At 38.0% G+C, this 141,252-nt stretch overlaps 16 protein-coding genes and 1 non-coding gene across 22 annotated transcripts; 11 read left to right on the plus strand and 6 right to left on the minus strand.

The window, feature by feature from the left end:
• Positions 1-13,246: 13,246 nt before the first annotated feature.
• On the minus strand, positions 13,247-14,629 carry LOC126784204 (uncharacterized). The gene has a single exon (XM_050509686.1). It carries the CDS (start codon positions 14,627-14,629, stop codon positions 13,247-13,249), a length of 1,383 nt encoding a protein of 460 aa, XP_050365643.1.
• Positions 14,630-20,609: 5,980 nt separating this feature from the next.
• Positions 20,610-25,905, plus strand: LOC126784205 (disease resistance protein RPV1-like). The gene is made up of 5 exons (XM_050509687.1): positions 20,610-21,103; positions 22,265-23,351; positions 24,385-24,681; positions 24,791-25,798; positions 25,900-25,905. Exons 1-5 carry the CDS (start codon positions 20,610-20,612, stop codon positions 25,903-25,905), a joined length of 2,892 nt encoding a protein of 963 aa, XP_050365644.1.
• A 13,831-nt stretch (positions 25,906-39,736) lies between these two features.
• LOC126782309 (disease resistance protein RPV1-like) lies at positions 39,737-59,089 on the plus strand. 2 transcript variants are annotated; one of them, XM_050507528.1, is made up of 6 exons: positions 52,902-53,150; positions 53,298-53,350; positions 53,459-53,785; positions 53,887-54,991; positions 57,402-57,701; positions 57,802-59,089. In XM_050507528.1, exons 3-6 carry the CDS (start codon positions 53,709-53,711, stop codon positions 59,053-59,055), a joined length of 2,736 nt encoding a protein of 911 aa, XP_050363485.1. In that variant the 5' UTR covers positions 52,902-53,150; positions 53,298-53,350; positions 53,459-53,708; the 3' UTR covers positions 59,056-59,089. The 2 variants fall into 2 exon arrangements, with proteins under 2 accessions (XP_050363484.1, XP_050363485.1); XM_050507527.1 differs by lacking the exons at positions 52,902-53,150; positions 53,298-53,350 and adding an exon at positions 39,737-39,776 and having other exon boundaries at positions 53,377-53,785.
• Positions 45,560-46,171, plus strand: LOC126782332 (disease resistance protein RPV1-like). The gene is made up of 2 exons (XM_050507551.1): positions 45,560-45,880; positions 45,980-46,171. Exons 1-2 carry the CDS (start codon positions 45,570-45,572, stop codon positions 46,140-46,142), a joined length of 474 nt encoding a protein of 157 aa, XP_050363508.1. The 5' UTR covers positions 45,560-45,569; the 3' UTR covers positions 46,143-46,171.
• On the plus strand, positions 46,154-49,096 carry LOC126784206 (disease resistance protein RPP2A-like). Its single transcript, XM_050509688.1, is given in 7 exon segments — positions 46,154-46,280; positions 46,351-47,084; positions 47,308-47,506; positions 47,509-47,627; positions 47,717-47,739; positions 47,741-48,017; positions 48,914-49,096. Coding segments are annotated over 7 exon segments (1,662 nt in total).
• Positions 48,213-50,785, plus strand: LOC126782330 (uncharacterized). The gene is made up of 4 exons (XM_050507550.1): positions 48,213-48,472; positions 48,822-49,549; positions 49,630-50,116; positions 50,504-50,785. Exons 3-4 carry the CDS (start codon positions 49,796-49,798, stop codon positions 50,660-50,662), a joined length of 480 nt encoding a protein of 159 aa, XP_050363507.1. The 5' UTR covers positions 48,213-48,472; positions 48,822-49,549; positions 49,630-49,795; the 3' UTR covers positions 50,663-50,785.
• Positions 59,090-61,106: 2,017 nt separating the features above from the next.
• On the minus strand, positions 61,107-63,449 carry LOC126783637 (uncharacterized). The gene is made up of 5 exons (XM_050509142.1): positions 63,387-63,449; positions 62,916-63,084; positions 62,772-62,823; positions 61,750-61,816; positions 61,107-61,348 (listed from the first exon to the last, which is right to left on the minus strand). Exons 2-5 carry the CDS (start codon positions 63,069-63,071, stop codon positions 61,258-61,260), a joined length of 366 nt encoding a protein of 121 aa, XP_050365099.1. The 5' UTR covers positions 63,072-63,084; positions 63,387-63,449; the 3' UTR covers positions 61,107-61,257.
• A 138-nt stretch (positions 63,450-63,587) lies between these two features.
• LOC126784207 (uncharacterized) lies at positions 63,588-68,236 on the plus strand. Its single transcript, XM_050509689.1, has 7 exons — positions 63,588-65,187; positions 65,592-65,647; positions 66,090-66,359; positions 66,458-66,694; positions 67,107-67,226; positions 67,345-67,473; positions 67,770-68,236. The coding sequence occupies exons 1-7, from the start codon at positions 63,588-63,590 to the stop codon at positions 67,788-67,790; spliced, it is 2,433 nt and encodes an 810-aa protein (XP_050365646.1). The 3' UTR covers positions 67,791-68,236.
• Positions 68,237-68,460: 224 nt separating this feature from the next.
• Positions 68,461-68,534, plus strand: TRNAI-AAU (transfer RNA isoleucine (anticodon AAU)). Its single transcript has one exon. It is a non-coding gene; the product is annotated as a tRNA-Ile (tRNA).
• A 105-nt stretch (positions 68,535-68,639) lies between these two features.
• LOC126785437 (protein translocase subunit SECA2, chloroplastic) lies at positions 68,640-77,682 on the plus strand. 2 transcript variants are annotated; one of them, XM_050511131.1, is made up of 33 exons: positions 68,640-68,837; positions 68,923-69,057; positions 69,161-69,230; positions 69,311-69,375; positions 69,520-69,640; positions 69,865-69,956; positions 70,185-70,250; positions 70,409-70,473; positions 70,577-70,664; positions 70,780-70,845; positions 70,972-71,087; positions 71,200-71,290; positions 71,424-71,507; positions 71,601-71,693; positions 71,778-71,873; positions 71,977-72,062; positions 73,180-73,258; positions 73,349-73,462; positions 73,653-73,748; positions 73,817-73,880; positions 73,972-74,261; positions 74,597-74,652; positions 74,950-75,067; positions 75,154-75,234; positions 75,521-75,600; positions 75,952-76,006; positions 76,111-76,180; positions 76,268-76,457; positions 76,576-76,699; positions 76,782-76,856; positions 76,927-77,117; positions 77,234-77,343; positions 77,538-77,633. In XM_050511131.1, the coding sequence occupies exons 1-31, from the start codon at positions 68,670-68,672 to the stop codon at positions 77,089-77,091; spliced, it is 3,159 nt and encodes a 1,052-aa protein (XP_050367088.1). In that variant the 5' UTR covers positions 68,640-68,669; the 3' UTR covers positions 77,092-77,117; positions 77,234-77,343; positions 77,538-77,633. The 2 variants fall into 2 exon arrangements, with proteins under 2 accessions (XP_050367088.1, XP_050367087.1); XM_050511130.1 differs by having other exon boundaries at positions 76,927-77,436; positions 77,538-77,682.
• A 339-nt stretch (positions 77,683-78,021) lies between these two features.
• LOC126785438 (amino-acid permease BAT1 homolog) lies at positions 78,022-80,617 on the minus strand. Its single transcript, XM_050511133.1, has 7 exons — positions 80,364-80,617; positions 80,086-80,265; positions 79,631-79,750; positions 79,319-79,510; positions 78,894-79,199; positions 78,635-78,817; positions 78,022-78,548 (listed from the first exon to the last, which is right to left on the minus strand). Exons 1-7 carry the CDS (start codon positions 80,445-80,447, stop codon positions 78,033-78,035), a joined length of 1,581 nt encoding a protein of 526 aa, XP_050367090.1. The 5' UTR covers positions 80,448-80,617; the 3' UTR covers positions 78,022-78,032.
• Positions 80,618-99,616: 18,999 nt separating this feature from the next.
• On the plus strand, positions 99,617-101,042 carry LOC126782883 (1-aminocyclopropane-1-carboxylate oxidase). Its single transcript, XM_050508224.1, has 3 exons — positions 99,617-99,754; positions 99,845-100,053; positions 100,227-101,042. The coding sequence occupies exons 1-3, from the start codon at positions 99,653-99,655 to the stop codon at positions 100,825-100,827; spliced, it is 912 nt and encodes a 303-aa protein (XP_050364181.1). The 5' UTR covers positions 99,617-99,652; the 3' UTR covers positions 100,828-101,042.
• A 536-nt stretch (positions 101,043-101,578) lies between these two features.
• Positions 101,579-106,439, minus strand: LOC126782121 (NAD kinase 2, chloroplastic). Its single transcript, XM_050507287.1, has 8 exons — positions 106,089-106,439; positions 104,062-105,969; positions 103,324-103,445; positions 103,093-103,234; positions 102,786-103,010; positions 102,533-102,607; positions 102,271-102,372; positions 101,579-101,969 (listed from the first exon to the last, which is right to left on the minus strand). The coding sequence occupies exons 1-8, from the start codon at positions 106,320-106,322 to the stop codon at positions 101,766-101,768; spliced, it is 3,012 nt and encodes a 1,003-aa protein (XP_050363244.1). The 5' UTR covers positions 106,323-106,439; the 3' UTR covers positions 101,579-101,765.
• A 150-nt stretch (positions 106,440-106,589) lies between these two features.
• Positions 106,590-113,770, minus strand: LOC126784208 (uncharacterized). The gene is given in 17 exon segments (XM_050509690.1): positions 106,590-107,089; positions 107,300-107,390; positions 107,830-107,921; positions 107,924-108,022; positions 108,105-108,512; positions 108,615-108,905; positions 109,651-109,818; positions 109,919-110,277; positions 110,471-110,613; positions 110,692-111,187; positions 111,323-111,416; positions 111,859-111,950; positions 112,048-112,192; positions 112,561-112,668; positions 113,024-113,145; positions 113,478-113,520; positions 113,606-113,770. Coding segments are annotated over 17 exon segments (2,997 nt in total). The 3' UTR covers positions 106,590-107,008.
• A 1,450-nt stretch (positions 113,771-115,220) lies between these two features.
• LOC126783263 (ubinuclein-1-like) lies at positions 115,221-122,789 on the minus strand. 4 transcript variants are annotated; one of them, XM_050508705.1, is made up of 14 exons: positions 122,429-122,789; positions 121,959-122,069; positions 121,773-121,862; positions 121,607-121,683; positions 121,299-121,411; positions 120,808-121,106; positions 120,483-120,582; positions 120,223-120,332; positions 120,036-120,122; positions 117,161-117,286; positions 116,541-116,678; positions 116,402-116,449; positions 116,109-116,210; positions 115,221-115,922 (listed from the first exon to the last, which is right to left on the minus strand). In XM_050508705.1, exons 1-14 carry the CDS (start codon positions 122,651-122,653, stop codon positions 115,461-115,463), a joined length of 2,088 nt encoding a protein of 695 aa, XP_050364662.1. In that variant the 5' UTR covers positions 122,654-122,789; the 3' UTR covers positions 115,221-115,460. The 4 variants fall into 4 exon arrangements, with proteins under 4 accessions (XP_050364662.1, XP_050364661.1, XP_050364660.1 ...); XM_050508704.1 differs by having other exon boundaries at positions 120,808-121,130; XM_050508703.1 differs by having other exon boundaries at positions 120,036-120,119; positions 120,808-121,411.
• A 1,095-nt stretch (positions 122,790-123,884) lies between these two features.
• Positions 123,885-126,407, plus strand: LOC126783669 (PLASTID TRANSCRIPTIONALLY ACTIVE protein 6, chloroplastic). Its single transcript, XM_050509176.1, has 6 exons — positions 123,885-124,399; positions 124,498-124,566; positions 124,680-124,784; positions 124,995-125,114; positions 125,883-125,972; positions 126,055-126,407. The coding sequence occupies exons 1-6, from the start codon at positions 123,920-123,922 to the stop codon at positions 126,169-126,171; spliced, it is 981 nt and encodes a 326-aa protein (XP_050365133.1). The 5' UTR covers positions 123,885-123,919; the 3' UTR covers positions 126,172-126,407.
• Positions 126,408-128,753: 2,346 nt separating this feature from the next.
• On the plus strand, positions 128,754-131,244 carry LOC126783623 (agamous-like MADS-box protein MADS9). Its single transcript, XM_050509126.1, has 7 exons — positions 128,754-128,944; positions 129,079-129,145; positions 129,790-129,851; positions 129,949-130,055; positions 130,161-130,186; positions 130,354-130,398; positions 131,116-131,244. Exons 1-7 carry the CDS (start codon positions 128,754-128,756, stop codon positions 131,242-131,244), a joined length of 627 nt encoding a protein of 208 aa, XP_050365083.1.
• The last annotated feature ends 10,008 nt before the right edge of the window (positions 131,245-141,252 follow it).

Below are 141,252 nucleotides of genomic sequence, written 5' to 3' on the forward strand. Positions count from 1 at the left end.
TTACGGTTGAATTCGGCCAACCACCACGACCCCGAAGGTGGGTTAAATCCTCCGTACCTTCAGCTGAGCCAGTGGTTGTCTTACGATTTCCTTTTCTTCCTCTTTGACCCCTTCCTTAATCTTCATTGTTCCCATATCACCAATAGTACCCTCACCAGATTCATCGAACTCTGCCAAGGAAACAGATTCAGTCACCCTAGAACGAGTACCTCGGCCACGTCCACGCCGCCCCCCCCCCCCCCCCCCCCCCCCCCCCTCTACCAAGACCAGTAGATAATCTCAGACTTGGAGATTTAGAAATCTTGGGTTTCTTGCATGGTTGCTCAACCTTCTCCCTCCAAAGACGTTTTTTATCCTTGGGTAATTCGGGAGGCATGATAGCCGGAGTTGCCTCACATGCGGCAATATTACCAGTAGAGCAATCAGATGAAAGTTCCACGAGTTTAACAGAGCATGGTCTAGAGTTCATAAAGGGCTCAACAAAGGAGTCTTTTCTTACTGGGCAGTGAAAATGTGGGTTGGCAGTAAAGTAGTCCTCACTACTTTTGAAAGCCCAAGGGGGAATCACACTTGGGTCAGCCCAATTATCCTCTCTCAACGAAATTCCACCCATAGCCCGCGTTAGGCTACCATTACGGTACAACGTACCATGTGGGTATGGGTCCCAATCATCAGACAATTGAGAAATATATTTAGGGCTTGGAATTCGTACAGCTGATGGGGACTTACCTCCCTTTTCCCCTGCTAGGATTAGAGCTCCATCCTTATCAAATTCAGTCCCCTATGAGACCGTTGTGACAAGTCACACTCCGGCACATCTTCCTCCGCCCTCAATGCATCGTCTCTATCAGCCCAGCGCGGATCTCTAGAATTTAAAATGTAGGGATCTCTCGTCATCTATCCACCTCTGCTTCGTCGGAATATGCCGGTGGTTGGTGCATATGGATACTGTAGAGTCCTTGAGTGAAGATAGGCTTCTCTGGAGTTGTGGCAACAAGTCTGTGATCATAGACAATCCCCAGCTCACTTAGACGAGGATTAATTCGATACATGCATCCAAGACCCATATGGCCCAATCTTCCACACTTATAGCAGAAAACTTTCAAATTCTCATAATTAAGTTTGATTTTTGAAAGATATCAAGACCCTTGATGATACTCTAACAAAAGGATTGAGAACTAATTGCATGGCACGTCCATCTCTAGGGAGATTGACGAAAGTGGCTAGCGGTCGTTTGGTATCGAAAAATCAATGCATAGTCGGAGGAAAGCCCATATTCCCAACTACCTCTAGATCTTCAACCTCAATCACAGACCCCAACATGTTGCCCAGCTTTCTTCCATTCTGTTTGTTGATCTGATCGTGAGGACGCCACGGGCTTGAACCCAGTATACTGCTCTGTGAACATCAAGCTCATCAATAGACATCCAATTTGGCTAGTGATGAACCGTGAAACAAAAACGTTGCACATTCCAGGGACCATCATCTAATAACTGTTTTGCTAGTTTTTCTGATCTAAACGTGACAACACAGGCATTCTTCTTCACTCTAACAATTCTGATCTGACCCATATTTCTCCACAGACCCAGTAAAGCACCTTTGACACCACCTGGACTCGGTTCCTCGTCAGCCACCAGGACCCCCAAGAGGTCAATACCTTGATGACTATCCACATATTATGCAGTTTTTTTTCAAATACCACTGACATAGCCTCGACCATGTCGTCTTCAACCTCCCAATCACCTTCATTATGATGAGAAGACAAAGCCATAATGGGAGGACCAGATTGAGACCTGAGCTCTACCACCAGATGGGTAAATAGCACTCAATCTGAGTAGGAAAAGTTGTTAAAACACATGATAAAGAGAGCCAAAAGACTACCCACCACCAGGCAACAAGGCCAATCCAATAAATGCTCCACCCTCATTACCAGCAGACAAGGAAGTAAACCATTTGGAGGCTCATACCTGTAACCAGGGAACCAAACACAAATTTACTTTGCTCAAAAGGCTTGTCCACACGATAAAAGTGAAAAGCTAATAAGGATAAGAAATAGGAGGAGTCAATCAAACCAATCCTTCAGTAGAATAGAAGGAGAATCAAGATCTAGATGCCAGAATCTAAGAGGCCGAGGTTGATAGGTGGAGTTAGCTTGGAAAACAAGGGAGGGTTTTTAGAGAGAAGGGGGACTCTCATCTCTGGTGTTCTTTTATTTTTTGGATACACCACATGACAGTGTCACGTGGTGTCCATGTGATGTTTTGAGTACACAAAATAATTACTCGGTTATACAAATGACATTGGTAAACTGTTAAAATGACAGATACTTGAAAGTTTGGGCCATTTTGAGGCCTGATTCTCGGATGTCAACGGGTTTAAGGTAGCGGGATTTTGACTACTCTCACATTATAATCATGCCGGATCGGGATGATTTTTAGATTTTGTGAGCCACATGCGGTTAATAATGTCCTAAACTGGTGAGCGACATCCTCCTAATCCAAATACCTTTGTCCCTAAAAATAGAAGAATTAAAGCTCTGATTTATGTGTTTCCATTTAATATAGCCTTCAAGGTACGTAATACTATAGTGCGGTATTCTTTCTTTTGGTTAGTACTATGTAGACACAACATGCAGATACTAATATATCATTTTACACAAGGACAGAGTTAGGATTTCATAATGAATTGGGTTAGAAAATTTTTTTACGATTACTTATGCACTATATATAGAAATTTTAAGGTGTGCTAATATTTAAAATTTAATTTTTTACACTAAAATTTAATTAAAAAATAAGTTTTTTTTATTAATTTGAGGTGGGCTACAGCCCACTGTAGCCCCTATGTAGCTACGTCTACGTCCTTTTTACATTAACCAGAAGCGCAAGAACATAATTGCAGATTATGAATATGTCTTCCTCTTCTGCTGCTACTGCTGCTCATGTTCTCCGTTCAGACAAGCATGATGTCTTTCTAGTTTTCGCGGTTCAGACACGCGCCATACGTTACTGAAGATCTTTATCAGGGTTTAATTTGGAAGAATATTGATACGTACATTGATAATAGACTCGAAAGAGGAGATGAAATTGGATATGCCCTAGTCCCCTAGAGGAAGTAATCGAGCTATCAAATATTTCAATCATTGTTTTCTCAATAAATTACGCCTATTCCGGCTGGTGCTTGAATGAACTTGTGCACATACTGAAATGCAAGCGAAGATATAAACGGATTGTTATACCTGTGTTTTACGACATTGATCCATCAGTTGTACGTGAACAAGAGCAAAATTATGCAGAAGCATTTGTAAAACATGAACAAAGCTTAAAGAACAACATGGACAAACTGCTTATTTGGAAGGATGCTCTGTCAGCTGCTGCCACTCTATATGGGTATCGTATACAAAACTACAGGTAATATATCAATCGACTTTTTAATTTCATTTTCATTAGCTTCTGCTTATAGTAAAATCGATTAGAAGAAGATTTCTTTTTTATTATTATTTTAGAAGACGACTAAAAGAAGATTAGTTATCAATTATCCCATACTAACTACGTACATACGTATTTATGTTCTTTATTTATGCTAGTCCCGAATCTGCATTTGTTTACACGATTGTCAAAGAAGTTTGGGAGAAATTGAATTGTATCTCGTCATCTAAGTAAGAGACCTCTTTCGGATTGAAAGCGGATTGAGGAGTGTGGAACTGTGGATACATGACATTGAAGCGGTTTGTAAATGTTGGGATTCTGTTTGCTCATGTTATGGCGACTTCTTTGATTAATGTTCTGCAAAATGATGGTTGCCTGGTCCGCTGTGCGACTGTGGGTAGTGGAGGGAGCGGAGTAGTTGTTGCTCTATTTCCTTTCTTTTTTGCTTCAGTTTCTCAGTCTGTGACTCTTCTTCTCTGTTTGAGGCTTTGAGCTAAACTGTCAAACTGCTTGCTTCTTTCCTTTGTATTTGGGCTTTGGCCTTCTTAATTGAGGCTCCAACAACAGTTTTGACATTTTTGATCCTCTCAAACAACAATGTCATTCATGTGTGACATTTGACTAGGGGTGGGCACGGGACGGGATGAGACGGAACGGGGCTCATTCCACGTCCCGTCCCACTCTTTTGAATCGGGACGGGATCGGGACGGAACGGGACAAATCCCACCTTCCTATGAAGTTAAATAAAAACCTATATTTTTACTTTTTCATTAACAAAGTAACATTTAATAATGAAATTTTAACAAAAAAATGCATATTATGTTCAAAATATTATAATTTACCATTATTATTTGAGTTGATAGAATTTTAGAGTTATTAAGAACATAAATTAGTTTCATTTTCATACAAATATATAAGAATTTTTAAGTTTTCATTAAAGGTGGGACGGGACGGGACGAAGCGGGATAGAAATTATTCGTTCCACGTCTCATTCCACCATTATGAAACGGGACGGGATGAACGTTTTTAGACCTTCGTTCCGTCCCATCCTTATGAATTTCGGGACGGGATCAGGACGGGATCAGAATTTCCGTTTTTTATGCCCACCCCTACATTTGACAATGTGTAGATGATGTCAAACTTGACATGATGAACAAAAATGTCATTCATTTTTTTTATTTCTTCTCTACTCTTTCCTCTCCTTTCTTCTTTCTCATTTTACTTTGCTTCTTCTTTATTGATTATTAAAATTGACATGCTTGTTAGAGCTCATTTTTTACAATAACCACTTCAATTGTCAAATTCAAATTTGACACACGCATTTTAACTAGATCATTGGAGTTGCTCTATCTCATAAGCTCTGACTCCTCTAAGGTCTTGAGGATGGTGCCATGGTAGAGGGTGATACTGAAATTCCAAAATTACCAGATATGCCAATGTCAATATGGAAGGAGCCATTAGCATAGAACCACTTTATATACTGAGAATGGATAATCTAATGTTTGTTGAAACCGAAAAAATCATAATTAAAATGTCGGGACTCACAAAGTACAATATACTAGATGACCAATTATTTATTTTATTTTATTTAGAAAATAATTGCTTTTACGCGATTTAGATAGTTGGTTGTAACTAAGTACTTCAAATCCTAACCATGAACAAAATTTCAAAGTAGTCATTTGTAGTTTTGTACATGTGTAGAGAAAAAGCGAATAGAATGTCCTTACTTCTTTTGTTTCACATTCAAAGGAAAATGAGAGTGTGAATTGTAAAATAAGGAGTTATTCGTTCTTTACCGCTCATGGCTGCATACTTCGATATACGTCCAAATTTAAAGCATATGACCCTTGTTTCTCGTTTGATTTAAAGGAAATCATGATATGGGAAATGAATTCATTTTAATTTTCATGTTGATGTATTGTTTGGTTGTAATTAGTCAATTAGATATTTGGAAAGTAAATAAAAATGTGAATTAACTAGAAATTGACTTCTTTTAAAGTCTGGAATATATTAAAACAAATTAACGCTCTTTGTGGCGTTCCTAAGAGTAGCCGCTCATATTTCTCTCCCCAGGGTTTCTTCTAGGGTTTCAATATCGGCGCCTTTGCACCCTTCGATCTCCCTCTCACTCACTCATCATGTCTGATGGGGTTGATGTCCATTTTGCCACTGCTTTGGCCATATGTGAAGGTGGTCGGACGTCTTCTTTCTAACAAGAGGTGGAATCCTGAGGCCAAGATGGTGATGGGGACGTTCTCTACTCTCTAGGAATTGAAGAATCATCTAACTATGAGGGTGGTTGGTGACCAATTTGTACTGAGGTTCACTAGGGAGGCTAACCAGAAGCAACTTCTCTCCGATGAGCCTTGGTTTTATGGGAGGTCGTTGTACATCATAGCTCTGTATGATGGGTTGGTATGTACAATTGGTGCCTTGTGATTCTTTTATGGTTTTAGTGGAGATTTTAGGGCTTCCACCAAAGTTATTCATGGTGGAGGCGGTTGAACTAGTTGGCTCAACCAATGGTGGAGGCGGTTGAACTAGTTGGCTCAACCATGGGTGTCATCGATGAGATCGACTGTATGGGTATCAAGAGGGGTTCGTGTAATATTCCACATCGGCCAACGGAGAGGGGGTGATGTGCTTTATATGTACATGCCAATGTCCATCTAACACAAAGACACAAAGCCTTTTGGGGGCTCAATGACTTCAGATGGGATGAAAACTCCGAAGTGAAGCTTGTTTGGGTTAGAGCAATCTCAGGATGAGTAACCTACTAGGAACTTGCTCGTGAGCTTCCAGAAAATAACTGTGAATGCCAGAGATGAGAGTGCCTAAAGCAGACAATATCGTGTTACGGTGGAGCTGGTCCCGAGATGTGACAATTTGGTATCAGAGCCTCTATGTTGTGTGGTGCGAGTGTGCCGACGAGGACGTCAGACTCCTAAGGGGGCGGGGGTGAATTGTAATATCCCACATTAACCAACAGAGAGAGGGTGATGTGCCTTATATGTACATGTCCACGTCCATTTAACACACGAGACATTTTGGGGGCTCAATGACTTCAGAAGAGATGGGAACTCCGAAGTTAAGTTTGTTTGGGGTAGAGCAATCTCAAGATAAGTGACCTACTGAGAAGTTGCTCGTGAGCTCCTAGAAACAAAACAGTGAGGGCCAAAGAGGAGAGTACCAAAAACGGATAATATCGTGTTACGGCGGAGGTGGTCTCGGAATGTGAGTCATGTGACAGTTCGCGGGCGAAGTTATGGATCTAGCATCGTGTTCTAGACCGATTAATATAACACTCTAGAAATTCAGTTCTATTTTTGAAAAAAAAAATTTGAGCTATTTCTATTTCAATTTCTTTATTTTTAAATTCTTTGGAATTTTGGAAAATCATTTAAATTTTTAGTTTGTTGATTTTAACTTTGAAGGAAGTAGAATTAAATTAGACATCATTATGAGTTCGCGAAACGTGGTTCGGACGTCGGAGCTATTTTTAATATTTTTTAGAAATTGGTATTATCTAAAGATTATATAAAAATAGAATTTAAAGTCATTAATCTGAGCCGTTGACTTCTTAAGTCGATTAAGTGGTCAAATCTGGGACGTTGTTTTTCTGGTGTGTGTATATATATATATATATATATATATATATATATATAGTCTCTATTCAGTGTGAAGGTTCATTCTGAAATTACAGAGTGAATTTCCAATTTTGACACACTTTTCAGTCAAATTTTTTCACCATAAGCGATTTAATATTTAGGTATGGTATTCAAGATCATCTCTACAAAGTTTCATCCAATTTGACAATGGTTTGAGCTTTTAAAATTGAGATTTACACGAACGGTTCATGTTGAACAGTTTTAATTTATTTATTGATTTAATCTAATTTCAATACCTTAACGATGTACGAATTAGATGAAATTTTGTAGAGATGATCTTGAATAGCATACCTAAATATTGAATCGCTTATGGTGAAAACATTTGACCGAAAAGTGTGCCAAAATTAAAACTTCACTCTGTAATTTCAGAGCGAATCTTCACTCTGTAATTTCAGAGTGAATCTTCACTCTAGATAGAGAATATATAGGCTCAAGTTGCAGCAGAAGTTCAAAACAGAGAGAGCGAGAGCCTCGGTCTCGAGCTCTCTGCAAGGCAGAGCTCCCCCCATCTCTTTTTCGACTGGTTCTTCGTGGCATTGCACCAGCGTGGTTATCTTCCTCTTGACGGCGCAAAGCAGTTTCCCGTCGCCTCTCTTTCAAACTCCGGACGACGGCGGCGAGAAGAAGCTCATGAGTTTTGTAGCGAGTACCCTGCGGTTTCTGGTATCCTTTGATTTCAACTTAGGAATACAGATGTTCTGGTGATATTGGGGTGCTTGGGTTCCTTATTGATATAAAATCCCTGTGTGAATTGTGGAATGGGATTTTGATTAAGATAGGGAGTTGTGAATTGAAGTTTTGGGCAGAGTTGGCTACTGTTTTTACGGTGGACACCTTATTTGTTATTTGCTTAATTTGCAATTACTATGAGACTTGCAGAGCATAATTTTGAGTTAGGATAATGATTTGGTCGTGGGCTTATCAAATTGAAGAGTAGAAGTCGATGGAGAAGGTTTGTCTGTTGTATCGGAAAGGTTAGAAGAAAGAAATTGTGTTCCCGGAGAAAAAGATGGATTGGGTCTTCTATCAGGTTAAAACTGATCAGTTTTGCTATTTGACTAATTGGGTCCAGTACAGTAGGACAAACAATTGGATGATATGATCAATTACAATGATATGAGACAAAGGTATATATAATTGTGAGTTTTGATCTTTGCTCTTCGTTGGGTGTTAGAATGATTTTGATGTTGTTATTTCAACTTGCTCATATTAGACAATAGAGAGATATGGAATTGTGATGGTGGGCAGTGTGTGTATATATATGTGTGTGTGTGTGTGTTTTGAGAAGTAGAAAATATGGAACCATTTGAGTATGATCTGGAGATATGACATTTGGAAGCATAATTGTGATATAAAGATGGGGATTGAAGTTTGGATTTTCAGTACATGTTTTCTTTTGTTTTTGGTAATTGTTAATTTGGCTGAGAACTGTTGGATTAAGACTTTGAGTGATAAGAAAGATGGATTACGTTCTGGGTTCTGGGGTTTAATTGGTTTACTTAATTCAAAAGTGGGAGAGTCGAGTATGCGGTAGGTCTTTGGACTCTGGAGAACATGGACGTTGATTGATAATTAGGCTGAGGGCTCGGGGAGGACATGCATATATTCATCCAAGTTTGATGTTTAGGTGATTTGGTGATGCCATGAATTTTATGGTTGGTTCTGGGCATATGGAGGAAGCAATTATGGTTGATAGGGTATAAGCCATAAAGGGGATCAGATCAACAAAAGTGTTGGGTGGCCTTAGTAATTAATGGCCTTGCACCCAATACTCAAAAACATGTTGCTACGAGCTTTGGAATGATCATTATCCATTTGAAGTGATATACCCGTTTCTCCTCCAGTAGTGTTCATGACGAGGATTGAAAAGTGTTGCAACTTTTCTTTAATATTGAGGAAGATATGGTCTCCAATGGAGCACACTGAATAGTTTTGGTTATTAAGGATAAACAATGAATTGAGTATGGTTAGGGTGGAGGGGACTATGATCATAATTGACTATGGATTTGAAGTATATGGATACTAGATGTTAAGATAGAAGGTTGGGAAAATACGTGAAGACTACGAATGAAGAATTATTCATGGTGGGTGAAAAGTATTATGGGTGTCCATAGTATTTTTAGAGAATGTGATTGAGCAGATTTCAAGTAGCTCGAAGACTTATATTGAACAAGACTCGATATGTTGATCGAGTGACATCCGACACTTTTAGGAGCAGAAGAATAAAGACGTCAGGATGCATGTAGCTGAGTTACAATATAAAGTGTAGCATCGGTGCTAATTCGGATTCTAGGTAGGGTCTCTCGGGAAACTTCTTGTATCTAAATTGATAATTAGAATTAGATTTGAAATCGGCAATTGTGTGCCATTGGTTGATTTAACTATTGAATGTTATCGCTTTCAATATGATAACATGTGTAATCATGTTTTATATGATTCTTGTTATTGCTTTCCTTAAAAGCATTATTTAATTGACATGCATAGTGTATTGTGAGAAACCTTGTCTATGCATTTGAGAGAGAAGAATGTGAAAAACAGAGATTGAGAGAAAATAATGCATTTTGTGTAGTTGAGTTTTCTCATGGGGCATGCCAAGATATATGGTCAGCCCAACGTGCACAAATGTGGGAAAAGTATGCCCCTTCAATGCAGAAGTCGATACAACGATCTTATCGGATTTCGGGTTCGGAAGATCATGAGATTAACAAAAGACGATTAGCAAAAGAGGCACATATGCGATGAGATCTTACCGGCGGTTAATTTATGTGTCAGAAACATTAGTCACCCAAGGTGGGTAAAGTACACAGTATATGACGTGTAGGCTCTTCTTGTTTTTGATATATAACATCCGGTAATGAAGTAGAAGAAGTCCATTTGCAATCATACATTGCATCATTGTTTTTTATTTGTTATTATTTAACAACTTCTTGTGGTAATATCGATAAGATTAACTTTAAGAGGTTGGACCCTACTGAGTGTAAGCTCACCTCTATAAATTTCTTGTTAAGGTATGTACGAGATACGATAGATTGAGAAGACTAACTACGACAGTTGCGAAATGGTCGAGCTAGATACGAGGAGTTATTTTCTTTGTAATAGATTTTATTATTATAATTGTTTTATTTTTAAAGGATTTATGTAAATGCATTTCAGTCTATTTCATTTTTCATGCTCGCACCTTGGATATGTTGTTAAATATTTGTATTCCACCAACATTGGGTTAGGGGCGTGACAATCAAGAAGGTGTTCCCACCGATGGTCTTCGAATTTGGTCCAGATCTGATTTTGGCGACCCTATCGTTTAAGCATTTGAGGGTTATGGGGTTTTATCGGGTCTGTGGGTTGTTAGAGCATCTAGAGGCCGGTTGTTGTGGTGCCCCGGATTTTTCAGAGCCTCAGGTGCTCAGTGGTGTGCCGGTTCAGAGCCATTGAGTGGTTGGTGCCGGCTTGAAGGGTGGTAAGGGTAAGGACAAGCTTCACTACCCGAACCCTATCTTTTCCTTGGTGTCGAGTTGGTCTACTAGTAGTAATAAGGAACTTGGGATGCGTGCAAACCCTTTTGAGGGGGTTTGACTCTCTTTGTTGGGTGGGAGCAGTGGGGTTACTGCGGCGGTAGCATCCAACGAGCCTAAATTATCTCTCTCTTCCTGAATGATGACGACAGAGCTAGCTGCCTAATTGGCTCGTATCTTTCCTCAGCTGGTGGCGGTGCAGGTCTCGGAGGTGGTGACAATTTTGGCAGAGTCTGTTGAATAGGTGGAGAATGATGCTACATTGGCGTTGTTGGGCTCGAAGCGGGGAGCTTGTGGTGATGTGGATGGCTTTAGCAAACGGTCTTGCCTCCTTGGCAAGGGTATCAAGTTAGTTCCTTTGATGTTTCCGTTGAAGCTAACATGTCTTTTCCAGTTGCAAATGGTAGCCTTGTGGTTTCTCTGGCTAAAAAGAAGGTGATGAAGAGGAAGGTTGATCGCCCTAAGGGTTCTACCAACCAGCCTAAGGTAGGGAAGTCTGGTCCCCAGCGAGCTAAGAAGCGGAAGTTTGTGATTGAGAGGGGCAAGACAACTTTGGTCTTTGTTGATGTCTCTAGCATCGCAGAAGTGAAGGTTGCGGCAGTGGATCCAGGAGCTCTGGTTGTTGTGCCATATGAGGAGGGCCCCTCTATGTAGGGTGGTTCTGGAGGTTTTTTTTTCTAAATAAGTGAGTGTAGTCTTGCATTCGGGGGATTTTGTTACTTGGTTACTTATGTAGATCACACCATGGTTGTCGACATTGGAATTGTTAGAGTTAGTTCGCTACACTTAATTTGTGTCGCATAGTTTTAACTTCGTACCCACAAAGTAGGTGTTCCATGTTCATGTTGACCTCCTACATTTTAATATATTGACGACTAGATCGTTCTATTTTTTTAAAAAAAGTCTTAAATAAATTACTTACTCATGATTGGTATTCAATTTCTATTCCCATTAAAATAAAAGACTTTTTTTTAACTTGTTACTTCTTTTCTTATAAGTTGACGCCTTTTATTAGTAAATGAGATTTAATGAAAGTTTTGATTGAATATTTCGTTCTTATAACTTACCAAAATGATTTCAAATTTTAGATTTCAATATATCTCAAAAGGAAAATGTTTTAGCGCCATAATATGGCGCTAGATCTGGCATCGCAATCTCACGTGTCATGCCAAGTCACATTGTCATATTAGCAATTACAATAATCACAAAATGTCAATTTTGAATGAAAATACAATCTTATCATTGTTAATCCAACGACTCTAAATTATTATAAAAAAATTGTAGTTCTTTTTTATATCATTTATTTTTCAAAATGCTTTCAAAATATAATAAAAAATACGATATATACAAAGTATGCTTAAAATATATATATATATATGTGTGTGTGTGTGTGTGTGCAGTGGCGTAGCTAGGATTCAGAGTTAGGAGGGTCAAAATTTGAACGATAAATAACAAACAATTAAATATTATATAAATGAAAAATAATGTATTACAATACTAAAAATAATATCATTACAATACTTATAAATAACAAATTTCTCTAAAATAATTATGATTGTCCACGACGATTGCTCATATTTTGAAATCTTTTCATGATGGTTTCATTATCAATACCATCAAATATTTTTTTCTCGATATATGTAATCATGTTGTCATTCATCAGCAAGTCCCCCATTCGGTTTCGCAAATCACTTTTTATGATCTTCATAGCAGAGAATGCTCTTTCTACAGTGGCAGTTGCAACTGGAAGAATCAAGGACAATGTTATGAGCAAGTATACTAAAGGATAAACCTGATCTCTTTGTGTCTGAACCATCTTTTCTCCAAGTTCACTAATTCCTTTTAGTTTTGTAAACAAATTACTACTCTGCATATCTGAAATATAAGTGTCCAATTCATTTTCAAGAGCCAAGAGTGATACTGCAGAAAAATCTTGAGAATAAAATTTAGCAAGACAAATTAGTTTTTCTTTGTTGAAAGCTAAGAATGAATTAGCTGGACTGAGACATGACATACAAAGAAGTAGCTCCGTAGTAGTCTCTGTAAAATGATCATTCAGCTCTTGAAGTTGCATATCTATAACTGCAGTGAACAATTCAACCTTATATCTATGCATATTAGTGACCTTTGGAGCTCCACGTCGTGATTTTCCTGGAATAGTAGGAACATCATCCATGTTAAGAATATCAATCTCATACTTTTCGCAAAATGAAACAACCTGACCTAAAAGAGAATCTCATCCATTGTCTCTCATGTTTTGCAATTGGTCCCTCGAAACTTTAACTAAATTCATTGCATTCACAATATCTTGATCTCTTCTTTGCAATGCATGTGATAAATGACTAGTAATTCCCAACAAAACCTTCATCAAATGTAGACTAAATACAAAGTCAAATGATTCCAGTGAGTCTAACAACCTGCTTGCATCTTGCCTTTGATCACTAGACGATCCATCATCTTTTATTTCTTCAAGCAATTCAACCAAAGATGGAAATAAGTTGATAATACTTAACAAAGTACCATAATGAGAGCTCCATCTTGTATCACCAGGTCGTTTTAGGGTGGTTTCTTGATTCAATCCCCTCCCACTTGAAATAACACCACTATTAAGTTCTTCAGTAATCTTAGCCACTTGCTTTTCTCAAAGAGAATCACGGCGTTTGCATGAGCTTCCAGCAACATTCACTAGAGTACCAACAAATATGAAGAGATCAGAGATTAAGATATGATTTTTTGCAACAGCCACTATAGCTAGTTGCAGTTGGTGAGCAAAGCAATGAACATAAAATGATAATTGGTTCTCCTTCAAAATAAGTGCTTTTAGACCATTAAATTCTCCTCTCATATTACTAGCTCCATCGTAACCTTGACCACGAAGGCTAGATATGCTTAAGTTGTTCTCTGAAAAGAATTGATCAATGGCTACCTTAAGTGATGCTGAAGTAGTATCAGTGACATGTTTCACACCAACAAAACGCTGAATTACTTGTCCTTTGCTTACATATCGCAATACAATAGCCATTTGCTCTTTTCCTGATACATTATGAGACTCATCAACGAGAATGGCGAATAATGCATTACCTATGTCTCTAATTATGATATTGAGAGTTTCAACTGCAGCAGCCTTGACAATATCATGTTGAATATCTCGTGATGTTAATTGATGATTTCTTGGAGCATTTTTCAACACAACCTTTTTTATATCATCAATTTTATCAGAATGCCACTTCAAAAGTTCCTTAAAATTCCCTTGGTTGTTTGAATTATCAGATTCATCGTGACCGCAAAATGGCAACCCTTGTCGTAGAAGAAAACGAGCACAGTCAACTGATGCATTCAAACGAGTGCAATAGTTAATCCGATCTTGTTGTGTCTGGTTCACCAATACAGTATCAACATATTGTCGTTGATCTAATAAAACTTGACATACTCTTCTTGCATTGTTGTGAGCACTATTAGTCCCTCCCACATGGTCTTGAAGATTGTCCATTTTCTTCCAATTTTTAAACCCCGTACCAACAAATACATCACCACCTGCTTGATCTTCAATATTTGGTTTGAAAAGATAACAATGCAAACAATATAGAGCATCCTTTTCTTTATTATACTCCAACCAATTTCGATATTTCTCGAACCATTTAGTGTTAAACTTTCGGTTAGTACCGCTAAATTTTGTTTGAGGAAACTTATAATTTTCCGGTTGACAAGGACCTTGCAATAAATAATGTCGCCGCACGCGATCTCGAACATCAGGATGATAATATGAAATTGGAGTTCGAAGTTTTGGGTCTCCAGGAAGGTCTTCTATGTTAAACTCATTGATTGATTTAATTTGCCCAACATCTTCGGATACATTACTTGTCAGAGGAGCTTGAGAAGGTGCTGACTGATTTGTTAAGTTTACTTCTTTGGGAGGATGTTCTGAAGTTTCATCATTGGATGTATTTCTAATCTTAGGAGTTTCAGATGGTGTTAACTGATGTGCTGCTTTTCTCTTTTTGTATTTCTCGAATAAAGCCTCCATGATTGAATTTTTCAAGTAAGTTTGGACGGGTTGGCGGGGTTGCTACTTGCTAGTAGAGAAGAATATGAGAATGAGAATATATATAAAAAAAAATTTAAGCATATATATAGTGGAAAAGACGAACACCATTGAATCATAGTTTAGTTAGAAAATATTTTTAATTGTTTAGGACAAGGAATTCTACCCACTTGAGAACATAAGAGAAATATTAGTTATTAGTATTTAATGTACATATGAAGCAGTTGATGCACATTACTTATCATAGAGAAAGCAAATGTAAGCTTACATACATGCACAGTTTGCCCAAATCCCAATTAACATGAACAACTATTATGTGCACGTTAAACCTATGATCACATAGGTATCCTCTAAAACTAACTCATCAGACAACCACTTCATTTTGGCAAAGCACAAATATTTTACCTAGTCATCTTTTGATCTATAAAAGGAAATGTAGTAATCATCAACATGGAATTCCAAAGGACTTGGCTTGGATTTGAGGGCGAATCCTTCTAAAAATGATGACATCAAATCCACAAAATTACAATAAAACATAAGGACAATAAAAAAATTTAGAGCTTACTTGTTGACTTAAGATTTAAGGTTGCCAATCAAGGAGCACCTACTGAAGCTTTACTTTCACCACATAATCTTCAACTTGAGATAAAGAGAACCCAACCATTCTAATCAAAGCAGTTAGGAAGGGAAAAAAAAATCAGAAAACCCATAAATGGATGAAACGAGAGATCTAATCACATGAAATTGATCTCTTAATACGGGAACTCACCAAAGCGACATCAGTTTGTTGAGCGCAGAGTTTTGCCAGAAGATTTCATTCTGAAGGAAAAAGAGTGTGAGGAGAGAGCAGAGAGAAATATGAGACTCAGTGGAGAGAGCAGAGACAAAGAGGCTAGCATTTGTTTTTCTTTTTCAAGTATTATCGGACGTGGTCCATGGGAACAGCCACAGCTGGCTAGGAAAATGTCAACTCTTAGGAACTTTCGGCGTGGTGAGTATATAGTTAATATAGGAAGAAAATATAAAGTGGTCTGAAAGTATAAAGTGGTATGCTTCATGTCCGAAATGGACAAGTCCCATACTTTAATTAATAAAAAGAAACTTGATGTTTTGATGGCAGAGGGGTCAGTTTTGACATCAAAGTAGACTACATCTAGTTTTGACCCACCAATCACAGCTAAGTAAAAAAATTTAGAGGGGTCAATTGACCCTTCTCGCCCCAACGTAGCTACGCTCGTGTGTGTGTGTGTGTGTGGTGCCTATGTGGTAATTGTATTAATTAATTATAGTCATTAATTAATCATAAATGCAAATTAATTAAATAAAAAAGTCATGAATCTTGACTATTTGTCACTAGAAAGATTACCATCAACATAATTGTATTAAATATGGTATTAGTTAAGATATGTATACTCTAGGAAAAATAACATGTGTTACCTTACATATCCCTTTAAATCAATTATACCCTAACAAAAAAAATATTCACTTTCAGAAGAATCTTACTAAAAGTTTTCATCTAAATATAAATGTTGTAGTTACGTACCTTACATCATCTAAAATTTAAAATATATATATATATATATATATATATTTCGCGCGTGCACACATATATTTCAAACATATTTTTATAAATTTTAATTTATAAATTATATTTTAGAAGTATTATTGTGATGAAAAATAAGAAATGATAAAAATAACAAAAACTATCTTTATAATAATTTATAACCGTTTGATTAATAAGTATATGATTGTCTTTTAATTTAAAATGATATTTTTATATAATTTTAATTAATGATGTGTCAATGTGATTGTGGCGCCGAATTTTGCGTCATATTATGGCGCCATAGCATTCCTCTATTCCAAAACACCCGCATAGAATAAAAACTTATTTCCATTCCAAATCAGTTTTGAAAGAAAAATGATGTACCGGACCGACATTTTTGTGAACGAAATGGGGTCTTGGGTAACTTGAGGACATATAGACATTATGCATGGAGACTTGGAGTCAAGTCAGTCAATACCGGTGTGTCTCCAAGTGGTGATACTGTGATAGCCGCCGACATTAGACAGCAAACGGCAAAAACCCTAATTAATGGAAATAAGCATTGGACAAAGTAACAAAACTCCTTAATCCTTTCTAATGTGTGAAACTGACGATGTAAGCAAATTAAACGGCATAATTGCTCCTTCTCTGGTGCTTTTTGCCGGAAACATATCTATGTTTGCTAAGGTGTACGTTAGACCATATTGAAGGAGATGCAATAACATCAAAGCTTTTGGTATAATGTGTTTCATAATTAAGCTGCATGATTGATCAATTTTGTGATACAGAAGCAGATACATATAAAATGAGTATTAAGTATTGACTGTTTTGTGAGGGAAATGGGCTCTTAAAGTGTGTTAGTACATGAAATGAGACCGTTTATTGTGAGCAATCATACATATTCAGTCCTTAATCAAATTTGTTTGAACTGAGCAAAGGTTCGTGACTTTCCACCATTTGTAATTATTAAAATCTGAATGAGCAATTAAAACAGGATCAATTCACAAATCATAAACACAAAATGTTAATCACTGAATCATGAAAGATTAAATGGGCAATAAGAACATACATTCAACTAGATCAATCAATATGGCCTCAATTAAGCAGCAAGCCAATCTGCAACAGCTCTTGTATTGATATAATCTTCATTATCCTCTAATCTTTGACATGGGGCAGACACTTTTCGTCAAGTATGGTAAGGGGAACATGAACCAGCACATCTATATATGGAGAATCATATAGATGCTTAAAGTAATCTCTCATAAAGATACACAATTGCCAATTAAAGTTGATTATAATCTCACTACCCGTTTGGACTCGATATATTTAGTCCTAAAGCAAACCCGTGTGAATAAGGATTTCATCTCTGACAATATTGATACTTGCTCAATTTGATACTTAGAACCATGATGAAGAGTTAAACTGGTTGGTCGCAGCTAAGCAACTAGAGGGTAGTTGGTGAAACTTAGTGCCATTGGTATATTCCAGTGGCCGTATTGGAGGAAAACTGTTAGACATAGTCAAATATGGCTCCACATAAGCATTATCTTATTGATATATTGTTTTTTTTGTCAAGAAAATGAAGTACTCACTATTACACTATTTTTGCTACAATAGTGTGAAGGCTGCCATTCTAGCCCTTTTGTTTGAGACTATAAACTGAGAAACTTGTGCGCATGCAACTTCGAATCAAATTTCACACTAACATACTCATTTTCATTGATATATTAAAACGCTGTTAAGTGATGGCGTGCGTTTCTCGCTTGCTCCTGAGGGAGAATCCTGATTTTCAGGCTGTATTCCTATTCCTGCTTTAGTATGAGGTCAGTACTCGGTGGTTAGCAGTTGCGCCACTTGCACATTGCAATTGCGAAGCAATGCATGCAAGACCAGAATTACGACAAAAACAACTTGTCCGCTTGAATGAAGTTCATGTCTGGAATCATGACTACCAATTATCCAATTGTTATGCAATGCGCGCGCCTAGATGTTGAACTCTTCAACCATCCAAGAGCCAGCCATTTAAATTGGCGCGCTGGAGAACTTAAAAAAAAAATCAAATCATTCTTTCTTTCAAGGTAAGTACGTAGTACGTACGTACGTATGTGCACTGTGCACACACCGCAGTACACAATCTGCTATTTGTTTAAGATCGATGCTTAATTAGTGTATATACATACCCTACGTATATAATTATATAAATATAGAGATAATTAGGGTTTGGCAGGTTGGAGCTATTGACTATTGACTAGCTTAAGTTTACACGCGGGAGTTAACTAATGCTCCCAGCTTCGTAGTTATTTAGCAGGTTGGAGCTACTTATCTTTCCTCCAAACCAAACAATTGGCAGATAGCTAAATAGCTTTCAATCTAACGTAACGGGAGACCAGCAAGTTGAGAAAATGGCCCCGCAGATTTGATGAGTAGGCGGTTGGTAGCAACTAGATGCATGTCACTATGTATAACAAAGAATGTGTCGGTGTGAGAAACCATGCATGACAACTTGATGATGCACGTTGCAACTAGCAATTAGCTTTATCTTTTCATCACAACTTCGTTTCCCACAACTAATTGATTATGACATGCGTCACATGACCAAGTTTTCACCTACGTACTATAAGACAAATTCAACGGATGGTTTTTGTACGTGCCTGGAAAGAACATGCACATGCTGTACGCGTAGAAATGATCTTGTTTTACGTCAATGGTCCATCAATTTAATTATATGTTTTCCCTTTCATTTCTATTCATGAATGTGTATATATAGCCATATCTACTAGCCCTGAAACTTCCATCTCGTGCTAGTTACTTCTTAAGCAAATCTCCCCTCAGTCCTCACAGTAGCTGGCTCTCACTCTTGACTACGGAATTTTAAGGCAACGTCCACTCCATATATAAGCAGCTTGCTAACTTTCTTCGATATTCAAGAGGTAAATGCTTACTGACTTGCCCTCTGCGTACGATTCCATATATTCATTCATTTTCACAGTATGATCAATTACAAATATCATTATGAAAAATTATGAAAAATTGTTATACATCAGGCGATATTATGAAACATTCCATTCATTTTCATACATGATTAAAGAAAAAAAAATGCATGAGCTTACCTCGATCAAGATTTATTCCTTTCGCATGTTGATTCCCTCACTTGAATTGCCAATTTTAAAAAAAAATCTGTCATCTACGTACATATTCTTTTTGTTTGAATAATTCATTTACACTATCTTATTACTTCACTACAGTTTTTTTTCTAAATCTTTTCCATTGACATTCTTCAAATCGCCCGGTACCGTTGAGTTTAGTGGCATGATTCTTTTTACGTAAGTGAAAAACATGAGTTGAGATACATATAGCAAACTTGTTGAAGTTCTCATTGATTATTTTAGTAAAATAAAAATATTTGTTCAAATTAATCGGGGAACCGTCATTAATGCACACCAAGATCATGGGTCTTTGATCAATGACTTAACGATGTAATAGCCCCACGTGGCTTAACGATGTACACTATCAATGATTCAATGGATGGTTAATTACTCCATGCAATGGTCTAAATATCACTTATTAAGATTATATCGGTGGGCAAAATGATTTATTAAAGATATATCAGATTTATCAATTTGTTATTTTTAATTAAATTTATTAAATTTATGAATTTTACTACAATCAAGTATCAAATAAAAATACACAAATAATTTCAAATAATAAAAAGAAGTGTCTAAATAAAGACTTGTTGGATTTGAGGTAGATATGTAGTGGTTTGGCTTCACATATGAAGACATGGTGATGTTTTCAGCTTCCCTGATTAAGATATCAACTTTCAAAATCACTTTGAATATGAAGTTTTTGTATTCGAAGAAGATACATTTTCCATTGATTTGAGACGCATCATGTCTTAATTTTAGATTTAGTCATTTATTATTTCCTTGTAAAAGTAAAATGATGACATTTTTATTTGAAATAAAATTAAAAAATATCTGATATATCAGGTCAAAATCGGGTTGACCCGATATATCGGATTTTGACCATGAAATTAGTATTGACCGATAACTTGAAATGATATATAGGATATCATATCGTTTTCTTAATATCGAGGATATATCGGAATATTTAGAATAGAGACTCCATGTACTAACAATATCTGAGTATAGATAAAATAATATAGATAATATATAAAAAGTATCCTATAGATAAGAGTAAATCTAAAATAAAACTAAGGAATGCTAAAAAAAAAATTCCACATTCCATTCTTTCATTTTGGCCAAAAAAAATATAGGCCATGTCACATAGACATATCACATTTTAAAATAAAATAATACGATTCCATTCTTGATTAGAAGACAATCAATAACAACTAGAAACATGCAGAATGTTCAGACATTATTAACTAGAAGTCTTGTGTAATTGTAGGTTACGAATATGTCAGCCACCTCTTCTTCGGCTGCTGGTCATGGTCATCCTCGAGGCAAGTATGATGTCTTTCTTAGTTTTAGAGGTAAAGACACGCGCGATACATTCACCAACGAGCTCTATAAGGCTTTAAAATGGAAGAATATTGATACCTATATCGATAATAAGCTTGAAGGAGGAGATGAAATTAAACATGCTCTGGAGGCAGCAATTGAGCAATCACAGATCTCGGTAATTGTTTTCTCAGAAAACTATGCCGCTTCTACGTGGTGCTTGGATGAACTTGTGTACATAATGAAATGCAAGAAAAGCTATGGACAAATTGTTTTACCTGTGTTTTACAAAGTAGATCCATCGGACGTACGGCATCAGAAAAATAGTTATGAAGTTGCATTCAGAAAACATACAAAACGATTCAAAAACAACCCGGACAAAGTGTGGATTTGGAAGGATTATCTGAAAGATGCAGCCGCTCTTTCTGGGTATCATTCCAAAAGTTACAGGTAACTGAACTTAGTAATTTAATTTTACATGCATCTACTAAGGGTGTATTGTATTTGAATTTGTGTTGACTTATTTTAATTGACAGATTTTTTAGAAAGTCCACAGACTCCTTAAAAAGTTCACAGATTTTCATAAAATTGTTAAAATCATTGACTTCAACCACAAACTTTTTGGCTGATTGCTACAGATTTCTGCAAAATTCTATTGATTCATAAAATCCACATAATTCATATTAATCGACTTCTACAAATTTTTTAGTACTTGTAAAAAATTCAAACTATTTTTTTGTTAGTAAAGAAAATAACGTATGGTAAATGATTAACGTGCATGGAAAATGATTGTTAGCCTCAATATTTTAAGCCTCAAATGCCTTAATCTTTTGTGTCTACATATCTTTTAGTACTTGTAAAAAAATTAAACTACCTTTTTTGTTAGTAAAGAAAGTAAGGTATGGTAATTGATTAACGTGCATGGAAAATAATTGTTGACCTCAATATTTTAGCCCTCAAATGCCTTAATCTTATGTAACAAGTTTAGTCACGTTGGCCATGTTTGTCAAGCAAGTACAAGCTTATGGGGAACTTAATGCATGTTAATAAAATTTCTACAAAGGTTGAGATTTAGTAAGTACAACGATACAAGTAACATAAAGAAGAAAATAACAATCAAAGGTTGAGTAATTATGTTGGATTATAAAAAAAAGAAACAGTAATGAAAAGACAATAAAGAAAAATAATGGAGAATGAAATATTTAAATACAATGAGAAAATCCATGAAAACCTTTGGTCTAGAGGCTAGACAATTTCTGGATTGTAGAATGTATAATTAATACTAGAAAGTCCATGAGATTCCATGAATTTATAATTACATAAGTATGAATGATATTTTGAATATCTTCTATTCATTTTAAAAAATCCTGATTGAATACCCTCATACTCTCATAAATTTCATAATGACTTTTTAAGATTCTGATTAAATATACCTAGACTTATATGGATAATTAAAATTATGTACTGAATACACCTAGAATTCTAAATTCCATGGATTTCTTTAAAACTCCCACTAATTTCATATACAATACACCCCATACATTTGATAAATTTGATTCAATTACCTTATACTAATCATCAAGGTATCATTTTGTTCTCCATTTATGCTAGGACCGAGCCCGCTTTAATTGACACGATTGTCAAACAAGTTTTGAAAAAGTTAAATTGTATCTCGTCAACTAAATCGAGAGGCCTCTTTGGGATTGAGAATCAGATTCAAGAAATTGAATTGTTACTATCCATGCAAGCAGAAGATGATCGGGTACGCTATATAGGTATTTGGGGCACGAATGGTATGGGAAAGACCACCCTTGCTAGGGAGGTATTTCGCCGACTCTATTCTGAATTCGATTCTTGTTCCTTTCTTGAAAATGTTAGAGAAAAGTCGGAGAAAAATGGAATTTATCATGTGCGACAGATACTTCTTTGTCAGTTATTAAAGGAGGAAAGCCTAGATAATGTTGGCACATCAGATATTTTAGAAAAGTTATCCAATAAGAAGGTCCTTGTTGTTTTAGATGATGTGCACGATTCAAGCCAAATAGAAGCTCTACTTGGAGATCTTGTGTTTCGGTGGGGAAGTAGAATCATTATTACCTCTACCGATAAGCGCTCATTGATGGATAGAGTGAATGGTTTATACAAGATGAAGAAGTTAGAGATTGATGATGCTCTTCAGCTTTTTCATTCGAAAGCTCCCCAAGATGACCGTTCCAAAACAAATTGTCTGGACCTGTCAAGAAGAGCGGTAGAGATTGCTAGAGGTGTGCCATTACTTATTACAACTATGAGTTCCTCATTTGGTGATTGCAAAACCAGAAGAGATTGGGGAGATGTAATGAACAGGTTGCAAAAATTCCAGAACAAAGAAGTGGGGGATATGTTGAGAGCAAGTTATAACGAATTACAAGACGAAGAGAAGGGAATATTTCTTGATATTGCATGTTTCCTTAAAGGGAAAAAGATAGCGGAGGCAGAAAGAATGTTGGAGATGCACGGGTTCTCTGCACGGAGCGGAATTCAGAGTCTCGTCAATAAGTGTCTCATATCAATTTCATCGGATGATCACCTAGATATGCATGTTCGGCTGCAAGAAATGGGCCAGTCCATTGTTCGTGAACAGGGCACTGATAACCCCGGGCAACGCAGCAGGTTATGGAATGCCAATGATGTCTACCAAGTATTTATAAAGGAACAGGTCAGTGTGAAATATGAAATACTGTTTTTTCTTTTTTGGTCAAGTAGAACACAAGATAGATAGATACATATATAGACAGCCATCTTGTGCTCTATTAGAGAATAACAAAACACCGTTACATCTTACTTTTTAATGACTTATAATGGCTGAGATTAAGTTAACAAGTCTAATACCTTATATTAAATCTGAACAATTCAAGATTATTAAAAGTAAATCAAATTCTCGAATACCTAAAACCTCACCATTTTTTTAAAAAATTTATAAAAATGATCTACTCATATGTATATATTTACAAACTGAATAATAGAGATGCTATTTTCTAACTCGAAAAGTTAGTTAAATTAACTATTCTTGTAATAGACCAAAAAAGGGATCCCTAAGTGGCCTAATATATATATATATATGAAATTAAGGGAAGACATCCTTACTTTAAAAATTTGAAGATTTTTATTTTCTACTACATCATCTACAAAATTAATGATTTCAACCATTTATTATCTAGATTCTCATGCAAGAATGATGTCTACAAAAATGAACTAATTCTATAATTATTTAGTTGTTCGAATTTGTGCGAACAAATATAGATCGTTCGAAAAGATATAAATGAATATTGTGATGATCAAATAGTAGACGTTAAACATCTTTCATTTTGGATAATATTTTGTATGATTCAAATGTGTACGTGTATATAGTGAATTGTTGGTTTAATTTGTTCAATTACATGCTAGAAATAAAAACATCCTCACTTTATACGTTTATAGACGTACTCTCTATATATATACACACTACAAACAATTTGAGCAAATACCACAAAGATTTTTAATTTGTGACCTTTGGTGGGGTGGATATTGCTTAAAATCCCACAAAACTTATACAAATGTAGCATTTTAATTACCAAAATCCACAAATTGGGCACAAAATTTGAGGCCTTTACTCGACTTTTTAATAGTGATAATTATATATTATTGCATGTTGTACGTATAGATCGACATGCACTTCAGTCATTTGTACCTTATTGTTGATTCTTAATTAGGGACATAAACTTGAAGCCATATGGTCAGACATATCTACCATTGAGGAGTTACAACTCAGTCCTAATGCCTTCGAAAATATGCCCAATCTTCGTGTTCTACGATTTTATGCACAGCCAGACGTGGACACCAACATGCACCTTCCTGCAGGTCTCGAGTTTTTACCTGGCGGCCTTAGATATCTACACTGGGAGAGATACCCTTCTACATATCTGCCATTAGTGTCTTCTCCGCACAATCTAGTTGAGCTTCATCTGCCCTATGGCAAAGTTAAGAAGCTTTGGAATAATAATGGCAAGGTAACATCACTTTCCTTTTTAGTTTTCCTTCTTGAATATTAAAAGTTTAAAACAACTTATTTACTATTTCTTTAACCAAAATATTAAACTTTTTGTTAATTTGTTACAGAATATGGAGAATTTAAAGATGTTGAATCTTAAAGGGTGCAAACTCCTGACTGAAGTTCCGAATTTCTCTCAGAGTCCAGATATTGAAACATTAAATCTCAGTGGTTGTAGAAATCTGACTGAAATAGATGTTAGAGAGTTGGCTAAGCTTACCACTCTGAAACTTTCAGGCTGCTCAGGACTTGGAATCTCTAGAGATAAGCCGGAGATGCCACCCAATGTGCGAAAGTTAGATTTGTCTTACTTGGAGCTGACTCAACCTCCGAATCTCTCTGGGTGTCCAAACATTGAGAAATTTAATCTGCATCATTGTGAGAAGTTGGCTCGACTTCCTCATGGATATTTTAATCATCTTGCCAAGCTTACTACTCTTAATATGGCACACTGCCCAAGTCTTAAAACTTCTCCTCAGGTGCCACGCAATTTACGAACCCTAGATTTGTCCTCATGCTCTGGACTGACTGAATTTCTTGACTTTCCTCAGTGTTCAAATATCGAGATAATAGATTTCTGTGAGTGCACAAGTTTGAGGCAACTCCCACTGTTAAAAGATCTTGACAAGCTTACTCGTTTGGAGCTGGCAGGGTGCTCGAATCTTGAAGGTTGTCCTGAGTTACCACGCAATATACAAAAATTGGATTTGTCTTCTTGCTCTCAACTGACTGAAGTTCCTGATCTATCGGGGTGTCCAAATATTGAGATAATAGATCTCTGCCATTGTACAGGATTGGAAGAACTTCCGATGTTAAAACATCTTGACAAGCTTACTTACTTGGAGCTGGCAGGATGCTCGAGTCTTGAAGTTTGTCCTGAGCTACCGCGCAATATACGAGATTTGGATTTGTCTAATTGCTCTAAACTGATTGAAGTTCCCGATCTCTCCGACTGTCCAAATATCGAGAATCTAGATCTCTGTCATTGTACTAGTTTGAAGCATATCCGTTATTCATGTGTTAGAAACCTTGACAAGCTTACTTCTCTGTACCTGGAGAACTGCTCGAGTCTTGAAGTCTTCCCGAGAATACCACAGAACGTCCGGAACTTGCATGCGCCTTTCTGCTCTAATCTGAAAATATTTCCTGATATCTCTGAGTGTGCTTATATTGAGAGAATTGATCTCAGTAACTGTACAAGTTTGGAAGAAGTCCCTGAATACGTCAGCAATCTTGAATTCTTTCAGTATCCAGATATTCTGATAGATCTTGATGGATGTACAAATTTGAAGCCAACCCCTTCAATCATACGGGAAAGATCTTGTCGTGACAAGCTTGAACAAAACTTGTCTGAAGCTGTGAGCAAGAAGGTATGTACTGTAACGACCCCAAAATTTCGAGTATAAAAACTCAAAACTTCAAAGTCGTTAGAACACCAAAAATAATCTCAATGAAATCGAAATCATTTAAGTGCACAGCGGATCATCACTGAGTTCTCAATACAACTCAGAAAACCAATTATTACAACCTAAATTTATAATTTAACATTACATAAGATGGAAATGTAATAATCCTCACAATCTCTCACAAAACTCACAAATAAAACCACACTAATGCTCACACACAAATCCACGCTAGAAATCTCACTACAAATAGGATACGAACGACTTCGAGTCTCCGGAGTCGTCACTCAATCTCCTCTAATCAACACCTGCGGAATTATCCCCTACACCATCGAATTGGTGCACCGGGATTGTAAACACAAACCCGGTAAGCTTATAGCTCGTATGAATAAAATGAAAATATAATTCGCATATCAATATATACGAAAAATCACAAATCAACAAATATAAATGCCCTCATGAGAGAATGGACGACCCATCTGGTTGTCCCAAAGAAATATGAAATGAAACGCTCATGAGATATTAAGTAACCCTTCTGGTTACCCAAAGGCATTTATAATACGGGTACCAAGAACACTGGTACACATCTGTTACCCCTCTCGTAATACACCGCCGATATTGGGTAACCACCCGCTACCCAACATCCAAACAATCTGAGTACCCATGAGCAGATAACCACCCGTTACCTCACATGCAGTACTAAGGCAGACAGACTAGAGCTCTAACTGTATCGTAACTTTCGCCCGGCCAAAGGCTAGGTTCCGACTTGCCAAACACGTACAATAATCTCACATCATATTGTACCAAATCACGTCCGAAGACAAATCAACATTTTAACAATCTCAATGTTAAAATCACGTACAATAATCTCACATCATATTGTACAAATCAAAATCACATGCTCGATATATCTTGTCATCAAAATGACATCATCACAATAAAATCATAACAGTATATTATATAGCAAACTATATATATATATGTATTTATTTACCATTTATACGATATATATATATATAATCCATTATATCTTATACATGTCATAATTTATAAACACGTCCGAAGACAAAACGTTAAACAATCTCCATATTAAACTCACATGCTTGTCATCGAATTAACCTAATCCAAATGAATTCATAACAGTATATAATATAGCAAATTATATATATATGTACTTATTACCATTTATACAATATATATAGAATCCATTATATTGTATACATGTCGTATTTCAATATTAAAAACTCTTGCAAATATCTTAGAATCATCGCAATGGTAGATTCGTAAATATGTGAGATTTTACTCACCTTATCGAGTCGAGCGTAATCCCACAATTTCCGAAGATAATTCATTTCCTTGCTTTATAGATCACCTTAAAAAGATAAGAAAAGAATTTAGAAACGTTTCGTAAACCTTTAAATGCCGAAACAGTAATAACCGGTTATTGTTCAGCAATTTTCGGTTTTACGAATTTACTGTTCACCGTCACTCTCCAGTGTTACTGTTTACTGTTACTATTCACAGTTACTGTTACTATTCACGATTACTATTCACAGTACTATTCACGTATTAATGTACAAATACATAACCAATACGTATCGTTGTACGAGTACATACTGTTTACGTATTTCTGTACGTATAATTACTTTTCAAAAATACATTCTGTCTCAGTAAATATTAATTACTGATTTACCCTTATGAATTTACTTTTTACATTTACTGAATGTAATTTATATTTACAATTACCGTACGTAAATAAAATTTACTTTTACATTTACCGTACGTAAAAATAAATTACAAAATTACCCTTCCCGGAATCACTGTTCACGCCGCCGCACGTGGCGGCGCGTGGGGTACACGCGCCACCCGCCGACAGGCCGCGCGTGGCGCTCACGCGCCACTCACTGTGGCAGCGCGTGGGACACACGCGCCGAGCCTAGGGCCGGCGCGTAGCACGCCACCGCCGCTTCCAAAACCTCCCTCTTCCTTCCCTCTTCCTTTTCACGGCCTCACGCTGCCCCTAACCTCCCCCATGACGCCACAAGCGCCGCCTAAGGCGGTGGCATCTTTCCCGAAACCCTCCTCCTCCGATCGCCTCCAATACGAATCCAACAACCACAAAAATCACAACAAAGCATCACAACAGACAACCTAAGCTAACCCTCACCTCAATCCAGCTTTTGGATCGTCGGATCGTCGCCGGAGAGCTCGAGAAGCTGTCGGTGGAATCGCAGAACCTAGGCGACGTTGGTGGAGCTCCGGCACTGCATGCTTGGGTGCGTCGACCTCAGGGTCGACCAAGGAGGGCCGTGCGGTGCTTTCTGGGCCGGCGGTGCGTGACACGCCGGGCCGAAGATCGAGATCGCCGGTGAGAAGTGAGATCGGGGAGGGAGAGAAGAAAAGAGAGAGAGAGAGGTGCGCGGGTGAAGAGAGAGAGGAAGTGAAGGGGTTTCCAAAATTGGAAACCCTAAACTGATAAGTTTCTCTTATATACCCCTTTCTAAATCGGAAACTAACTTCTATCGTTATTAACTTTCACGTCCGACGTCCGATTAGAACGCGTCACATACCCACGAACTCGTATCGACGAGCTCTACAACTTTCGTGAAGAAAGTTTTCGCAACCGAGTGATGTAATAAAAGTCGATAAATTCGTTCGGAAACGTAACGTTTCTCAAATTAAACGTTCCAAGAACGTTTCCGTTTTTCGTTTCGTAATACCGCAAACAATCACATTCGTTTTAATTGAATTTCACAACTTTATAGAATTCAAATCAAATCAAATATCGTTTTGAAAATTAGGGTTATTACATGTACCTCTCTCTCTCTCTCTCTCTCTCTCTCTCTCTCTCTCTCTCTCTCTCTCTCTCTCTCTCTCTCTCTCTCTCTCTCTCTCTCTCTCTCTCTCTCTCTCTCTCTCTCTCTCTCTCTCTCTGTGACACACTTTCATCTATGACAATATTCATATATATGTGACCGTCTCGTCACTTGCTACAGGTGGTGCGTGCATTGAGAGGATTCAGCGAGTCTGATTCATCACCCTTACGTCCTGCCATAATTTGTTCCTGTGTTCTTTTCATTTTTTCTTGGGTTTTGACTATATATAAGTACCGTGGCTAGTAAGAATTTGTCAGCATTTCCCTAACTATAGATACTGTTGCTTGTAAGAATTGTTTTACGCTTTGGCATTGTACCGAGAGACCTCATAAATCGCTGCAGAGTAATTTCTATTTTCGTTTTCTCCAATCTCCATTTTTGAGCTTACTCAAGCTTCATACGGTTAGCTATTGCTACTCAAGAACTAATGCATGACTATCATGATAAATAAATATGTTCCGCTAAGAACTCGTAACTCTTGAATCGGTTCGATCTGAGGGAGGAATCTATACATTCTATCTCAATCTTCATTAATTACCTGATATTTGTTAACGAATATTACATACCTGCACCTCTTAATGCATTGATATAAGAAAATGAGCCAAAAGGGGAAATATCGCAAGGACAACTTGGAATCCCATTCATACAGCTCTATACACAACTACAATGACAAGTGTTCCAGTCCATTCAAAGCTGAGTGCATACTTAATTCTCAGAAAAAATAAAGAGTGCATACTTTAGGCATATTGATCATTTCATTATAACGATTTAATACTTGTATAAATTACAACTGGTGGTTCCATTTCTACAAATTCCAAACCTATAAATCCTAGATCAGAGTGTCATTTTGAGCAAGCTGGTGAAGTGCTGCATGCTGCCAACTTTCGTCTTTAGGCAACCTCATTAGTCTATCCTGCCAGAGAGTATCAATGGGGATGATACCAACAGGCAACAGTTAGTCTTGTCATGACTAGTCAGAATTTGGTGCGTTGTGGTCTCTAATTTCACTATCCCGTAAAACTTTTACTTTAGCGGCATAGCGATAATATTCATGGATTTATTGAAATTGAAAAGCAAACGAAGAAGAACGAAGGAAACGCAGAGAGAATTATGGACTACATTGTGAACAAATTGATTGGAAAGTGTTGGATTATAAGAGTACATATAGCACTGAAATAATGAAATTACATGACTACCCTTCTCTAATATACTATGTAATCCTAATACATAGGACCTCGCTCTGACATATAACTACGCGCAAACAATTTTGATCAACGTCCAATAAAACCCTTTTGAATTAAATAATTTTATCAATCCATTAGCCTAACACTTTTAATCATATTCTAATAGAACTTGTTCATTTTATGAATTAGGTTGATTAGTTGGTCTATTGATGTGCTCATATTATACTATTTTTCTATGCATCATATATTTAGTTTATATGTCTAATTCTCTAATTTATGATTGATTTATGTTATTTTAGAGTGTTTATAGGTATGTGTTAAAGAGATAAGAAAATAGGCTAAAATGAGCTAATAAAGATTAAATGGCAATTATATTCTTCATTGTCAGAATCTGCATGTGCAGAACATCCAACTTTTCTGACATTCTGAGAGAGTTCTAGATCAAATCAGACTATGAGCATTATACCATTGGAATGATACGAATGTCTGTTTTCTGTAGGATTTTACAGATCTTAATTTCGATACTCTGAAAGAAAGTTATGATCGTTTGAGTGACGAGAGGTCAGAGCTGAAACCTATCCGAGTTCACTAGCATTCATGGAGAACTCAAGTTTCATGGCACAAATGCATCAATTTTTTGTACATCAAGGTCAATGATTCAGATGAAGATGCAAATAGTACATGAATTCTTACGTTTACATGAGATATTTCAAGGTTTTCCTATTCCATATCAAGATAGGAGTCTCAAACCAAGTCTTACAAGGAAATTGAAGCCAAAGATGAGCAATAATCTTCCCTATATAAAGGAGAACGTATTTCATATGAGATGAGGTCTCGAGAGCACAATGTAGACACCAAACAAGCAGAGACCATTCGTTCATCTTCACTATTCTATTCTTTTATGTTTTTGCTATGTTTTTCTTAGTCGTACTTTGTTAAACCTTCTTCTAAGGTTAGGATGATGCCCTATCATGATTGTTTATGTAGTTTGATGTTTTATTGATGGATTTATAGTTTCTTTATGATGAATTCTTGGTCATTATTTGAATTAATGCTTTATGTTTAAGTTCTTTGATTGATCACCTTAGGGATTTGCATATAGTAATTTGAAGATAAATTTAAAGAAAAGATGCAATATAATTTATGTAGCTTCTTGTGATTTAGTGTGGTGAATTACATTGTTACTTGAGAGAGAATAATGGTTAGCTTGATTTCCTTGTTTTCTAGAACGTAATGAGTTCTGCATGTTAAATTTATACCTGAGAAGGATATACTGCATGGTTAGGATATACAACCTTTGCCCGAGAGGGAGAGCATCATACACTTAAGGAAAACTATGATCTAGAGTACCTGAGAAAGACATAGATACGGGAATTGGCATCTAGAGAGATGAAAAGAATTCATTAGTTACATTGATACATAAATATGATTGTTAGTGGTTGATTCTAATACCTTAGGTTCTATCTTGTTTGCTTATTCCTTTAACTCTAGTATCATTTGTTATTTGAAAACCCAAAAACTATATCTTCTTTTTGTTATTTGTTTTTGTGTTCTTAGGTTAGATCAATTAAGTTAGAATTTAACCGATTCTCAATTTTTAGTTGGAACGACCTCGAAAATTTGAATAGCTAACGACGATTCGTGCGCTTGCGAGTTTTAAATTAAATTTCCCAACATGTTTTTGGCGCCGTTGCACAACTTTGATGTTTTTGAAATTCCAATGGTTAACTGGTTTCAACCTTGTTAAAAAAATCATGTTAAACTAATACATTCCCCGCATAGATTTAGATTGAATCAACCCTAACCCCAAGGGCTAGATAACAAGCACAAAAATACAAGCCTGAACAATGAATTCGTATTTTTTTTTTGACAAATGAAAACTGTTCCCTATGCAGAAGCATTTGTAAAACATGAACAAAGCTTCAAGAACAAGGACATACTGCTTATTTGGAAGGATGCTTTGTCAGTTGCGGCCGCTCTATATGGGTATCATATACAAAAATATAGGTAATATATATATATATATATATATATCAATAATTTAGTTCATTTTCATAAATGTCATTAACTTCTGTTTTTTTTTTTATAATTAAAACGTCAACTCATTTGTATTTCAGCAAGCAGAACCAAAATAATACACCCAAATGACAACAATAAGAGTTATATCTTCTAACTCAAATAAACTACATATTCCTAAGTAAAACTAGCCAACAATTAGCTATTCCTAGGTAAAATTAGCCAATAAAAGTCAACATTTACCCACCTTTTCATAGTTATGAAGTAAAAACTAACATGATACATATAATGTAGAAAACATGAATAAATTTTAACAATCACACCATTGTACCACTATGACACATTTCAAATTATGCTTGTTTAGCAGAGGGAGCTCGCCCCTGCTCTGTTGAATTACCTTCTACGGAGACACCTACTGGGTCTTGGTCCCCCACTTCCATTAGTGCCACCATTAGAGCCTCTGGCCGGGCCACAAGAGACTAAAGAGCTATGAAGCACGGATACAGACACGATTTGATACGTTGATACGATATATTAAAATTTTTTTGGACACGGACACGTAGTGGACACGCTAATTAAATATTATTTTAATATATATAAATATAAAAATACCTAATAGAAAATTTATTGAAACATACTATATTTAATTAATACATATATTCTTGGGCATACATTGATATATATATATATATATATATATATATATAGGTAATAGAAAATAGGGCCATGTGAGGGATGTACGGGCAGCAGTTGGATAAGCTTTAGTCAAATTACACGGCCAAGATTAAGTCACCATGATTTACTCCAACTTGCAGACTTTCTAATTTCCTCTCGTTTCAGTTCTCATCCAAATCGCATCTGATCAATTCATTCAATTCTCTATGAATCAAGCATGTTTTCATTTGGCAGGAAGTAATCCATGAGGTAACAATCTATTCATACCAATAGTGACAGCAATTCTTTGTGTCAGCTGAACAATTATACCTTGATTTCTCCATTAGTTTCAACCATTTCAAACTTACCCAGAAACCTCAACCTTTTTTGTACCCATTCCCAATCGACCCTAACTTATAACCTAGCCGTTGAACTCCTATAACCCAAAAGTCCCTAACCATTCCAAGCAAAATCACTGTATAAATGTATAATTTTTGTTCCAGATGGAGGAGTAAGGTAAAAGTGAGCGGTTATAGGAACATGTTCAGTTGGGTGTGAAGAAATTCAATCCCCTTTCTTTGTTTTGTATCCAATGTGTTCGATTGGGCATGAAGGAACATCGCTATGCTGATCTGAAGAGAGAAGAGAACCCAGCAAGAGTATCTCATGTCCTTGGCGTGTCTATTTAGGATAAAGACGTGTCTAAGCCGTGTCCGACCAACAGCCGCGTATCCGTGCGTATTTCAACGTGTCCAAGCGTATTCGTGTCCGTATCCGTATCGGACACGCGATACGTGACTAGCCTACCGTGTCCATGCTTCTTAGCTGAGGAGGAATGGATGACCCAACTTTAGTCTTCTTCTTCTTCTTAAAAGCTAACTTCTTGCCATAAACTTTTGTTGTGCTAGTACCGCCCTTGAAGATCCGGTCAGGGTTAGCCGCCTTATCAAACTGGAACAAAAAATGCTCCTCGGCAACATGGACACTCAAGCCTTGCCAAAGACGCCATATGGAGGAGATAGAACCCTTGTGTAACGACCCCAAAATTTCGAGCTTAAAAACTCAAAATTTCAAAGTCGAAAAACACCAAAACAATCCTAACGAAACGAAATAGTTTTAAATGCACAGCGAATCATTACTGAGTTCACAATACAACTCATACAACCAATTATTACAAACCAAATTTATAATTCAACATTACATAAAATGGAAATGTAATAATCCTCACAAACTCTCACAAAACTCACAAATAAAACCTCACAAGTTCTCACACACAAATCCGCACTAGAAATCTCACCACAAGCAGGATAGTGAACAACTTCGAGTCTCCGGAGTCGTCTCTCAATCTCCACTAATCGACACCTGCGGAATTATCCCCTACACCATCGAATCGGTGCACCGGGATTGTAAACACAAACCCGGTAAGCTTATAGCTCGTATGAGTAAAATGAAAATATAACTCGCATATCAATATATACGAAAATCCACAAATCAACAAATATAAATGCACTCATGAGTCAATGGACGGCCCATCTGGTTGTCCCATAAATATATGAAATGAAGTGCTCATGAGAAGTTGGGCAACCCTTCTGGTTACCCAATTACATTTATAATACGGGTACTAATGAACGCTGCTACACATCTGTTACCCCTCACGTAGTACACCGTCGATATTGGGCAACCACTTGCTACCCAACATCCAAAATATGAGTACTCATGAGCCGATAACCACCCGTTACCTCACATGCAGTACTCCGGCAGACAGACTAGAGCTCTAACTGTATCGTAACTTTCGCCCGGCCAAAGGCTAGGTTCCGACTTGCCAAACACGTACAATAATCACACCTCATATTGTACCAAAATCAAGTCCGAAGACAAATCAACATTTTAACAATCTCCATTTTAAAATCATGTACAATAATCTCACCTCATATTGTACAAATCAAAAATCACATGCTCGATATATAAATTTCGTCATCAAAATGACATCATCACGATAAAATCATAACAGTATATTATATAACAAACTATATATATATGTACCTATTTACCATTTATACAATATATATATAATCCGTTATATCATATACATGTCATATTTCATAAACACGTCCGAAGACAAAACGTTTATCAAACACCATGTTAAAACCACGTACAATAATCACACCTCATATTATACAAATTAAATCACTTGCTCATTATATAATTATCGTCATCGAAATCACCAATTCATATTGAATTCATAACAGTAAATAATATAGCGAACTATATATATATATGTACTTCTTACCATTTATACAGTATATATGTAATCCACTATATCGTATACATGTTGTAATTCATTATTAAAAACTCTTGAAAAATCTTGAATCTCCGCAAGGGTAGATTTGTAAATATGTGAGATTTTACTCATCTTATCAACTCGAGCGTAATTCCATAATTTCCGAAGATAATTCATTTCCTGGATTTATTGATGACCTTGAAAAGATAAGAAAAGAATTTAGAAACGTTTCATAGACCTTTAAATGCCGAAACAGTAATAATCTGTTTACTGTTCAGCAATTTCTGGTTTTACGAATTTACTGTTCACCGAGTACTATTCACTGTATACTATTCATGTATTTACTATTCATGTATTACTGTACCAATACACATTCATTACGTATTCATGTACGAGTACATACTGTTTACGTATTTCTGTACGTACTAATACTATTCAAATGTAAATACTGTCTCAGTAAATAATAATTATTGAATTACCCTTTTGAAATTATTTTTTACATTTACTGAAAGTAATTTACATTTACTGTACGTAAATTACTTTTACATTCACCGTACGTAAAAATAAAATTTTACTATTTATTGTGTCGGAGTTACTGTTCACGCGCCGCAGCACGTGGCGGCGCGTGGGGTGCACGTGGCGGCGCGTGGGGTGCACGCGCCACCTCCGATAGGCCGCGCATGGTGCTCACGCGCCACTCACTGTGGCAGCGCGTGGGGCACATTCGCCGAGCCTAAAGCCGGCGCGTAGCACGCCACCGCCGCCCTATTTCTCTCCTTTATCTTCCTCCTCCACCCTGCACGGCCCAAGGCCACCCCCACACTACCTCACGCTCTCACACGCGCCGCTTAAGGCGGCGGTGTTCAACACATCCACTCTCTCCTCCGATCGCCACAATTTGAACCAAAAACAACAACAATCCATTCACAACAATCAATCTATACTAACCCTCACCTCAATCCGACCCTTGGACCGTCAGATCATCGTCAGAGAGCTCGAGATGCCGGCGGCTTTGCAGTTGAGAAGTGGCGGTGCCTATCGCGATTTTCGATCTCCAATCTTGTCACAGGAGGCACTAGGGGCAAGGAGAGGTGGTGGTGGTGCAGTCCCTATGCTCTGGTCTCACCGGCGAAGTGCTTGGACGACGTGAGAAGTCGCGAGGCTTTGGGATGTCGCGTGGGAGTTTATGGCGGCGAGGTGAGGAGCGTCGTGCATGAGGGTCGCTTGCGGTGAGGCTTGCGAGGGTCGAGGATGTGGCGGTGCCTGCCACGGAGGGCTGGGCGGCGAGATCGCCGGTGAGGGTTTTTCAGGGGGGGGGGGGAGGGAGACTCGGGGAGGGTGAGAGAGAAGGAGGGAGGCGCGGGGTGAATGAAGAAGTGGGTTTCTGAAAATGGAAACCCTACTTCACAAAGTTTCCTTTTATACCCCCTCTAAAATCGGAAACTAACTTCCGTCGTTAATAACTTTTACGTACGACGTCCGATTCGAACGCGTGACACGTCCACGAACTCGTATCGACGAGCTCTACAACTTTCGTGAAGGAAGTTTTCACAATTGAGCGACGGAATAAAAGTCGATATATATGTTGTGGTAATGTTACGTTTTTCTAATTAAACGTTCCGAGAACGTTTCCGTTTTCGTTTCATAAATTCGCAAACAATCAAATTCATTTTAATTGAATTTCAAAACTTTATAGAATTCAAATCAAACCAAATATTGTTTTGAAAAATAGGGTTATTACAGCTTGAAGCCCATATACCGAGCCTTAGGGTGAGCAGTCGACCAATGAGGTAGGTGTGTCGTGATGCTGTTACCGCACAACCTACAGGGCTAAGAACCACCCGCGCCGAATCAGCAGAGCGCACTAGAAGGCCACCACTGCAGGAGACAAAAACATTGGAAATGGGAGATTGGTTTTGATTGGCCATAGCCGATAGGTGAGGAAGATTTTGTCGAATTTCTCATAAACCCTAATGGCTAGGGGTTAGATTGGCCATAGCCGATAGGTGAGGAAGATTTTGTCGAATTTCTCATAAACCCTAATGGCTAGGGTTGGAAGAAAACGATAGGGAGATAGCAACGCACTTATTAATTTAGTCAACTTCTAACTTTTATTTTAGCTTCTGCTTTTATTAAAATCGATTATAAGAATTAGTTATGAATTATCCCATACTAATTTACATACATATTTTTGTTCACCATTTATGCTAGTCTTGAGTCTGCATTTGTTTATACGATATTGTCAACGAAGTTTGGAAGAAATTGAATGGTATCTCGTCAACTAAGTAGAGAGGCCTCTTTGGGATTGAAAGCGGATTGGCGAGTGTGAATGCATCCTAAAGTAGTGAGTATTTTTTTTAGAATAAAATAGTTCCATTAACCAGCCAGAAGGCACATTCATCATAAGTTGTCATGAACCTAAGTAATATAGGTGGTAACAATGCCATCGGAACAAGTATCAATCCTATGATAAGTAACATTCATTAAAAATTACACACAAATAAACATAAACTACCAATGATGAACCACACAATTTATTAAACCCCTATAGAATATACTATCGTCACCTAGAATTTCAATTGGTGTGCAACAAATAGTATCCAGAGTAAAATAAACAGGATTCACCCCCCCCCAGCATAGCTTAGGTGAGGGACACTAAGACCAAACGACCCCCGACCCCTTGTTAGGGCTAAACACCTCCATTTTTGAAATTCAGCCAAGACCTAATTCCAAAACAGAAGTAACTACAGTGGGTGATAAAACCAGTAAGATCCCAATAAGGGGTTATAGGGTTAAAGCCCACAACAACAAGATCAACCTTATTAAGAACCACAAAACGCACAAATAGAAAGCAAAGTTGAGACCTTGCAGAATTGGGCCATCGAGTGATCCAAACAACTCACATAGCTTTACTATAGTAGCACTAATGCCGTACCACCCTCGTCGTCGAGCTACACCACCGCGCCCACTGCGCTCCACGTCACCACAAACCTCTCTTGCCGATCTAAGTTCATGAAAGCACAACATCACTAAAGAAAACCTCGTGCCACCAAGCTGCCGCTCACTCAATCCATCAATGTACCGTCATCAAGCCTCAAACCCTATGCAACCCAGCAAACACCCTATAAGCATCGAACACCAGAAGGACCCTCTGCAAAAAACCTCGAGTAAAACACCCCTATCAATGGAATTCCCGGTTGTAAGAACAATTATCCCGTCTGGTAGCGACCCATGAATGTCAGGGAGGTTAGAAAACCCCAACCCGACAATAAGGTGCAGCCAGACATGGGATGAGATTTACTGGGAAGGACTGCTTTAGAGCAAGGTTTGAGAGAAAACCATAGTGGGGCTGGTGAAAGTTTATAGTTAAGAGTAAAATAATTGTCCAAAGCAGCGAGTATTTGATGAGACATTGAAGGAGGAAAGACCAAAGAGAGTCATGTCCGGTGAAGTTTGTCAATGTAGGGATTATGCACTCCAGCCTCCATGTTATGGTGGTTTTTAGGCCTCTATAATGGCGGAAGCAGGATTTGATTTTAGGAGGGTTCATATATAATGTATTGAATCAATTTTCATAAGTTGAAAATCAAAAGCACTAATATAACAATATTTTAAAACTATATTCGATAACTAATAATCCAACAATTCAAAATAAAGTTAAATTCAAAATTCATAAAAGTTCAATAAAATACAATATCAAATTAGTCATATATATCAAAATAAAATTCGGTGTTCTTGCATGTCTCGAAAGTCATCTATTATTGAGTCAATGTCGAACTTTTTTACAATTTCTTTCTCAATGTACATCAATTCTATTTTCGACTAACTGATATACGCTATCAATCTTGAATGAACTTATTTCACTAGGATCTAAAGCTGAACTCAAGATAAGTAGCTCAACATAATGTTCATTAAACCGGCAATTCAACTCTTGCCATTGAGAATCAATGACAACATTAAATATATTTAACTAAGCTAGTTAGATTGCTTGACCTTGGAGGAACTCATAAGTATATGAACCTTATGCTAATAACGATGAGGCCAATTAGATTTAAGAGGAGGCCAATTAGATTTCATGACAAATTGACCAAAAGTAATTTGTATTTTCACCATTTTAGCACAACAGTGTTCATCATTATGTGGTGATAGAGTGATGTGGCTATTGGGTAAGGTGTGGGGTGTGTGGTTTGGTGCTGGTGGGGGTGTTCAACTTCTATAAGTTTGTGAGCCATATACCTCTAGCCTGAATATGGTTCCACCCTATGATCATTTACCTGCAAAGTTCTATCTTTTGCGATTAAGCAATAGATCTCGCTTCAAAGTTCAAACTGCTACTTTAGATCAGAGAACCCCATGTTTAACCTGGCTTTCATACTGAATCCCAGCACGTAATCAGTACTGATTCACTTGCAGATTCCCTTGAATAATAGCACCACCGTTGGTACTGCAGCACTGCTGCCTCTTTCCTCTATTATATATATCTTTGTAAAGATCTGAATGTATACAGCCAATAATGGAATAAACTAACTGCAGGCTTGTTTATGATTATGGTTTGCAGGTTATTAATATGGCTTCTTCTTCTGCTGCGGCTGATCATGTTCTCCCTCGAGACAAGTATGATGTCTTTCTTAGTTTTAGAGGTCCAGACATGCGCCATAAATTTACCAGTCATCTCTTTGCTGCTTTAAAGGTGAGGAAAGTTGATACTTACGTGGATGATAGACTTGTAACGACCCCAAAATTTCAAGTTTAAAAACTCAAAATTTAAAGTCGCTAAACACCAAACAATCTCAATAAAATCGAAATCATTTAAAATGTCACAGCGGATCATTACTGAGTTCTCAATACAACTAAGACAAACCAATTATTACAAACCAAATTTATAATCCATACATAAAATGGAAATGTAATAATCCTTACAATCACTCACAAATCTCACAAATAAAACCACACCAATTCTCACACACAAATCTACGCTAAAAACCTCACCACAAGTAGGATACGAACGACTTCGAGCATCCAGAGTTGTCACTCAATCTCCACTAATCAACACATGCAGAATTATTCCCTACACCATTGGATTGATGCACCGGGATTGTAAACACAAACTCGGTATGCTTATAGCTCGTATGAGTAAAATGAAAATATAATCGCATATCAATATATACGAAAAATCACAAATCATCAAATATAAATGCACTCATGAGTCAATGGACGGCCCATCTGGTCGTCCCAAGAAATATGAAATAAAACGCTCATGAGAAATTAAGTAACCCTTCTGGTTACCCAAATGCATTTATATTACGGGTACCAAGAACGCTGGTACACATCTGTTACCCCTCTCGTAATACACCGCCGATATTGGATAGCCACCCGCTACCCAACATCCAAAACAATTTGAGTACCCATGAGCAGATAACCACCCGTTACCTCACATGCAGTACTAAGGCAGACAGACTAGAGCTCTAACTGTATCGTAACTTTCGCCCGGCCAAAGGCTAGGTTTCGACTTGCCAAACACGTACAATAATCTCACATCATATTGTACCAAACATCAGGTCCGAAGACAAATCACATTTTAACAATCTCAATGTTAAAAATCACGTACAATAATCTCACATCATATTGTACGAATCAAAATCACATGCTCGATATATCTTGTCATCAAAATGACATCATCACAATAAAATCATAACAGTATATTATATAGCAAACTATATATATATATATATATATTTATTTACCATTTATACGATATATATATATAATCCATTATATCTTATACATGTCATAATTTATAAACACGTCCGAAGACAAAACGTTTAACAATCTCCATATTAAACTCACATGCTTGTCATCGAATTGACCTAATTCAGATGAATTCATAACAGTATATAATATAGCAAATTATATATATATGTACTTATTACCATTTATACAATATATATAGAATCCATTATATTGTATACATGTCGTATTTCAATATTAAAAACTCTTGCAAATATCTTAGAATCACCGCAAGGGTAGATTCGTAAATATGTGAGATTTTACTCACCTTATCGAGTCGAGCGTAATTCCACAATTTTCGAAGATAATTCATTTCCTTGCTTTATAGATCACCTTGAAAAGATAAGAAAAGAATTTAGAAACGTTTCGTAAACCTTTAAATGCCGAAACAGTAATAATCGATTACTGTTCAGCAATTTTAGGTTTTACGAATTTACTGTTCACCGTTACTATCCAGTGTTACTATTCAAGGTTACTGTTCACTGGTACTATTCACGTATTAATGTACAAATACATATCCAATACGTATCGTTATACGAGTACATACTGTTTATGTATTTCTGTACGTATAAATACTATTCAAATGTACGTACTGTCTCTGTAACGACCCTAAAATTTCGAGCTTAAAACTCAAAATTTTAAAATCGTTAAACACAAAATAATCTCAATGAAATCGAAATCATTTTAATGTCGCAGCGGATCACATCTGAGTTTAAAATATAACTCAGTCAAGCCGATTATTACAAACCAAATGATAATTCAACATATAACAAATGGAATTGTATAATCCTCACAACAACCTCACAAATAAAATTACACCAAATCTCACACACAATCCATGCTAGAGCCTCACCACTACTGGATGCGAACGACGTCGAGTCTTCGGAGTCGTCACTCAATCACCACTACTCAGCACCTGCGGAAGTATCCCCTACACCATTGATATTGGTGCACCGGGATTGCAACACAAACCCGGTAAGCTTTACAGCTCGTATGAGTAAAATATTAATATAACTCTTGTCTCATAAAAGACACAACTCCACATCAACACAGTATAATGAAAATCATGAGAAATGAGCAACCCATCTGGTTACTCTAATACTTTCACAAAATGGTAACTAATGAGCGCTGGTACACATCTGTTACCCCTCACTTAGTATACCGCTGATGTTGGGTAACCACCCGCCACTCAACATCCACAACAAGCTGAGTACCCATGAGCAGATAACCACCCGTTACCTTCATGCAGTACTATGGTAGACAGACTAGAGCTCTAACTGTATCGTAACTTTCGCCCGGCCAAAGGCTAGGTTCCGACTTGCCGAACATGTACAATAATCTCACATCATATTGTACCACACATCACGTCCGAAGACAAATCACAATATTTCACATTCTTCGTGATAAAATCATGTACAATAATCACACATCATATTGTACGTTTTAAAACTTTCACGATATATCCACAATAAAAATCATCACAGTATATTATATAGCAAACTATATATATTCGTATTTATTTACCATTTATACAATATATACATAGTCCACTATATCCTATACATGTCATATTTCATAAACACCTGAAAATTTCGTACGATAATCTCACATCATATCGTACCATTAAAATCACACATGCACAATTTTTCTGTCACTGAAATAACTATTTTTAATGAATTAATAACAGTATGTAATTTAATAAACTATATATATATGTATTTATTACCATTATACTGTATATACGTAGTCCACTAAGTTATATACATATTGTAATTCATTAAATAAACACACTTGCAAAAATGTTGAATCACCACGAGGGTAGATTCGTAATTCAGTGAGATTTTACTCACCTTATCGACTCGAGCGTAATTCCACAATTCCTGATGATAATTCCTTTCCTCGATTTAACGATCACCTTGAAAAGATAAGAAAAGAATTTTAGAATCGTTTCGTAAACCTTTAAATGTCGAAACAGTAATAATCGGTTACTGTTCAGCAATTTTTCGGTTTTACGAAATTACTGTTCAGTGTTACTGTTCACTGTTACTATTCCCAAATACTGTACAAATATGCAATTAATACGTATTTCTGTACGTATAAACATTATATACGTATTTTCTGTACGTATAAATATTATATACGTATTTCTGTACGTATAAATATTAATACGTATTTCTGTACGTATAAATATTATATACGTATTTCTGTACGTATAAATATTAATACGTATTTCTGTACGTATATGTACGATTTAAATGTAAATACAAATTCAGTAAATAAAATTTACTAAATTACCCTTTTACAAAATTACTTTTTACATTTACCGAAAGTAATTTATAATTACATTTACCGAAGGTAAAATTTAATTACATTTACCGTAGTAAATAAAAATTACATTTACATTTACCGTACACAGTAAATTACCAAAATACCCTTCTGTCATAACTATTCCCACCGCCGCACGTGGCGGCGCGTGTGGCACACGCGCCACCTCCGGCGGGCCGCGCGTGGGGCCCACGCGCCGAGGCTAACCACGGCGCGTATCACGCCACCGCCGCCCCAAAACTCTCCCTCATCTCTTCCTCCTCCTTCCTACGGTGGCAGACCCTCTCCTACACCTTCCACGCTCCCCCACGCGCCACTACTAGGCGGCGGTAACCCTCCCCCTCTATCTCCCTCCGATCTCATCCCAAACACATCAAAAATTCACCTCAACAATCACATAATCATTCCTAGCATCTATCTCACCTCAATCGATGGTGGGAAGCTCGTCTCGAGCTCGGTGGTGGCGAGGTGGATCGGCGCTGCGGCTTGCAGCGACTGTGGCGACGTCGGGGGTCCTCACGGGGGCGAAGCAAGTGCTGGCAGGCTGGAGGGTGACTGCCTAGGTCCTTGCGACGTTGATAGGCAGGGCGGTGCAGGCCACGGGGAGCTGGAGGTCAACGATCGGCGCGAGGCAAGGGGTCGGGGAACGAGAAGCTTGCGGGGTCGCCTACGGGGGAGCTCGCGTGGTCGTAGAGCGAGGTGGTGAGGACCACGTTGCTCCGGCTGAGGAGATCGTCGGTGATGCGAGGGGGAGGTGAGATTGAGGGAAAGAGAGAGTGAGGTTTCGGGGTGGGAGAGAGAGAGAAGCCGAGAGAGAAGAAAGAGAAGAGGGGAGGCGGCGAAACAAAGAGAGAGAGAAGGGTTTCCAATAATGGAAACCCTAATCTGAAAATGTCTATTTATACTCGTTTCAAAAATCGGAAACTAACTTCCGACGTTAATAACTTTTACGTACGTCGTCCGATTAGAACACGTCACATACTCTCGAACTCGTATCGACGAGCTCTACAACTTTCGTGAAGGAAGTTTTCGCAACCGATCGACGGAATAAAAGTCGATATATACGTTGCGGAAACGTAACGTTTTTCGAATTAAACGTTCCGATAACGTATCCGTTACTCGTTTCATAATGTCGTAACCAATCACCTCCATTCTAATTTAAATTTCACAATTTTATAGAATTCAAATCCACTCAAATGTTGTTTAAAAATTAGGGTTATTACAGTCTCAGTAAATAATAATTACCGTATTACCCTTCCAATATTACTTTTTTACCTTTAGTAAACGTAATTTAAATTTACAATTATTGTTCGTAAATAAAATTTACATTTACCGTACGTAAATAAAATTTACATTTATATTTACCGTACGTAAAAATAAATTACAAATTTACCCTTCTCGGAATCACTGTTCACGCCGCCGCACGTGGGGCACACGCGCCGACACCGATCACGGCGCGTATCACGCCACCGCCGAGCCCATTCTCTTCTCCTTCCTCCCCTCTTCCTTCCCACGGCATCACACCGTGCCTAGGCACCACCATGCGTTTACACGAGCCGCCTAAGGCGGCGGCATCTCCTCCAAAACCCTCATCCTCCAATCTCTTCCAAAACGCAACCAATCAACCAGAAATCAACAATCAAGCATCACAACAAACTAATCATGCTAACCCTCACCTCAATCAAGCTTGGAGACCACCGGAGTTTGGCTTTGACACGGCGGAGGAAACGCAGCAAATTGGAGATGTTGGTGGAGCTCCGGCGCGGCGCGAGAGGGCGCGTCCTTCTTGGGGTTGCCTGCGAGGGGTGGTGCGGTGCCTCCTAGGCCGGCGGTGAGGACCACGTCTCCCTGAGATGGGAGATCGATGGTGAAGCCAAGAGGGAAGAGGAAAGGATCGGATGAGAGGGAGAGAAGGGAGGCGCGGGGTGAATGAAGGAAGTGGGTTTCTGAAAATGGAAACCCTACTTCACAAAGTTTCCTTTTATACCCCCCTCTAAAATCGGAAACTAACTTCCGTCGTTAATAACTTTTACGTACGACGTCCGATTCGAACGCGTCACATACTCACGAACTCGTATCGACGAGCTCTACAACTTTCGTGAAGAAAGTTTTCGCAAACGATTGACGGAAGAAAAGTCGATATATACGTTGCGGAAATGTAACGTTTTTCTAATTAAACGTTCCGAGATCATTTCCGTTTCTTGTTTTATAACGTCGCTACCAATCACATTCATTCTAATTAAAATTCGCAATTTCATAGAATCCAAATCAAATTAATATTGTTTGAAATTTTAGGGTTATTACAAGACTTGAGAGAGGAGATGAAATTGAACAAGCCCTGGTGGAAGCAATCAAAGATTTCGATAATTGTTTTCTCAGAAAATTATGCCTCCTCCAGGTGGTGCTTGGATGAACTTGTGCACATACTGAAATGCAAGCAAAGATACGGACGGATTGTTTTGCCTGTATTTTATGAGGTAGATCCATCACATGTACGGAAACAAGAGGGGAGTTATGGACGAGCATTTGGAAGTCATAAAAAAGAAAGACGTTTCAAGGACAAATTGCTCATTTGGAGGGATGCTCTATCAACTGCAGCTGATCTATCTGGCTTCGACTCCAAAAATTATAGGTACGTAAGTGTTCCTCTTGTATTAGCTTGTACTTTTGTTAAGTATGATTCAAATTACACATTACCTGGTATCCACTAGTTTTTATGTATATCTGCTAGGACCGAGACTGAATTAGTTGAGACAATTGTCAATGATATCTTGGCGAAATCGAAGTGTAACTTGTCAACTATTGTGACGGGCCTGGTTGGGGGTGAGAGTCAGATTCAACAAATTGAATGTTGTTATGCGTTGAAGCACAAGATGTTGAATGCTGCCCGGTAGGTATATGGGGTATGGGTGGTATTGGTAAGACCACCCTTGCTGATGCTGTGTTTCACCGATCCTCTTCTAAATTCAATGCTTGTAAATTTCTATCTAATGTCAGGGAGGAGTCACAGAAACGAGGGATACTTCGTCCGTGTAATGAACTCTTTCAGAAGTTGTTAAGAGGACGAAAGTGTAAGTATTGACTCTCCATCTATACTGTCAGATGTCTTAGACAGCTTGTCTCGTACAAAGGTCCTCTTGGTTCTTGATGATGTGAATGAGTCAGAACAATTAGAATGTTTACTTGAAGAAGTTGTGTTCGGCTGGGGGAGTAGAGTCATTATAACCTCCAGAGATAGGTGTCCATTGAGAGGAAGAGTGGATGGTGATCATATATACAAGGTGAGTGAATTAAACGATGCAGATGCTCGGGACCTCTTTCAGTTGAAAGCTTCCAAAGTTGCTGGTTCCAAAATATATGATTCAGACTTGTTGAACGAAGTAGTAACTTATGCTGAAGGCATCCCATTAGTTTTTACAGTTTTGGGTTCCTTATTTCGTAGCTGCAATAGCGAAAAAGACTTCGAGGATAAGCTAAAAACTTTGAAAGAGTTTCCTGACAAAAAAATCCAAAGTGTGTTGAGAGTGAGTTATAATGGATTACAGGAACGTGAGAAAGGGATATTTCTTGATATCGAATGTTTTTACAAAGGGAAGAAGATGTCTGATGTTGAAGGGCTGATAGAAATGCATGGCTTCAGTGCACCACGTCAGGGAATAATAGTTCTGGTCGATATGTCCCTCATATCAATTTCAACAAGTGATCACCTAGAGATGCATGATTTGGTGCAAGAAATGGGTATGTCAATTGTTCGTGAACAATGTGCCTCTGATCCGGGAAGACGCAGTAGGGTGTGTAGTGTTGAGGATGCCTATAAAGTATTGCAACATAATACTGTAAGTGCCAAGCGCCTGTATTTATTGTCATTCTTTATGCTAATCGATCTTCTTCACAAACATGCTTCTAAAATCTTTTTTCGCCCGATGCTCAAAGTTATTTATATACATCCTAACATTGTTCCAACCTCTGTCAAAATTCTAATATAAGTTTTTCTTTATTTGTAAAAAAATTGGTACCCATGCATGTAACTTTCCTTTATTCGTTGTTATTATTTTATAGGGAACTGCAGCAATTGAAGCCATGTTTGTTGACTCAATTAAGATTCGAGATACACAGTTGAGTCCTACGATCTTCATGAATATGCATAACTTACGGCTGTTGAAATTTGATGCGCGACCCATATTTATGTCTGGAAAATTTGATATCAAGTGCAAAGTGTACCTGCCTGATGGAGGTCTCAATACTCTTCCCGAAAGCATTGATATCTCTACTGGAAGAACGACCATTTTAAATCTTTGCCAGCGGAATTTGTTCCACATAACCTCATTGAGCTTCATATGTCCGGTAGTCTACTTGAGAAACTTTGGAATGATGGCAAGGTACGCTCACCAAACCCTTCTTGAATAACTACTGTAATGAGAATTTTTCATGTTAAGTTTCCTTCTATATATTCTATAATTTGTGAGAGGATCTCGGCAGCTTAAAAGTGATAAAGACTTTGTCAGGATCCAGATCTTTCTCACAGTCTAAATATTGAGGTGATCAATCTTAGTGTGTGTGTAAGCTTGGCTGAAGTTCCTTCATATCTTGAAACTCTCGCCAAGCTTACCTCCCTGGATCTGAGTGGGTGTGCAAATGTTACAACTTTTCCGGATAAGATGCCATGCAATATGAAATTCTTAAGTCTGTCTGGTTGCGGGCACCTGACTAAAGTTCCAGATCTCTGTCATTGTGCAAATATCGAGAATATAGATCTCATTGGTACAAACATCGAAAATTCTTCCACTCACCGTGTGAACGACTGGGGTGACATGGCATTATTATATCCACATATTTGAGTCAATATTGAATTTTGCTAACTCTAATATCATTTCCCCGTGAACATTTTGTTAAAATAAAAAAATAAAAAACAGTAACTTCTATAAAGAAAAAAAATCGAAGGACGCTCCTTTGTTTTCAGCTTTCTGGTTTTTCTCTCCCTCACCAGTGATCTCTCTCTCTCTCTCTCTCTCAAACCCATAAAGCCGGCGAAACTTTTCTCTCTGCCGCACCGCCAACCCACCAAATTGTCTGTTCCTTTTCCTCTTCTTTACAAAAGCCAAAAGCATCCAATTGCATGTTGGATTTAAGCTCGTATTCCACGAAATCGGTGAGGAGGCAGTTTGTGTTCTTGAACTTCACCGGCGAGAATCGAAGTCTTGGCAAGCTCTCCTCTTTGATTTTGGTAAATCTATTTATATCCTAAGTCTGCTCACATTGAACCGTAATATAACATTTTCTTCTCTCTTGTCCATTCTCTGCACCGACTGCACGTCGTCGACCATGTTTATCTCTTCTCACCATGTTTTGAATGGTTCAACCGTTTAACAACATCTTAATTAAATTTTGTTCAACTTAGAGAAATAAAAATTCAAGTCGAAAATGAAACAAAAATTTGAATAGAAGCTTCTTAATGAAAAAGGAAAGGAATATGAGTTTGCTGGGTTTAGAAAGATGGAGACGAACATGGACCACTAAGACTCAGTATATGATAATTGGTAATTCTATTTTTACTGTTTATTTTTTTGGAGCAGGCTAAGTGGATAACAACGCGTGCGGTTTATACTCCGTTAGTGAAACTGCAGGTGAAGGTCCACAAGGTGGATGGAAGAAACTCCGTACAAACATATATGAAATTCCTTTATATTTTCGACATCTTGACAAGCTTACATCCCTGGATCTGTCCAGGCAGTCCAGCTGTGATTTGCGGGAATTACCACTTAATTTGGAATACTACAATCTGCCAGATTGTCGTCTTCTTGATTGAATTGATAATAGTATCTACAAATTAAGTAGTCTTAATTTTTAATGTTCAATTCTGTGATGCATGGCCTACCTTCTAATATGGTTTATGCTCTTTGAGGGAACTTACCATCAGAGGAAGTGTACAAATTCCTGATGGTCTCATTTGCTTGTCCACATTGCACATTCTAAATTTAGAAGAGAACGATTGAGAGCGTATCGAAAGCATCAAAGATGTTTATGGCCTCGTATTCTGAAGTTAAGCAGATGCATCGAGCTTCAATCCATACCAGAGCTCCCAGCGCTACTAGCAATTTTGGAGGCAGATGGGTGCACGTCATTGCAGAGTGTGGCAAGTGCAACAACGGCCGTAGATCAATTCAGAGACCATTATTACCGCGAAGACCGTCTTATCTTCATCGATTGCGAAGATTTGAATGAGATTTCAAGAAGCAACATAATGGATGATGCACGGATTAGAATTATGCGAATGGCATCATCGGGATTTCATAAGAAAGATGTACGTTTCTGTTTCTCGCACACACATATATATACACTCACTTTTTATAATTCTTAATCTGACTTCTCCTGCGTATACAGCTCGATTGTCGATACGGACCATTACCCCCGAGGAGGATACGGTTAGAGTCATCTACCCGGGAAATGAAATTCCGGAATGGTTTAACTATAGGGCGGAGGGTTGTTCGGTAGAATTTGAGTTTTCTTCAGATCGGTTTCATATGACATACTGCTTGGGTTTGGCTCTATGCGTTGTGGTGGCAGTGGAACCGAATCGTCATTTGAGTTTAGTTATGAGTGGAATTATGTAACCAACTGTGGTGAATGGACTCAAGGCTATGGAAACTCATTTGGAGACACTGGCATCAAGAGGCTATACGCAGATGAGGAGAGTCAGGAAACAGATCATGTGTTATGGTCCTTTATCAAGGGAAATCATTCAAGTGCAGTAGCCAGTCCCGTTCCTTTCACAGAGTACGGTAAAGCGTCTTTTCACTTCCACTCCCAAGATGGCAAATTGAAGGCATGTGGTGTTCGCTTGTTGTGTGATGTCCCTTTGCAGGAGTTGGTAAGAACTCAGGACTCTTACACTTCTCGGGTATCTCTGTTCAGTACATGATATTGGTGGAACTAACTAGGCCATGTCCATTGACTAAATAACAATTATAACAATTAGGGTAGTGAAGTTTGCACACCAAAAATTACAATCCAGTGAATCCATACATCCATACCCCAATTTTTACAAATGAAAAGATATATATGTCCATATATGAACAATTTGAAGAGAAAAAAAAACAATGATAGTTTTGAGTTTTGACATTTCACTAGTAAAACTTATAGAGTTATGATGTGTGGATTGTAATTTGGGTGTGTAGTGTGGTAACAATTATTAATTGAAACTTTTGATTTTCATTAATTGATACTGATAGCTTACATAATTGTACTCACTGCTCAGGAAGGACCCCATGAAGAGAATGAAGAGGCTGGATATGAAGAGGAGGAAGACCCCTTGGATTTTGAAGAAGCGCTGGACTTTATGATGGAATCTGATAATGAAACCCGGGACGGAATCACTTCTGATGATGACCCTAAGTCCCCAACCCATGAGCATTAACTTGGAACCACCCAGGGTTGATCTTATATTCACTGTCTAATTTTCTATTTTTCATTACTCTATCGCTAAGGACGTTTTAGGACTAGTTTGAGATTACACCTTTAAGATTTTTTTTTGGTCTGACTTACGCCTTTAAGATACAACATCAGTTATTTGTGAAAGTAATCAGTTACTTGCGAATTTAAACAATTTCGTTTTTGGTAGATATTACTCTTGAAACTACAGTTAAGACATAAAATATTATTTTTCTGTGATTTAATTGACAACAACTTTTAAAATCAACACGTATTACATATGTTGTCAGTGATGAGTAACTTGTAAAAAAAAAACTGTTTTTATTTGATTTACCCAACACAATAAAATTCAAAAATTTAAATGGAAGCTTATTTATATGAAACTAGGCCATATAGCTTTTGGCACCTGAAGTAAATGTCTGCAGTACTGCCTCAGTAAAACAATCTAGGGTCTTTGGGACTCTTGGCTTTTAATTTATGAGAGTTTATTCAGAGTACTGAGGTGTATTTGTACAAATTAAAATAAATAGTAGATTTTATTAAATATTTATTTATTTATTATTAAAAAAATATCAATAGTGGAGACTTAGATGGTCCACTTACAACTTGATACATTGAATAATTTTCCTTTTATAGTGTTTCAAATTACATTTTATGTTCCCGCAATTGTCCTTCTATTGTTGCTGTACTTCATTTAAAATCTAGACTAAATGATCAATATATCTAAATGTAATTTCCAAACAGAATCGTGCTCTGCCACCCTTGTCTATGCTCGATCATTCACTATTCAGCTGGAAATACTTCCCAAGCCGCAAATGATGAACCCTCCTGGGTCTCATAATGTCATAAACTTGCGCAAATAAAATCGGGGAGCACTAGTGCTACACTGCTACCACAACCTACAACGACTTTAAAGAGTTCCTCGACTCATGTCCCCCCCCCTGCTAAAATCATTCCTTGTATTTGGACTTGCAATTAACTACCTATGAAAATAACCTGGCTGTTTTAAGTTACCAGTCTAAAACTTTAAATACAAGGCCTTTCTGAGTTTTCTCTATACTGGGTCGGGGCCACGGTCGGTTTAAATCGAGTGGGTTATGACCCGATCCACCTTCATCATCGGAGCCCCGCCAAATGCATCAAAAAGCACACCTTTAAAATCAAAACCAGAGAAAGGGAAAGTCACGACGGCGTCTATGATGGAGCGAAATCGAGGCACCACCGGAGAAACCCGTTCTCCCAATTTCTTCGACCGACAGCGCGATTAGACTTATCACTAAGGTATGCAATCAGAAACTAAGATACTCATAATTGTTGGATTTGTAGCACTTCCACTTAGCTCTGTTACCCTCGTATCTACATACAACTGAGTAATGTATGATCATTTCGGTGCATACATTTGTTTTTTACTGTAAAAGTGTGAAACTTGCCCAGTTGCCCTTGCATATTTTCAGATTCTTCATGTTTTATGATACTACTACATTTAGTCCAGATAACAGATGACTCATGTATTGGGTTTAAGTCTTATTTTAAAGATCTGCCGCGGTTTACCGATAAGTGATTTCCAAACGTCATGATGGCCTGGCGGGCTCTATGTTTATTGAGTTGGTAGATATTCTACTATGAATCAATTTGGGTCGTTCGTGGATAGCTAGTTCTTAAATGTCGGCAGCTAAATGATCCGAATGCAAATTAACTTGACGTGATTTTATCATTGTAAGTTTGTAACCGTCTCATTCTGTTATGTAGTTGTTTTTTCCAGCATGATATGTAAGTATCGCCATGATGAAGCTAGTTGATGAACTTTGTACTCTGCATATGTGCTTAGAATAAGTTGGAGACCCATTTGAGATTTACCAGTGGGCAAGTTGCTTTTTTAAGTTATTCATGGTTTGCCTCCATCCGTGATTTGTTTCTTCTGAGACAAAGTCTTGGTAGCTCTAAGATTAGTTGCAAGGGCAATCAGTAAATTAATGTTCTATCAATCTCCAACTTTGAATCATATTAGGAGACTGACTAATTGACTAGTAGCTGGTGAGAAGATGCCAAGATGTTATTAATATAATTATATAAACTAATGCAAGCAGCAGTTAAATTAAGGAAATGTCTTTTGTGATTGACGGCTTTGGTTACCACAAATAGATTTAAGATATCTTATTGGCTTAAAGTATTGGTTTAACATTGAATCGTTGCTAGATGGACTTGGCTGATATATAGAGAATTAAAGATAGACGCTTACATATGAAAAGAGCAATCTCATGGATTGCGAGACAGATGTAAATGATGCATGTTGAGCAGAAAAGATGTATATTGGGTTTAAGGAAATGGCTTCCCTGAATCTGCAAGTGACCTCTGATATACTTCCCTGGAAGTTCAATATCTTAGCTGGTTGCTTCCTGAGTCAGCAATAGATTTCTCTTCATAGCACTACTTATTTGTAACTTGCATGCTCTTCCTTATTGAATTTTCAAGAGGTAATTTAGATCAGAGTACCATCATGTAGTTCTGCCTTGTTTTATTTATATTATCTATCTATGTTATGTTCTAAGGTCAAAATATTATTAAGTCAATTATTGAATTGGAACACTAACTGAGGATTCTATATGAATATGGATTTGCAGGTTATTAATATGGCGTCCTCTTCTGCTGCTGCTGATGTTCTCCCTCGAAACAAGTATGATGTATTTCTTAGTTTTAGAGGTCCAGATACACGCCAGAAATTTACCAGTCATCTTTATGAGGCTTTAAAGCGGAAGAAAATTGATACCTACATTGATAATAGACTTGAAAGAGGGGAAGAAATTGCACACGCCCTGGTGGAAGCAATAGAGCAATCAAAGATTTCGATAATCGTTCTATCAGAAAACTACGCCTCTTCTACCTGGTGATTGGATGAACTTGTGCATATACTGAAATGCAAGCAAAGATACGGACATATTGTTATACCTGTATTTTATGAAATAGATCCATCACATGTACGAAAACAAGAGGGAAGCTATGCAGGTGCATTTGCAGCTCATGAAGTGAAAAACATGGACAAAGTGCTCAGTTGGAGGAAAGTTTTGTCAACTGTAGCTAATTTATCTGGGTTTCATTCAAAAAATACCAGGTAATAGACTTTGAGTTTGATTTTTTATTATCTTCTACTTTTGGTAATTTGAATGACCTCATACTAATCAAGTACATATTTCTGTTCTCCATGTGTTCTAGACCCGAGTCTGCATTGGTTGAGATAATTGTGAAAGAAGTTTCGAAGAAATTGAATTGTGACTCGCCAAATATTTCGAGAGGTCTATTTGGGATTGAAAGTCAGATCCAACAAATTGAACTGTTATTATCCGTTCAAGCACAAGATGTTCCGATACGCAGAGTAGGTATTTGGGGCATGGGTGGTATTGGAAAGACCACCCTTGCTAATGAGGTATTTCTCCGATTCTCTTCTGATTTTGATTCATGTTCTTTCTTTGCAAATGTTAGGGAGGAGTCAGAGAAATATGGCATACATCATATGCGAAATAAACTTCTTTGTGAGTTATTAGAGGAGGAAAGCCTAAATATTGGCTCTCAATCTATAGGGGCACATATTTTAAGCAGGTTGTCCCGTACAAAGGTCCTCGTTGTTCTAGATGATGTGAATGATTCAAGCCAAATAGAAGCTTTACTTGGAGATCAGGTTGTGTTTGCATGGGGAAGTAGAATCATTATAACCTCTAGAGATAAGCGCCCGCTGATAGATACAGTTGAAGATGAACATTTATACCTGATGAAGGGGTTGGAGATTGATGATGCTCTTCAGCTTTTTCATTTGAAAGCTTCTAAAAATGACCTTTCTAGAACGACTTGTTTGGACTTGTCAAGAAGAGCAATAGAGATTGCTAAAGGTATACCATTATTTCTCACAGTTTTGAGTTCCTCATTTGGTGATTGCAAAACCAGAGAAGATTGGCAAGATGAATTGAACAGGTGGCAGAACTTTCCGAACAAAAAAATTGAAGATAGGTTGAGACCAAGTTATAATGGATTACAAGAGGATGAGAAGGGAATATTCCTCGATATAGCATGTTTCTTCAAAGGGGAGAAGAGAGGGAAGACAGAAAGAATATTACAAATGCATGGGTTCTCTGCACGGAGGGGAATTCAGATTCTCATCAATAAGTCTCTTATAGCAATTGACATAGAGGATCACCTAGAGATGCATGATTTGCTGCAAGAAATGGGTCGGTCCATTGTTCGTGAACAATGCACTCATAACTCTGGGAAGCGCAGTAGGTTATGGGATGCCAAGGATGTCTATCAAGTATTGAAAAACAAGATGGTATGTGCCCATTTAATTCATTATCATTATATCCTTTGTATATATAAAATTGTATCAAATTAACATATAGTCTAAGGATATTTATGTATTCTCACATGACTATGTTAGTTGATTTGCTTGATAATGTATAGTAGTAAGTTCTCATCAGTATTTATATACACATACATCTATATAGTTGATGTATCTCTAAACTAGTAAAACAAAAAAAGTAACTTTTACGAATCTATGTATAAGTGATATATATTTTACTCTGTACTGTATAATGTTACCAATTTGTGCTTTCGTAAAACAAAAAAAAGTGATTTAAAGGAATCTAAATATAGTTGATATATAGATGTATCTCGAAACTAGTAAAACACAAAAAGTAACTTTTACGGATCTATATATAAGTGATATATATTTTACTCTGCGCCGTATAATGTTACCAATTTGTTCTTTCGTAAAACAACTATGTTGCACCGATACGTCAGTCGGAGCCGTGTCGCTGTATCCGACACGTCCCGACGCGCCGATACGACACGATACGCCTTTTCTCCGTATCGGACACGCCACGTGGCGTATCGTAGAATGTTGACTTTTTCGATACGTTGACGACACGCCACGTCATTATTAAACAATAAAAAAAGCTGAAAAACCCTAAAATCTAATATAATCGTCTCGCCGTTCCTCTCCTCCGATCTCCTCGCGACCGCCGTTCCTCTCCTACTCTTCTGGGTTTCATCACTTTCATATTGAGAACAGATACTTCCCCAACAAGGGCCCAGTACCCGGCTCTCGTTGTACTAAAGCTGCTGCTGCTTCTTCTTCTTCTAGTGATCAGAAACTGAACCAGGTGAACTATCTATACTGCATTTGGACCCAAGTTCATGTTTTTATAAGTGTTTTTGCCTGTTCAAGTTTGACATTCTTGCTGCTTATGTTGGGTCTCTTAAAATTGGGTCTTTGAGTTTGCATTGTGCTTGCTATGGTTTAGTTGCTCAGTTGCCTTTGGTGTCGGGATGCAAGGCTTATCATTGCAATTAGTAGTAAGGATTACGCAAAAATTGTTTAGAGTTGCATATTGTTCAACCTTTTGCTAGAAGATTGCCATAGAAGTGTTGCTCTTATTTTATATGAAGGTGTATTGGTGTTGGCTATTTGGTTGTAAAATTGGAGCACAAGTGTTTGCTTTTGTTTTCTTTGAACTGTTTTTCTCAAGAGGCGAGTGATCGAATTACTAAAACGTAGTGCACAGCTCCTGTTTCCTATGTAGTTTCATTTCGTATAATTTTGCATCGTAAAGCTCGAGCGCTCTTAATCAGCTGGTTATTTGCTAGACTTTATATTCTGTTTGGCGGTTGTTGCGTAAATAAATTATGAATTCTTGGTTCATCTTCTTTTACTTGCAGGTAGCCAACAATGTAAGCGAACAAAAGTAAAAACTTCAAAGTTGCTTCAGGCCAGAGAGTTATAAGGTAATGTCATTGCTTTTAGTAAAGGGAGGTGTAACTGCTTGGAAGTAAATTGTTAGTGTTGTCTGTAAGCTAAGCTGCAACTTAGTTGTAGGTATTATGAAGTCAAGAAGCTATCTTTGTGAAGAAAAGTTGTGTACATCAATGAGAATTAAGCTGTAATAATGTTTAGAATGTGCCAGCTTCATATCTGATAGTGTAGGTATTAGCTAACTAGCTAATCAATCTACAATGTATCAAAGTGAATTCTAATGATTTTATAGCTTTCAAAGTATTTTGATATGATTGTTTGGTTTGGAATAATTCTTATTTGAAGTGGCATGTTCTTTCCACATCTCAGGGAGGCTGTATCAGAGTAATGAGATAGATATCTGGAGTGCTAGAGTAATTCTGTATATTCTACTTGGTGGAGTTACTGGAGTACCTCCATTTTGGGCCGGTAAACACAGTTGGAGACTGGCATTGGGCAGATTAGGAGCTTTGTGTGAGCAAGTTAAGTATGAGGTTTCACTGTTTTCAGTATGAATACTATGTAGTATGATGTTAAACTGCATTTTTTGACTATTTGATGTTATTTCTTAAACATTGTTATGCAATGGATAGATTTTACAATTTTATAATAGTATTGTTAATTTATTTTATGTATTAAAAATATATATAAATATTTTTTATTCGCCGTGTCGGAGCCGTGTCGAAAGAAGAGTTTTTCAAATTTGCCGTGTCGCCGTGTCGCGCCGTGTCGTGTCGCCGTGTCCGTGTCCATGTCCGTGCAACATAGTAAAACAAAAAAGATTAATTTTAATGAATCTATGTATAGTTGGTATATATTTTACTCTGAATGGTGTTACCAATTTGTACGTTAATAAAACAAAAACATTAACTTTTACGAATCTATATTAGTTGATATATATTTTACTTTGTATGGTGTTATCAATTTGTACTTTATTGTTGATCCTCAGGGAACGACAAGAATTGAAGCCATAAGTTCAGACATATCTTCCATTCGGGAGTTACAACTGAGTCCTAACACCTTCAAAAATATGCACAGCCTAAGGTTGCTACGATTTTATGCACATCCAAAAATGGTCACCAAAATGCACCTTCCTGAAGGTCTCAAGTTCTTACCTGACGACCTTAGATATCTATACTGGGAGAGCTACCCTTCTGAATCTATGCCATCAGAATTTTCTGCGGACAATCTAAGAGAGCTTCATCTGCCCAATGGCAAAGTTAAGAACCTTTGGAATAATAATGGCCAGGTAACATCAGTTTTTTTAAATAAAATTTTAGCAAGTAATATAGCCATGCCATAATGTTTTACCAAAGTTATTTATATATATTTCAAATAATATTTTACAGATATTGTCGAATTTAAAGAGGTTGAATCTTAAAGGATGCGAAAACCTGACTGAAGTTCCGGATTTTTATCAGTGCCCAAATATTGAAACATTAGTTCTCAGCGGTTGTACAGGTTTGGTTAAACTGTCTGTTAAAAAGTTTGATACGCTTACTACTTTGAAACTTTCAGGCTGCTCGAGTCTTGAGTTTTATCCGGAGATTCCTTGCAATGTGCAGAACTTAGATTTGTCTTGGTCTAAGCTTACTGAAGTTCCTGATCTCTCTCAATGTCCAAATATTAAGAAATTGTATCTGAATCATTGTGCGGAGCTGGTTCGACTTCCTAATGGATATCTTAAACATCTTACCAACCTTACCACTCTTAATATGGCACACTGCTCAAGTCTTGCAATTTCTCCAGAGTTACCATGCAGTTTACGAACCCTAGATTTGTCTTCCTGCTATCGACTGACTGAAGTTCCTGATCTCTCTGAGTGTCCAAATATTAAGAAAATAGATCTCTGTTGGTGCACAAGCTTGGTTCAACTCCCAATATTAAGAGATTTTGACAAGCTTACTCGTTTGGAGCTGGCAGGGTGCTCTGGCCTTAAAGCTTCTCCACAGTTACCAAGCAATATACGACATTTGGATTTGTCTTCTTGTTCTCAACTGGTTGAAGTTCCAGATCTCTCCGAGTGTCCAAATATTGAGGATGTAGATTTCAGTCGGTGTTCAAGTTTGGCTCAACTCCCTAATTCCACATTCAAAAATCTTGACAAGATTTTTCGTCTGCAGATGGCAAGGTGCTTGAGTCTTAGAGTTTGTCCCGAGTTACCACCCAATATACGAGATTTGAATTTGTCTAATTGCTCTCAACTGACTGAAGTTCCGGATCTCTCTGGCTGTCCAAATATCGAGACAATAGATCTCTGTCATTGTACAAGTTTGGTGCAGATCCCTGATTCTTATCTTAGAAATCTTGACAAGCTTACTTCTCTGTATCTGGAGGACTGCTCGAGTCTTAAAGTCTTCCCCAAAATACCAAAAAATGTACGACACTTGCATGCACCTTCTTGCTCTCAGCTGATTGCATTTCCTGATATCTCCGGGTGTCCTAACATTGAGAGAGTAGATCTCAGTGACTGTACAAGTTTGGTTCATGTCCCTTCATATGTCAGAAATCTTGATTTCTTTCGACACCCAAATATTAGGATTAAGCTACTTGGTTGTACAAGTTTGGACCAACCCCCTTCAATCATACGTAAAAGATTTTGACAAGCTTGTACAAACTTGTTTGGGTCTTGCTGTGAGAAAGGTATGCATGCACCTCTCTCTCTCTCTCTCTCTCTCTCTCTCTCTCTCTATTAATGTAGTGGTAACAACTGTTCAGTGTGTCCTGGTTGACGTGGGATTTTTTCTAAATATTTCCCTTTTGGTGTGTGGATGTGCATTCTGAATTTCTGGATGTGGTACATGAAGAGCTTCTGGTCGTCCCTGGTAACTCCGAGCCGCACACTAGCTTAATTGTCAAGTGGTGCTTAGCTTGTTAAATGGCATTGCCACTCTCAAATTCGCTGCAGGAGATGGTAAGAACTCATAACTCTTGGTTCTGAGAAAGGAGTCTATTATTTTTCTTCTTCATCACCTGATATTAATTCATTGCTTGAACTCATTAATCTGAAACTGCATTTGTACTTGGACAGGTAGAACATGCATGATCCAGTTCCGGCCTGCTGCACTGGGAGATCTTATAGCAATGCAAACAGAGGTAGCTCGTCGAGTGGTCCTGATGTTCAGCATGTTTGTGGGAACAATTTTATTGTGTTGCAAAAATCCCCTTTGCTGGAGGCAGTAAGTGGTGACGACTTATAGTAAAGTATTATCTGTTCTTCCTCGATACTTGATTTTGCTGAAACTAATTACTTTATCCAATTCTGGTGATGTTACAGGTGACGATTTGAAAGGGAAAATTATGCCAAATGGGAATCAGAGTAGAGACCAGTGGAGCAAATAGCAAGCAGAAATTTGACTAGGCCTCAGGGAAAATGTAAGATTCCAGCTGATTGATGTTGCAAAAGGGTTTGCTTTCTTACACACTGGGATCAAACTTGCCATATATCACAGACATGGAGGGAACATGACATACTCTTGGACTCAGAATGAAATGAAGGCGAAAGTTGCTGGCTTTGGTTTGGCCCAGAAATCTTAAGAGGGGCACACTGTCTCGACTACAAGAGGTACTATCTGCGGACAGCTGACAAAGAAGAGATGATGTTTACAGCTTCTGGCACTGATATTCTTAACTGAGATCATGAGTGGGAGCTGGGCACATCAAATTTCCGAACTAATTTTAATTCAGTGTTGTATTAAATATTTTTTGCTATGCGATCTTTTGTACATTGGTGACTAATACAAGAAATTGATGAAATAACAATTCGTTTAGCTGCAACAATGTTTTGATCTGTAAAATTCTCCATCTTCCCTTTTACAAAATGCTCAAATGTTGGCGGATCAGTCTTGGCTGTCTGGTGTCGCACGAGTGAAATTGCAGATGCATGCAACTTCAATCCATACCAGAGCTCCCACCGCTACTAACAATTTTGGAGGCAGGTGGGTGCACGTCAGTGTAGAGTGTGGCAAGTGCAACAACGGCTGTAGATCAATTCAGAGACAGTTATTACCGCCAAGACCGTGTTGACTTCATGGGCTGCAAAAATTTGAACTAGGTGGAACTAATTGCATGGTAGAACTAGGTCATGTCCATTGTCTAAATAACAATTAGGGTAGTGAAGTTCATGGAATCCAAGAATTACAATCCGCACATCCATACCCCAATTTTTACAACTGAAAAGATAAACATGTCCATATATGAACAATTTGATGTGAAAAAAAAAAGATATTTTTTACACTTCACTAGTATAACTTATGGTGTGAATTGTAATTTGGGTGTGCAAATTGCTAGTGTGGTAACAATTATTAGTTGAAACTTATGATTTTCATTTATTAATACTGACCCCAGGGAGAAAATGAAGAGGTTCTTCACCAGGGTATGATACTGAACAAAACGCTGAATATGATGAGGAAGGGCCCTTTGATTTTGAAGAAAGCTCTCAACTCCGGCTTTGTCTCGGGATGCTTGGCTTTTATTCTCTACTGCTTCAAGAAGTGATGGAAGCGAAGGTGTCCGCTTGTGCGGGAATGTTGGAAGATGTAGGAGATACTTATAGATTTGTAGTGGTATGAATTAAAGATGGTTGACAAGAAACCCGGGAGAGAAGAAATGTGAATTATATATTTGCGCAGGTGAGCTGAACTTCAGGTGTGCATGATGTAAACAAATCCCAGAAATGCTATTGATTGAATCACATCATTCAAGTTACATGTTTGACTTGATCAAAAAAGTTACATGTTTGACAAATATCTGATACATTAAAACTGATACTTCTCTAAACATGTGCTTATAACAAATACAACCACTCAGTGCCTTTTTGTTTTAGATTCGCTTTTGGAAAGCATCATCCCTGAAAGCTTGTTGACCTCATACAGTAATCCAGCAGAGAACAAGAAACTGCATATAAAAATTAAATCATTAACAACATTGAAACATTTCAAACATCATTATAGACACCGGTTGCAAGAGTTCAAGACACTTGAAAGATTTTGAAAACCTTATATAATCAAATGGAATTATATGCATAAAAACTTGCTGAATCTAAGATGACAATGGAAAAATAATCGTAACTTAAAAGGAGCTGCAGAAGCAAAAATAATGATCCCCTTTCTTGAATCTAGTGTCTATTTCAAAGCATACTATTTCATACATAAATATTGTGGTAACAAAATATTAAGATTTGGTCAGTAGCCTACTGATAAAACATAAAAGAATAGGGTCATAAGGGGATTAGACCCATAACATGTACACCTGAGGATATACAATACCATGACTAGTAAAGCATGAGCTAGCATTACCATGTAGTGATACAAACTCGATGGACAGTGCTAGCAGCAATAAGAGCAACTGCTTCTGCAATAATAACTGCAAATGAAAGAGTTAAACTTGGTCAGATTATCCTTTTGTTTTACGTAACATATCAAGAAATAGTCTGTGCATGGAGAAAGTGTTTCATGTATAGACGAAAAAGAACCCTAAGAAGTCCAGCACACCACCAAACTAATCTATAAAGAAAAATCTATATTGATTGTTCTTCATTAATATTTTTTTTTTCACGTTAATTGTTTAGTTGTCCATCTATATCTCTGGTCAATACTACCATCTGAACAACTGAGTCTCTTCAGCTTTCTGCTAATACCAATAGAGAGAAGTAGCAGCGTTTGGTGATATAGTTCAAAAAGTTAACAATTATTCATGCAATCCTTTCTTAGTATTGAAAATAAAAAGCAAGGTCTGATAGTGTTTGTAAAATTTTACAAGCAAGGGATTTACTGAATATGAATAGCAAGGTCAGATCATTTTATAAACAGCACTAGAAAATGTTATTCATACAGATGTACTAAGGAAGCAGTTCGAATTTAGCAAGGAACTTACAATTAGCTTAATGTTACACCCATCTTTCTCTTCCTCAAGAAAGATCAAACAACATTTGTAGTCTACTGGGTTGCTGGAATTTTAGATTTGCACTCTCTGCCTTCCTTTTTCTGGATATTCGTAATAGACACTTAGGGATAGGCTGGTCACAGTGCAAGACATCTAGACATTCCATTTATGAGTCCAAATCTATTTTTCAAGGACAGTGGCATGTTACTGATGCTTGTGCATATCCATAGTTTCTTTGGATTGAATAATTAAAAGGACAGAACTACTTAGAGTCATGTCCAACAAGCTGGAAATGTTGAATCTTCCTTACATAGCGCAATCTACGGTAGGGGCTTAGGTGCCCACAATAGATTTTGATGTGCTTTGCCATTTTGAGGACCATAATTCACACTAACTTTCTTAGACGGAAAACAAATGCAAACGAAAACACACTCACCAGCACCCCAGCCAGTCTTCACGCCAGATGTTTCCTGGTAGTTGCCAATGAACTGCAACAACAGAAACCAATGCCACATGATATAAGCTCCCTGTATAAAACTAATTCAATGCAAATTTCTCCCAAATGAGCCTGAAAACTTACAGTGAGCAGCACAAGGAACAAGAGAGAACTAATGAAACCCCCGAGAATCGTAAACAACTCAGTTGATGCCAACTTCCCTCTATACATCTCTTGAAGTGACAGAATCACAATGAACAAAAGGAAAGAATACAACATCGAGCTCCCCGACCCCGCCATGATCCTCTTCTACCTGCATTTCAAACCATACCAAACAATGTCAACAACTAAACTTTCAAATTCATCCCATAATTTCTCCATAAATAAACTACAAGATCGTGACAAGGGTTTTTCTGGGTTCATCAATTTTCAAAGTAAAGATACAATCTTTAACAAAATAGAACTAACACCGCACCAGATCTCCAAACTTACTCACAAATTAAGCAAAAAGCTACAATCTTCAATGCCCAAGACTATAGTTTGAGCACAGTGAAAAGCATTGATGTAATCCACCATGAAAACCAAATAAAATTCAACCCAAAACAGAGAGCATACCTCAGAATCCAAACAGCGCTACAGTCAGATCCCTCTTCAGTCAAAACGCGAGCTCCGAACCCACTTAAATACCCAGTTGGCCAGTACTAGTCACAAGGTCATTGTTGTAATATAAATAAACTCAATGGACAAAAGCGTCCAACGAGAACAACCCAAAGCTACTTAAACCCAACACGTCGTCGTTTTTTGTAAGTACAAAAAATGGAGCTACCCGAGCTGCCGGAGTGCCCAGTTTGTCTCCAAAACTACGACGGCGCGTCAACGATTCCGCGCGTGCTGGGCTGCGGCCACACAGCCTGCGAGGACTGCCTGACCAAGCTGCCCCACCGCTACCCGGAGACGATTCGCTGCCCGGCGTGTACTCAGCTCGTCAAGTACCCGCCCAACGGCGCCGCCGCGCTGCCCAAGAACATCGACCTCCTCTCACTCTCCATCTCCCTCTCTCCGCCACAAAACCCTAACCCCAGTCCCCCTAAGACACGTCAGCAAGAAAAAGTCTGTACCTTTCTGCCGCGGCTCTGGTCCGACGAGTTTTACGACACGTGGAAGGACTGGGTTGTTGGGAACGACGCCGTTTTGGTCGAGACGGAGGAAAGCGGTAAGCTTTGTGAGAATGGGGCTGATGTGGGGTTGGTTAAAGTTGGGAGCTTTAAGGATTTGGGTGAGTCTGAATTTGAGTTAAGTTATAATGTGAAGGTGTTGAAGTGTTTGAGTGAGATGAGAGAGGAGGAGAGGAGAGAGTTGGGGTTGTTGGTGAGAGGAGGTGTGAGGCAGTGTAGGAGAGTAGGGAGGGTTTATGGGGTTTGGGGGAATGTGGAAAGTGGGGTTTTGTGTTTGGTGTGTGAGAGAGGGAGTGGGAGAGTTGAGGAGAAGTTGAAGGATTTGAGGAATGGGGGTGGTTTTGGGAGAGATGGGTTGGGGGGTTTTGGTGCGGTTGGGATGGGAATGTGTGAGGCTGTGATGGGTTTGCATTTGGTGGGGATTGTTGGTGGAGGTTTGAGAAATGAGTGTTTCGGTTTCAATGAGGTTGGTTGTGTTTTTGTGGATTTGAGGGAGGTGGTGGTGATGGGGAGGAGGGTTTGGGGGAGTGTTGGTGGTAGGAAGGGGAAATGGGAGATTGGTGAGGAGGAAATGGGAGAGGTGTTTGGGGGTTTGTTGAGAGATGGGGATTTTGTTAGCATGGAGGTGTTGTTTGAGGTGGTGAAGAGAGATGGTGTTAATGTAGAATGTGAGAGGGTGAAGTATCCGGTTGGGTGTGGCTCGGATGTTTGGTCATTAGGTTGTGTTTTGCTGAGTTTGTTGCTTGGGAAAGAGTTTAGTGAAGAGATTGGAAAGATGAATTATATTTGTGATGATTCAGCTTATGCAAGTTGGATTGAGAGAGTTAGTGAATTGCTGGACAGTAGGTTGGGTTCTGAATATGCATCACTGAGGGAGACTTTATTCAAGTGTTTGAATTATGATCCAGCAAGTCGTCCGCTTGTGATTGAGGTTATGAGTTGCATCAGGGAACTGATTGTTAAACCCCAATATGATATCATGGCCGGTTTGGAGAGACCAGTTATGAAGAACAGCACAAATTGTTGCTTGATTCTCGCGGAGCTTTGTCAGATGCCCAAGAAAATGTCAGAAACAGAGAGAGAACATGAGTTGCAGGGAAAAGAATTTGGTGAAGGAGCAGACGATGATCATGTGGAGGAGAGGTCTGAGAATGGTTTTATTGATGGACTCACAGAGGGAAAGGTTAAATCTAATGTTCTGATGGGGCATCGTGACTCTATTACAGGCTTAGCAGTTGGAGGTATAATTTACTTTAAGGTTGCATATTTGATAGTTGCAGTTAGACCCTGTTTATGATGCTGTGATGGGAGGGAGGATTTTGAGAGAGAGGAACGATGGATATGGCGACTATATCGAAGACCTATGGAAGTGGTGTTTTGACACTAATACATACCACATAATTGTTTCAGACAAAAATCTAAGGATAGTGTTCTCTAGAATTATAAAATAAACGGATGATCAGGTGGAACAAACCTACAACATTCTCGAGTATTATTTCCTAAGAAACGACCAAATCCCCAAAAATTGGCTTCTTTTGCTGAGAGAAGAATATCAGAACTTAAAAGTCAGTCATGTTACTTGCTTATTGTTGGCTTATGCTTCAGTATCTGACATTTTCTTTATGCACTCTCTACTTCTTTGCAGGAGAGTTTTTATTTAGCTCCTCATTTGACAAAACCATCCATGTGTGGGCTTTGCAGGTATAAAATTGATGTAAGTCGTAAAATTTGTCTTTTTGTCCTTTTTCTGTGTGTGATTACACGGAATCCTCTATGCATAACTCCCATTTAGCTCCTCAGAGTCGCTAATCATGAGTAGTCAGCCTGTTTGTGTTGCAACATCAACCAAATAATTTCTTGTGATGCCATGAACACATATATGCAGTATGTCTCTATGTATGTCCTCGGTGATGCTTGGCATTGTAGATTATTTGATGAGGTGGGCATTGATTATGGTGTTTGTATGCTTGCAAATTTATTGATAATCACGCAACACTTGGAGGGTGGCCTCCTTGGAGTATAATTATGAACATGTTCTAGTTCATTCTGATGACTAATGTATTCCAACTTTCCATTTTATAGAGAATTGTAGACTCTTATGTTTTCCCTTTCATTAATTTATGTCCGTGCAAACTCCATGCAGGACTTCTGTCATGTACATACATTTAAAGGCCACGAGCATACCATTAAGGCTCTACTTTATGCTGATGAAGAGACACCCTTGTGCATAAGTGGTGACAGTGGAGGTGGAATATTTGTCTGGGGCACATGTTCCCCTCTCGGGCAAAAACCATCACAGATACTCTATGAGCAGAAAGATTGGCGCTTTAGTGGTATTCATGCCTTGGCTTTTAGAAATGGATATATTTATACTGGCAGCGGAGACAGAACAGTAAAAGCATGGTCTTTGCAGGTGAGGGGTTTGCATCTATAGTATTGTCTGTTATTGTCTACTTATATGCATCTTTTGATATCTCAGTGGAACACTTCTTTGCTTTCATAAAATTTCAGGATGGCACCATATCATGCACTATGTCTGGTCATAAATCAGTAGTTTCAACACTTGCAGTTTGTGATACTGTTCTTTATAGCGGCAGTTGGGATGGAACCATTCGATTATGGAGTCTCGGTGATCACAGTTCCTTGGCAGTACTAGGGGAAGACACATCTGGAACTGTGGCTTCCGTCCTAACTCTTGCTGCTGTTAGAGATGTGCTCATTGCAACCCATGAAAATGGATGTGTAAAGGTACTTTTTTCCTATTCCTTGCTTGATCTCAGAACATCTTATTTTCATCTGTGCATTAGGAGGTTAACTTGGGTCATCTACCTAAGATTTCAGATGTGATAACAAAAGTGAGCTATCAAAGTTTATTTTCCGTTTTGATTTTCCTTCCATTTACATTATCAAGTGGACCTTGTAGAATAGGTTATGGCAAAAATAAAATAAAACACTAGATAGTAGATAATCCAGATTTAAGATTGAGTTTCATGACTTGCAAGAAAATGAGTTAACATCAATGAAATTAAATTGATATTAACTGGGTTGTTCTGATGAGGAAAAGCGCTTGGAGAGGACTTGATAGATGGTATACTTAATATGAGTTTGGTGCTACTGCTTCTTCTTTCTTATAAATTAACTCTTGTTTGTCTTTCTCCAGGTCTGGATAAATGATGTGTTAATGAAATCCATTGAAATGCACAATGGTGCAGTATTTGCCACTGGCCTTGATGGAAATTGGCTTTTTACAGGAGGAATGGATAAAACTGTCAATGTCCAGGTAAATACGGTTTTCTTTATTGATCTCGGTCTCATTATGAGATGAAGCTCGCAGTTTGCTATCATCACATGTTCACACTTCACACTTGATCTCATGCAAATTCTTGTTCATGTCACAGGAATGGTCTGGTGATGAATTTCAAACAGATTTCAGACCTATCGGATCCATCCCTTGTGACTCTGTTATTACAGCTATGTTATGCTGGCAAGGAAAGCTTTTTGTTGGATTTACTAATAGGAATATCATGGTATGTCTTTTTCCCTCATCTATGATGTCTAATTTCCTTTCTATTATCGTGAGGTGTATATTACAAATGCAATTATCTGAGGAAGCTAATGATTTTCCCCGCACACATCCAACAATCTTCATTATTGGCCATCTTCTATCACTCTTCTCATACTTACCACATTTGTACAGACCCTGTTGACCTTCCGTCTATATTGACTCTTGACTTTATTGTTAGCAAGCCTTAGATGCTTTTTGCATAAATAACCGGTTTGTCGCATGACTAAGATTCTTATTACCTTAATTTGATGAAAACAGGTATTCTACTATGATATATGACCACTGATCAGGTATACTACTATTGTGAGGAATATAAACTGAGGCTGCTCAACCGAATGGATAGTTAAGGTGGGACATGGGAGATCTGATATGACTTATCAAACTTCAAGCATCCCACTGGTAGATTTCTATAGACTGCTTTATGCTACAGTTTGGTTGCAGCAGCTTAGCAATTTGGCAAATACACGGTATACCACAGATGTTCCTGCCAAATGTAAAATGTTTATGCAAATACATAGCATATCATGATGTACATATAACAAATATACAAGTCAGTGATTTAGCCCAAATGAAATGGCATGCCTGTAGAAAAAATACCTTCATTCGTTTCGGCTCCTCCATGTTACACTCATCTTTCACATAATTTCCTCGACCGTTCAGATTCTTGTTCGCTTGTGATAAACTACTACGAGTGACACAGTTCACTGAGTTCAGAACGTTTATGGTTGTAGTAGTGATGTACTGAACTCTTTCCAATTTCCATAACAAAACATATATAGTGGTTATCGTGGTTCTCGAACCATCACCTTCTGTCATACTTCTTCACCTTTAATGTTCTATAGAATTCCAATACTGTACTAAGAAGTATGAACATCAACAAAACCAGCAGCAAAACAAATAACAAGTGTTACTACAATGTGAATAAAAAGCTTAGGGCAGATGAACAAGCGGCCTATTAGCTCAGCTGGTTAGAGCGTCGTGCTAATAACGCGAAGGTCACAGGTTCGAGACCTGTATGGGCCATTTGTTTTTTTCTTCTTCTTAGCATTCCCACCTTTTACTGTATTTAGGGAAAAGTCTCTGACTCATCTACAACTGTACTTTTGCAAGTCTTAATCTTTAGTTCAGTTTCGTTACCCAACACAGTTCCTTCCCGCCATGCCTACTTCTACCCTCCAATTCCCCACCTTCCTCTCTCTCAAACCCCTTCCTCCACGCGCCACCTTCCCCAACTGCCCCACCTCCTCTTCTTCCTTCTCCACTCCCTCTCGCCCCCAACGACGTCGTCTCACTCTCACCCCCGCCCCCGTTGCCGCCTCCCTCAAGGTAAATTTCTCCCCTCTCTCTCCGACTCCACTGCTCACCACCTGTTCGACCATATGCCTCACTCGCCCCTCTTTCTCTCTTTCAGGAAAATCTGGGCCGGCTTGGCAAGACCTGGAGCGACGTCACTAGCCTGAACAGCTGGGTTGTCCGAGACTACTACCGCCTTGTCAGCTCTGTTAACTCCTTTGAGCCGCAATTACAGAGGCTCACTGATGACCAGGTTCAAAGATTGGCTTTGCTTCTTCTTCTTCTATTTTCTTAATCTTGTAAGTGATTGTTTTGGTGATTTGGAATGATGGGGTTGCGTTTGTTTTGTTGTGTAGCTTACTGCTAAAACTGCCGAGTTCCGGCGAAGATTGGGACAGGGAGAGACACTTGCTGATATCCAAGCTGGTTGCTTTCTCTTTAAAGTTTTGCTTTTTTGATGATTTTGTATTTATCATTGTCCGATTCTAAGTAGTCCAATTTTGTAGAGGCTTTTGCTGTTGTTCGCGAAGCTGCGAAAAGGAAGCTTGGTATGCGGCATTTTGATGTTCAGGTACTTCATTCTCTGTTGAACTCATTGTGTTGGCAGTTAGTTTTGTAGTTTGACATGAAGTTCAAGTTCATCCGCATGTCAAACGTTATGTGTGTTTGAATGACTTGACTTTGTGACTTTCGTGTTTGTATACGGTGATACCAGATTATTGGTGGCGCAGTGCTTCATGATGGCTCCATTGCTGAAATGAAGACGGGAGAGGGGAAAACGTTGGTTTCCACATTAGCTGCCTATCTTAATGCCTTGACTGGCGAAGGTGTTCACGGTATGTTTTATGTTTTACTCCTTTTTTGTTAGGCTTGTATGAAGTTGCCAGGTGAAAATATTGTTTGCATACTTGTACTTGTCGGGAATGATGTATGCTCTTTTTTTTTTTTGGAAATGAAATGATGTATGCTCTATGTTACAAGCTTAAACAGAAAAATGGTCTTCTTTTTCATGTTGATTGGGAACTAAAGAAATTTTATTTATGCCTTTCTTTTGATACAGTGGTAACTGTAAATGATTACCTTGCTCAAAGAGATGCTGAGTGGATGGGTCGTGTTCATCGCTTCTTAGGTCTTTCAGTGGGTCTTATTCAGGTAATCAATCTCATGTTTGTATTTTGTGGGCTGTACTCCAATGGGTACACTTCTTAATATCATTCCTCTAGGCACATGACATCCTAATTTAAAGGCTGGCTTTTATATTCTACAAGCCAATTATTATGACTCATTATAGTTGAGAGTCAAAGTATATATATTCTGCTAATTGCTGATATATGTTTTACTGAGATGTATCTTTCACATCCATTCCTATTTGAAACATAGAGTGGGATGACAGCTGACAAGAGGAGATGCAACTACAGATGTGACATCACATACACTAACAATTCAGTATGTCCTTTTCACTGCTTGTTGATAGTCTTGCTTAAGCTCTTTTTTCTTGGGAAAAACAAACAAACTTGGGAATGTGATTAATTGTTAGTGTATTCCCTCTTAAGAAAATGAAGAATTGCCTTCTTTCTGACATTCCTTCGCAATGGCATTATCAGGAACTTGGTTTTGACTATCTACGAGACAATCTTGCTGGAAACAGCGGAGAACAAGTTATGAGATCGTAAGTATCAAATAAGTAATGGTTCACCTCACAGTGTTTATATATCTATCTAGTATTTTGAATTAATTATTTCGAATATTTAGCTGTGTTCTGTGTCAATCAGGCCACAGCCATTTCATTTTGCAATAGTTGATGAAGTTGACTCGGTTCTTATTGATGAAGGAAGAAATCCGTTGCTTATTAGTGGCGAGGTTATTCTCTCAAATTAGTTTGCATCTCAATTTACTATATGAGTGCATACTTTCAGTATTAAAATTCTTGTTAAGGAAGAGCTCATTGGTTTTTTAAATATTTTTCTTATCTCAGGCTAGTAAAGATGCCGCACGCTATCCTGTTGCTGCTAAAGTGGCTGAGTTGCTTGTACGAGGAATTGTAAGTCCATTCTCGTTCAACTATGTTCATATGAACCGTGACTTTATGTTGCTATTTGTTGGTTTTTTTCCCCTAGATTATTTTGTTGGTGAGAGTGATATTTATGGTTTACGATGGTCTTCACAGCATTACAATGCAGAACTTAAAGATTATGCAGTTGAATTGACTGAAGAAGGAATAGCTCTTGCTGAGATGGCTCTTGAAACAAATGACTTATGGGATGAAAATGACCCCTGGGCCGGGTAAATAGGAATATGGAAAGACTGAATCAATTCTAGTTTGTGGCAATTCTCTATATGGTTATGAGATTTCATTCTGACACTTTTATTTAGCTTTAACACTGGAACTTTGTAGATTTGTGATGAATGCACTGAAAGCTAAAGAGTTCTATAAGAAGGATGTGCAATATATTGTCAGAAATGGGAAGGCACTCATAATCAATGAGGTATAACTACGACATTTAGAAAGAACTATTGCATAAAGAAGAATGCATATAATAAATTAATGACCATTTTATAGACAAGTACAAATGAAGTGTCATTGAATTAGATAACTAAAGGTCTTAATGTATTTCGCAGCTCACTGGCAGAGTTGAAGAGAAGAGAAGGTGGTCTGAGGGTATTCATCAAGCTGTGGAGGGTAAAGAAGGTTTGAAGATTCAGGTATTCCTTAAAGTTTAACATTTGGTGCCTGACTTTTTGTTTTGTTTTTTAAACTCCCTTGTTCAGAGTTGTAATTTGAGCATAATTTTTTAGGCAGATTCAGTTGTTATCGCCCAAATTACATATCAATCTCTTTTCAAGCTCTACCCAAAGCTATCAGGGATGACTGGGACTGCAAAAACTGAAGTATGTATATTCATGAGGAAACTTTTTGCTGAATTATATGTATAATGCGTATCTTTTAGATAAGTTTCCATTTAATCATTTCAGGAGAAGGAGTTCTTGAAAATGTTCCAGACACCAGTTATTGAAGTGCCAACAAATTTGCCAAACATTCGTAATGATTTACCTGTTCAAGCTTTCGCGGTAGGCTGTTATAATTTTCCTCAAGCGTGTCTGATTTATGTACCTTCATCAAGAGTATTTTCTTTTCACTTGAAAATAATGTTTGGGATCTGTATTATTTCAGACTGCGCATGGGAAATGGGAATTTGTTCGTCAAGAAGTAGAATATATGTTCAGGCAGGGGCGGCCTGTTTTGGTTGGCACTACCAGGTAGGAATAATATAATATGTTTAATTTCTTCCATTTGGTTTTAAAAGATTTGCTTATAATCTGCTATTATCATTCTTATGTTCAAAAGTTATAAACTCTAATAAAATATGGAAGCATATAGGTTTTGAGTTTGATGTCCACCAAATCATTTTGATACCAAATTATTTTATGGGGAGTGAAATTTGCACTCCCCTTTTTGCAAATTGCACTCCTTTTTTAAGGAAAGTTCCATTTTACCCTCAAATTCTCTAACATGGACCGAATACTGTTCAATCCCCTTCCATTCCATCTCCCTTGAAAAGACATCTGCAGAATTCGTCTCTCCAGTTCTCATATAAACCTTTTGTCCTTTATTCAATTCCTTCTAGCTACTCAATCCATGATGGGCAATCAAAGCTGGTCTCCATACCTATGAGTTTATATCCACTTGCATCATATATCAAATTCCAATTTGGCTATCTACAGAAGAAGAACCATTAAGCTTTTTGATAAATTGGAGAAGAAATACTACAATCTGGGTACATTTTCAGGTTAGCTTCGTGGGTGTTTGATCTATGATTTGTCTCATTCATTGAGGAAGAACATGAATGAGTTGCTCTGGGTGTCCATGCATTGCCATGTTTATCATATACAAATGCTTATGAATCATTTGATTATATCCTTCTCAAAGTTCTCAAACTTCAACTAAAATGGATTGTGACCAGAAGTTTTAGTTCATGAATGTTGGAGTGGAAAAGACGATGAAAGATCAAGTTAATTAAACAATTATACATTTATACTACGAGAGCTTTTGCGGCTCTATGGTTTTGGCTCAAGGGTATTACCAGCAGATGAGTTGCAACTTTGGTTGAATGATTGACAAGGTTCTTGTGCTGCCATAGCCGAATAATTCGAGTGGTAAAATTTATGTTGAGCAGTTGGAGCAGTAGACACAAGGGTATTTGCGGAAATAAACATATTAAAACAAGAGTAGGAGTGCGTTTGCAAAAAGGGGAGTGTAAATTTCACTCCCCTATTTTATTCGACATATATCTCTTTGAATAAGTATATAGGTCATCTTCATGTTGTTAGTTTGATTCAGCAAACTTATTACTATTCTCTCATCTTCTTAATGCAGTGTTGAGCATTCTGAACACCTGTCTGATCTACTGAGGGAACATAACATTCCCCACAATGTTCTAAATGCACGGCCCAAGGTTTATTGATATTTAACTCAATCTGCCTTAGTTTTATCAGGCTATTGTTATAATTATTTCATTAAAGTTGAGTTTTTACTTTATCATTAGTATGCTGCCAAGGAGGCCGAAATTGTTGCCCAAGCTGGACGGAAACATGCCATTACGCTTTCTACTAATATGGCTGGCAGAGGCACTGACATAATCCTAGGAGGGAATCCCAAAGTAGGTTGGCACATTCATTGTTTATGTATTCAAGTGCATAAAAGAAAGAAAAAACCATCTTCAAACAGAAATTTATTAAATATGGTTCATATATCTAGAATATCCTTTTCTAGAATATGTGGATAAGTAGCACCTGAAAACTTAAAAAAGATTTTGAATATAATGGATTGCATCCTTGTAATGATTGAAGATGCTTGCGAAAGAGATTATAGAAGACAGTTTGATTTCATCCCTGACACGAGAAGCTCCTGACATTGACATAGATGGAGAGGCAATTTCACAAAAGGTGATTGACTCTACTTGGTGCAAGTTGCAGACCAAAATGATCCGTTTCTGATTAGTTATTTGTTTTAGGTATTGTCAAAGATAAAAGTCGGTCCATCATCATTGGCTTTGCTGGCTAAGACGGCATTAATGGGTTTGTGGCTATTCTCTTACTGATAAATATTTTCTTCATATATTAGGTATATTGTGGTTGCATAATGGTAATTTATGTATGATTTTTGCAGCTAAGTATGTTTGCAAAAATGAGGGTAAGAGCTGGACATATAAGGAGGCAAAGTCCATGATATCAGAGTCTGTGGAAATGAGTCAATCAAAAGATTTGAAAGAGCTAGAGAGGCTTGCTGATGAACAGTCTGAGATATACCCTCTTGGCCCTGCAATAGCACTTGCTTATCTTTCAGTTTTTATAGATTGCGAGGTACACTGTCTCAAAGAAGGATCTGAAGTCAAAAGCCTTGGGGGCCTTCACGTGATTGGAACATCATTGCACGAGTCTCGTAGAATAGATAACCAGGTATTATTCATTGGTATTTATGCATGTAACATAGAAGAAATGTAAATTAATTTTTACATTTCTTCTTCAAATACATGTAACATTTACTTATGATATTCAGTTTTGGGATGAATTTGAATTTGATGTACGACCATCCAATTTCAGCTTTGGAGTTGCTGAGAGTTCTCTCTTTCCGTTGAGAATTTCAGGATTAATTTTTCATGATTTCTTGTTTTTTTCGGTTGGCTAAACATATCTGTTTCCATGCATACAATTAATAACTTGAACCTGACAATTATGTTGTATATAGTATAGTGTAAATTTTTATTGTCTTGCTTCCACTTTCTCTGTTACAGCTCCGGGGCAGAGCAGGAAGGCAAGGTGATCCGGGATCAACTCGATTTATGGTGAGGTAAGTGAACGGAAAGCATCTTTAGGCTTTAATGTTTACCCAAAATAAGCAAGAAGAAAGATGTGGCTTGTCCCAACTAAATCTTTTCTTCTGACTTTACCTTCCTTTATATTAATCATTAGCAAAATCAAATTGTCACGGTGATAGGTGAAATTTTGACTAATAGTGCTTCTCAAATGAGAGTGATTTCTACACTTACAGTTTATTTTAATACTGTAGCTTAAACTCATGCCCATGATGAAGTTTGCGCAAGCCGCAAGGTGCCACACCTTAATGTTTGTGTTTTTGATGTAACAGCTTGCAGGATGAGATGTTTCAAAAGTTTAATTTTGATACTGAGTGGGCTGTGAGAATTATTTCAAAAATTACTGATGATGAGGATGTACCAATCGAAGGTGATGCCATTGTGAGACAGGTAAGTTTCTATAGCATATCAAGGATAAATCAATTCGCGCCCTCTCTCTCTCTCTCTCTCGTTCTAAACAAGTTTTACCACTGCAGCTCCTCTCCCTGCAAATCAATGCAGAAAAGTACTTTTTTGGGATAAGAAAGAGCCTGGTTGAGTTTGATGAAGTACTAGAGGTATGATGAAAAATAATGGCAGTGCTTACTAAATTATTACAGCTATTATGTTTGAAGTTTCTTCTTGAACAGCAGTAGACTTTGTGATTGTTATATTTTCTTAAAAGAGACCTTCAGTTATGTTTTCACTAAGGGAATATATTACTAAATCAGGGAGATCTATCTATAAATAAGGCATCTTGTATGCTGATAAATTACGAGATCTATCTACAAATTGGATCACCGGGTGTTGATCATCATTACTCTAGCTTTCTTGCTCATTAAGTTGTTCTGTTCCTTTTTCCAGGTGCAACGAAAGCATGTATATGAACTTAGACAGTCAATTTTAACTGGTGATAATGAAAGTTGTTCCCAGCACGTATTTCAGTAAGTTTCAGTCAATTGTTACAGAATTGTTTTGTCATAAATTGCCTGATCTTGAGAGTGTAACATCTATTCACTGGACAACAATTATAATACATTGCTCGACTTTCATCTATAGCATTCAAGGCAATCTCTTTAAAGTGGCATTTGAAGGTGCATCTTTTAGTGGTCAACTGGTCATACATACGTTAAGATCATTAATAGACCTGTTTCACATTAACAAAGTTCAAAGATATAATGCAAAGCTGTAGTCATAGAGTAACAAAGTTCAATTAAACTCGCCTGTTTGATATACATTGTGTCTGTTAAATTTGTAGCATTGCACTTATAATTTGACTTGAAACTTGGTAATAGGTACATGCAAGCAGTGGTGGATGAAATTGTCTTCAAAAACGTTGATGACCGCAAGGTAATTGGAGATTTCATATATGATGTTCTACTTTCTGTTTTCGTGGGAACTGTTGTATGATCAAGTCCATTGATTATATTTTACTAATCCCTACTGCTTAATAGCACCCAAGGAACTGGAGTTTGGACAAGCTTCTGAAGGAGTATATGGCAATTTCTGGGAAACTATTGGATGGTGAGCTGATAGTTAATTATTATTTTTTAATTCAATCTGCATCTCTTGCTTTGGTTATCATAAATTCTCATGGAAGAATTTTACCAGATTCATTTGCAGAAATTACTGTGGATGCTTTGTTAAAATCTCTTGCACAATCAAATGAAATGAACTCTAAAGAAATTGATGACATTCACCTTCCAAACTTGCCAAGACCTCCAAATGCCTTTAGAGGTATCCGCAAGAAGAACTCTTCATTGAAACGTTGGCTTGTTATATGCTCAGATGATTTGACCAAGTGAGTGAACTGTAGGGCTTGGGTACCTCCCCCACCCCTTTTTTCTTTTTATAATAATGTGTTCTTGCCTTTCTTTTTCTTCATGCAAGCTTATGATTTTTTTGATCCTCCAATGAAGGAATGGAAGGTACCATGCTACTACTAACCTCCTCCGCAAGTACCTTGGAGACTATCTGATTGCTTCATATATGAATGTTGTTCATGACTCTGGATATGATGATACCTACGTGAAGGAAGTGGAAGTAAGAATATTACTTCATTTTGGCTAAAGCTGTATCCTTGTCATAGAAAAAGATTCTTAACTATATTTTTCTAATGATACAGAGAGCAGTTATTGTGAAAACCCTTGACTGTTTCTGGAGGGATCACCTTGTAAACATGAACAGGCTCAGCTCAGCGGTATTATTCTATCTTTGGTTTGTTTAAGTTTCATTCACATCATCCATTGCTTATTTGAAATTTTTGGCAGGTGAATGTAAGGAGTTTTGGGCACAGGAATCCTCTTGAAGAATACAAAATTGATGGTTGTCGATTTTTCATATCTATGCTTAGTGCAACACGAAGGTTGACTGTAGAGTCACTTTTGCAATATTGGTCCTCCCCAATGGAGTCTCAAGAACTTTTTCTATCATGAATTATTACTTATTCACTCGTTTAATTGTAAGTACTCCTATTTTATTTCTCTTGCCGGCACTTCACCATCTATTCTTATGACTCTGGCCAAAATCTATTCCATGGCTGCCAGCCTGCCATAACTAACTTAAATTTTTCAACAGCTATGGATCCATACAGAATTCATACTTCAGTTGTAAACTTGTAATCGTGCTGATACATTGAATGGTCCCGTGAGGGGAACATGATTATATGATGGTATCTCTGTGCGCTAGTATGTCTACTGAACTGATCTTTCCCAGTATGAAATGTGGTGCTTGTCATCTCTCAGCTTCATTATGTGAATTAAATTTGTAACCTTATCCAGGTAGACTATCAAATATATGTATCAATAGTTTCTCGTATATTGTTTTATTAAGTACTTTTTTGTGGATATCAAGACTCATTGCTGATGATGATACCTTCCAGGACTGGACCCGGAAACGGTTTCATTGATGAAGGCATCATGTGTTTGCTGATGAACTGGGGAATTGGAACTGCAACACCTTGATTGGAGGGATTGGAGCAAACAGATTTGCATCGTATGGGAAACACTTCCAACTCTTATTGCAAGTGGGTGTCATCTTTAATTACCAAAGTCCACCCATTCCCAACGTTCTCATGCCATTACCATTGCTGTAGATACATCATTTACGGACCATGTTTCTTCTGAAGATCACTCGATTGGACTCTCTGTCAATGTCTTTACGCAATTTTATGTATTAATTATTTTGGGTAGTGTTAAGAGCGATACTGTCAAGTATCAACAGGCATTCAAGCCATTTTGAAATAGCAATCATCATACTGTTTTGGTATAAACTTTCTCATGTACTCTGCTTACACTGAAGGGGAAGAGATTTTGTTCCCTTTTGGATTTAACATTGACCCAAAAATCAGGTATGCATGATTAGTATAGCTTAGCTCCTACTTAGAGGTGCAACTGGCAATCCTGGTTGTTTGCAATTGTACATCAATGTTTCTCACTGGTCCTTTGTACCATTTCCTTGCATCTAAAGCCCACCAGAGCATCACCAGTGTCAAAACAACACCAAGGGCAACTGGTGCATAGTTGAAAGTTTTCCATCTAATAGGGTAAGAAGTCGGCAATAGGAAGACTGAACATGTATAACATATCCAGAGGAAAGCCACCAAGCAAACTGGCCTTCTTGCTCTACCCAAATAAAAGGGTCCTGGTTTGAAGTTCTCTTCAGCCATAACCAGCCTAGCAAAGATTGGTACAGCATAACCTCCCACCCAGCCAATGGTGCTGACTGAAAGGATGGCTATGAATACCACATCCATTTTCAAGATGGGCAATCCAAGAAGCATAGTGATCGCAGCGCAGAGCCACACGGCATTTGTTGGAACCTTGTTCCTCGGGTTTACTTTACTCCAGACTGGTGAAAAGGGCATGCATCTATCCCTTGATACAGCATAAACCTAGGGGTAAACACATCAGAGTTTACTTATAGATTCACAAAAGAGAAATATGCTTTAGGATTTAGAGTTTCGTTTTTTTTTTTTACCACTCGAGCAGCAGTAGTGGTGACAGACAGCCCGCAAAAGAAGAAGGAACCCCATATAATAAACAGGAAAATCACAGCTCCAGTGGAATTATGATACCTTCCATGAAATGCATCATATATTATCTGTGCTGGTACAAGCACACCACCAGTCTCATTGTCTGCACTGTATAAGTAGTCCAGATCCTGCATCAAAAAAATTATCGCTCAATAAGGGTCTAATTCTTGCTTTCCTTTAGCTTTACCATACTCTAATCATTACCTGGATGCTGAAAGTGAGAGCTAAGTAATAAGCCCAACCAAACACTGATATCATCCCAATACTGGAGAGGATAGCTATAGGACCAGTTTTATCTGCACCTTTTGTCTCTTCAGTGAGATGAGCCGCAGCATCATATCCGTAGAGACAATAATTGCTTAGAAGCACTGATAAAACCACTGAATAAGGTACACTAGATATCCCAGTCGACTCAGGAGAAGTTTCAAAATGAGTAAAGACAGCAGAAGCTGTTTGTGTTGACTGTGACACCAGAGGTAACATTATAATCACAAGCAAACCACCAATCAACTGTATGTTACAGGGAGCTAGGGATCAGTATTATCCACCTTAATAGATTTAAATTTGTTTACAATGTGTGACTTGCAAGTGAAACTAGCGAGAAATCAAAAGTTTAAGAACATATATACCTGCCACCATATGGAGATTATGTTGAGCAATGCTATGAATTGCAGAGTAAAAGTATTTAGTACTGCCCAAATGAGGGTTATGCCCATATACAGGCACACAAAGACACTCCTTGAAGCAAAATAGCCTCCACCCTTGTTTGTCCCAGTTGCTATAAGAATGAACATCTGAAATGCTTGTGTTGCTGAATATGCCTAAGGAGAAGAACACCATCTTACAACACAAAATATCAAAATGCCTGTATGTTTCATTATGAAATTTTATTCATGAGTTCGTTTCAAGTGATGACTGAAATTATAATTCATCAATAATACCTGAGCGCCTATTGCAGTTGTTAGACCAATTATCTCCAGCCAAGCACAGCACCATGAAGCAAATGGGCCCCAACTGGGCCCAGCCAAATGGGCAGCCCAGAAATAAAGAGAACCTGTGGTCTGGTCAATGTTTACGGCAACCAAATCATCTCAGAAGTTGCTCACCCCAAAATGATTAACTACTAAAAATACTGTTAAATTTCAACAAGGGATGTTGAATCTTATGCACGGCAGAAGGAAAAATGTGGGTATGTTTTTGACCAAGAAGCTCCCTTTTTCAACATAAATAACGTGTTATTTCTTATTCTAATAATTATATGCAAACTTTGAACAAGAGAACTACTGTCACATCAGTTGAGAACTTCAGCTCGTAAAGGTTCAGATGATATGTTAGTGAAGCTAAAGGATTCTTGCAAAACAAATCTCTGAGCAAGTAGCATGCGAGCAATGCTTACCGGGAAAGAAGAACAAATTTCAGCCATGGCTATTCCAACAAACCATGTGAAGAAGGTGACAACTAACCATCCCCATATTAAAGTTGCAGGACCTGCATAACGCAAGCTTTGGCCATAGAGAGGTGTACCAGTGAACACTGACATGCATGAAAATGTGATTGCAAGTGTCTTGAACAACGTCTGCAGAAAAAACCAAGCGAAAGAAGTTCAGAACGATAAGATTTGACACTTAGAAATCCAAATAAATATTGGGGCAAACTAGTAAGTGAAAAAAATACCATTTCCCTTCTGAGTTCTTGCTTGTAACCAAGCTCATTGAGACGCTTTTCTCCAGAATCCATTTCCATAACATGTGGAGTCATTCTGATATCCTCCTCTCCAAGACTTCTATGAGTATCTTGCTATGTGTTATATATAGTAACTCGAAGAAAGATAATAATATATGTCATCATCTTTTTTCCAAATAGATTGGATTGTCGATCTGAATATAGGGGGTGGTTTTGAATTAGTCTTTAAAACCAAAATCAACGAATAACTTCATTGAATTTGTAATAAGAAGGTGGAAGACAAAAGCCCCTAATGTTGAGCTGAATGTAGTGCTAGGCTACTAGCTACTACGTACCCATCATGTTTGTAATTGGATAATATTTTTGGCTTGTACATGGTATGACCGAATCAAGTAGAAAATATGGTCAACAATGTACACTGAAGTATACGATCGTCGAGTCCGAGTCTTATTGGCTTCTTACATCACTCATGAGTCATGACAAGGCTAGCATTACTGTGTTCTTATTTTTGCTTGCTTTAGTCCAAGTAATGGATACACTATAAGCAAAAGCAGCTAGAAAGTTTGAACTTCTTCAGTTGATTTTAAATTCTAATAGAAAAACCAAGTCTGACCTTTCTGTCTGTATATTTGCAGATTCCGGTTGAAATAGACATCCAAAATGAATATACCGGTCTTTTTGTTTTATGCAGCCGGTCTTTCTGTCTTATCATCGTGGAAATGTAAACTCAGTTTTTCTGCCTTCAAACAAAGAAACATAGGGCCTCTTTTTTCTTTCTTTTTTTGCTTAAATACTGAGGCAGACTTTGGACCAATTTTTGTTCTAATCCATTTCTACAACTCTTTTTTTTTTTTTTCTACAACTCAAACAAGACCAAGTGGTGCCAGAAGATGTCAGCAGAGACAAAATGAAGGTCACAGATTCTATCAGTCTCTATTGTAAACTTTAGTGATAAATCTTGATCAATCCATGGTATTTTCAGCACTGGGGAATGTGGATCAAAAACGAACACTTAAGCATCCGGCTCCAAGTGGCCGGTTGTATATATATATCTTATATAGCTACGTGCTAGGATTACCCATCTTGAAACTTGATTTGGTATTTACAGCTATCATTTCAATTAGTACAGTAGGTTGGGTGGGTAGCTATGCAGTACCTATTTTTGCTAGGCTGGTGATAACTGAAGACAAATTTAGAGCAGGACCCTTCTATTTGGGCAGAGCAAGCACGCCAGTTTGCTTTGTGGCCAGATTTAGAGCAGGACCCTTCTATTTAAATACGCATGTTCTACCTTCTTACTGCCAACTTCATATCCTCTTAGAATGAAAACCTTCATCTACGCACCAAATGCACTCAGTGCTGTTCTGACACTGATAATGTTTTGGTGGGTTTTGGATGCAAGAAAATGCTTCAAAGGACCTGTGAGAAACATTAAATCATGGATGGACATGCAAGAGAGGATTTATGAGGATTAACTAAGGATACTTAATTGTCTTATTTAAAGGCATGCAAATGTCACACTCCCGAAATTTCAAGTGATAAAACTCGAAATCGAAATCATGAAAATTCTAAAACAATCTCAAATATATTGAAATCATCTTATAATAACAACGTATCGAAACTGAGTTCAGACTATGACTCAGTCGACTTGATGAATACATAATCAGTTTATAATTCAAGTATTATAACAATTAGAAATGTAAAATCCTCTCAATCCTCACCACAAATAGAATAAATCTCTTCGACAATCTTCAGAGAAAGCCCTCTAATTCTGCTAATCCACACATGCAGAACTATCCCCTACACCATCGAATAGGTGCACTGGGATTGTAAACACAAACCATGTAAGCTTTGCAGCTCGTATGAGTAAACTAATAGTATAACACACATCTTATACAAAAAACAATACTGATGACATTTAAAAATAAATGTACTCGTAAAACACTGGACGACTCATCTGGTTGTCTAATAATATCTGAAAATATAGGTACTCATAAAATATTGGGCAACCCATCTGTTTACCCAATTACATTTAAAATACGGGTACTCATGAGACCCAAGTACTCATTTGTTACCCCTCATACAGTACGCCAACAGATAATGGGCAACCCATATGTTACCTAATATCACACAAAAATATGGGTACTTATGAGACCCAGACAACTCATTTATTACCCCTCATGCAGTACACCGAAATGTACTAGGCAACTCATATGGTTACCTAAAATCATGTAAAACATGGGTACTCATAAGACACAGGTACCTATTTGTTACCCCTCATGCAGTACACCGACAGACACTGGACAGCCCATTTGTTACCCAATATCACTCAAAAATATGGGTACTCATGAGACCCAAGCAACCCATCTGTTATCCCTCATGCAGTACACCGGCAGACAGACTAGAGCTCTAACTAAATCGTAACTGATACTCGGTCAAGGCTTGGTTCCAATCACTGCCAACACGTCCGAATACCAGAAAACGTTTTAACAAGACTCAATATTAAAACCACGTACAATGACAATCCACACATGTTATTGTACTACAACCAAGCGACTCTTGCACAACAATATGAATATAGTCACAACATTATAATCTCACATTTGAAATAAAACCGAAACATTATATAATATAACAACCCATGTATATGTATCATATTTACCATTTTCTTACACATACATAACCCAATATATTATATAAATGTCACATTTCACTCTTTTTAATAATTCAAACATATAAGTTACCGCCAAGGGTAGATTTGTCATAGTGTGATTTACTTACATTCACCATAGTCCATAATCACTAAAACCTTTTTAAAATCATTTATTAAAATAGCGTTTCACTTACCTATGAACTGTAGACGATCAAGTTCACGTAATTTAAACCAAAACATATTTTTAGAATAATTTTTATAAGCTAGTGATGCAACAACTATGTTAATAACTCAAATTAAATTCAGTAATGATAACACTACTTCGATCATGATGATCATTGTGAGATTTACTCACCTTATTTCCTGCGTACAACTTCCACAACACCGAAATCGATTCTCTCACTCGTTTCGTCGGTCACCTAATAGTATGATAAAATGCTTAGAAAACGATACGTAAAATATCATGTGACGATTTTATTACAGCTAAATATTGTTCACAAAACACTGGTTACAGAACATTGTTCGTATTTTACTGTTTACATAACACTAGTCACAATTTACTGTTCACAGTTACTGTTTTCCGACCACCACCAATGACCATCAAATTTCACCACCACAATCTAAATGACATTCCTAAAAATTTTCTAATTCACAACAAAGTCTGAATCAAAACTTCAAACCTCCAATTTCAGAATTTCCGAAAAATCTCAAATCAAGAATCCTAGAATTGAAATTTCTTGGTTCAAGTTCTTACCATTCGATTTAGCTCAAAACCTTTGAAGGGGTTGTTGACAACGCTGAATCAAGGAGTTTGAGACCGGTGGTGAAGCCTAAGCTCGCCGGAGCTCGGCGGAAAATTAAAGAACACAAGCGGGTCACCGTCGGGTTTCCGGGTCGGCTTCCGAGCTTCGATGTGTGGAAACCGACGTGCTACTACAAGATCCACCACCACAAGGAGGCGCGCAAGGAAGAGACGAAGCGATCTGGGCTGGTTCGGTCGCCTGAAACCGCCGGAGTCGGTCGAAAAAGTCGGGTCGGATCGGCCGGATCTGGGTCGGGTCAGAAGAAAAATTCTGACTCTAAAGGGCGCGCGTGCGGAGAGAAAGGGAGAGAAAATAGGTTTTCAGATTTTCTGAAAACCTACCCCGAAAATTTCATAGTTATACAAAATACCCGAAAACTCGAAACTTCCGTTATGAATAACTTCCTCACGCGATATCCGATTAAAACATGTTACATGTCTACGAATTCGTATTGACGAGCTCTACGACTTTCGTGAAAGAAGTTTTATGTGATTCCTAACGGATAAAAAGTCAACTCTTGACCCCTCACGGTAACGTTTTTGAGTATAAAACGCTTGAACACTTTCGTTTTCTCCCTCGTACTATATAATCGAGACAATCTGAAGTAGCACTTATGTGTAGAACATTTATTATGATCTTTCCAGTGTTATCAAATTAATCTGGCCAGGTGTACGTCCATGGGGAGATACCAAACATGATTTGGATTTGATCAGCATTTATACAAACTATGGGGTTGGGCTAGAAATAGTACGCCAACGCATGGCCAAATTTACAAAACTATAACAAGTGGATAAATTGTTTGATTGATGAAAAATGTAGCAAATATCCTGTTTCTACTTATTTCCATTTTGTTCATCATTTAATCAATGATTCTTACAAGTCCTTTGAACCATTTCCTTGCATCATATATAGCCCACCAAAACATTACATGTGAAGAATGCAACAACTACCCAACCCCATATCAAAGTTGCAGGACTTGCATAACTCAATCTTTGGCCATATTTGGGGTGTATCAGTGAGGCAGTGAACACTGACATGCATGAGAATGTTATATAAAATTATGGTATAATCTGATTCTCGGACCTATTTGATTCTTTCATGTGTTTAGCTTGCTAAATTTGTCCTCGTAATTAACTCTTGGCATATTTCCAGTTTTATATCCATTTTCCTTGCCGGTTTTTTTTTGTTTCTTTTGAACCATTGCTCTTGAATTTGACTGTCTTATAACTCTTATTGCATGCATCAAGTTTTTCAAGGAAGCACTTTTGCTCACTAAGGGGGTTTTTTTTCATAGTTTCTGAATATTACTAAAGAAAATGCAGTCTGAACATGAAATCTTTTAAATGGTGATGCTTTCTTTACTTCATCTGATAACTCTAACGTGCAACCTCTGCCCCTTTTCTTCTTCTTTCTTATGCTGAAATGAGGATCGAGTGTTTGTTTTGTCTTACAAAAAGGGGCCGTAAGGTATCAAAGGGCCAAAGTCGACCCAAAGGCCAAAACAGATACGGAATGAGCCTGCTTTTAAGCCTGATATAATGGGCGATATGTTTTTCTACGTACGACAGCATGCAACTAATTGATTCAAGAACTCTATCATTCTGTAGACCTTATATATTGCATATTTGAACAGAGCCAAGTCAACTAATTGTCTACACCAAAACAATGTCAAAGAATGTTTTATGTCATTGTCTTCTCTTAATTTCTACGTACATTCTAGAAATTAGCTAGAGAACAATTGAGCAAATATTTTAATTAAAGTGAAATTAGTTAAATAGGTACGTAATGGTCCTCTGACTATGTCTGTGTATCAGTGTATATCAATCTAGTCGATCTCATCATTACGACTTATGATCGAATTATGATATAGTTTCACAGTATCACTCTGTTTAGCTTGTTTGAAGAAGCTAAAAAAAAGTCAGAAATTTAGTTTATTACCTAAGCTAACGAAGAGATGGCCTAATTGGTTGAGAGAGATTATAGACAGATGAAAATTAAGAAAGTGACATGCATGGTAATGGTGAGGAACGCATACAATTAAATCGTAATGATCAGTTGACTATATATGTTGTTGTAGGCCGGCTTCCACATTTATATATACATATAAATTAAGCCTTTTAGTTGCATATACTTTTTGTGTAGAAATAGATATATAGAAACCAGGATCTCCTAATTCCCTCACAATCTTACATGTTGACCTAGATAAACAAATAATTACAATAATGAAACCAATGCTAAGACAGTTGAGGAACTGCTACGCAACCCTAGCTAATACGTACGGTTAAGTAGGTAGTTGTTCAACCCGGCCGTTAGAGTTTTGATTTAATCCAACTTGGAATAATTAAAGTACTAGCTTGAAACTGCGAGAGGGTCATTGATGACACAAATTACGCTCATAAATCTTGAACTTGAACACTTCTTCGATCGGTTCTTCCATTTAGATTTATAATTTTTAATTAAATCGTCACTTCTCACTAAGAATAAACCGTGTTTAAAAGGGTTTATTCCCCAATGACCATTGCACCTATAATTCTGGAAATATAGCTGGCTGCCGACCAAGCCATGACTTTGTCAATTAATTTTCTTGTTATAGTAATTGTATTGAATAATATGCTAATTGTATATAATTATCTAACTGTGGTAAAGTGTTATATAATTTTTGTGATGACTGATGATGGGTCAGATCGAGACTCAGAGGTTGATTAAAGAACAAGGGTAGACACATTATTATATTTCTTAGCTAGCTTGGCCAAATCTAAGTAGAGGCTGGTACAGGCACTCTAGACTTAATTTTCATCCTTGTGTGAGACCCCATTACTCAGCACCATGTGAGAGTCGACACCAGCTGATGATCAGAGAAGACTATACTGATCGATCCAGAAGACTTCTTCAACCTTAAGGGAAGGGAATCGAACCATTAAATCACAGATGCCGTGAATATTATTTACTCCAGTTTTACTTCTCCCAAGATGTTTCTATTGAAGCTAACTCTTCTCCAGTAGACAATGTCCTGGGGGAATGTATGGAGTCACTGCAATTCTGGAGTCCCTGACACCTCTTTTGTGTTTATACAAAATTTGAGCATCAACGAATAACACTTAACATTTACGCGTTGTCATCAGTCGTTAATATACATAGAACTTTACCTTTTTTTTTTTTTTTTGAGAATGGAACTTTACTTTCGATTATATGTGAGTTACGACTAACAACCACTTATTGTGTTGTTCTAAGCATATAAACAATCATATTGATCAACTATAACTTCAGAAGATAAAACCAGGATTGTTGTCTTGCTAGTATAGTGTTTCATCAATCAACTATATATAAAGTGATGAGATCGATCATTTCCATACTGATTAATTATTAAGTTTGTGATAATAAGTTAGCACATCAGATTATTTAACTTATATAAATGATTAATTAGTATTACATATTGATCACCTAATTCTATAGTTAGAAATTGTAATAGGGCTGGTTCCAAGAATTTTAGTATACTAGGAAGCATGAGATCGTCATGATTTAAGCCCACCTGAACGATTAGCTACGCTAACTTACGATTATCCAGGAGGGTTCATTACCAAGTGGGAGAAGTTTAATGAACGCAGCTAGCTAGGTTAGTACTAAGATCAATTGTAAATATAAAATAGAACTAGAAAATACACAGATTTCAATCTACTAAGCTTTCGGCACAGTGACATGTTAATTGACTAAACAAAGTATACAGATGCGAGAAATTAAAGAACAGAAAAAACTTCAGATCAGAAAAAGAAAGCTCCTAGTTGCAATTGTCAAGTGTATGTAAATTAGGCTGACGTAATGAAATTTTGAGAAATCGCCAAGACGTAAATGAAAATTGAGTAAAGTTTAGATCTTCATTATTTAGTATGTATATCGTACATTCTTGATACTCGCTTACTTCGCATTTAGTGTTTTGAGGTACGTATAGCACGTACATTCGGGCTTTGCATATCAATAAATCGCGCGTACCCAAAGGTTTGCAGCGATCTAATTCACGTCCTTATATAGTTATATTAGCTATATAAACTAAAGGTCCCATTTTGTCCTAGAGTCACATTTTCCGCATTTACATGTAGAACCTAAAAATGTAGATTAGGTATAAGAAGAGACTAAACTGTCAGTGTGAGTCATAGAATGTAATTTATGGATGTTTGTCATGTAGTTAGTATTTACCTATTTGTATATGTTAGTACGTAGTACATAGAGTTGTAGTACAATATAAACTCTATATGTAGCCTCTAGTGTGAGATGAATAAATATTAGAAAATTTATTCTTCAAATCTCGTCTTATTTGACTTTGTATTAGAACGAGTCTCTCTCCAATCGCGCCTCCAATATGTTGTGGGTCCGAGTTGGATTCTATTATCATGTCATCGGAGGGTTCCCGATTGGATTGTCACCAAGTGTCGTTGGTTACTTCACCTTGGTCTATTTCATCACAGTGTGTGGGATGTTAATCTTTCACGTGTAGACCTAAAAATTAGGTTACACATGAGAGGGCGTGTTGGAGATGAGAGATCACACATCTAAGTGACAAATAAAATATAATTTATAAGTGGGTGGATAATACCAAATTATACTTAGGCTTTTTGTGATTAAAACCTAACACATGTGAGGTGGCTAAGTTGGAACAATATCGGTATAGTTAGTTCGTAGGACACGCTTGTCGCTATTTAACATGGTATCAGAGCAAAGATCTTAAAGGACTTTGTCTCTTTATTTTTTTGCTGCAATTGATTTGTATAATTAAATCTCATTATTAGGGTTTTTCCTCTGTTTTTTCGTCATCGTCAATTTCCAGCCGTTGTCTATAGTCTTGGCAAGGAAATCCCTCTGGGCACCCAAACATTTTATTTGGGCACCCAATCAGTTTGATTCTAGTTCTCTGGTCCTCGAGTTCTGACGTCGTTGCTTCATTAGACAGGCGGTGACATCGACAGTTCGGCATCGTCATCTCCACCAACATCGTCAGTCTGGCATCGCCATCTCCAACATCATCAGTGGCATTGGTATCAATCGCCACCGCATCTACCGGCTTCGTCATCTCCAACACCCACTCATATCCACCGCATCACAAACTCTAAGGCAATTCAACCATGTCAGTTTTTTCTCCAACTGTTCGATTTCCAGATCTAGGCGTCTCAAGCCGTCTCTGGTCTTTGTAGGCACCATCGTCCTTTTTCTCAGTCTATTTCATATCGGCTCGGTTTCAGTGATTCGACCCGGTTTGTCAATTCGACCTGATTTCAGTGGTTTGACATGGCCCAATCTTCACACACTCGGGAATTTAACCAGTACACCCGAGAGAAAAAAAATGTCACAGGTGTACATTGGCAATCTAGATGCTCAAGTTTCAGAAGGAGATCTTGAAATTAAGTTCCGTAATTTCAGAATTATCAAAAGAATATGGGTTGCAAGAAGACCGCCGGGTTATGGTTTCATTAATTTTGTCCACATAAGAGATGTTGATAGTGCTATTCGAGAGTTGGATGGCAACAATGATTGGAGAGTTGAGTTCTCGCACGACACTTAACATGTTTTGGGACAATATTACACAATTGGTAACACTTTTATGACTACAAAGCCTCGAACAAGTGGTAAGATTGGTATGTTTTTAAAAGTTTCTAACTTTGTTGGTTTTGATACTTAGATTATTGATTCTGGTGCCTCTAATCATATAACTTATGATACATCTTACTTTATTATTGAGTTGTCTTCTCCGCTATTGTCTTATGTTACTAATACTAATGCTGAGGCTTTTTCTGTGTTAGAGAGAGGGTCAGTTCATATCACACCTACTTTAGAACTTCATAATGTTTTATATGTAACTGATTTATCACATCACTTGTTATATGTTCCCTAGTTGAACACTGAGTCTCGATGCTCTGTAACCTTTTTCCTCATGTATGTGATTTTTCAGAATCTTCTCACCGATGAGATACTCGGTCAGGGAGATTTGAGGGACATATTGTTTCACCTGGATCAGACATATGTAGAACATAAACCAGGAGCACAACCACCTACCGCTCTAACAACAAGTTCTAATCAGTTAAGTGAAATTTGGTTGTGACATCGTCGATTTAGGCATTCATCTCTCCATATTATGAAAAAAAACATGCATTCTTTGTTTATTAGTGTGGATGAGTCATCTTTGCGTTGTGAAACATGTGTCCTTACTAAGAATCATTGGTCTACCTATTATCCGAGTTGTTCTAAGAGTCATGTCCCTTTTGAATTAATTAATTCAGACAGTCATGGGTATGAGGTACTATCTGTCATTTATTGATGATTGCACTAGGGTGTCATGGATTGCTCTCCTTCAGACCAAAGATGAGGTTTTTCTAGCTTTTCAAACTCTTCATACTCATGTCCAAAGTATAATATCACTATTAGAGTTTGTTGTTCTATTAATGTCGAAGAGTATGTTAACCGTGTTTTTCAACAGTTTTGTAAAAGTCATGGGATTGTTCACCAACCCATATTTCCACAAACACCAGAGCTAAATGGGGTGTCTGAAAGGAAAAACCATCATTTCTATAATATGGCTCGTTCAATTCTCTTAATATGGCTCGTTCCATTCTCTTTAGTGCTCATATGCTTAAGCATTTATGGGGTAATGTTGTAGAGGTTTCACCTCATCTTATCAATCGTCTTCCATCTAGTGTCCTTTAAGGAAACATTCATGTTCAAGTTCTTGCATCTCACGTCCTCATTCCCTCCTTTCACAATATACATGCCCGCGTTTTTGGTTGTGTGGATTTTATTCATGTTCCTAAAAGTAAGAGAAAATCTAAGTTGGATCATCGGGCAATCAAGTGTGTATTAGTTAGTTATGGAAGCAGTCAGAAGGGGCACAAGTGTTATCATCTACCCACCAGAAAAGTACTATGTCACTATGGATGTTACTTTATTTGAGGACATGAGTTATTTTACCTCTTTTGATACAACATTTCAAAGAGAGAATTCATTTTTTTTTTAAAAATAGTTGTATCATGACGAGGGGGATGAATCAGAAATAGTCATTGCCAAGGATACTTTGACTCCAATATCAGAAACTCATTATGAGGTGGAAATTTCAAATAATCAGGTACCAACAGTAGCATGAGCTTATGTAATAACCCGATTTTTTCGGAACTACTTTTGATTCGATTTAATTTTTATAAAGTCGTGGAACTCATTTTAAACGAAATTTGGTTGTTTGTGACATTACGAAACAAGAACGGAAACGTTCTCGAAACGTTTATTAGAAAAACGTTACGTTTCCGCAACGTATTTATCGACTTTTATTCCGTCGCTCAGTTACGAAAACTTTCTTCACGAAAGTCGTAGAGCTCGTCGATACGAGTTTGTGAGTATGTGACGCGTTCGAATCGGACATCGGACGTGAAAGTTATTAACGTCGGAAGTTCGTTTCCGATTTTGGTAACAGGTATAAATAGATAATTAAAGGAGATAGGGTTTCCATTTCAGGAAACCCACCCCGCGCCTCCTTTCTCTCCCTCTCCCCTTCGTGTTTCTCTCCTCGAGTCCCTCCCTCACTCTCGAAAAACCAGGCCGGCGATCTCAGCCTCTAGGCCGCCGTGCCTCTCACCGCCGACCCCCAGAGCGCCGCAGGGACCTCCGCAGTCGACCCCGAGGTCGACGCATCTTCTCGCGACGCCATGAGCCTCCGCACTTCAACCCGAGACCGCGAGCTTCGTCGCCACCATCAGCATCACCTCCGGCGACGCACGAGCAAGGAGGAGGGCATCTCGACGCCGATCCTCGCCTTGGTGCCCTCTGCCTTCAACTTTGAGGCCAAACCCCATCAATTCGAGTTCGTCCTGAAGAATTGAAACTCCACCGGCGATCCGAGCTTTCCGATGCTAAATCGACGGTTTTAACTTCGATCAAGGTATGAATGGATGTGATTATTGGTTGTGTGTGCTTGTTGTTGAATTTTGGATGGTTTGGAATGATTTTGGAGTAAGATCGGAAGAGGGGGGAAAATGATGAACACCGCCGCCTTAGGCGGCGCGTGTGAGGGCATGGAGCAGCCTAGGGGTAGTCGGAGACCGTAGAAAGGAAGAGGGGGAGGAGGGGGAGAGTTTGGGCAAAGCGGTGGCGTGATACGCGCCATGTTTGGCGTTGGCGCGTGTGCCCCACGCGCGGCCTGCCGGAGGTGGCGCGTGAACAGTATTTCAGAAGGGTATTTTGGTAATTTACTTACGTACGGTAAATGTAAATGTAAATTTTATTTACGTACGGTAAATGTAAATTAAATTTTATTTACGTACGGTAAATGTAAATTAAATTTTACGTACGGTAAATGTAAATATAAATTACTTTCAGTAATTGTAAAAAGTAATTTGTAAAAGGTAATTTAGTAAATTTTATTTACTGAGATTGTATTTACATTTGAATAGTATGTATACGTACAGAAATACGTAAACAGTATGTATACGTACAGAAGTACGTAAACAGTATGTACACGTACAGAAATACGTATTATTTGTGTATTTGTACAGTAATACATGAACAGAAACCGTGAATAGTAACCGTGAACAGTACCTTCGTATAAACCAAAAAATTTGCTGAACAGTAACAGTTTATTACTGTTTCGGCATTTAAAGGTTTATGAAATGTTTCTAAATTCTTTTCTTATCTTTTCAAGGTGATCGATAAATCAAGAAAATGAATTATCTTCGGAAATTGTGGAATTACGCTCGAGTCGATAAGGTGAGTAAAATCTCACTTATTTACGAATCTACCCTTGCGGTGATTCAAGATTTTGTAAGAGTTTTTAAGATTGAATTACGACACGTATACAATATAGTGGATTACATATATATCGTATAAATGGTAATAATTACATATATATATATATAGTTTGTTATATTATATACTGTTATGAATTCATTGGAATTGGTCATTTCGAATGACGAGAATTAAATATTGAGCATGTGATTTGATTTTTGTACAATATGAGGTGTGATTATTGTACGTGGTTTTAACATGAGTTTGTTAAAATGTTTTGTCTTCGGACGAGTTTTGTCTTCGGACGAGTTTTTGTCTTCGGACGTGTTTATGAAATATGACATGTATATGATATAATGGATTATATATATATATATATATATATTGTATAAATGGTAAATATGTACATATATATATAGTTTGCTATATAATATACTGTTATGATTTTATCGTGATTTATGTCATTTCGATGACGAGATTTAAATATCGAGCATGTGATTTTGATTTGTACAATATGATGTGAGATTATTGTACGTGATTTTAACATTGAGATTGTTAAAATGTTGATTTGTCTTCGGACGTGATTTGGTACAATATGATGTGAGATTATTGTACGTGTTTGGCAAGTCGGAACCTAGCCTTTGGCCGGGCGAAAGTTACGATACAGTTAGAGCTCTAGTCTGTCTGCCTTAGTACTGCATGTGAGGTAACGGGTGGTTATCTGCTCATGGGTACTCAGATTGTTTTGGATGTTGGGTAGCGGGTGGCTATCCAACGTCGGCGGTGTATTACGAGAGGGGTAACAGATGTGTACCAGCGTTCTTGGTACCCGTAATATAAATGCATTTGGGTAACCAGAAGGGTTACTTAATTTCTCATGAGCGTTTTATTTCATATTTCTTTGGGACAACCAGATGGGCCGTCCATTGACTCATGAGTGCATTTATATTTGTTTGATTTGTGGATTGTCGTATATATATAAATATGCGAGTTATATTTTCATTTTACTCATACGAGCTGTAAAGCTTACCGGGTTTGTGTTTACAATCCCGGTGCACCAATTCGATGGTGTAGTGGATAACTCCGCATGTGTGGATTAGCGGGAATTGACGGACCGCTCAGATGACTTGAAGTTATTTATCTCTAGCTTGTGGGAGGATTTTGTGTGACAATCTTGTGAGTTTGTTGTGAGGATTACGCAATTCCATTTGTTATAACATTGAATTATAATTTGGGTTGTAATAATCGGTTTAATTGAGTTGTATTTTGAACTCAGAGATGATCCGCTGTGGCATTTTAAATGATTTCGATTCGTTGAAATTGTTGGTGTTTAACGACTTTGAAATTTTGAGTTTTTAAGATTGAAATTTTAGGGTCGTTACAGCTTATTTTGAGGTAGATACTTCAGATAACTAGGTACCTGCAGTATCAGAAGCTTTAGATAACCATATTCCAACAGTATCAAAAGCTTCATTAGAGATAGAAGCATCAGATACCCAGGTTCCAAAAGGAGAACCAATAGTTAAGAGCACATTTGCCCCTCCCGCCATCACTCATACCCCTAACCAACAACTTCATGGTGTCGAAGATCACTCATCTTAGGTATGTCTATCCACTAGTACTAGTAGTGAGTATGATAATGAATAATATGTGTTACCAAACAGGTCTACTAGAGGTCAACCCCCCCCCCCCAAAAGATATGAACCTAGCTTACAGGCCAAACCAAAATATCTAGTAGCTAATATATGTCCATTATGATATTATCAAAGTCTTATGAATCTTTTGTGAATCAAATATCTACTATATCAGTACCAACCAAAATACAAGATGCATTGGGGGATCCAAAGTGGAGGAAAGTAATGGAGGAAGAGATGGAGGCATTGTAGAAAAATGACACTTGGGAACTTGTGCCTCCATCACATGGCAAGAAAGCTATAGGGTGTCGTTGGATGTTCACTGTTAAGCATAATGCGAATGGATCAATAAGCCGGTATAAAACATACCTTGTTGCAAAGGGGTTTACTCAGATATATGATATTGATTATGATGAGACTTTTGCTCATGTTGCAAAGATGAACACTATCTGAGTTCTCCTTTCATTTACTGCTAATTTGAATTAGCCACTCCGATAGTTTGATATCAAGAATGCATTTCTTCATGGAGAGTTAGCTGAAGAGGTGTATATGAGTTTTCCTCCAGGGTACATAACTACCTCTTCTGGTGATTTTGTGTGCAAATTGAGAAAGTCACTATATGGTCTCAAACAGTCACCTCGTGCCCGGTTTAGGAGGTTTTCACAGTTTATGCAGAATATTGGTTACAAACAGAGTAATTCATATCATACCCTATTTCTTAAGCACTATCAAGGGAAGGTTGTGGCCTTGATTATATATGTTGATGATATGGTGATTACTGGCAAGATATTGTAGAGATAGATCAGCTGCAGAGACATTTGTTCTCTGAGTTTAAGATGAAGGATTTAGGTGATCTCAAGTACTTCTTAGGGATTGAAGTAGCAAGTGGGAGATACAATATTTACTTGTGCCAGATGATAGAGCATTTTTTAAAACGTCTATAATAAACCCTGTAAAACATCATCGTTAGTATAGAATAAGTAGTGATCGTTCTTTCCGGAGAATTGAAGGGAACTCTAAACTTTTAGTGTTAATAAATAATGGGGGGTTTGAGATTGATTATTAACTACTAAAATAAACATAAATTAATATTTACATGATCGACTTCTCTTTAACAAACTTAAATCAAATTTACCATTACACCACATAATTACAAGTTCAAATCTATCATGCATTCTAATTTGACCAATTACACATTTTTTAGACACCAATACAATTAGAGCCTTAGGGGATTATCTAATCATGCAAGATTTTAATTAACAATAGATTGACTTAGGTCCTAATCTAAATTTGCATGTAATCGAATTCAATAACACTTAGAGTATAAATCAAATAAGATTACATTTAAGTACCAAATCTTTGTTGGAGACATGTTTCAAGTATGGCGTCACCCACCATGGTTTCACATGCAAATTTCCAGAATTTTTACTACTTTTAATCAACACAAACCGAACCTACTTAGGGCATTATTTGATTTGTGTCAATATGGTTGATGAATCTAGCACTCAAACATAATCTTAGGGACTGCATTCAAGCACTAAATTCATATGCACAATCTGAAAATTATCTAAAAGTATGAGAAAGATGATTAGAACACAACAATATAAATACAAGCTCATTAATTATAGGAAACCATCAATTCGGCAAAAATCTAATAAAACAATCTGAAAATTTTGATTCTTGATACAAAACAATAATCACACACAAACATCATACTACAATCTTTATAGACAAAGTATTGTAAAAAAATCAAAAACAAACAAACCCGTGGAGAAGAGTTGCGAGAATCACGCGTTGTAGGAACCTTGGAGGTGTGTCTTCAATAGTGATTTTCGGTGGAGATGAAATTTGTATATGAGGTAAAATGACTTGCTGTTTTGATGAAGGATGTTTGAGGTAGTGTTTTGGTAGAGATTTGGCTCTTGGATGCAAAGGAGAAGTGATGTTTTTCTTTGTGAATGATGTGCTATTTACATAAGAGTTTTGTCTCTTTGAATATTATAGCTTGAACTTTTTCTCCTCAATTTCTTTCACTTATTTTTGTCATTAGTGGGTGCAATCTCCATTGATAAATTCATTCTTTTTCTTTCCTTTTCTTTTTGTCATTAGTGTCTCCTCCTTTCTCTTTTGCATTATCTATTTTTATTTTCTTTCTTTTTCTTTCTCCTCAAATTCTTTCACTTATTTTTGTTATTGGTGGGTGTAATCTCCTTTGATAAATTCTTTCTTTTTCTCCTTTGTAGGTGTCTCCTTCTTTCTCTTTTGCATTATCTCTTTTTATTCTCTTCTTTTTTCTTTTTCTTTTTTTCTTTCACTTATTTTTGTCATTGGTGGGTGCAATCTCCATTGATAAATTCCTTCTTTTTCTCCTTTCTAGGTGTCTCATTCTTTCTTTATTTTCCTCCTTTGCTTGACTTTTTCTCTATTTTTTTCCTTCACTGTACAATTTGAAAATAATAAAAGAAAAGATGATTCATATAAAAAGATCAAGTAAGTTACTACACTAGGAGAGTAAGATTAGGAAAGTTACGGAATAAAAAGTTTAAGTTCAAGTAAGATTTTCTTAAATGGTACGTTTTCTAGTCTAAAAAGAATTCCTAATGCAAGAATGACTCTCAATATATCGCCAATGCTACCAAAATGTAGAAAGATGAAGACTCCTAATCCAACTAGGTTTCCTAGTCCTACAAGGATTCCTACTCAAACTAGGACTCTAGACCAATTCTGCGTTTTAAACTCATATAAGCACAAAAATGTATCCAATACCGCCAAAGACTCTTAATACGACTCAATAACTCAATAGTACAATAATAAGGGCTAAACAAAGTACAAATGGAGGTAAAAACATATTAAGAACATCGCACAACGTGCTCTTATCACCAGAGGAAGTACATACTTGATTTGTTGACAAAGACATGTATGTTAGATTTATGATCACCTATTGACACTCCCATTGAACAAAACCATCGTCTAGTAGAGTATCCAAACCAGACACCAACTGATCGAGCTCACTATCAGAGGTTAGTTGGGCGCTTGATTTATTTGACCCATACTAGACCATATATTACTTATGCAGTGAGTGTAGTGAGACAGTTCATGCATAATCTAAGTGAGAGTCACATGAATACTGTTGTGAGAATTTTGAGGTACTTGAAGTTGGTTTCAGGGAAAAGAGTAATGTTCTCTAAACAAAACAATGTTCTTGATGTTAGTTGTTTTACAGATGCAGAGTGGGTTGGAAATATTATAGACAGAATGTCAACATCTAACTTGAGGATGAGTGTCAGCGTGAGTCATAGAATGTGATTTAAGGATGTACATCATGTAGTTAGTACTTACCTATTTTGTATGTGTTAGTACAGAGTACATAGAGTTGTAATACAATGTAAACTCTATATGTAGCTTCAAATGTGAAATGAATAGATATCAGAAAATTCATTCTCCAAATCTCGTCTTATTTGACTTAAACTTTATTTCCAATTCTTTCGGTCTTTGGTTATAATTTTTAGTAATACGTAAAAATACAAGCAAAATATGCAGCTCGCTAGTAGGATCATTTTTCGTTTCCTGACATCTCTTTAATTTGTGTTAATGCATGCAAAGCAGCAAAGGTTTAATGTGTTAATATACCAAGAACTTTACGGAAGATTATATTTGTGAATTAACATATTCTGTTATTCCATACGTAATTAGAATTTTATCTTAAGTCATCTGATGACCTAATTCATTTATAGTACGTCGTTCTACTTATTGATGTATTTAGTTTTCTTTTTCTCGGAAAATATTAATGTTTGGTTCTAAATATGGAAAGGGCCAAGGGTTGTATAAATACAAAACGATATTTAACATGTAATGCGTGACTTGAGTGCATGAATATGAAGACAAGCTGCTTAATCGATCAAGTTTGTAAACCAATCAAGAATCACAATATTATCCTGAATTCCTGATTAGTTGATCTGCGGGATTCAAACCTTTCAGTTCTGTATATTTGATGATGAGTTGGTATTAATTAGAACTAAACCATGCAACGTGGCTCAAGATACATCTCTGGACATGCATGCATGCCTGGCTAGCTTGTTAGGGTTCATATAAGATATATATTATACATGCCTGTGTATATTTTGACAATGGTTTTCTGAAGTACTACAATAAGTACATCGATCATGTCCTTAACCCTTATTAAAGCATCTGATCATGATCAAACGGTCAAGATCCATCTGTGCCTCTAAACTGAACCCTAACATTCGGACAATTAGAATCAAATCAATCAGAAGGTCTTTGATACAACAATATAACATACAACACAGCTCGGTTGAAATCCAGGTCATTAACTTAACTAAATAAACACGGTGTACATGCTAATCCACCTTCGTGTATCAATGTTTGTCACTTTGTCATGATTAAATATCTTGTTTATTTGTTTTCATTTTCTTTATAATCAGAAGCATTATAAACTAATGAATCAATCCCATGTATGTGAGTACGACCAATAATGGAGTTGACATTGTATTAAATTTAATAGCGATGATTGCTTTGTTTATAAAAGTCATCGCCTTGCCTTCCTTAGCCCTAAAACTATGCCTGCAAAACAGTGTTTTTGTTTAATCATTGTAACCACTCGTTATCAGAAGCACGTCCTCGCGTGGGTGAAAGCCAAAGGGACCTTAAGTTCGAAATGATGTACTTTAGTCGGCAGATATTTATGCTACAAGTAAATCAGACCTAAACGAGAAGATGATTAACTGGTCATACATGTATGGAAGAAACTAAAGATCGAAAGGGAATAGGTAATGTTGCACATGTAGGATATGCTATTTGTAGCCACCATAGCATCATGGGATTGGAATCTATTATCTGGCAGATGAATGAACTAGCACCATTAGATGTGGAAAAAAAATTAAATTTCATATTTTCTTCAAGAGCCATAGATGTGAACTAGCACCGTTAGTAATTTGATAATGAATTCCTACGAAATGCTATCATAGTTGCTCTTCTAAATTAACCCATCAAGATCCAAGTGGCAGCTAATATGGTATTGAGTAATGATAAACAATGAAAATTTAAGGATGAGATGAATCACCTGAAAGAGTAATCGAGTTTACCATGTGGTACGTACCTCACAAAGCATTGACCTAGCTTGTATCTAATTTTTTTATGAAAAGCCTCACCGTCCCATATCTCACCCTAACGGCTAAGCTTTGGAAGAAACAAAGGGAAAATTAAGAAAATAAAAAGTTGTCATCTAACAGATGGCGGGAAGCTCTCCTATAAATAGAGCAATCACCCTCTCTTCAAACCACCTCTGTGTGCAACATAAGCTAATCAAGCATTGTATACACACTAGCTACCAACCCACCATTACTCTCCCTCTCTCTCTCTCTCTCTCAGCACCACTACCTGTAAAACCCGTTTTCTTGTCTATTCACTCGAATATCCATGGCAATTCCGGTGATTGATTTCTCAAAACTTGACAATGAGGAAAGGGCCACCACATTGGCTCAGATTGCTAACGGATGTGAGGAATGGGGCTTCTTCCAGGTACCCTTTTCATCAATTACCTTTTTGTATTCGTGAAGTTAATGACCAACCTAGAATATTGTCTGATTGCATTTTCTATGTTTGTCACAGTTGGTGAACCATGGAATTTCAGAAGAGCTCCTGGAGAGGGTGAAGAAGGTGAGCAACGAGTGCTTTAAGAACGAAAGAGAAGAGAACTTCCAGAAGTCGACACTCGTGCAGTCGCTGAATGAGGACAAGAAGCTGGAGAATGTGGACTGGGAAGATGTCTTTACTCTGCTCGATGACAACGAGTGGCCTTCGAAAACCCCTGGATTCAAGTAAGTGATGATTCATATATATAACTATATAATTAGTGAGTAATGATAAATAATCTCTGCTAGGATATCTAGGATGTTCCGTGATTCGTTCAAATAAATAAAGATTAACAGCCCGAGGGAGAGTTTGTTATTACCAGAAACTAATGTTCGCTCTTGTTAATTGTTATTGGCAGGGAAACCATGGCAGAGTACAGAGCAGAACTGAAGAAACTAGCTGAGAGGGTCATGGAAGTGATGGATGAGAACTTGGGATTGCCAAAGGGATACATGAAGAAAGCCTTCAATGGTGAAGAAGAAGACAATGCCTTTTTCGGTACCAAGGTGAGCCACTACCCACCTTGTCCTCAACCGGAGTTGGTGACAGGTCTCCGAGCTCACACAGATGCTGGGGGTGTCATTTTGCTCTTCCAGGATGACCAGGTGGGAGGTCTCCAAATCCTCAAGGATGGGGAATGGATAGATGTGCAGCCACTGCCCAATTCTATTGTCATTAACACCGGCGACCAGATTGAAGTCCTAAGCAATGGCCTTTACAAGAGTGTTTGGCACCGGGTTCTGGCCACCCCGACCGGGAATAGAAGATCAATTGCTTCATTTTACAACCCATCACTGAAGGCCACCATTGCTCCTGCACCACAACTGGTGGATAAAGCAAACCAAGAAGTGGATCAGAGTGATTATCCCAAGTTTGTGTTTGGTGACTACCTGTCTATTTATGCTGAGCAGAAGTTCCTCCCCAAAGAACCAAGGTTCCAGGCTGTGAGGGCCATGTGATCCATCATGATAACTAAGGCTGTTGATGAAAATATTAAGGAACAATTACGTCTCTTTATTTTCTTTTTGTGTGCTAATTACAATTACGTACCAAGTACTCGCTCGTCTCTCTCAGTTACTATAAGCTTGTATGGGAGGAGAAAGCTGGAGTGGGTGTAAGTCCGTGTGCTTTGTATTTTGCCTGCTCTTGCTTTGTTATAAAATGCTAAGGATGCTTAATATTTTGAGCCTTGGATTTGCTTTGTAGAATGGTATTATATAATCTAATTATTGTTAGTTCTATATATATACATATACAACGTACTCTATTCCCCAAGTAAAACAGTATGCAATAATCAATCTTCCCTCAGTTAGGTAACACGTAATCTTAATGTTCATTAGATTATCAATGCAAATGAAACCCTGTATTCCTGTAACATATCAAACTAGAGAATATCAAATCCTGTAACCAAATCATGTCGAGCTCTTGAGGGGGATAGGAATTAGTAGGGTTGCACGGGGGATAGTAGGGTTCAAGAGTATAAGCCATAGGAAAGCCAACTAAGAAGGGAAAGAACCAAAAAAGGAAGAAAAAAAAACAAAATAAAAAGGAGAAATAAATCAAATACTGTAATAGTCATGCTAGCCATGCCAGCATATACGGTACTGGGCCTGTATCCATTATACAGGAAAGTATCGGCCAGGAAGACCGTATTTGATTCCTAATTGAGTAAGTGTAGTAATGTGCAAAGTACTGTATGATTCCATTTCTTTGTAGTGACAGCGTACAGCGTACAAATACATCGTTAACAAGAGAGAAGAACATTATATACTGTATACGTAAAATTCTACCCTCTTGGGGGGGGGGGGGGGGGGGCATTTGTGAAATAATATATTTGCTCTAAGTTTGATTTCTTCTAATTGACAATATGTACAAATACAACAGTGTACAGACTCCTTCAAAGGGCCTTCTGATCTAGCCTCTCGTTCCAATTCAGGCAACGGATCAAACTTCGAAACCAGTCACCTGTTTGGTCACGCTTGTTGACAGTAGGAAGTGGGTGTTGGCTCATAGCTATTCGGACCGAGTCTCCTCTTGAAAGTTGCTGCCTTCTCTTACCATCAAAAGAAACCCAGGCATTGCTTCGTGCATCCTTTGGAATCTGTGCAATTGAATGTATTTAGCTTGTGAAGGAATAAAAACCGCTCTGCTCAAACATAAGAGTGCACCATTGTCTCCTCTAATTGACAATGTCTGAGTAGTTCTCACAAGGTCCTCAATATGTAAAAGTGGACAAGCATAGATTAACCGGCTACAACTAGAACGTAGTGAGTTCAAATTTCTTAACTAATGATGTGAGATGTATGGTAAAACCAAAAATTGAGAGATAGGTGCAGTGCAACAAGGGAACTAATTTAACTAGACACCAACGGTTGACACAAAAGTGGGATAAGGAATTATACCTTTAATTCAAGGCTTGCAGAATCAGGAAGTATAACTGGTCTAAATGAGAGGGAGTGCGGGCAGATTGGCGTAAACAACATGCAAGGAACATTTGGATGGACCTGCATTTCGTTTAATCCAAGTTAGATACAAAATAATCAAAAGCAGGATAAATTTGCACTATTGAATTCTAACTACTGGATACAAGCATCCAATATCATTTGATCAGCATGTTTCTAACTAATCAAATGCTGACTATAGAACTAAAATGCATTTTCTTACCATGGAACCTCCTGCAGCAGTAGAATAAGCAGTACTTCCTGTAGGAGTGGCTACAATGACACCATCACCTTGGACCTGATATATAAGGTATTTGTCAATGATTAACAAGGCAACGCTACATTTTTCATGTCAAGAGCAGTCCGTGTAGAGTTGATATCCCAACGTAACTTCATATGTGTGTGTACTGTATAACGGATACACCCCACAACTATGTGTAGAGAGCAAAATTATGTGCATGGTGCAGTGACATTACCTTGGTTATAAGCTGGTCACGTTCATAACATTCAATCTTAGAAAGGTATGGATTTGAACCTCGATCAACAACTATCTCATTCAAGACATCAAATACCTTTCCAGGCATTGCTTTATCATTTCGAAAAATTTCACACCTGAGACGCATTCTGAGGGTTATATAAACGCCATCACGTGTGTTATTTCCATGGATGACCTGTCTTAAGTCCTGCCTGTAGTCATCAAACTACATTAAAAGTATAAGATTGTGTAAGACGGAAGGCCTCTGAGAGAAAACATCATTAAAACATATAGGTCAAGAAGCTTACAGTATGGGAAGTCAAAAATCCAAGAGATCCGAGATTAAACGATACGATGGGGGGAACAGCACCTTTGAATAGATTTGAAGCATGGAGTATTACCCCATCCCCTCCCAGACATGCCACAAAATCAACCCTCTCATGCAGATCACTAAAGACATCAAGCACGAATTTCCAATAAGATTGAGGTGTCTAAACAACTAATTAAATGCTATTAGACTTTGGTTACAAGTTCATTACCCGGTATCTTGGGTGTAGAAGGTCTGAACAAATCCAAAACCTGGGATTCTAGCAAATACATCATGCACGTCAGGTTCCACCAGAACATTCATTTTCTCTTGGTAATACAAGAAGGAGACAACCTACTCATAGAAACAGCAAAACCGAGAATTTTGAGCAAAATTACCCAGAAACCAAATATCTATAGAATTACAAACAAAGTAACACAATGACACAAGTTCAAAAAAATTAGTCATCAATAGAGATACACATGATATATACACATGTGTCTACATATATGCTATTGAATGTCAAATTGATTGACAACAGGTTCCATCTTGCAAAGAAGGTTCACAAAAAAAACATAATTATCCTTTTTTTTAAAATGTTCGAACATAACATAGCACAAGCAACCTCTATTACTGAGTGAAAAACTTCATTGCATAAGTTATTCAAGACAATTTTTATGGTGGACTGACTGTGTAAAATATGCAATGTGATGATCTATCCTTCAAATAAAATATAAACACCAGATTAGGGGTTTTGTTCTTTCATGTCCTTTTCTTTCTCCTCAATGATGAGGGAGAGAGAGGGAGGGGAGGAAACGATTTCTATGTGTAATTAATTCATATTGAAAAGGAATTCCTTACTCTAAACATGCCATAGGAAAACTGAGAAGATAATATATATTCTACTATCAGATCATATCATTGGTTATAAAATATAGTTTCAAGTAAATACTTGACTGTGATATGGTACCTCTTTAGCTTGTTCCATGAGCTCTTGCCCAAGCTTCTTTAACACTAATACTGTCTTTGGTGTAGATTTCCACATAAGCATTTGTTGCTGAGTACTTGGATGAGTGAAGGCCAGGGAGGATTCTGTCACTTTTTCTCGGGTACAAGAAAATCCATCTGTTCGTACTAAAAACATCTCTGCTTTCCTTCTTGACTGCACCCTTACAACGCCAGTTGCAGAAGCACACATATCTCCTTCAATTGATCCCAATTCATCATCACTTGAAACTAAAGGGGCTTGACCATTACTCTTACTAACCTCCTTCACTACTTTAGATAAGACACTCTCAGAATGATTGTTGCTCACATTAGTAGATGAATTAGTGGCCAACAAGGAACCATTCTCCCCTTCACCAAATCCATTTACAACGGCAGTCACGGAACTATTACCAGCACCAGTCAAGTATGCCCCATTGCCAGAAGCAGAGATCTGGGACTCTGCAAGCAGATGGTTTGCATCAGGAATCTCATTTGAATTTTCTGCTTCCACAATCTCATGCACTGGTTCCAGACCAACAATCTCACCTCTCCACATTATTTTAGTATTCATATATCTGGCAATTGGTAACACCTCCAACCTATTTAACTGATAATTAAAATAAGTGAGAGGTGCAACATTTTTCCTCGCAAGAAAGCTGGACATTTCTGTTCTTGAGAACACATTACAAGGAGGAACCTGAGCATTCAGGGGGTCAACTTCCCTGTTAAAGTTCACCAAAAGTGTCTCCCCACTTTTATCTGATTCAACTGATTTCATACGTTGGATAGACATAAGGCCATTGCAGGTCCCATTTAGACTTCCTTCATCCCTGTCTACAGATTCATTTCTTTGCAGAACCCCATTTGGACCATGGACTGTGTCCGGTGACTCAATCTTCTTTTCAAGGAGGGGAATTTTCTCCCTAGTTGAGGGTTTTTCAACTTCTCCATTTAGAGAAACCGACTGCTTGGAGACAGATTGCACAGCACGGCGAGTGAAGTGCTGCCTCCATCTGGATACCATGGCAGATGCTCTCTGCAGACCTTCCTTACTATGAAGATAGATTGGCCTTTTGGTATTATCCGAAACCAAACTTGCAAATTTCTCAACCTGCTCCATTGAAGGTGCAGTCCCAACTTCAACTGGAATTCTGATCAGTTCCACCTTTCCTGATGCAATAGCATCGTTTACAGCTGCCTGATAAATATTGTCCTTTACAGTCTCTGCCCTAAGATCAACAATAGTTTTAAACCCTTTCTCCAGCAACCACTCCAGACCTTCTTCTGTCACCTGGCCACCCCTCCAAAATGCTACCTCATCGTGGGACATAACATCCTCTTTCGAAGAGGACAAGTAAACAGGACCCCAATTCGCAAATAAAGTATTACATGGAAGATCCTCCTCCTCCCGGGGAAAACCAGCATCATAACACACATTCTTCAACCTCTGAAGCTTCCTCCACACATCCACACTATCCCCAGGCATCAACCGGTCCTCCAGCGCGACGTGCAAGCTCTCGCAGCACCTCTTCATCTCACTCCTGAAAACAGCAAGTGGAGGAAGCTTATCCTCCACCACCGCAACTCCAACGTCCACAACTCGTCGAAGCGAGGATCTTCCGGAGAGCACATCCTCCCTTCCTTTGTTCAGCAGTGACACCATACAACCAATCACAGACACAATCTTGTCCTCCAGCAGCGGCTTCTCCTCCGACGGGAAGTCATAGTAAACGCTGCACACTCCGGTCACCGGATTGCACAATGTCTCCATCAATGCCGTGTGCAGCCGCTCAGCAGCTCTAAAGATTCTACAGTATGCCTCAATTTCAGCAATGTCCCCCGGCACAGGGCCCAGCCGCCGCGACGCAGCCGGATCATCAAGCTGCGACGCCTTCACAATTCACAGTAAACACTACATCACTCTACTACATATATCTTCATCAATTTTACATCTACTTTTCAAATTCAACAGTAAATTAACAATTCTAACGCTCAGTAAGTAATCCGGACCTGAGAATCCAAGCCGAAGCTGAGAGAGAAAGGCTTGGAGAGCTCGGCACTGACGACGAACTTGAGCCGCCGCTTGAGCCGGTGGTGGTTTCGGTGGATGGAGAATCCGAAGGGCTTGGCGGAGCTAGCAGAGAGGTGGGGAGGTTTGAGGGGGCAGAGATGGGGAGGTGGAGCAGCACAGCGGCTCATATCGACGGCGACGGCCACCTGGCACATGAGGCAACATGCCACCATATATCAGCTGCCTGGGAATATTTATTTTTATGTTTTTATTTTTGTGAGGGGAAAATCAAAGCTGATGCTGCTGGGCAACATATGTATGGCGGGCAGAGACTCTGCCCATCAGGGAATTTTATTTTTTTTGGCGCACTCAAAATTCTTCCTTACGACTTTATCGACAAGATTTTGATTTCATTTGATTATTTGTGGATAATTTGTCCTATTTGTCGTTGGATTTTTCTGGTGACCAAAGTTATTATCTCAATCATGCCCACATGATAAGCTCTCTCTGTAGTGTCTATCTGCACAAATTAAAGAGGAAAAACAAAATAAAAGCTACAACACAAAATTCATGTTTACAAAATTACAAAACTTATGAATGACTAATCTCCTAGTATGCTGGGAAATACTATATGAATGTACTAGGAGCAGGCAGGTTGTGAATGACTTTTCGACTTGGGTCTTCTTTCCCTGAGGTGCGGCTTATATACACAGGATCTACAACAGTAATCGAATGCATGTACCAAGAATGCAGTTCCCAGCAGAAGCCTCCTCATCTTCAAAATGTGGTAGCTCTCGTGTGTTCACGTAGATCAAACAAGCGACTGCTGAGCTGACAGTGAAGTTCTCATCAAAGTAGTTTTAATACCTAGCGGCCTGCAGAGTGGAACTGCTTCAGGAAGTTGAGGCGTACGGTGTACCTATTTCCTACTACTACTTCGCGTCCGAACTCTGTCTAAAATCATTTGCCGGCCTGACAAATCATCCTCATATCCGACAACCTGCAAGTGTAACTTAAGCACTATCAAAAAGATGCAAAGCGTAAAGAAATCTTTGAAGGTAATCTGTCAGAAGTGCCTCCGATAGAGGAAATTTTATAAATCTCCCTTTCCTAATGGTACAAATAAATTATGACTTAAAAGCGCACGGCATGAGCTACTGATATTCAGCCAGAGCAAAAACCACAAAAGTAGTTGAGTAAGGGCTGAAACCTGAGAATCGGTCTGTGTTTCACTAAAAGCATCATACAAGCCAGCAGTTTTATTTCCAGAAAGAGCATTCATGTCATCTTTTTTCTCAGCTCTGAAAAGGAGTTCAATATATGAATCAATATAGCAAAAACAAATTGCACATGCATGTAATTTAATTTATCATGGAAAAACCCAAGTTGCAATCCATTTTATGTAGTGTGCAGCATGATATTTGGGGATTGGGTGATTTGTCATGTTCTGGAAGAAATTGTCACTGTGAAAATTAACCGTCCCTGGGATCAGAACCCCCTTCACAAATTTAACAAGTCACAAATACAGATCAGCTTCTAAAACAGAAGCGCAATGGAAATTATTAGAAGGGTTGATGAGTATTTATATATATATATATAATATCCAGAATAATACTGAGTAGCTAAAACAAAACATTTATTTTGCTAAGGAAAATCGATGTTTACTTATGACAAGCCATACTAATGAAAGGAAACAAATGGGATAAGTAAAACATGTATATAAATTATGGATAATGTCACCTGTTTGACCACTGTCTCGATAGTCCACTCATGGAGAGAGAACCCGAAGGGTTGTGACCTAGCATTGAACAATCGGATGCAAAAATCTGTTTAACCATCAAGGATTGCAACTAATGCAAAGTTGGAAGTAAAAAATGGAATATAGTGACTCTGGGCAAAAGGATACACTGTCTGGTGAACTCTGATCTTGAATCTACATAGACAAAAGAAACAAATAAATGGGAACATTTACAAAAAAAGGCCACATAAGACTTGAAGATCAGAAACAATTTTACCTTAGTTGTCTGCTCCAACAAGTCCTCAATAGCAGAAGCTACATCAGGAACAACTTGGGATACTTCACCAACAGTGTTTTCTCTCTTGTTTCCATTTGTATAGGAAGGAATGCTTACACTTATCCCTGATGAAAGAAGACCGCTTTGGTCAACATTTTCCAAAATCCTTGCCTTCTTATTGCAACTTGACTCTTTGGCTTCTTCCCTGATATTTTTGATATTACGACCAATGGCTTCAGGGGGTGAGAAGCTCCGATCTTGTGATTCACTTCGACACTGAGATGAATTGCCTACAGATACCATTCGAACATCTTGTGTAGGGTACTGACTTGTAGTGCACAATCCTGCCTCTCGATCTTCAGCAGTAACTTCTTTAGGATAAAATTGATCAAGAGCAACAACTTTATTCTGCCAAGCAGCCAAAGGTTGGAGAAGAATTCAATCAGAAAATTTGAAACCTTATGAAGAAAAACTTGCACACTGGTTCACACAAGGATAATGCAAGCATACCTGCTTCACGCACTCATATATCCAGTCACAGGTAATTCGGTGTATTCCCCATCTACAAGCAGCCTCATACTTACTTCCATTAGTAAACTTGCATAACAAATGGGTAACCTTCTTACTCAGTTTTTCGACGAATCTAGCTCCCAGTGTAAAACACAAATTTCTTAGTAACAGTCTATCCTTCTCTTCGTATTGTGAAACAGAAAAACGAAAGCATTCGAATCCAGGCAACGGAGTCCGGCAGGGAAGAGGAGAGTAAAGAATGTGATTACTAACATCCAGCAAGCATCCATCCTTGAACAGTAAAATTTAAGCCAATTAGCACTTTGTACTAGTAGAATATAAACTCAGGTTCACTAAATTTACAGAAATCACAGTGATTGCATACAGATATACAATGGCAATAGTATACAATAGCAGTAACAGAAGTTTGAACTTAAAGACCTTTAGTGTCAACATACTGGATCGGGAGGTAAAATGAAGATGTGACTAATATAGGGCTTAGTAATATGGAATGATGGATCCAATGGACATAATCAAATCAGCTAAGTATTCACAAAAATATGAAATCAGCTTTATAGTGACCGATATTAAAGGGGTTAACAAAATGAAGATTTACAGAAAGGGAGAGAATTGTCTCAATCCCTTTGTTCCCTTAGTTATTTTGTACAGAAGGCAAACAGAAACAAAATCAACCCTCTCCTGTCAATGACCCATACCAAATTCAAATGTATGCTCCCTCTCCTGAAACCACCTTGTTGGTAAGAGGAAAAGATTTCGGCCTCAGAGCAAAATCTAAAGTCCTACCACCGCCCAAAAGTTAAACTACTCATTCTCGTCTAAGGGAGGGAAAAAAGAGAAAGAGTATCTAGAAACGGTTTCTCTTTCCCCAACAAGTGGCACACCCAATCAGATTTATGATGTGTGTCTTACATAAATTTAGTGATGTATTGTGTAATAGTTATTCCAAAAGTTTATGAAGATATCATCATGCAAAGGTAAGAGCAAAACTAGTATTGCAAGGAAATCTTATATATACCTCCAAACATGACCGGATCCAGTGGCTTGATACATATGTAGTTTGAGTAGTGCCTAGAGATTTGGGTATGACACCATGACATTCAATAGTGAAGTGCACCTTCTGCTTCAAATGAGCATCAGTTACCAATCCTCCCCCTTGATTTACCCATTCAATAATTTCACCTCTCTGGCAGTCACAACCAAAATCAGAAGAAAGCAAATTTATATTCACATGTAACTGGAAATTGCAAGGATCATTCTAGTTCAGTATGCATTTAAGAATTTACCCTGTCTTCAGGAAAGGAATCTGAAAAGCAGAAACTTTTGGCCTTAAATACAGAAGAATGTTTGCCATTTTGAGCAGGTGATTCAAGTCGAATATTCTGTTGACCCCTTGTTTTGACATGTAACTGAACCTTACTTTTATCCTGTATGATAGGTAGTCTATTCTTGTCGAATGATTTAACTGCTGCTTGCATGGGCCTATTATCGTTCCTAATTATTTCTGTTACCTCTTCTCTATTTTTCTCCAATAAATCCACTCCACTTGCCACATTACTATCCCCACATAATTGATCAGAAGGCATCCTCTGATGAATGGTAAAATCTTTCCCTTGAATCATACCACTCGTACCTGTCAGTGCTCCTAGAGGATAATGGTGAAACAAAGTTAATAGCGATATCTGCTTGGAAAAGAACAAAACAAATATATCTGAATGCATGTGAGCTACAGCTTCTATTGAAATACAATCACATAACTGAATAAGTCAGCATATAAACAAATAAATGACAGATAATTTTAAAAGAAAGGTGCATTTTCAAGAGTATAATTAGCAAACCTTTAGGAAGAAGTATATCAGAGGCACTATGTTTCTGGAGAACAGGTATCTCTTTCTTCTTACGATCACAATCTTCAAGCCAGATGGCTCTGACCACATGAATGAGACCTAAAGCTGCCAATCCTCTTACCTCCTTCTTTTCACTGGGGAATAAATTAAGCATGTGAGAAAATGAAACTACTATGCTTTTAGTGTTCTAACAAAAAAGCATACAGACTTACATTTCAGAAGGAATTCCAACTACTATGTGTGTCAACCTATCATTGAGTACCATATAACGGCAACCCCCACCTCTGCGAATAATATTAACCAATCTACGCATTTCAGAAGCTTCAAAACCAACAAGTGATATTCTACATTCTGACAGGTACATGTCATTATCTTCAGACTGAGAATCATCAGCAACACAATCTTCAAGGGTCACCTCACATTTTGATTCTAAGGGAGGGACTTTGCTATCCCCCTCCTTACAAAATAATGGGGCACAAGAATATGTTGGAAGCATGCTTTGTGAAACAGTCACTTCTAAATCAGAATCCACAATGCCACCAGAAGTTGCAGTTGTGAAACTTGAATCTGCGACCACCGACGGTGGTGCGGATTGCAAGAACCCACTACAATTGCTTTGGCTATTTTGTGAAGCAAAGCAACCCTTTACAATCTTCTTTGAAGATACAAAACCACCTTGAACTGGAAAGGACTCCTCATTGAGACAAGCTATAAAAAAAAAAAAAACAAGGCAGAATTATTAAGAGATGTCATGGTCCGCATGTTGCACAAATACACAACAAAGAGGAAAAATATTAAAAGCCAAACTCATCAAAGGCTACAGAAGATATAGTAAAGCATTACCTCTTCTAGCAATTGACTGATCAAACCATTTCCGAGTTACAATATAAATATGACCCCACTTTCGTGCAACCTTGTACTTGTCACCTTCTGGAGCGTGCAAGCAGTTAAGAACGACAATGCTTGAAGACTGAAATGAAAACATGATCAAAAACGAAGATGCAAAAACGTTTGAAAGTCAATTCTAATGCAGACCAGATGGGAACATGTTAATAAATGAAATTGCAATAGCAATGACATGCACACATAAGCGGCAAAAGCTGAAACATTAGAAAGAAAACAGTTAAAAACAGATGTAATTGGCATTTCTTACATACAGAAATTGCAGGACTGGATTAATGAAAAATAATTTTTGATAAAACAATGCAGAATAAAACGACGATGTGGTGTGGTTTATATTAAAGTGGAGAGATTGATCTTAGACAACCCACCACTATTGATACTCAAAAACTTCATGAAGATGCTTACAATACAGGTATATCCTAGAAAACTAAGAATATGATTCAGATTTGTGCTTTATATTAAGCACCAAAGGATATATCACAAATCAAATGTGTGCACTTCTTTGTGAGTTCTCCAGAATACTGCCCACCATTTTCTGTGATTAGTATTTCAATCTTCTTCCGCTCATCTGAAAGAAATGAGTATATTAGCAGCAAATATTTTTTTAATATAATAAGATAACAACACACTTCAGAAGAAGTGATATAGATAACTTAAAAAAAAACCTGCTGGAATTCTGGTTACACAGATCGTCAAACCAGAAAATGGAAGAACCCTAAAGGACTCTTGAGGAACAAGGAAATGTTCATTGCAGCATTGATATAACCAATTAATGGTAAGAACTGGCTTCTTTAATATATTTACAGCCCACTGCATAAGAAGGAGGAAATAATCACTAATCATATATAAATTTACCAACAGGAAGGAAAATGAGAAATCTGCCATAACTCGCTTTTTTTTTATCAAAAAATACCTTTTTTCTTATACTGTAAGTGATCCATCAGAACCCATATATACAAATATTTACCAATGACTAAAACAGAATTCCGCATCTTTGGATTCCAGTTACAAGTGACTCAAGTACTAGCAAATTCAAAATTTACGAGATTAGGTATAATGTATAGGTGACTTGCTACAGTATTTTATTGGTTTTTTATTGGGTTAAAAGTACCAAAAATTCAAAATAAATTTTTAAAAAAAAATATTGAATTGTGAAAAAAAATGGTATAGTTACTAGCCTTGTATTTTGCAGCCAAGACATTCTTTGCGATGACAAAACTAACATCCATAGATGGTTTAACATGAAGAATTCCTCCCATTGATGTTACCAAGTTACTTATCTTAACCTGCAACACAATTATATACAAAATCAGGAATCAGATAGGAAAAAAGTTTACCGTAAAGTAACCAGAACACTTAGTAAGAACCTGACTAAACAGGGATGAATATACCAAAAGAAAAACACACACATATACATATAGGGGAGAGGGACCGAGAAAAAGCAAGTTTCAAAATGGTAAAAGTAGAAGACAATTGAAAATGAAAGTATATTTAAAAACTTTACACAGGAAAATTATTTGAAACTTGATCTAGCAACAACAACATGTAAGACAATCAAGACATACTTTAGATGATTTGAAACTAAACTATCCGCAAGCAAAAAAGAAAAAATCATACATGCACATACCGCAGGCGCTTTACCTTTTCATCTGCCTCAAAACCAGAGGCAAGCACATTGATACCGTCCAATGCTAGACAACAAGTAAACCCTCGTTTAGGCAGCGACCTGCGTGCACTCGCACACAAAAACACGCATTGAGGACCTATCCAACCATCAGAAGCACATGCCCAAATATCAGCATCATTTCCGAAAACACGAGAAATGAACTCACAAGTCTTAAAAATCTCTAACACAATAAGTTATAAAAGTAACTTCACAAGATTCATGGTCTTAGAACTCCCAAACCGAGCTGCATTTCATAAAGCAGCCTTATATATGCTGCTTAAGTGTGACTATATAGACTATGATTCACCGCAACCCCGACTAATCCTTCCTTTCCTAATCAATTCAATGGTCTAATCATCACAAACCCTAATTCCTAAACTGAAACAAAATAAAAATAAAAACAGGACTTCCGAATTGGGAAAGCCATACTGAGCAATTGGCAGCCCTTGGCTCTGAGATCCTCAAATTTTTCCTGCAAATTCGATGAAAGAGAAAAATGAATCACAGAAACAGAGTGAAGATATGAGAAATTGAGAGAGCGGGTGGGGATTGGTTACGTGGTCGGACGAAGCGATGACGTGGAAGTCGTCGGGGCCGGTGCGGGAGGGATCGCTGCAGAGGACGACGGTGGCGCCGTTGAGCTTGAGCGCGTCGTGAAGGGCGTCGAAAATCTCCGGCGGGACGAGCTTCCGCGACATGAAGACGTTGGCGGAGATTTTCATTTAAGAATGTATCAAATCTTGGGCGGGGGCGCCGGGGACATTTCGAAGATTGAATTGGGAGAATTGAGGAGTGGAAGTTGGAGTAAATTAGGGTATTCGAGTGTGTGGGAGCTCTCTCTGTGAGGGCTTTGAAATTGGGGAAGAAAGAGAGAGCGAGGAAAAATAAAAAGGCGGGAATTCTAACTGGAGCTGCCGCCGTTACATATTCTTTTCTTTTTTCGGCTAGTCATTTTCTCACACCAAATTTAAATAAGAAATTGTTAATGACTCGTCTGATCAACATTTCTTTGTGCGACGATACATACATTTCATTTGCCTTCAAGCTTGGGACTCACCCACCTAATTCTACTCATCTCCATCATTTATATTTTAGAGTGTGATTGTTTTAGAAATTAATGTGTATAAGTTTCTTTTACATTGTCGAGAAAATATCTTTTGAAGATCTAGTTTGCACAAAGTCGATTAATGATTTAGAGTAAAACAAAAGTTATAACATATGTCCCAATTTTTAGGTGTCAAAACTTCAACAGTGATTTATTTTCTTTATCTATCTACTCAGATCGTATCAGATTTAAAAAAAAATGATGAATTGGAACTTGATGTTGTCTCCGACTTATGTAGTCCCAATGTTCTAAATATCGTTTTTGGTATCGTATCGGTCGAGAGGTAAAACGATATATCGGGGGATATATCGGTTTTATCGGGGATATATCGGATTTGCTTATTTTCAATAAAATTTATAAAATTATACTTTAATATGTATCAAATAAACTAAAAAAACGGTACTAAGTAAACTAAAGAAAATAAATACTTGATTTAATGACAATTAAAGTACACGAACGACATCTAATAATAAAAATAGGCATTTAAGAATGATTATTTAGACTTGAAATTCATCATATATATTTAAAATATATAAAGTAAAAATATATATGAAAAAATGAAAAAAAAATAAGTTTTTCAAAAAAAAAAAGAGGAAATAAATATTAAAAAATTAAACAAAAATTGATAAAATAATAAAAAAATCAAAGTTTGACCGATATATCGGAGTTTGACCGATATATCGGAGTTTGACCGATATATCGGAGTTTGACCGATATATCGGAGTTTGACCGATATTTGACCGATATATCGGGGTTTGACTGATATTTGACCGTTGACCGATATAGTCAACCGATATGGCGATATCGTATCGTTTTCTAAATATCGCCGATATATCGCCGATATATCCGATATTTAGAACACTGTGTAGTCCGTATCAATTCAAGTGAGTAAACATGCCCACCAGTCTGCATTTGGTTAATTACATGTTATTAGGGAGACTTTGATATGCATTAAGAAACTGAGAAAAATGGGTGGTGAATTTCAATGTTTACTATGAACATGGAACATCAGCTTCACAGCTAGAATGATTAGACCAAAATATGACACGCTGAGAAGGACAATGAACTACATTGCACAAGAAAAGTTACAGCTTTTTTCTATCTCTATTCAAATCTAGAATCCCTAATGCATAATTAAGCACCATGTAGTTAACATCGATAATTACAAAGATGGCAACAATCAGAGTCGCAATGAATGAAGCCAAACCAAAGAAAAATGAACCAAAAAAGGAAAGAAAAGAAAATGAAAAAGCTCTGTTACACAAACATTCTTATGTTGTAAACTTCCTAATTTAAGCTATATTATGTCAGCTAGACTGCTCAACACTAGGAAGGCCTGTGGATTGATGGTTTGACTTATGGGGGACACCAGCCGCCTGTTTTAGCGGCTTTTGTCTTTCATCACCTTGTTGCGAAGGTAATTTATCTGGCCGTATCCGAGTTTCATCCAACTCTTGTTCTGGCTTCCTCTTTACCTTCTTCTTTATCATCGCACCATCTCCGACCCTCGTGTCATCAGGAGAATTGCTCGCGCTTCCCTTGAGCTTCTCTTGTTTGAGCCTGTCAAAGCTAGGACCATTTATTGGACTGGGTATTCTCACAGCCGCTGTTGTACCTGATACAGGCTTGTTCCCCGAACCATGACTGCCCGGTTCAGTTGCTAATCTCTCCCGCATATACAGTTGCTGGGGAACTGAACTTGCCTCAACTCGAACTGACTCCTCTACTTTTGGAGTCAACATCTTTTTCCTCCTCATTTTCTCCTGATCCTGATAGAAAAGTTTGAAAAAAATATATTGTCCAAATATCAATTAAAATAACTACTTTCAGAGATTTCGATAATAAGAGCTAAGAGAAGCAGATTAGGGACAAGAAAAAAAACAGTGAAGCAACCACATGAAAGTATGCATGAAACTAGTGGGGTATATAGGATTCGGGATGCAAGGTTCACATACTTTATTTTGGCTGTATCGCTCCCTCCGTCTATCTTTTGCCCGACAAATTGCACTTTTGATCCCATGATTGTCCATCAAACCACTAGGCCACAATGCTGCTAACTGTTCCACATGAGATTATAATAAGCAAAGCTCCAAGAACATTACCAAACAGTATGTAACAACATTTACATTACAAATTATGCCTTAACAAAGACCAACACATAAAAAGTGATAGAATTTTTTGTGTAAGCGAGTGAAAAAGCAAAATCTGAATGGTCTCTACATACAGGGAAGATAACCCAGAAAGATACCTCAGCATAGAGCTTTCTTATTTGTGGACCTATATCTTCATCCAGTCCCTAGAACAAGAAATAAGGAGCATAGAATTAAGACGAGCAGAATAGAAGGAACGAAACTTTCACAAACAATATTGCAAGTGTGAATCAGTACATCAGCATAGAGGTCATAGAGGTCACAAATCTTGTCCTCTAATACAGGATCCATGCTGAACTTTCTTTTAGAGACATCTTTTGCTCCAGAAGCTATTTCTTGAAAATCATCAGAGGCTCCAGCTTGTTGTTCCAATGCCTGAGAAAATCATTTGTTTTACATTTGCCTTGCATGCAAAGTTGATCTTGGATATCAGACATAATACAAGCACCAGAAGAGAAAGGAGAAAATAAAACATATCATAGCAGACAACCAACAGATTACTCCCAAATGGTAGAATAATAGGATTTACTTGCCCAGCAAACAAAGAACAGGACTTTCTGAAAGTTTCACAATCCAAATACACAGCAAAGATATGGTGAAATTGAAGGACGAAGGGTGCACATTGGCCTTAAGAGCTTGAGGGATAAGGGAACACTAAGGGTACAATGTCCAAAACCAATTACACATTGGCCATGGAGCTTGAGGAGTCGTGGACTATACGAAAGTAAAAGGTACCAAATCATGACTACATATAATCCAGATAGCAATACATAAGATGAACAATAATGATGTACATAGGATTATTCCAAAGAGGCAACACACTTTAAACACAAGCAGCAAGGCTGTGCTATACATACCTTAGACTCCAAAAAGGATGCATTTGTCTTAACCATATCTATAACTTCCTTCTTGATCTGTTGAAACCTGTCATCTTTCTCCTTTTTGGCTGATAGACCCGTATTGATCATAATCTTTAAGTTCCTCTGCAGCAAAAGTAAAGAGCATACATAATGGCCTCTTAGACAGAAAGAAAAGGCATAAATACATAACAACCATGTGACAAAAAACTTGTATAACCGTTTCAAGAATGGCTTTACTAAAGGGTCGAATCGATCTAATACTATTCAAATCAAGAAAACTTGGAATGGAACCCAGAATCCCTAGTAACTTTGCACTTTTATAGTTGCATATATCACCCCACAGCAATTTAACTGACCCAGAAGCTCTTAGCTGGCGACCTTCGTATTTTTCAGGTTGCAGTATTGAGTTCCAGACTAATTAGCATAGGTTTAAGTCGTATGTAAACACTGAAAATTTAATCACTTTGGATAGTCCAGGTTTTTTCATTTATTATTTTTTTAAAGGAAAAAAAATAGTGTGATACCTTCAATGTGTAGTGAATCGGTCAACAAGTTAGTCAGAGAAACAGAACAAGCACAGCAAACCAAGAGAAACAACCACAAAGAAAAGAACACAGGAACACAGATTTAAGGTGGTTCAGCAAATAGCTTTGCCTACATCCACCGGACAGAAACACACTTCCACTATATTAATAATGGGTACACAAGAAAGACTAAGAAAACAAGGACTCTTCTCTTCCTATCTTTCTCCTCTCTGCCCTCTCTCACCCTCTAACCGAGAATGGAACACACTATGCTCTTTGTCTCTGTGATGCCTAAACCTATAGCATAACCCCTCCTTATATAGCCATAAGGACAACAAACATATTTCCTCACCAAATAGGAATCCTATTCCTAATAGTGGTAGGCTATAAAGCCTCCTCTTTCTACAAGTAAACCATCATCAATAAGGATTCCCTATCCTTACCGGAACACCATACTCTAAGAAACCATCTTAGGAAAAACACATGGGCTGGAAACCCAACAATCTCCCCCTCCAGACCATGAGGGAGGTACACCGGCGCGACTCCATCATCGAGAGTCCGCCCAAGCTGACTTGATGCAGAACTATGTGGTTGGAGCATGCAGCTCCCCCTGATCAGGCTCCCCCTGATCGAACAACTCATCACCATGTCCCTGTTGGTGGAACAACTCTTGACCATCTTCACCCTGGTCAGAAAACCCATTGGAAAAGGACATTTGGGACCACTTTTCCAGAACGCCTTTCTTCCTTATATGGCCGTCACCATGACGCCGTATGTCCGAAGAAGTATCACCCATTGCACTCAAGTCATCTTTATACACCAAGCTATGTGTCTTGTACAAGGAACGACAAAACTCTCCACTAGCAACGTCCAACGATCGATTCGTCAGCTTCCACTTCCCATCACCAATAAACTGGTGGAAACCTTGCCTGTCAAGAGCACTTGCAGACAGTATGTTGACACGTAGATCCGGAACGTGTCTCACATCCTTCAATGTCATATGGTAACCCAGATTAGTCTCGATGCAAATATCTCTTATTCCCGAAATCTTGGAGTAGCTTGAATTGCCCATCTTTAACATCCCAAAGCCACATGCCTTGTATGTAGAAAAGAGCTCCAAGTTGGAACTAACATGACAACTTGCACCCGTATCTACGAACCAATCATGACCCTTGTCACCCACATATAGACATTCTTGTAAAGTAAGAAGCTCATCCGAAACATCTGAAATACAAGCAGTATAGCCATTGTCTTCATCTTGGTACTTGCTTTTCTTTTTGTTTTGTTTCCACTTTCGACACATCCGCTTCATGTGGCCCTTCTCTTGCCACCTTTCATCATCCATATTGGTTGGCCTTGCAGCCGCACCCTCTATGGGCTCATACATATCCCTACAGGATATCATCCATTCTTGGCTTCCACGTCACCCAATTCTTGTGGGTGAGTTTGATCATTGTGCCTTTCACATCATCATCCATTCTGACAACACCGATTCAGCCGAACCCAACCTTCAACCAGGCTCTGATACCACTTGTAGTGAATCGGTCAACAAGTTAGTCAGAGAAACAGAACAAGCACAGCAAACCAAGAGAAACAACCACAAAGAAAAGAACACAGGAACACAGATTTAAGGTGGTTCAGCAAATAGCTTTGCCTACATCCACCGGACAGAAACACACTTCCACTATATTAATAATGGGTACACAAGAAAGACTAAGAAAACAAGGACTCTTCTCTTCCTATCTTTCTCCTCTCTGCCCTCTCTCACCCTCTAACCGAGAATGGAACACACTATGCTCTTTGTCTCTGTGATGCCTAAACCTATAGCATAACCCCTCCTTATATAGCCATAAGGACAACAAACATATTTCCTCACCAAATAGGAATCCTATTCCTAATAGTGGTAGGCTATAAAGCCTCCTCTTTCTACAAGTAAACCATCATCAATAAGGATTCCATATCCTTACCGGAACACCATACTCTAAGAAACCATCTTAGGAAAAACACATGGGCTGGAAACCCAACAATCTTGTCTTGTACAACCGTTTCAAGAATGGCTTTACTAAAGGGTCGAATCGATCTAATACTATTCAAATCAAGAAAACTTGGAATGGAACCCAGAATCCCTAGTAACTTTGCACTTTTATAGTTGCATATATCACCCCACAGCAATTTAACTGACCCAGAAGCTCTTAGCTGGCGACCTTCGTATTTTTCAGGTTGCAGTATTGAGTTCCAGACTAATTAGCATAGGTTTAAGTCGTATGTAAACACTGAAAATTTAATCACTTTGGATAGTCCAGGTTTTTTCATTTATTATTTTTTTAAAGGAAAAAATAGTGTGATACCTTCAATGTTCTGAGCTGTATCAAGTGACCAAGACTACTCATAAGCCGGTTAAGTAACTCTTTTGATATTTTTCCATTGTTAGCCTGCTGTAGAAAAAAAAAAGGGATATATGTTGAAACTTGTAACTACACAGCTGTAATTAATGACAGCAGAAAGAGTTTTAATCAAATTAGCTATTGAAATTACCGCTAGTCTAGCCACTTTAGCAAGCTTCATCTTTATTTCTCTGGGAAGTCTCCTCTTGATTGCCTGGGATGAATTATCTCCCTCTACATTATCCATAGCAGGTGGCCTTGCTGAGATTGTCATTGTACACAGAATGCAAAATTATCAGCAAGTAGTTTTCTCAAATCAGTATCTATATAGTCTGACGAAACAACTGAAACAGATGCAAAATTATTGGTTAGATAAGAGAAAGGATGGAAAATCAAAGGAACATTTCTTACATTCTGCAACCATCCGTTCCAACTCTCTAATAGCTTTTTCAAGCATTGAACCCTTTGGCCTTACACTAGATCCCTCCTTTCTGTGCACATGTGAAGTTTTCTGCACAATTTCAAATGTCACAATTATTTCTACTCTCACTCAGAAAAGTACAAGAAACATCTGCGTAATTCCATCGAAGGAACAAAATTGGACTGGAGAATAATTTTCATCTTATCACACCTCCCGTGTACTTAGCCCACACCTATTGACATCTTTCCAGTGACAGCACATTACATAAAGAGAGACAAACACAATAAGAAAGAGATTTACATGAAAAGTACTCACTGTAGTTGGAACAGAGTACTTCCCGTCGGAAAGATTAAGATCAGGCAATTGACGGATCCCATTTTTCACTCTCGCACGAACTGATGATTCCAGCTCATCAGCATTGCTTGATAGCCGACCCGACTGGATTTTCGTTTGTGAATACGCACTTTTATCATGATATTTATGATATGATGCATCAGAGGAAGCACCTGCATCTTTAAATCTATTACTTGAGTCGTTATGAAGCAGGCTTCCTGACTTAGGTTTATCAATATCCTTCACCTCCCCTAGCAGTCCAGAAGCATCTCGATCCAAAGCTTTCAAAGGAGAAGGATTGATAACTGAATTAGAATCAACAGACTTTTTAGTGGGTGAATACCCACAAGCATTCAATGAATTCTGAAATTTCATATCATCACGGTGTTCCGTGGTTACAGCGATAGTATTGAGAGCAGAAGAGCTCTTTGCAAGACCAAGAGCAGATGACATCTTTGCTCCTGCTGTCTTACCTAACTTAGCTTGTCTATTTGGCGCAAGACTACCATGATTTTCACCAGGGTTCTTTGCATCTTTTCTTCTCCTTTTCTTCGGTTGCTGATTAGGTAATGCAGCAGTTGTGTTTCTAGGAATAAAGAAGAAAACATCAAAACTTAAACAGAAATAATACTACGATATCAAAATTTTATGTACGACTAAATTGATTCCATTATCAGGAAAAAACTCAGTTCCAAAACAAAGAATTCAAACGTAAAACACTCATGTGTAATATAATAGATAATAATATACAGAATTAGAAAAAAGACCAAAGAAAACCTACATTCGTTCTAGTTGACCCCTGTTAACAAAGAATCCGTCATGCTTAATAGCTGAATTATCAACTTCGAAGTATTCATCCTGCATTACACATTCAAATCAACAACAGAAACTAATTAGCACAGTTGTCAAGCCTGAATATATACTGTTAAAGATCAATAGATACCTACCAACTCGGCATCATCAATAAAAGAGTCCTCAGTGTCATACTGATCGTCATCAGGAATATTTTGATCCTCGTCATCGCTACTGTCTTTACCCTGTCACATGAAAAAATAATACAACACCGAGTTACACAAAAGCCAAACAAACTAAGAACCAAATCATCAGCACAATCAACACTAGAATCAAAATACCATATAAAGACGCTCGATCTTCTCAATCACAGCACTAAAACGATTTGGCGCAGCTTCATCTTTCCCTTCCTCTCCCTCTCCCTCTCCCTCTCCGGAAGGTTGTACTTGTACCTAGAAAAAGTGATCCCCAGTTAACAACCAGACAAAACCATCAAGAACAAAACAGTTGACCTTATCAAACAATTGCCGTCCAAAGAGTAAAAATGCAGATTGTGTATATCTCTATAGCACCAAATCTGATCGACAGCCCTATCACCCTCGATGAACATCTCAATTTAACAGACCCGCAGTAAAATCAGAAGCTGCATTACTTAAAAGTAACTCGCAGTAATTTCGAAAACAAGCCATTACTTTTTCGAGTAAATAAACAAGCTAGAAAGAGCAAGTCAATTAACAAGTTCACCGAAAGAAAAAAATCACAGTGAATAATGTACGGACGGCACGGAGCTTTTCCGAATTCGGAGTCTCACCGGAGCTATACGAGACTCGAGGCTAGGGTGAGCGTTGGCGGGAGGCTCGGGAGCGGGGACCGGAGGCAGGCCACTGTGTTTGTTAGTATCTTTGACGAGCTTCTTCCAGGAGACTATGGTGGTCTCGCCGGGGCGGAGGTCGACGGTGAACATTTGGCGGTCGCCGGATTTGAGTACGGAGGTGGAGGGGCGGGAGGATTCGGCGGCGGAGATGGGGTCGTCCATATTCTCTAGGGTAGAATTGGGATCGGAGATTGCAGGAATTAAGATGGGGGCATTAGGTGAAAAAAAGAAGCCCTAATTTTAATCTAGGAGAGGGAGAGAGAGAGAAATTAGGGGGAATTCGATTGGGCGGGATTAGAGACAGAGAGGAGGGGGGAAGTCTTTTTAACTGAAAAAATTGGCTTGGGGGGGTCTTGACTTGAAGACGAGGAAATTTTTTGAGACGTTCTTTCTTAGAAGAACAATTCCGAGGAGAGGATCGGCCGGGTTGTTGTGGCCCGAAGCCCGGACCCGATATGAGTTTGTTGTTCTAGGGTTAAAGATGTGTGTTGGCTAATAGCTTCCTTTGGAATTCAACGAAACCTTTGCTTCAAAGTGGATCGCGGGTGGGTTTGGATAATGCTTGCAAAAGAGGGCGAAATATGGCACCCTAGTTGCACGTATTGTGTTGGTATATCGTCGTTTGTTTTGAAGTGCCGTCGGTTTTCAACAGTGTATTATATCGACAACGTTAATATTTAGTATTGTTCTATGGAATACACATCTATAATTAAAGAATACTACCTTCTAACTTCAAACCCTATATAACTATCTGTAAAGATTGATCCGTACTGACCATATAAAACACATATGAATTAGTAATGCTCAAACTCATAAAATTAAAAAAAAATCGCTCAAAATTTTGTATTAGTTGGTGGCTATTTTTCATCCAAAATCAACTAGACAGTGTGGTTTTCAAATTCAATCATCTAAGATCAATAAGGTAAAAATTTGCTTTAAAGTCAGTCAACTCATATAAATCTCTACTACTATAAAATGAGCACTTAAAAATTTCACCAAATTATGTACTTCCAACTTTATCCCTCTATATTCTATATCTACTACTATAAAATGAGCACCAAATTTTTTTATCAAATTATAAATTGTAAATTTGCAATCTATACATTTATCATCACATAGAAACAGAAAGAGTGAAAGACAATATTGTTAAAGTACAAATGTTACACCAATGTGTTTTACTAAAATTATATTTCATAGAAAATAAAATTACATAATAAAATTATTTTTTAAAAACATATTTTAAATAAAATTATATAAATCTGTGCGACAGGACTATTTAATATAATCTCTACGCTTAAATTTTGTTTTTTTTATTTGCAATTTAATATTGTCTCTACTCTCTACGGTTATAATGGATAGCGCGCGCTGACAAGTCTTGAGCTCACTCCTCACTTGCTCAATCCAAAACCCCCCAAAGCCGGAAAAGCCATGAGAGCCACCGCTCTCTTCCTCTCTCCGCCGCCGCTCTTCACCTCCCACAAGCCTCTATTCACTCCCACCACCCCTCTCCTCCTCCACTCCTCCCACCCCCTCCCTTTCCTTTCCCTCAAACCCAAGCCCGCCCTCAACCGCCGCTCCTTCATAGCCCGCGCCGACGACGCCGACGCCGACGGAGGCGGCCCCGACGACTACGACATGGACGACGACGAGCTCGAGGAGGTCGACAACAAGAAGGACTTCGACATCGAGTACGACCCCCTCGCCGCCGCCGTCGCCGCTGCCAACGGCGAGGTCGAGATCGCCATGGTGCAGAGCAAGAGCTTCGTCTACACGCAGGGCTGGGACTCGGAGATGGTGGTGGATTATCGGATTAACGAGGACGAGTTTCACAAGATTAGCTTGCTGGATTGTGATTTCTTTATAAGGAAACCGCCGGACCCCGACAACGACGTCTTCGATTTCAGGGAGGTCAGCAATTATGCAAGTTCAGTTTTGAATTCCCGGAACGAATTGCTTAAATTTCGAAGATTCATGGTTGGATAGTTGTTTCTTTAATCTGAATGTAGATGTATGTTACTCCTCCGGATACAGATGTTTATGCCATTCCTAGGGTTTTAGCTCCAATGCCTGACAAGGTACTACTCTGAAGCTTGTAGTTTATATCAAGTTACTAAGATTTAGGGGCGATGTAGTATGGTTGGTTAGTGAAGCTTAATGTAGTTACTCTTTGTTTTGCTGCAAATGTCAGTACATTCGATGTGCCAAGAGTGAATATGCCAGCTACAATGTGACGGAACCGCCGATTGATGCTCCTAGAGACCCGTTGTACAAGACCGAGAGGGACATTCTAAAGGTATGAGAGAAGTGTGTCTTTTGTATCGTCTTTGATAGCTGTACAATTGGGAAGGATTGGTACAACTGCGTTTTAAGTTACGGTGTTGTCAAGATTAATAATTTTTTGAGTATCCAAGTGGATTGGTGTTCTTACTTCTCTGCTTTCTTTGTAAATGGGCGACTTTTTATCAGCAATTGCATCACTCAGTAAGCTGAATATATGTTTCAGGTTTATTTGACAAAGCACTACAGGAACCGGCGCTTGGGAGACCCTGATTTTGTACTGGATTTTGAAGAGATTTATGTAATTGATTCCAAGACAAAGTCTATCAGCAGAGCAAAAGTTCTGGTGAGAGTTCTACTTGTTATGTTTGCTTTTGAGTTTTGAAATTGAAATTGGCTGGTTATATTTAGGGAGCCTTATCAACTTAAATGAAACATAGTTTTTGTGCTTGTGAGTTTGTTAAAAGAAAAGAAAAGAAAAGAAAAAAACATAACAGCTTTGCCTAGAATGTATGTGTGAGTTTAAGAGTTGGCCTATTGTTGGAGTTTTTGGTTGAGATCTGTACAAGTTGGAATATTGTGAGTACATAGAAATTTTAGGTCCATAGTCATCACTTATCACCCTGTCTCTCCAGATTGACTACACCACTTGGAGTTTAGAGCACTATCAAAAAAATTATTATGTAACACTGTATTGTATGATTCAGTCGGAATATCATCTTAGAATCTGATAAGGTGAATGGTGATGCGTGCACTGCATATGTGGTTCATTATGTCATTCTATTATCCTTATTCCCTTATGGAATTACTTCATGTAACTATGGATTAAATCTTAATAGTTGCCAACTTGCAATGTGACTGCTCTTCCCTGTATTTTGACCTGCTTAAATTTCATTAGATGAGCCAACTCAGAGACTGTGGAACCAGTTTAGGTTAGCTTCCACGTCAGCAGTGCAGGAGGATACTTTTTACTTTATTAGCGCTTGGGTCATAGGATAGAATTGCAGTGAATACTTTTAGAAGTGTCACACTGATAGTTAAAGATATATGTCTACTCGGAAGTTAGCTTTCTTAAGCTTGATGAATTGTTGTTATGGGCTTATGGCTTCTATAGGTCACTGTTCCAGGAGGAAGAACTAGAGATAGAAAACATGATCTGCTTGTAATACGTGACAATGGCAACTCCTTCAGAATAGTTCATGGGGTAACCCACTCTTATTCAACTCTATCTCTTTAATTAAACTTGATGTATGGATGACCTAACATGCTCTCTTGTATCATTTCAGAGTGAAAAAGATGATCCCACCACAGTGATAGAGAGGGAAGAGTGGAATAAGACCAGAAAGGACATGGAGAGACATCTTAGCAAGCTACGAGATTTCCCGGTTTCAAATTGGTTCTAGTTAACCGACCAAATTTAAAGTTTAGAACATGGAGATTACAGAATCTACAAGTCTAGTGATGTTGAGGTTAGTTAAACTCGGTACCAGAATGTCCTTGTGCTTGATATCTTGGAAGCACTTGATGTGCTCACAATTTTGTAAAGTATGTGTAAAAGTATTGAGCTGGTTCTGAATATCCAAGTTGTAAGCCAACTTGTCCTGAATTTTCCAATTGTGTTAAAACATAGAAAATCTTTTTTTAAAAAATAAAAAATAAAAGACATGAATCAATTGGATTTCAGCTTCTACAGTTAGGATAAACATATTCAAAGAAAGGTTGTTTAACCTTTTCATCTTCATCAACGTTGAGGGTTTTCTTCCTCTTCAACTCCTTGGGCACCTTAGAATGGACTAGGCTAACATCACCCAGCTCCCCAAAGCCAGCTTCCATATTGAACCAGCTCTCTCGCACCACCTTCAGCACCTTCTGATTTCCGCTAAAACGATTGGCAGCTCTACTGAAAACCCTTCTAGCATTCTCAATGGAATGGTTCTCGTGTGCCTCATATTTTGCATATCTGATCCACACCATCGGGTGCTGCCAATTCCGCTTCAGTTAGAGGCTAAGTTGACGAGTCCTCTCAACCTCCCCTTCCGATATTTCATTCTCAATATATTTCATCCACAACCGTACATGACTTTCGAGAAGGAACTCCCTCTGCAACTTCTGCTGGTACGCGATGCCTTGTTTGAAAAGGGCCCTAACTCGTTCTGTCTCCCCCAATGCTCTCTCAAACTCTGCAAACTTGACCCAGCAGTCCCAATTCTCCGGCCTCCAAGTCAAATACTTCTCGAACAGCTTCCGGCACATATTCACATTCCCAAGCTTCATCTCCATCTCAATGCAGCCCTTAAACATCTTGGGTTTGGCTGCAACTCTTAACCCCCTGCCAAGAATCCTCCTCGCACCCTTGAGACTCCCCTGCCGTAACTCCAACCCCGCAGCAAGAAGCCATACTTCTGCAAAAGAGAACTTGCCGTGAGGAATCACAGCGAGGCACTGCTTAAACACGTCCCTCGCCTCCGCCACCTCTCCATGTCTCTCCTCATAACTTGCGTAATATGTCCACAAATCAACGTAGGGCCGCCAACCCCGCTTCCCGCTGCGGTAACTATCTGGCACCGGAGGGACGTTAGCTACAGCTCGCCGGCAGAGCTCTCTGATTCGGCCCTTGTTCGCAGCGGCGGACTCTTCTAGTGCTACGTAAGCGGGCCAGTTGTCGAAATTCAGAGGATTGTTGCGGACCTCAGCCTCATAGTGAACCCTCATCAAATCCCTATTCCGCCTCTCAGCAGCCACAACCTCGTTATACACCATTGGTCAAGTCTTGTGTTCTCGATTTAATGGCAACGAACAAGTTCGATCAAAGCTAGGAATTAATTTATAGCCAACTTCAACGCCGATTAGGGTTAACAAACCTACTTAAACTAAAAAAAGATATTAGCCAACTAGCTAGAACAGATTAGTATCCAACACCGACTTGGATTTGGACAAAGAAAGTTGTTTATCAGACATGGATGGAAATTGTTGAAGTTCAGTTTCTAAACCACGAAATGCAACATGTATGAACATTAATGTTGTCAACACTCATTCTCATTGCATGCACTTGTTGAACCGCTGTTCTTATCAGCGTTGATGCACGTATATATTGTTGTACAGGGATAGTCACTATGAAGCCGCAATAAAAATCTAAAAAGAACGCAATCCTTATAGGGATCTTCATATTTTGGGGTGCCATATTGTCAAAATCAAATCACATTGGCAAAAGTGTCCCCAGAAATCCAGAATTAAGTACCAAAATTAATCTGTTAGGTCTTCGTACTATTTACTCAAGCTAAAAATCTGTACGTATTTTTACACATTTCAATTCACATGTTTCATTTCATATACAGTCACCTATAGCTAGCTTAGTTCTCCATGTGACAGATGACCTTAATGACTCTTTGACTCTTGTAGGTAAGCATCAGATTCTTTTCTTTATATTCAGATCACACAAAACTTCCTTCGTCTACTTCTTTGTCTCCTTTCCCTTACACCAAAAAAAAAACCATCATTAACAACACGAGTTGATATTGATTTGATGGTAGAGATCTAAGATTTGATTATGGTCCATATTTAGAACAATCAATATGCAACCCTAGCCACTGATTAAGCCTATATTAAGGAAACCCTAGAAACATTGTAGTTAATCGGTCCCACTGAGACAAAGAGAAAAGCAGACCAAAGGATAATAACTAGCTTCAACAAATAAGAAGAGAAGAAAAAAAAAATTAAACAAAGGCAGTTGGCTTGGGGTTGTCAATAAACCATAAACAAGCCCTTCACTTCCGTGCACTTCGAAAGTGGTTTTACCCAGAACCCAGAATAGAAGATGGTAAAAAAATATTGATTTTGAACCTTCTGCTTTTATGACATCTCTCCTCTCAAGACTCTTCTTCATTTTAAAACTAAAGCAAGAAAGAGGAAAGAGAGAGAGAGGGGAGATAGAGGGAGAGAGAGATAGTGTTCATACGGTAGAAAAGACATATATTCTGCACTAAAGATGGGGAGGGGTAAGATTGAGATCAAGAGGATTGAGAATTCAAGCAACAGGCAGGTGACCTATTCTAAGAGAAAGAATGGGATCATCAAGAAGGCTAAGGAAATCACAGTTCTTTGTGATGCTAAAGTTTCTCTTATTATCATTTCTAGTTCTGGGAAAATGTCTGAGTATTGCAGCGGCTCTCAAGAAACGTATGGAGCTATATGTATATATATAGCTGCATGTTTATAATTCTTGCTAAATATTTTTTTTTTTGGGGTTTTGAGTTTTATTTACGGATCTCCTTCAAAAAATTATTGATTTTTTTTTCTTGATGTGATGAAAGGATGATGGAAATTGTAGATAGATACCATTCACAAAATCAGCAGAGGTTGTGGGATGAGAAGCATGAGGTTTCATTCACTCACTCTCTCTCTCTCTCTCTCTTTATATATTAAAAATTCTGTTATTATATTACCTTATATTTTGCTAAAAGCATGATAAGAAACATGAAATGAGATTTGATGAAACAGATCTACAAATAGGATGAAGTAGTACTGCTGGTTTACCTGGTTATGCGTCTTTCTTGCTAAGCTCTCTGATAGTTTATTTGATTATTAAATTCTGTTAATATATTGACTGAAGGATTTAAAATATAACATCTTCGAACAGATCTGGTGATAAAATGAGATACCATTCCCTTCCTTTTCTTTGCAAAAAATTGGAATAACTGATCATGTCTCTATGTTAGGTTATAACTGATAGGTAGCTAGTTTATGATTAACAAGCATTTTTCCCTGAGAACTATAAATCTCTCTCATCTCTTTCAGTCTTTCTATGTACTTCGTACGTTCCTCCACTGATTCACTCTTATCTGCTAACAGATCTGCTAGTCCCGGGTTCATCTGCTGCTCTGCATTATCTTTAATATTAAAAACCCTTAGTAATGTCGACTTTGAAAAAAAAAACCTTAATAATGTCTGCCAATTAAAATTTATATATTTATTTTGGTTAAACTATTGTGAGATTTTGAAACAATGTATGATAAATGGTGCAGAACATCTCCAATGAAATTGATAGATACAAGAAAGAAAATGACGGCATGCAAGTCTACAAGAGGTAGATCAAAATTTATGTCTCTCTTTTTAGTGGATAACATTAGTTCTGCATTGTTACATAAGCTAGCATACATATGAATTGATATATTTTCGTGTAGGCATCTGAATGGGGAGGACATAAATTCTTTGAACCACAGCGAGCTGGGGGACTTGGAGGACTCACTCGAGAATGGCCTCACTAGTATCAGAAACAAAAAGGCAAGCGGTCGATGCTCGATCTCATTGATTAATTAATATTGGTTGTGTTCAGAGATTATTTCAATCTTCCTAGTTAAGTTAATCATGTTTTCTGTTTGTTTGTCGCAGATAGAGGTATTGCAGAGGCAGAGAGACAGTGTACGTATCAAAGTAACTGGAGACCTAATTAAATTGGCTGATTATATTTACTTTATTTTTTTAATGTTCCAAGTTGAATACATATGCTATCATGTATAGACAATTTACTTCAATGGTTATTAACGTAACTATATTTTTGGATGGAACACGTACTACGTGCGGCTCAGACCAAAGCTGCGGAGGACGAGAATGAGCGCCTCAATTATGAGCTGGTAAGTTCACTGTTCATACAAATTAAGAAGTGTATCAGTGTATGCATAGTCTCATTATATACAGAGGTTCTACTGAGTCTTCAACTTCTATTATTGAAACCTGATTCCTTTAGTTTCAAATATAAAATGTAGTGCGTTTAGATACCAGCCGTACGTTAACATTGCAGAAATAAATTAAGGGAAATTGAATCAACAAAATTACTTGGAAAGAGTTTTTGAACTATACATGTAAAAGAATACCAAGCTAGTATTGAAGGTGACGAAGTACGTGAAGTCGTGAACCATGAGGAATATTCAATTGATCGAAGATGTTATATTATATAATGAAAATATTCGTTGCATATATAGTTTGTACGTATTAATTTAAGAACTTCTTGATGTGTATATATATGAATATAGACGGTATTATAATGTTAACTGAAGCTTATAATGTATATATAAGATGCTGCATGCATGGATTCTTCATTCAAAAAAAAAGATCAAGTTTTTGCAATGGTTGCATGCATGCATCTTTTGGGATGGACAGTCTCTACTCTGTGGGTATGTTTAGTTGGTGATGTTTAACCATTTGGTTAACTAAACTTCATCAACTCAAAGAAAAATGAATTAGGAAGCCTGATTTCGTACATATTTTCTAGTTAATCAATTTTACATTTTTACATGCATGTTATTGTAAGGTCAAAGTTATAATCAAATCTGTCTTGATGGATTTTGCAGCACAAACAGACGATAAAGCCTGAAGAGAACTTGAGGGACATAGAGTTGCACCAAAGGATGTCCCAGATGTCTTTCTTTCGAGTCCAGCCAATTCAGCCTAATCTCCATGAAGACCATGAAAGAGAATGAAGAACAACGTACAAAGGCCTGTATGTAATGCTAGAAATGCCGTAATGGTGCCCTAGCTCCTATCTTATTTTCGATCAAGAACTATTGCTTTGGTATCGATCAGTACTTTCAGTTAAATCTCAGGGTTTGTATGTGATATTATCGAGTGCATAATTTTTAACTTAATCTTCTCGTGACTAAGTAATGATAATCGAGGAACTTGTAATAATACGGTGGTGTGTTTGAACTACAATTGCCATACTATCACTCGATAGCTTGTCCTGTACTTGTGCTAGCTACCGAACTGCACCTTATTGAATCGTACGCATGGCTATATGTGTGTTAATGAGTTGCTCATACTTCCTATCATTTGTTTTTAGAATTATGTATCGATAGAACTACAGATGATCGATCCTACACTACAAAAAAAATAGAAAAAGGCACATTTAAACGTGGCTTGAAATGTGCCTAATATAATTAGCAAGCCACATTTAGGGGGATTTGTGAAATTTTTGGGGGTTGGCCACATGGGTATTAGGCACATTGAAGCCACATTTAAATGTGCCTTTTTCTAAGTTTTTTTGTAGTGCTAGGTGCTGCTGAAAGCTCAACTACCGGAATGCAAATATCATGGTTTTGCAAGAAGTCCTCAATTATTATGTAGGAGTTGAAATACTTCAAATAAGTTTCGAAATAATAAGTCCTAAATTATATATGCTAATCAATTATAATGATCACCGTAACAACCCCAAAATTTCGAGCCTAAAAACTCAAAATTTCACAGTCGTTAGAACACCAAAAACAATCTCAATGAAATCGAAATCATTTAACGTGCACAGCGGATCATCACTGAATTCTCAATACAACTCAGAAAAACCAATTATTACAACCCAAATTTATAATTCAACATTAATAAGATGGAAATGTAATATCCTCACAATCTCTCACAAAACTCACAAATAAAACCACACCAATTCTCACACACAAATCCACGCTAGAAACCTCACCACAAGCAGGATATGTAATAACCCTAAATTTTAAACAATGTTAGTTTGATTTGGAATTCTATAAAATTTTGAATTTTATTAGAATGAACGTATTTGGTTGCGACGTTAGTAAACGAGAAACGGAAACGTTCTCGGAACGTTTAAATTGAAAAACGTTACATTTCCGTAACGTTTATATCGACTTTTATTCCGTCGATCGGTTGCGAAAACTTCCTTCACGAAAGTTGTAGAGCTCGTCGATACGAGTGCGTGGACATGTGACACGTTCGAATCGGACGTCGGACGTAAAAGTTATTAACGTCGGAAGTTAGTTTCCGATTTGGAAACGAGTATAAATAGAATGTTTTGTGATTAGGGTTTCCACTTTTGGAAACCCTCACTCTCTACGCCTCCCTCTTTCTCTCTCTCTCTCTCTCTCTCTCTCTCGGTTCTCTCTCTCCCGACCCTTCCTCCTTCCTCTCGGCTTGCATCCGATCTTCCTCCTCCGAGGGAGATGCTCCTCACCGCCGACCTCAGCAGCCTCACGACCACGACACAAACATCCTCCGAGCAAGGCACGGTCTCCAGCAACGCCGTGAAGCTCGGCGCGATCCACAGGGACCGAACGCAGTCGGTCCGATCGAGCCATCACCTCCAGCGACGCACGAGCACGGAGGAGGGCTTCCCTACGCCGATCCTAGCCATGGTGCTCTCTGCCTTCGACTTGGATGTAACGACCCTAAAATTTCAAGCTTAAAAACTCAAAATTCTAAAGTCGTTAAACACAAAATAATCTCAAATAAATAGTAATCATTAAAGTGTAACAGCGGATCAATTCTGAGTTCTCAATACAACTCAGACAACCAATTATTACAACCCAAATTATAATCCATACACAAATGAAAATGTAATAATCCTCACAGATCACTCACAAATTCTCACACACAAGTCCACACTAAAAACCTCACCGCAAGTAGAATATGAACGACTTCAAGCCTCTGTAGTCGTCACCCAACCTCCACTAATCAGCACCTGCGGAATTATCCCCTACACCATCGAATTGGTGCACCGGGATTGTAAACACAAACCCGGTAAGCTTATAGCTCGTATGAGTAAAATCACAATACAGTTCGCATATCAATATATACGAAAGATCACAAAACATCAAATATAAATGCCCTCATGAGTCAATAGTCAGCCCATCTGGTTGACCCAAGAAATATGAAATAAAACGCTCATGAGGAAATTAAGTAACCCTTCTGGTTACCCAATGCATTTATAATACGGGTACCAAGAACGCTGGTACACATCTGTTACCCCTCTCGTAATACACCGCTGATATTGGATAGCCACCCGCTACCCAACATCCAAAACAATCTGAGTACCCATGAGCAGATAACCACCCGTTACCTCACATGCAGTACTACTCTGATATTGGGTAACCACCCGCTACCCAACATCCAAAACAATCTGAGTACTCATGAGTAGATAACCACCCGTTACCTCACATGAAGTACTATGGTGATATTGGGTAACCACCCGCTACCCAACATCCAAAACAATCTGAGTACTCATGAGTAGATAACCACCCGTTACCTCACATGAAGTACTATGGTGATATTGGGTAACCACCCGCTACCCAACATCCAAAACAATCGGAGTACTCATGAGTAGATAACCACCCGTTACCTCACATGAAGTACTATGGCTGACAGACTAGAGCTCTAACTGTATCGTAACCTTCGCCCGGCCAAAGGCTAGGTTCCGACTTGCCTCACATGTACAATAATCTCACATCATATTGTACCACACATCACGTCCGAAGACAAATCACAATATTTCACATTTTCCGTGATAAATCATGTACAATAATCACACATCATATTGTACGTTTTAAAACTTTCACGATATATCCACAATAAAAATCATAACAGTATATTATATAGCAAACTATATATATTCGTACTTATTTACCATTTATACAATATATACATAGTCCACTATATCCTATACATGTCATATTTCATAAACACCTGAAAACTACGTACGATAATCTCACATCATATCGTACCATTTAAATCACACACATGCACAATTTTTCTGTCACAGAAATGACTATTTTTAATGAATTAATAACAGTACGTAATTTAATGAACTATATATATATATGTACTTATTACCATTATACTGTATATATGTAGTTCACAAAATTATATACATGTTGTAATTCATCTGATAAACACTCTTGTAAAAATGTTGAATCACCACGAGGGTAGATTCGTAATTCAGTGAGATTTTACTCACCTTATTGACTTGAGCGTAAATCCACAATTCCCGATGCTAATTCCTTTCCTCGATTTAACGATCACCTAGATCGGAGCTCAAAACGTAATGGAAACGATCGATTCGTCGACGGGCTTCTCACATAATCCTCCTTTGTCGATCCGACTCCTTCACGACGAAACGACGCACGGGGTGCTCAAGGGTGGTAGCTGAGGGTCTTGCGGCGTCCCAGGGAGTGACGGTGAGGTGCACGACGGCTCGGAGGCGGAGATCGCAGCGCGATATCGAGGAAGGCTCGGGGCAAGAGGGAGGACTCTTGGCGGCGGAGCAGAGCGGCGCGAGTTCAGGGTTTAGTGCGGAGGGCAGCGCGGTCCTTTTGGGATAGGCGGTGTAGCCTACGGAGGGTCGGTCGGCGAGATCGCCGGTGAGGCTTGAGGAAGAGGGAGGGAGTCGGGGAGAGGCGAGAGAGAAGAGAGAGAACGAAGGAAAGAGAGAAAGAGGCGCAGGGTAAGGGTTTCCAGAAATGGAAACCCTAACTCCAAAAATTTCTATTTATACCCGTTTCTTAAATCGGAAACCAACTTCATTCGTTAATAACTTTTACGTTCGACGTCCATTTCGAACGCGTCACATATCCACGAACTCGTATCGACGAGCTCTACAACTTTCGTGAAGAAAGTTTTTGAAACCGATCGACGAAATAAAAGTCGATATAAACGTTACGGAAATGTAACGTTTTTCAATTTAAACGTTCCGAGAACGTTTCCGTTTCTCGTTTACTAACGTCGCAACCAAATACGTTCATTCTAATAAAATTCGAAATTTTATAGAATTCCAAATCAAACTAACATTGTTTAAAATTTAGGGTTATTACATTGGAGGCCAAACTTCATCGATTCCGAGTTCTCTCCAAGGATTTGAATTTCACCGGCGATCCAAGCCTTTTCCGAAGCCAAATCGGAGGTTCTAGCTTCGATCAAGGTATGGATGGATGTGATTACTGGTTGTGTGTGTTTGTTGATGAATTGTGGATGTTTTGGAATGATTTTGGAGTAGGATCGGAGGAGGGGAGGAATTGGTGAGCACCGCCGCCTTAGGCGGCGCGTGTGGGCGAGTAGAGGGGGCTAGGCACGGTGTGAGGCCGTGGGAAGGCAGAGGGAAGGAAGAGGGTGGTTTTGGAGGCGGCGGCGGCGTGATACGCGCCGTGGTTAGCCTCGGCGCGTGGGCCCCACGTGCGGCGGTGTGGACAGTTTTGACAGAAGGGTATTTTGGTAATTTACTATGTACGGTAAATGTAAATGTAATTTTTAATTACTACGGTAAATGTAATTAAATTTTACCTTCAGTAAATGTAAATATAAATTACTTTCAGTAAATGTAAAAAGTGATTTTGTAAAAGGGTAATTTAGTACATTTTATTTACTGAATTTGTATTTACATTTAAATCGTACGTATACGTACAGAAATACGTATTAATATTTATACGTACAGGAATATGTATTAATATTTATACGTACAGAAATACGTATATAATATTTATACGTACAGAAATACGTATTAATATTTATACGTACAGAAATACGTATTTATATTTATACGTACAGAAATACGTATTTATATTTATACGTACAGAAATACATATATAATATTTATACGTACATAAATACGTATATAGTATTTATACGTACATAAATACGTATATAGTATTTATACGTACAGAAATACGTATATAATATTTATACATACGGAAATACGTGTAAATCGTATATTTGTACAGTAACCGTGAATAGTAACAGAGAACAGTAACACTGAACAGTAATTTCGTAAAACCGAAAATTGCTGAACAGTAACCGATTATTACTGTGTCGGCATTTAAAGGTTTACGAAACGTTTCTAAATTCTTTTCTTATCATTTCAAGGTGATCATTAAATCGAGGAAAGGATTTATCATCGGGAATTGTGGAATTACGCTCGAGGCGATAAGGTGAGTAAAATCTCACTGAATTACGAATCTACCCTCGTGGTGATTCAACATTTTTGCAAGTGTGTTTATCAAATGAATTACAACATGTATATAATATAGTGGACTACATATATACAGTATAATGGTAATAAGTACATATATATATATAGTTCATTAAATTACATACTGTTATTAATTCATTAAAAATAGTCATTTCGGTGACGGAAAATTGTGCATGAGTATGTGATTTAAATGGTACAATATGATGTGAGAATATTGTACGTAATTCTTCAGGAGTTTATGAAATATGACATGTATAGGATATAGTGGACTATGTATATATTGTATAAATGGTAAATAAATACGAATATATATAGTTTGCTATATAATATACTGTTGTGATTTGTATTGTGGTGATATCGTGAAAGTTTTAAAACGTACAATATGATGAGTGATTATTGTACGTGATTTTATCACGGAGAATGTTAAAAATTGTGATTTGTCTTCGGACGTGATGTGTGGTACAATATGATGTGAGATTATTGTACTTGATTTTGACATTGAGATTGTTAAAATGTTGATTTGTCTTCGGACATGATTTTTGGTACAATATGATGTGAGATTATTGTACGTGATTTTTAACATTGAGATTGTTAAAATGTCGATTTGTCTTCGGACGTGATTGGTACAATATGATGTGAGATTATTGTACGTGTTTGGCAAGTCGGAACCTAGCCTTTGGCCGGGCGAAAGTTACGATACAGTTAGAGCTCTAGTCTGTCTGCCTTAGTACTGCATGTGAGGTAACGGGTGGTTATCTGCTCATGGGTACTCAGTTTATTTTGGATGTTGGGTAGCGGGTGGCTATCCAATATCAGCGGTGTATTACGAGAGGGGTAACAGATGTGTACCAGCGTTCTTGGTACCCGTATTATAAATGCATTTGGGTAACCAGAAGGGTTACTTAATTTCTCATGAGCGCTTCTTTTCTTTGGGACAACCAGATGGGCCGTCCACTGACTCATGAGTGCATTTATATTTGTTTGTTTTGTGGATTTTCGTATATATTGATATGCGAGTTATATGTTTTCATTTTACTCATACGAGCTGTAAAGCTTACTGGGTTTGTGTTTACAATCCCGGTGCACCAATTCGATGGTGTAGTGGATGACTCCGCAGGTGTAGATTAGCAGGAATTGACGGACCGCTCAGAGGACTTGAAGTGATTTACCTCCAGCTTGTGTGAGGATTTTGTGTGACTATTTTGTGAGAGATTGTGAGGATTATTACATTCCAACTTACGTAATGTAAATTATAAATTTGGGTTGTAATAATTGGTTTTCTGAGTTGTATTGATAACTCAGTGATGATCCGCTGTGCACTTAAATGATTTCGATTTTATTGAGATGATTTTGTGTTTAACGACTTTAGAATTTTGAGTTTTTAAGCTCGAAATTTTGGGGTCGTTACAGTTGGTAGCAGAGCCTAAGTGTGTATTTGGCGATTATCAATATCATCCGGGAGCGATGATCCGACTGCAGGCGGGCACCCATCACATGCTCCTCGGTATTGATATGTCGTCGGGTACGCGAGAGCGTTAGGAGCCATACCTTATGGTTTGGTCCTGTAGAGAGTATTGTGACGATACTCCGATGATTCACCTTTTTCTGAAATTTCATGTTTGATATGGGTTGGATCTATTTTGTCGAATTCGAGACTTCACATGTATGACTGAGTGTTAATTGTTGAATGGTGATGAATTTGGAAAATGGTCGTGGACAGGGTCGAGGACGGACGAGAGGTCGAGGCCGAGTTAGGGCTGCAGGCCGAGTCCGCAATGTGGAGAACCTTTATGAGGAGGCTGCTCCACTGGAAAGACAAGTTGATCTTGTTGCTATCGTTAGAAACGATAGTCGTGTGTTGAGGTTGATCAAGGACATGAGTGAGCTGCTAATGCTGCCATTTCATGACGCTTGGATCATGTGGTAGCGGACCATTGGATCGAGAGTATTGGGACTTACTTGGTAATGATTGAGTACTCTGAGTTAGAGAAGACGATGATAGCCACATTCATTTATTGATAGTTGGCAGTGGAGGGGTTAGGGTTGATTCCTACGCCTATGGGAAACTCTTTATGTGTCACTTCACCTTTGGAGTGTTCCTCGAATTGGAGACAATGAAAGGCTTATCCTATTGTGATTGGAAGTAGAGAGTTCTCTGCTTATTTGATAGTGATTCCGGACCACACCATGATGTGATCTGAGGAATCGATTGGTTGAGGCCGCAGTACGCGGTGATTGATTGTTTTGACATGGTGGGTTCTTTCGTAGACCCAGGAAACCAGAGTTTCGTATCTCTGACTCGAGTCGGATAATGCCATGAGAGCTTGAGTCATAGCATATGTTGAGTATGTGGATCTGAAGTAGCTATCATAGACATCGTTGTGATGTCTGAGTAAAGTGAGACGTTTCCGGAGATACTGTGTTATAACACCTATAACGAAGACGCCGTATGGATGGGACAAATGAATTCAAGACTTAATGACTGGTGTGATCAGTTTAGAGAGGCTACAATACTTTCTGAGTTTGACATGCGATCCAGATACTGGAATGCTAACAGGTTTGAGTATATAGTTTCCTATCAGGGTAGAGAACTGTCAAGGAGACTTGATGGAGAGCGTTGACCATATGTTGAGGGATGTTCAGTGTTTAAATGTTGAGGACTAGATTTTAGTTATGCAACTAATCTAGAGATGTGTAGACCATAGGTTGGAGGTGATTAACGAAGATTTTCGTGACTAGCATCTCTAACGTTATTAATAACAGAGTGGTAGGGCGTGTAATACGTCCTTAGGGTGGTAATAAAATTATTGAATTGAGATTCACATTTTTTCGACGTGACATTCCATACTTGTTTTGGTTCGACTATAGACAATTGATGTTACGCATTGTGCTTGGCTGAGCAAGAAATATAAGGTGATGGAGAAATCTCAATGTGGCGATATGAATTAATCATTTGCTAGATGAGCATTTACATGAGAGCGCTGGCATTTCAGGATTTAATTATTTTGGTGTTGGGAAATTGGAACTTCACAATGCCACAGGTCCAAATGAGACGCAATGACGGTAAAGTAACTCTATTAAAGGTAAGGTATGAAATGACCTTAGCTTAGTGGTGTTTTAACGAATTGGTCGTGACAAGTACCTTCTAACTGGTAAAGAAATGGTTGAAGACTAAATTTTCTTTTCAAGTGCAAGTGGCGTTAGTGTTGGAGACTTAGAGGTTCTTTTCCTCTATGCATCAGATTGTTTATTGTTGGATAAGGCGAAGTTGACTGAAGTGTTCAACAAGGGATAAATTCTATGTTAAAGAGTAATCAATTATATTACTGCTTGCAGAGAAGTTATTTTTGGCCGAATGCGTTGGCCATGAGGGTTCTTAATGAAAGTAAAGAAATAACTGTTTAGAGTGGTGGTATAGCGATCATTTTGGGTTAGTTTTGAGGAGATGGTGGACCTAATATCGGGTCCTGTTGAAGTATTTACTAAACTTATTAGTACTACAACGGTGGGAGGAACCCATATTTTAGATGAGGCACTGGGGCATTTGTGTGGGACCGTATGTCATACGTTTGAAGCATGTATGAACCAGGGGGTAAAGTACATCTCAGTTGTGGTCATGGACTCAGCGAGTTAAGACCCTTATCGAGTTACCATTACAAGGAGGTGCTGGATGAGTAACATGCACAACAACCTTCGATGATTATAAAAGATAATCATGAACGGGGATTGTTTGTAGATCGGAAGGAATGATATATTCATGGTTCTAGTGATGGGTTGAGGTGAAATCATAACGGTACTGTTGTGGATATAAGTACGATTACCTTGGAAACCGACGTGTGTGATGCAAGTAGTAGGTATGTGCTAAATATTTATTTTGACTCGTGTTAGATATTGAGAGTCTTGAGCATGCATAGTGGGTGGGCAAGCTCATGACGCGAGAATTGTCTGATAACCGCAAGGGAGTGGTGAATTAGACAAAGGGGGTATGTTGACATCTCTATCGGAAGCACCATTATGTTTTGGTGACTCACATGTGGCTGTTAATGTTAGAACACGTGACGGATTGGGTGTTTGGAAGAGAGTTGAGGCAATGGAGGACATGCTGAGAGCATACATACTGGATATTATAGGTAACTGGGAAGATCATTTGAGGAGCGATTGAGTTGCTCACAACAACCGTTACCATTCTAGCGTCGGCATGGCACCTTATGGGACTCTTTATGGTAGACAGTGTCGATCACCTATCTCTTGGGCCCTTGAAAGTCTCGAGAAGGTAGGAGAACTAGCATATCGACTAGCCTTGCCTACTAACATGTTGGATATTCACAACTCCATCCACATTTCCATGTTAAGAAAGTAGGTACCAAATGAGTTGCATGTGATCGATCATAGCATCATGGAAGTGAAGAAAAATGCTACTTTTGTTATTAAGCCGGTTGGAAATTTGGATAGACCCACAAAGAAACTTTGGAGGAAAGAAGTTGAGCTAGTCAAGGTACTGTGGAGTCACCATGATGAGGGTGATGCATCTTGGGAGCTAGTGTCAGACATGATGACTAGATATCCACAGTTGTTTGTTGAGTGAGTTTGAATTTCGGGACGAAATTCCTTTAAGAGGGGTAGATTGTAATAACCCTAAATTTTAAACAATGTTAGTTTGATTTGGAATTCTATAAAATTTTGAATTTTATTAGAATGAACGTATTTGGTTGCGACGTTAGTAAACGAGAAACGG

The sequence above is a fragment of the Argentina anserina genome, chromosome 2, assembly GCF_933775445.1.
Source record: "Argentina anserina chromosome 2, drPotAnse1.1, whole genome shotgun sequence".
In the NCBI taxonomy this organism is placed as follows: domain Eukaryota; kingdom Viridiplantae; phylum Streptophyta; class Magnoliopsida; order Rosales; family Rosaceae; genus Argentina; species Argentina anserina.

What these genes read in the sequence shown, in the direction of transcription:
- LOC126784204 (XM_050509686.1), bottom strand. Translation starts at nt 14,629, where the DNA reads ATGGAGGCTTTATTCGAGAAATACAAAAAGAGAAAAGCAGCACATCAG.
- LOC126784205 (XM_050509687.1), top strand. Translation starts at nt 20,610, where the DNA reads ATGTCAGCCACCTCTTCTTCGGCTGCTGGTCATGGTCATCCTCGAGGC. An exon ending in TATCATTCCAAAAGTTACAG is followed by an intron (nt 21,104 to 22,264) that starts GTAACTGAACTT and finishes CATTTATGCTAG; the next exon opens with GACCGAGCCCGCTTTAATTG. An exon ending in TTTGGAATAATAATGGCAAG is followed by an intron (nt 24,682 to 24,790) that starts GTAACATCACTT and finishes AATTTGTTACAG; the next exon opens with AATATGGAGAATTTAAAGAT.
- LOC126782332 (XM_050507551.1), top strand. Translation starts at nt 45,570, where the DNA reads ATGAAATTGAACAAGCCCTGGTGGAAGCAATCAAAGATTTCGATAATT. An exon ending in TTCGACTCCAAAAATTATAG is followed by an intron (nt 45,881 to 45,979) that starts GTACGTAAGTGT and finishes TATATCTGCTAG; the next exon opens with GACCGAGACTGAATTAGTTG.
- LOC126782330 (XM_050507550.1), top strand. Translation starts at nt 49,796, where the DNA reads ATGCGTTGTGGTGGCAGTGGAACCGAATCGTCATTTGAGTTTAGTTAT. An exon ending in ATGTCCCTTTGCAGGAGTTG is followed by an intron (nt 50,117 to 50,503) that starts GTAAGAACTCAG and finishes CTCACTGCTCAG; the next exon opens with GAAGGACCCCATGAAGAGAA.
- LOC126782309 (XM_050507527.1), top strand. Translation starts at nt 53,709, where the DNA reads ATGGACAAAGTGCTCAGTTGGAGGAAAGTTTTGTCAACTGTAGCTAAT. An exon ending in AAGTATTGAAAAACAAGATG is followed by an intron (nt 54,992 to 57,401) that starts GTATGTGCCCAT and finishes GTTGATCCTCAG; the next exon opens with GGAACGACAAGAATTGAAGC. An exon ending in TTTGGAATAATAATGGCCAG is followed by an intron (nt 57,702 to 57,801) that starts GTAACATCAGTT and finishes AATATTTTACAG; the next exon opens with ATATTGTCGAATTTAAAGAG.
- LOC126783637 (XM_050509142.1), bottom strand. Translation starts at nt 63,071, where the DNA reads ATGGCGGGGTCGGGGAGCTCGATGTTGTATTCTTTCCTTTTGTTCATT. An exon ending in GAAGACTGGCTGGGGTGCTG is followed by an intron (nt 61,817 to 62,771) that starts GTGAGTGTGTTT and finishes TTTCATTTGCAG; the next exon opens with TTATTATTGCAGAAGCAGTT. An exon ending in CGAGTTTGTATCACTACATG is followed by an intron (nt 61,349 to 61,749) that starts GTAATGCTAGCT and finishes TTTTATATGCAG; the next exon opens with TTTCTTGTTCTCTGCTGGAT.
- LOC126784207 (XM_050509689.1), top strand. Translation starts at nt 63,588, where the DNA reads ATGGAGCTACCCGAGCTGCCGGAGTGCCCAGTTTGTCTCCAAAACTAC. An exon ending in TCCATGTGTGGGCTTTGCAG is followed by an intron (nt 65,648 to 66,089) that starts GTATAAAATTGA and finishes AACTCCATGCAG; the next exon opens with GACTTCTGTCATGTACATAC. An exon ending in ATGAAAATGGATGTGTAAAG is followed by an intron (nt 66,695 to 67,106) that starts GTACTTTTTTCC and finishes GTCTTTCTCCAG; the next exon opens with GTCTGGATAAATGATGTGTT.
- LOC126785437 (XM_050511130.1), top strand. Translation starts at nt 68,670, where the DNA reads ATGCCTACTTCTACCCTCCAATTCCCCACCTTCCTCTCTCTCAAACCC. An exon ending in GGAGAACAAGTTATGAGATC is followed by an intron (nt 70,474 to 70,576) that starts GTAAGTATCAAA and finishes TGTGTCAATCAG; the next exon opens with GCCACAGCCATTTCATTTTG. An exon ending in GTGATGCCATTGTGAGACAG is followed by an intron (nt 75,068 to 75,153) that starts GTAAGTTTCTAT and finishes TTACCACTGCAG; the next exon opens with CTCCTCTCCCTGCAAATCAA.
- LOC126785438 (XM_050511133.1), bottom strand. Translation starts at nt 80,447, where the DNA reads ATGACTCCACATGTTATGGAAATGGATTCTGGAGAAAAGCGTCTCAAT. An exon ending in AAGAACTCAGAAGGGAAATG is followed by an intron (nt 80,266 to 80,363) that starts GTATTTTTTTCA and finishes TTTTTTCTGCAG; the next exon opens with ACGTTGTTCAAGACACTTGC. An exon ending in AAATTTGTTCTTCTTTCCCG is followed by an intron (nt 79,751 to 80,085) that starts GTAAGCATTGCT and finishes AACATTGACCAG; the next exon opens with ACCACAGGTTCTCTTTATTT.
- LOC126782883 (XM_050508224.1), top strand. Translation starts at nt 99,653, where the DNA reads ATGGCAATTCCGGTGATTGATTTCTCAAAACTTGACAATGAGGAAAGG. An exon ending in AGGAATGGGGCTTCTTCCAG is followed by an intron (nt 99,755 to 99,844) that starts GTACCCTTTTCA and finishes TGTTTGTCACAG; the next exon opens with TTGGTGAACCATGGAATTTC. An exon ending in TCGAAAACCCCTGGATTCAA is followed by an intron (nt 100,054 to 100,226) that starts GTAAGTGATGAT and finishes TGTTATTGGCAG; the next exon opens with GGAAACCATGGCAGAGTACA.
- LOC126782121 (XM_050507287.1), bottom strand. Translation starts at nt 106,322, where the DNA reads ATGGTGGCATGTTGCCTCATGTGCCAGGTGGCCGTCGCCGTCGATATG. An exon ending in TCATGGAACAAGCTAAAGAG is followed by an intron (nt 103,446 to 104,061) that starts GTACCATATCAC and finishes TTCTATGAGTAG; the next exon opens with GTTGTCTCCTTCTTGTATTA. An exon ending in CTGCTGCAGGAGGTTCCATG is followed by an intron (nt 102,373 to 102,532) that starts GTAAGAAAATGC and finishes AACGAAATGCAG; the next exon opens with GTCCATCCAAATGTTCCTTG.
- LOC126783263 (XM_050508702.1), bottom strand. Translation starts at nt 122,653, where the DNA reads ATGGACGACCCCATCTCCGCCGCCGAATCCTCCCGCCCCTCCACCTCC. An exon ending in TCGAGTCTCGTATAGCTCCG is followed by an intron (nt 122,070 to 122,428) that starts GTGAGACTCCGA and finishes CACTTTTTCTAG; the next exon opens with GTACAAGTACAACCTTCCGG. An exon ending in AGGGGTCAACTAGAACGAAT is followed by an intron (nt 121,412 to 121,606) that starts GTAGGTTTTCTT and finishes CTTTATTCCTAG; the next exon opens with AAACACAACTGCTGCATTAC.
- LOC126783669 (XM_050509176.1), top strand. Translation starts at nt 123,920, where the DNA reads ATGAGAGCCACCGCTCTCTTCCTCTCTCCGCCGCCGCTCTTCACCTCC. An exon ending in CCGAGAGGGACATTCTAAAG is followed by an intron (nt 124,785 to 124,994) that starts GTATGAGAGAAG and finishes TATATGTTTCAG; the next exon opens with GTTTATTTGACAAAGCACTA. An exon ending in CCTTCAGAATAGTTCATGGG is followed by an intron (nt 125,973 to 126,054) that starts GTAACCCACTCT and finishes GTATCATTTCAG; the next exon opens with AGTGAAAAAGATGATCCCAC.
- LOC126783623 (XM_050509126.1), top strand. Translation starts at nt 128,754, where the DNA reads ATGGGGAGGGGTAAGATTGAGATCAAGAGGATTGAGAATTCAAGCAAC. An exon ending in TGCAGCGGCTCTCAAGAAAC is followed by an intron (nt 128,945 to 129,078) that starts GTATGGAGCTAT and finishes ATGTGATGAAAG; the next exon opens with GATGATGGAAATTGTAGATA. An exon ending in CAGAAACAAAAAGGCAAGCG is followed by an intron (nt 130,056 to 130,160) that starts GTCGATGCTCGA and finishes TGTCGCAGATAG; the next exon opens with AGGTATTGCAGAGGCAGAGA.